This window comes from Equus przewalskii, chromosome 16 (assembly GCF_037783145.1).
Source record: "Equus przewalskii isolate Varuska chromosome 16, EquPr2, whole genome shotgun sequence".
Lineage (NCBI taxonomy): Eukaryota > Metazoa > Chordata > Mammalia > Perissodactyla > Equidae > Equus > Equus przewalskii.
This window is the reverse complement of record NC_091846.1, coordinates 51,789,882-51,934,060: the sequence shown is the minus strand read 5'-3', so window position 1 is coordinate 51,934,060 and position 144,179 is coordinate 51,789,882. Positions and strand designations below refer to the sequence as shown.

The window sequence follows — 144,179 nt, the reverse complement described above, 5'->3', positions numbered from 1 at the left end:
CACAATTGCTTTTTCCACTTAACAAAAACCTTTATTATTAGTTAAAAGAAGATATGTTGACAAATGAGAATTTTGTCTGTTCCCTATCGTTTGGTACAAGCTGTATAATACATTCCAACCCAACGTCTACATTACTCATCTCTATCACTGAATAATTGAAAGTTAGCCTCACTTTTGGGCACTTACTGCATTATCTTCTCATACATTCTTAATATTGTATTTCTAATAAGTTGATAATGTACCACCTTATATTAGAAATAAATAATTAATCAAAGGTGCTGAACTCTGGAAATATGAGCTGTCAGCTTTCCTTTCCTCCCTAAATATTGAGTTCATTACTTTGATCACTTGGGCCAGTGGTTGGGGTTAGCCCATCCTCTGCTGAACATTGAATAAGCCTTTGAGGGAAGCTCCTTCTGCACATAAATTAATTAATTTTATCAGAAAGGTACAGAAGCAAGTTTACAGACATGTTTATAGTACTTGCTAAGAAATACTCCCAACACATAGTTATTGCTGAAAACTATGTGAAGTCCTCTTAGGCTTTGTTTATAACTTTTATAATTAATATTAAACAGATTAATTCCATTCTTTCATTCAGTCAGTCTACCAAGATTTGCTGAATGTCTCCTGTAAGATGCTATCTTATGTCAAGCTCCCTAGAAGCAGAGCCTGACACAGGGATTCTTGTTGAAATGATAATGTAGTTGAGGGAATGATCTCAGGAGAAGGTGTGTGAGGAAAGCAGGACAGTACAAGAGAAAAAGGCTTCACAAGGATGTGGTCTCAGCAGGACACTAGCTTCAGTCTAGTCCAACGGGAAATTCTGGTCCCATTTTGAGGGAAGGGGGCCAACTTGCGTGCCCCATGTCAGTCAATTATTGGATGGGGGCTGTAATCCTCAGGGTATGGCTGCACCAGTCTCCTGTTCTGCTAAAGGAAAGAGCGATTCTGAGGCGGGGACAGCTGTGAATTGCTAACAACAGATACTCATAACAGCTAGGGGATGGACAAACCAGCCAGATGAAAGAGCTGGGAGTGACGGGGCATCAACACAGTCCAGTAGATGACTGTGTTAGATAGGTCATGACTTGTTAAACTTTTAGAGGTAGAAAATACCTTAGAGATTAGACAGCAAATTGCCAGTCATTTTCCACATAAGAAGAGTGTCGGAAGTGCCTATTTAGGCATAATATGGAGTAAAGAACAAATCTGACTTCTAGTGGTGTAACTTTTATTATATCCTAATTCCTAACTCCAGAAATATTTCTTTTGATTAGTGTACAGAAACCTTATCTCTAATAAGGTTTTTCTTTCAGAGAACTAAATGACCTGATAACACATTTTGGGACTAAATAAGTTTGTAATAGGAAGGAATTAACTGCTCAGAAACATGTAACTGGACTTCTCCTGCTTGCAATGAGTTGAGGAAGAAGAATTCAACATCTAAATTTATATGAGAATGAAAAAAATTAAGAGGCAGCCCCAAACTGGAGATAAGAATAAGAAGCAAGAGGTCAACCTCTTCCTATCACAAGTGAAGAGGCAGAAAAACCCTGGGCTGGAATAATGCCTAAAAATGAAAGAGCAGAAAGAGATGTCTCATCATTGGATTTTTTTTTTAACAGTACTAATCATTTTGACCACATTTTATGAAAAAGAATCTTGAAAGAAACTGAGAGGATTCTATTTTTGAGTCTTTAGACTTGACATAGACAAAACCAGAAATTTTCTTTTTCTCTTAAATCATCATGGCTTTACAGATGTATTTATGCTGTCTTTAGGCATTATGTAACTATACCAAATAGCTGAAATGTGAGGGTTATAAATTCTGTTTAATTTATCTATTTGTTTATATGAGGAGTTCTTAAATTGAAGTCCTTGGATGCCCAATGTGTCCACAGATATAAGTCAGAGGGTGCTTGAATTTGATGGATAAAAAATATACATCTTTATTTTTCAGTAACATTTAAGCGAAATTTAGAAAATTCTTCAAGTGTGAATGGTGGCAAAAATCTTAGTCCCTGTGACCTTGTCACTACTAGAAATCATAGACACTTTCAAATCACAGTGAAGTTGCAGATATCTCAAAACATCATTTATGCTCCTCACTCCTTCACAAATATTGCAGTATTAGGTCTCAGCCTCCCTGCCCACAGACACTCTTGCACTGGAGCTGGCCAACTTCAGTGCAATTCTGCGCCTCCAAATGGTAAATCCATATAACCTCAGAACAGAAATTTAACTCAAACAGCTTTAGAGAATTTTGATATTCCTCGAGAGAACTTATCTGTTTCTTGTTAAGCAAGCTATGGAATCTTTAATTATATTGATGATAATATATTTTAGAGAATTTGGACTGTCAGCACTTGTAACCAAAAAAACAAATACTGGATGTCTTACCTGACGTGCACATTGCCCTGTCAAAGAAAGTTTATCATTCTTGTTCATGCTAAACAACAACAGCCTTCACACTGAGAAGGGTTGTAAGAATAAAATTTAACTTTCACTTACCTACATTTTAAATCTATTGTTATTTAGCATATTTTTGAAAACTCATATATTGTTATATTACAAAAATATTTTTATAATTTTTTCAATAAACTGATATTTTTTGTAATCCTATATATTCTATGTATTCAAAACCTTATTCTTAATAGGAGACTGCCATGATATAAAAGGTTAGGAACACTTGATTTAGATGTAAGTTGCTATTTACATAAATTATGACACTGAATAGTTGCTTCTACTAGCCTTTGCTTCTGTGTTCTGACTCAAATCATTTTATTATTTCCTTAACTTTAATTTTTCCTTTTTTACACTTTTAATGAGATGTATTTACATATCATAAAAGTCTCCCATTTCAGATGTACATACAACTCAGTGATTCAATTAGTAACTTTACTGAGTGGTATAACCATCACCATAAGTCAGTTTTAGAGCATTTTCATTCCCTACTCAGATCACTCATCCTACTGACGATCCTGAGCTCATTATTAGGCATATTAAAATTGTATCCCACCTCCCTATCATTGATTATAGTGTTTTTTAGGTTATAAGAATTCATCTATAATTAAAGTTCTAGGATTATGCTAACATTTAGCATGGCATGAGTGGTATACATTTTAGAAACAAGTTTAATTAAAAGATATTAATTTTAATTGATTCAGGTAGTAGTCATCAATGGATGCTAAAACTAGTGTGTAAATGTTTGAGGAGTAACAGGATAGTTACATAATTTTAAAGTATCTTTCCAAAAGGCATTTATTGTTATAAGAGGTAACACAGTAATGCTACAGTGGAGAAACATGACAGACATCCCCTTAGCCAAATGATCAAGGTTAGCTTCATCAATAGTGAGACAAATCAACAGCAAATGCCTCCTACTGTGGCGCACCGAGAAGAACACAGCACCATTTCCAGGATATTCCTGCCAAAAGTGCATAATCTGAATGTAAACATGGGAAAACATCAGACAAACCCTAATTCGAGGGACAGTCTACAAAGCAATTGTCCTGTACTCTTCAAAGATGTCAGCACCATGAAATACAAACAAAGTCTCAGGACTACCATACTGAAGGAAAGTAAAGAGATATGACAACTGAATATAATGCATGATCCTACATTTCTTTTGCTGTAATTGCCATGACTAGAACAATCAGTGAAGTTTGAGTAAAAACTGTATAGTAAACAATAGTGTTGTATCAATATTAATTTCCTAATTTTGAAAATTGTGCTGTGGTTATATAAGAAAACATCCTTTGTTTTAGGAAATATACACTGAAGTGTACAGCAAGAAAGACGTATTGTGTCTACAACTTACTATTAAATGATTCAGAAATGTGTGTGTGTGTGCATGCACGCACATGTGTAGAGGGAGAAAGAACGAAGATTGTGAGTACAATGAAAGTCAACATTTGGGGAATCTGAGTGGAGGTTATTCTCCAATTCTTTGTATTATTTTTGAAACTTTTCTATGACATTATGTCAAAAGAAAATAAAATAAAAGACAGTCCTAAGTGTACTCACTGTCATACCAAATATCCAAAGTTCTGATACCTCAATTTATACTTCACTCTCAGTTATTTTTAGCCACTGGTAAATTCTCTCCATAGATTTTTTTTGCTGTGCCCCATTTGCTTCTTTCATTTGAGTATTTGTGCTCACCTCTTTTGTTTATTTTTTCCCTAGAGCAGATGATGTGAGTTTCAAACATATGGCCATTTTCATTTTCTGCCAATCATCTACGGAAAAAAAAAAAAAGGCCAAAAAAGACCAATTGCTGTGATACACTAAAATAAGGTATGGAGATGTGGAGAAGAATGAGTCATATATTTTGAGAGTCAGCAGCTTTGGTTGGCCACTGATTCAATTCGTGACCTTGGGAAAAAACATTTCAGTGCTTTGTTCTCTGTTCTCTTCATAATCTTTTTCGTTAGAGTGTTGAAAGGATTAACTTATGATTGTGCATCACTTTGAAACTCCATGATTTAGGTATTAAAGGAGTTACCACAAATAAATATCCCTATAAATAGCATACTTATGAAAATCCTCTTCTTGGTATTTTGGTAGTTGTTTTAGAACTGGAGAAGCTTTTCATAATGCTCAAAGTATTACCAGCATTGGCTTGTAGTATACTTTCTCTCTGTAGACATTATATAACTGAATATTATTGAAGACAATAGGAATCATGCAAGAGATTTATAGAGCACCAGTATTTTGCCTATTTTGTCTTTTCATTTCTAGACTAAGTGCCTAAGTTAATTTTTTTCTTCAAAAATTTTTACCCACTGCACCATGCCTGCTGTTTTTGCCTGCCTGGCATCCAGCAACGCTTTTTCTGGCATAGAGTTTAATCTAGGAAAACATGCCTCCCCCAATTCAGTTCATAGGGTTTAGTTGGGACTGATCCAGGAGGATGGGGTCCACGATGCAGATCTGACCAATCAGAGCAGCCCATACCCTGTCTATAGTGATTGAAGAAATAGGCACATGATACCAAGGACCATGAGTCTCTCTTATGATTCACTTAAAAACTATTAAGAAACAGGTGATCTCTTTCCACTAGGATTGCTAAACCAGGAGAATGTAAACCCATTTTTTTCTAGTAGCTCTCTTGCCACCATGAGGGGACAGTATGTCTATGCCTGTTTCCAATCCAGATAAAAGCAGGGGTGAGAAATAAAAGTAAGGAATTTCCTAATGAGCATTTGAGCACCTAGAAAGGATATGCCCAAATAGAGACACCTGAAGTTTGCTAATGTGGGTCAATATACTTCCTTTTTTTTGACTTTGGCTGAGGGAATTCCAACAAAATCATTTGGTACATGTGGTAGAGACAGCTAGTTGATTATTCAATATCCATTTTCCTTTTTATCCTTAGTAATATAATCTCAATTTTATTCAAGGTGCCAATTGTCCTAGCTTTGAAAAAAAGTACTTTCCATCCTCCTTTGTAGGTAGGTATGACCGTGTAACTAAGTGTTCATCCAAGAGATATGGGCAGAAGTTATAGGTTGGGATTTATTAGAAGGTTCTTATTAACAGAAAGCTTGGATGAGTCCTTTTGCTCCTTGCCCTTCTACTTATTCCTGCCTGAAATGGACATCTCCTGGTTGCAATTCCAGTGGCTGCGTTGTGACCTTGAGGATGGAAGCCATGTATTAAGAAAAGCACTGCAGGAATATAGACAGGCCTGGATTCCTGTTGAACTCCATATCAGTGTGGATAGCCCACTTTTGAACTTTTTTTTTTTTTTTTTTGCTGAGGAAAATTCTCCCTGAGCTAACATCTGTTGCTAATCTTCCTCTACTTTGTATGTGGGTCGCTGCCACAACATGCCTGCTGACGAGTGATATAGGTCCATGCCCGGGAACTGAACGTGGGCTGCAGAAGCAGAGCATGCAGAACTTAACCACTAGGCCACAGGACTGGCCCCTTGAACTTCTTTTATGAAAAAGAATAAACTCTTAGGCATTTAAGCCATTGTAGGGTAGTCAGGTTCTATTGCTAGTAGGCAACAAAATTCCCACTTGATATAATTCATCTCTGCAATTGAACATCAATGGTACTTCATGAAATGCTTGATTTCCTGTGAACGTAAAATGAGGAGAAATGGGATGAGAATACTTTTTCTTAAATCTATAGACAATTCTCTTCATTTTTGCCACATTTATGAATTTTAGGTAACAAGAAATTAGTATTCTGGCTGCTACTACCTCAACTTCTTTTCTGACCCTCTCTGCACAATGAAGAAAATTTTAGATAGGTCAAATCTGGCAGCTCAGAGTTACAAAGTTGCCAATATGAGCTTGTAGATGTTCTCAACTTTTTCTTCTTTGTTCTTATTATCATTGTCCCATTTCAGGTCATCATCAGTCTATTACTTGGGACTTCCTGCATCCAGTCTTTGTTCACTAAACCCAATTCTCTGCACTAGCATCAGAGTAGTCACTCAAATATCCATGATGATTTTAAAAAGTTACTTAGAAAACAGCTACCTAGATGAACTGGAGATTGACCAAAATGAGGCAGAAGCTGAAGGGAAGTTAACATTTGAAGGAAGTAGCAACTGATGAGAAAAAAAAAAAAAGTATATATATAGTCTTTATTCTGAGGGCAGGCCCCAGTGACCGAGTTAAACTTGGACAGAAACCCATAGTCACACTAGCTTAAGGAAACAAGAAACAAAGCACAGAGCTTGAGGTAACCACTGTAGCTGGAAAGAAAAGAGAAAAACCTCACAAAGGAGAGGTCCAGAGAGGGAGAGTTCCAAATTCTCTGCTCAAATCTTTAGTTGAATCCTGAACTCTACCTGCGCAGGACAGATTTAAAGTAGGCCAGACAAGGCCAAAATATTTGGACAGATTTAAGCTGCTGCTCTGCATAGGGAAGACAGATTTTGGAATGTGAGTCCAGCTATGTTAACTACCTATTAAAAAAAAATGAACACCACTCTTAGCAAAGTAGGAATATAGGGGAACTTCTTCAACTTTATAAAGAACATCTATGAAAAACTTACAGCTAACATCATACTTAAAGGTGAGAAACTTGAGGCCTTCCTGCTAAGATCAGACACAATGTAAGCATATGTGCTTACCACTGCTTTCAAACATCATGCTGGAAGTCTTAGCTAATGCAGTAAGACAAGAAAAGGAAATAAAAGTTATATAGATTAGAAAGGAAGAAACAAAACTGACTTTGTTTGCAGATGACATGATAGTCTACGTAGAAAACTCAAAAGAATTGACAAAAAAACTCCTAGAACTAAGTGATTATAGCAAGGTTGCAGGATACAAGGTTAATATACAAAAGTCAATTGCTTTCCTATATATCAGCAATGAACAAGTGGAATTTGAAATTTAAAATACATTACCATTTATATTTATATGAGATATATATTTCATATATATATTTATATATATTTCATATATATTTGTATGAAATACTTATGTATAAATCTAACGAAATATTAAAAAAAGCTGTATGAAGAAAATTCCAAACTGAAGAAAGATGTAAAGAAGAACTAAATAAATGGAGAGATATTCTTTGTTCATGGATAGGAAGACTCAATATCATCAAGATGTCATTTCTTCTCAACTTGATCTACAGATTCAATGTAATCCCAATCAAAATCCCAGTGAGTTAGCTTGTGGATTCTAAAGTTTACATGGGAAAAAGCCCCAGAATAACGAACTCAACATTGAAGAAAAAGATCTAAGTTGAAGAACTGATATTATCTGACTTCAAGACTTCCTATTAAGCTATAGTAATCAAGACAGTATAGTGTTCATGAAAGAATAGATAAATAGATCAATGGAACAGAACAGAAAGCTCAGAAATAAACTCAAAAATATAGTCAAGTGATCTTTTTTAAAAAAATTTTTCACTGCGGTATAATTGACATATAACATTGTATTAGTTTCAGGTATACAACACAATGACTTGATATTTGTATATATTGTGAAATGATCACCACAATAAGTCTAGCCAACATCAATCACCATATATAATTACAAAATTTTTTTTCTTGTGATAAGAACTTTTAAGATCCACTCTCTCAGCAACTCTCAAATATGCAATACAGTATTCTTAACTTCATTTTCCATGCTGTACATTACATCCTTATGACTTTTTTACTTTATAACCATTAGTTTCTACCTATTGACTCCCTTCATCCATTTCATCCCCCACCCCCTGCCTCTAGCAACCACCAATCCCTTCTCTCTGAGCTTGGTTGTGTGATTTTTTTTTTTTAGATTCCTCATATAAGTGAGATCATTTGGTATTTGTCTTTCTCTCTCTTATTTCACTTAGTATAATGCCCTTAAGGTCCATCCACGTTGTCACAAATGGCAAGATTTTCTTCTTTTTTATGGCTGAATAATATATCTCACATTTTTTTGGTATCCAATCATCTGTCACTGGACACTTAGGTTGTTTCCACATGTTGGCTATTGTAAATAATGCTGCCATGAACATGAGAGTGCATATATCTCTTCAAATTAGTGTTTTCATTTTCTTCAGATAAATATCCAGAAGTGGAATTACTGGATCATATGGTAGCTCCATTTTTAGTTTTTTGAGGAAACTCTATACTGTTTTCCATAGTGGTTTTACCAATTTACATTCCCACCAACTGTGCACAAGAGTTCCCTCTTCTCCCTATCCTCATGAATACTTGTTATTGCTCATCTTTTTGTTAATAGCCATTCTAAAAGGTATGAGGTGATAGCTCATTGTGGTCTTGATTTGCATGCCCCTGATGATTAGTGATATTATGCATCTTTTCATGTACCTGTTGGCCATCTGTATGTCTTCTTTGAAAAATGTCTATTCAGATCCTCTGCCCATTTTTTAATGGGATTATTTGGCATTTTTTGCTATTGAGCTGTAAGAGTTTCTTATATATTTTGGATATTAACTCCTTATCAGATATGTGGTTTGCAAATATATTCTTTCATTGCATAGGTTGCCTTTTCATTTTGTTGATTTTTTCTTTTGCTACGTGGAAGCTCTGTAGTTTGATGTAGTCTTACTTACTGATTTTTGCTTTTGTTACTTATGATTTTGGTGCCATATTCATAAAATTATTCCCAAGACCAATGCCAAGGAGCTTTTTCCCTGTGTTCTCTTTGAGGAATTTTACAATTTCAGGTCTTACATTTAAGTTCTTAATCCATTTTGAGTTAATTTTTCTGAGTGATGTAAGATAGGAGTCCAATTTTATTCATTCTTTTGCATGTGAAAATCCAGTTTTCCCAACACTATTGAAAAGACTGTCCTTTCCCCATGAAATATTCTTGGCTTCCTTGTCAAATTATTAGTTGATTATATGTGTGCGGGTTTATTTCGGGGCTCTCAATTCTGATCCATTAGTCTATGTGTTGGATTTTATGTCAGTACCATACTGTTTTAATTATTACAGCTTTGTAAAATAGTTTGAACTCAAGAGTGTGATGCCTCCAGCTTTGTTCTTTCTCAAAATTGCTTGGCTATTTGGAGTCTTTTGTGATTGCATATGAATTTTAGGCTTGTTTTTTTCCATTGCTGTGAAAAATGCCATTGGAATTTTGATAGAGATTACATTGAGTCTATAGATGGCTTAGGGTAGTATGAACTTTTAAATTATATTAACTCTTCTGATACATGAACACAGGATATCATTCCATTTATTTGTGTCTTCTTCAATTTCTTTCATCAATGCCTTATGGTTTTTGGTGTATAAATCTTGCACTTCCTTGGTGAAATTTATTCCTAACTGTTTTATTGGTTTTGACGCTCTGGTCATGGTATTGTTTTATTTCTTTTTCAGATAGCTTGTTGTTGGTATACAGAAATGCAACTGATTTTTGTATGTTGATTTTTTTATCCTGCAACTTTACTGAATGCATTTAACAGTTCTAACAGTTTTTTGCTGGAGTCTAAGATGTTATACTATATTGGAGGCATTGGGATATTTTGGTACCCATTTAGAAAAAGAAAGTTGAATCTGTAATTCACACTGTACTTCAGAATAAAGTTCAAACCCAAACATCAATTTAAAAAACCCACCAAATCATAAAAGTACTAGAAGAAAACATGGAAGAATTCTTTATAACCTGGGAATGGGGATGTGTTTTCTATGACTGAAAATCTAAAAGGCATTAAACAAAATTGACGAATTCGACTATGTAAATATGAAAATTTCTGCATGCCAAATGCCATAAATCAAAAGACAACAAAGTGATGACACATAACACAAAGGGTTAATCTCTCTAATACAGAGAGACTGCCTACAAATTAATAAGAAAAGCACGAAAAACCCAATAGAAAAATGAATAAAGGAGTATGCACAGTAAGATCATGGAAAGGAAATACAAATGGCTCTGACATTGATGTTCGACTCACTCATAATAAGGGAAATGTACATTATACCTACAACTAGATACATTTTTCATCTATCAGATTGGCAAATTTGAAAGTTTGATAATACTCAGTTAGCAATATTGTGACAAAACAGGTACATCGCTCCTGAGGGAATATAAGTAACTTTCATAGATGGTAATTTGGCAATATCTATCAATATTACAAACTCATATTTCCTTTTACCTAGCAACCACACTTTTGGGACTTTATCCTTCAGACATAGTCTTCACTTGTACAACGTTGCATATGTAGACAAGGTTATTATTGAAGTTGTTTGCAATAGAAAAATATTGGAAACAAGCCAAAAGTTCAACTAGGGACGAGTAACTAAATTATGGTGTATTCTTAAAATGCACTTGCTATCCACCTATACAAATGTTTAAAAAAAAAAAAGAACAAGGTCTCTACCAGAGAATTACAGAAAGATTTCCAAGATATATTAGTGATAAAAGCAAGATACAGAATAGAGTGTATGATATACTACTTTTTGCATAAGAAAAAAATGGATTAGAATGAGACTTTTTATTCATATATACCTGTATATTCATAAAGATTTCTGGAAGGATGCATAAGAAACTAATAATACATGGTGTTTATCTATGCATGTGGATGGGCTGAGAATTGAGTAGATGAGAATATTTTATACGGTAGTCCCTCTTAATCTATGTTTTGCTTTCCACAATTTCAGTTACTCATGGTCAATTGCGATCTGAAAATATTAAATGGAAAACTCCAGAAACAAACAATTCATAAGTTTTATACTGTAAGCCATTCTGAGTAGCGTGGTGAAATCTCACACCATCCTATTCTGTCCCACTCAGGACATGAATCATCCCTTTGTCCAGCATATCCAAACTGTATACCCTCCCATGAGTCACTTAGTACCCGTCTTGGTTATCAGATCAACTGTTGCGTTATCACTGTTGCAGTGCTTGTGTTCAAGTAACCCTTGTTTTACTTAATAACAGCTCCAAAGTGCAAGGGTAGAGATGATAGCAATTTGGAAATGCCAAAGAGAAGCCATAAAGTTCTTCCTTTAAGTGAAAAGGTGACTTAATAAGGAAAGAAAAAAATTGTACGCTGAGATTGCTAAGATCTATGGTAACTTTTATTACCCTATATTGCTATAATTGTTCTATTTTATTATTAGTTATTGTTGTTAATCTCTTCCTGTGCCTAATTTATAAATTTAACTTTATCATAGGCATGTACATATAGGAAAAAACATAGTATATAGAGGGGTCGGTGATATCGGTGGTTTCAAGCATCTACTGAGGGTCTTAGAACATATCCCCAAGGATAAGGGGGGACTATTGTATTATGTTTTCTTATATATGCAAGAATTAAATTTAAAATGTGTCATATTTTACCTATCACTTTATATGTTTGTAGCCAGAAGTTTTCCATTTTAGTTTAGTCCATCTTAGCAGAATGAGAAATCTTTGCTGAAAAAATTTACTTGAAGTAAAACCTATTGAAATTAATAGATTTGATTCATGAGTAGAGTAAATGAAAAGAATATAATTTTAATTGCCTGCCATTTCTAAATAAGTGATATTGATATCTTTTTTGTTTGGGACTATATTCATTATTTAGCCAAAAGCATGATATTCTTTTTTACTAATACATTTTTATTATTTAAATAATAACTACATTATTTTTCAGAATCTGGTAGCTTTTAAAAGTGAAAATAATTTTCTTTAGTTAGTTAAAAAACGAAACAAAAAAGTTTGAGCTCCCTCTGCTGGCTCTGCAGTAGCATATGAGAGCGTATTTTGGTTTGTTTAGAAACAAACTGGCACATGGTTAATGACATTAATTCATTTGCCAATGTTAAAGAGAGTAGTTTTAACCTGTGTTTTCCGTAATCTTATAAATGTTCAGTTCTGCTAGTATACCACTAACATTGGGAAGTAAGATGAGCATTTCAATACAAATGCTAAACTCTTATTCAGTATGTGCTGTTCCCTTTAATACATCCCTAAATATGATACCAAATAAGTGAGTTGTACAGGAAAAATTTCAACATGCATCACAATATGTACAGAAGGATTTTAGGTTTTTAATTTATTATGGCTTTCAAATTGCTGTAACTATAATTATAACCCACATGTAACCATAAAACCTACATGTGGTTCTGGTATATTCATATTTAATTGATTAAAAATACCATATGCATATTTTGAAGCTAGGAGGCATATAAAATATTTGCATAGTTAAGCAACGATTTACATGACAATTCTGAGTATCTATAAATATTGTTTTGTTCTTTGTCCTGACAACATAATCTATTATGTACTAATTTATGATACATTAGTACATTATGAAAACTAGTACATAATTTTATTATGCACCAATTTTGCAAAACACAATTACAAGCTACCTCTCTTCTCTTTTTATGATTTCTATTTTTATCTTCTAGATCATTGATTAGTGTCTCTGGTGACCATCGTATACTTCTATTTATCTACTAAATTCTTTAATTCTTTTGCATTGTACTTAAATCTCTTTAATGACGTCTTTTAAAAAACGACTCAGGTTTTCATCTCTCTTTTATCAGTTCTATTTTCCCCTTGTTTGCCCCAGTGGTTATAACTGATATTTCTCTCTCAAACTACTCATGCTTCTTACATAAGTTGTTGTTTTTCTTGGTTGGTTTATGTGTTCAATTCTGATTGTTGAAATATTAGGAATTCTCCATGTGGTAGAAGATGAAAGTGTTTCCAGTCAATGGTGTGCTGGAGCCAGCTGTTAGCAAAAGCTGATTGTTAATTTTTCAAGAATTTTGCAAGCTAGTCATTAAACATGTTTTATTAAAAACTAATTTATCTAAAGTTAAAATTACATTAATTATATCTAAAAAGGCAATAAATACTCAAAACTCATCATTTCCTAATTATTCTACTTTATTTTTTTATTATTTATGCTCCTCAGGTTATTTACATCTATTTTATCTTTATGGTAGGTATATAGTATAATGTTATGTTACTGGAAAGCTCTTTTCAACTCTGCCTTCAGTGATATCATTTTGGTAACTTGAAATTGGCTATGGTAGAAACATTTACACCATGGAAACTGGCAAGTGCTACAGAGTCAGGCTTGATTTATTGTTTTGCTCATTGTCTAGATATAAGAAAGTGATGCAGAAAATGTTACACAAGCATTTGGCAAAAATCAACTGAAATATTTTGTGAGAACCAATTCATTGTATGGAATTTATAATAAAGAGTATTTTAGGATGTCAGCATCATGGCAGAGTGAGCTGTTCCCTTGGTCTCTTCACCCTAAGCTACAACCAAATGGACATTCATTAACCAACAGAAGATTCCTTACAAACCACAGTAGGATGTCAGACAGATCCATGCAACCAGACATCTGAAGGTGGGAGTACTGGATCCCTAGGAAACAGTGGAAAGAGGTGAGCAGATCCCCTCTTCCTCCCCAGCAGCAGTGATGTAGGTCACGGGTCTTCACACAGCAGCCAGTGTGCAATTATAAGAGGAGATGGGGGAGCAGGCAGGTCTGCACACAAATGCTTTCACTTTCAGAGTTGCGGCATGCCCTGCAAGAATGCTCCACACTGAGTGGCATGGCTCAGCCAACATGTGGGTGCCCCGACCAAGCACAGCAGCCCCAGTGAACCACCCAGAGCAGGCCCACACACATGAAAGAAAGCGCCCCCACCTCCGGCCTGCCTAGTGCACCAGCTCTTCCAGTCCCCGGCCAAGGCAGCAGATCCACACCAGAGCACCCATGTGTGCATGTGTGACCCACCAAGTGGCTGCAGCCAGTGGGCAAATACAGACAAGCCCTATCAGCACAACTTCCAGTAGATGTGGCGGGTTCAGAAAACACAGCTCCTGCCCCTCAGAAGTGGCAAGTGGACTCTACCACTATGTGCTGGCAAAGGACCACTTCATCAAACAATATGAAGAACTATATTAACATTCCAGAGCAAAAGGAAAATGACAAGTCTCCAAAAACGAAACCTCAACTCACAGATATTTAGAATCTAAGTGACAGAGAATTCAAAACAGTTGCCATAAAGAAACTCAATGAGTTACAAGAAAACTCAGAAAGACAGTTTAGTGAACTCAGGAATAAAATTAACTAGCAGGAGGAATTCTTCAACAAAGAGATTGAAACTCTAAAAAAAAAAAAAGAAACCAAACAGAAATTTTGGAGATGAAGAACACAATGAATGAGATTAAAAGAACAATCTAGAAACCTTAAAAAGCAAAGCTGATGTTATGGAGGACAGAATTAGTAATTTAGAGGACAGAAACATAGAAATGCTTCAGGTGGAGGAGGAGAGAGAACTAAGACAAAAAAAATGAAGAAACTCTTCAAGAAATATCCAACTCAATTAGGAAATGCAACATAAGGATTATAGGTGTTCAAGAAGGAGAAGAGAGGGAGAAAGGAGCAGAGAGCTTGTTCAAAGAAATAATAGCTGAGAACATCTCAAACCTGGGGAAAGAACTGGACTTACAAATATATGAAGCCAATAGAACCCCTAATTACATCAATACAAAAAGACCTTCTCTGAGGCATATCATAGTAAAATGGGCAAAAGTCAGTGATAAAGAAAAAATAAGTGCAGCAAGGCAGGAGAGAATAATCTAGAAAGTAACCCTTATCAGGCTTTCAACAGAAACCTTACAGGCTAGGAGAGAGTGGAATGACATATTCAAAATATTGAAAGACAAAAACTCTCAGCCAAGGACACCCTATCCAGTGAAACTATCTTTTAGATATGATGGAGAAATAAAAGCTTTCACAGATAAGCAAAAGCTGAGGGAGTTTGTCACCACTAGACCTCCCTTACAAGAAATGATCAAGGATGCCCTCATACCCGAAACAAAAAGGCAAAGGTTTGCAAAGCTTTGAGCAAGGAGATAAACAGATGGACAAATCAGAAAATTGCAGCTCTCTATCAGAACAGGTTGGTAAACACTTAAGTATAACACAAAAGATAAAGGGAAGGAAAGCATAAAAATAATGATAAATGCTTCATTTTAATCACAAACTCACAACACAAAATAGAATAATTTGTGACAACAATAACTTAGATGGAGAAGACAAAAGGGTTGGAACCTACTTAGGCTCATGGAGATAAGAGGCTATCAGAAAGTGGACTATCTCATTTATGAGATCTTTTATAAACACCTCATAGTAACCATGAAACAAAAAATCAGACCAGAGACACAAATCATAAAGAAACAGAAAACCTTCACAGAAAACCACCATATTGAAATGGCAGTCAGAAATACCAGGGGCAAGAAACAAGGGAAATATAGAACAACCAGAAAACAAGAGATAAAATGGTAATATTAAGCCCTCATATATCAATAATCACTCTAAATGTAAATGGAGTGAATTCTCCAATCAAAAGATATAGAGTGGTGGGATGGATTAAAAAGCAAGAGCCAACAATATGCTGCCTTCAGGAAACACATATCAGCTTTAAAGACAAACACAGGCTCAGAGTGAAGGGATGGAAGATGATACTCCAAGCTAATGGCAAGCAAAAGAAAGCAGGTGTTGCCATACTTATGTCAGACAAAGCAGACTTTAAGATAAAAAAGGCAGTGAGAGACAATGAAAGGCAGTATACAATGATAAAAAGGATTTTCCACCAAAAGACATAACACTTATGATATATATGTACTTAACACAGGAGCACAAAAATACATAAAGCAGCTATTAACAGACCTAAAGGGAGACATTAACATCAACACAATAATAGTAGGGGACCTCAACATCCCACTTTCATCAATGGATAGATCATCCGGACAGAAAGTCAATAAGGAAATAGTGGATTTAAATGAAATGCTTGAGCAGATGGACTTACTAGATATACATAGAACATTCCATCCAAAAACAGCAGAATACGCATTCTTCTTAAGTGCACATGGAACATTCTCAAAGATAGACCATATGTTGGGAAACAAGGCAAGACTCAATAAATTTAAGAAGATTGAAATCATATCAAGCATCTTCTCTGACCACAACGCTATGAAAGTAGAAATCAACTTTAAGAAAAAAATCTGGGAAAGTCACAATTATGTGGAGACTAAACAACATGCTACTGAACAACCATTGGATCAATGAAGAAATCAAAGGAGAAATAAAAAAAATACCTGGAGACAAATGAAAATGAAAATACACCATACCAACTCATATGGGATGCAGCAAAAGTGGTTCTAAGAAGGACGTTCATAGCAATACAGGCCTACCTCAATAAACAAGAAAAATTTCAAATAAGCAATCTTAAACTACACTGAAGAGAACTAGAAAAAGAAAAACAAAGTCCAAAGTCAGCAGAAGGAGGGAAAAATAAAAGTTAGAGCGGAAATTAATGAAATAGAGACCAAAAGAACAGTAGAAAGGATCAATGAAACTAAGAGCTGGTTCTTTGAGAAGATAAACAAAACTGACAAACTCTCCTTCAGACTCACTAAGAAAAAAAGAAGGCTCAAATAAATAAAATTAGAAGTGAAAGAGGATAAATTACAATGGATACCACAGAAATACAAAGGATTATAAGAATATTCTATGAAAAGTGATATGCCAACAAATTGGACAACCTAAAAGAAATGGATACATTCTTAGACTCATACAACCTCCTGAAACTGATTCAAGAGGAAACAGAGAATCTGAATAGACCAATCACAAGTAAAGAGATTGAAACAGAAATCAAAAATCTCCCAAAAACCAAAAATCCAGGACCACATGGCTTCTCTGGAGAATTCTACCAAACATTCAAAGATTTAATACCTATCCTTCTCAAACTATTCCAAAAAATTGAAGAAGATGGAATGCATCCTAATTCATTCTAAGAGGCCAACATCACCCTGATACCAAAACCAGACAAAGACAGCACAAAGAAGGAAAATTACATGCCAATATTGCTAATGAATATAGATGCAAAAATCTTCAGCAAAATATTGGCAAACCAAATACAGCAATACATTAAAAGGATCATATACCATGACCAAATGGGATTTATACCAGAGATGCAAGGATGGTTCAACAGCCACAAATCAATTAATGTAATACATCACATTAACAAAATGAGGAATAAAAAAATCACACAAGTATCTCAATAGATGCAGAGAAAGCATTTGACAAGATCCAACATCCATCTACGGTAAAAACTCTCAATAAAATGGGTATAGAAGGAAAGTACCTCAACATAATAAAGGCCATATATGACAAACACACAGCCAACCTCACACTCAATAGTGAAAAACTGAAAGCCACCCCTCCAAGAACAGGAACAAGACAAGGGTGCCCACTCTTGCCACTCTTATTCAACATAGTACTGGAGTTTTTGTCCAGAGAAATTAGGCAAGAAAAAGAAACAAACAGACACCAAATTGGAAAGGAAGAAGTGAAACTCACATTATTGTGGACAACATGATCCTATATATAGATAACCCTAAGGAATCCACCAGAAAACTATTTGAAATAATTAACAACTACAGCAAAGTTGCAGGGTACAAAATCAACTTGCAAAAATCAGTGGCATTTCTATTATTACTATATAATAATAATCAGTTGCATTTCTATTATTAGTGTATCTACGAATAAATTTAACCAAGGAGGTGAAAGACCTATACAGTGAAAACTATAAGACATTATTGAAGGAAATTGAAGATGACATAAAGAAATGGAAAGATATTCCAGGCTCACGGATTGGAAGAATAAACATAGTTAAAATGTCCACATTATGTAAAGTAATCTACAGATTCAATGCAATCCCAATCAGAATTCCAAAGACATTCTTCACAGAAGTAAAACAAAGAATCCTAAAATTCACATGGAACAACAAAAGACCCCAAATAGCTAAAGCAATCCTGAGAAAAAAGAACAAAGCTGGAAGCATCACAATCCCTGACTTCAAAATATACTACAAAGCTATAGTAATCAAAACATCATGGCCCTGGCACAAAAAGACATACAGATCAATGGAACAGACTTGAAAGCCCAGAAATAAAACCACACATCTATGGACAGTTAATCTTTGACAAAGGAGCCAAGAATATACAAAAGAGAAAGGAACATCTCTTCAATAAACGGTATTGGGAAAACTGGACAGCCACATGCAACAGAATGAAAGCAGACCATTACCTTACACCATACACAAAAATGAACTCAAAATTGATTAAAGACTTGAGTGTAAAACCTGAAACTATAAAACTCCTAGAAGAAAATATAGGCAGTACACTCTTTGACATCTGTCCTAGCAGTATCTTTTCAAAAACCATGTCTATTCAGGCATGGGAAACAAAAGAAAAAATAAACAAATGAGACTACCCCAGATTAAAGGTCTTCTGCAAGGCAAAGGAAAACATGAACAAAATGAAAAGACAACCCTCCAACTGGGAGAAAATATTTGCAAATCATATATCTGACAAGGGGTTGATTTCCAAAATATATAAAGAACTCACACAACTCGACAACAAAAACACAAACAACCCAATCAAAAAATGGGCAGAGGATCTGAACATTTTTCCAAAGAAACTATACAGATGGCCAACAGGCAGACAAACAGATGTTCAACATCACTAATTATTATGGAAATTCAAATCAAAATTACAATGAGCTATCATATTACACCTGCCAGAATGGCAGTAATCACCAAGATGAAAAATAACAAATGCTGGAGAGGATGTGGAGAAAAGGGAAGCCTTATACACTGCTGGTGGGAATGCAAACTGGTGCAGCCACTATGGAAAACAGTACAGAGATTTCTCAAAAAATTAAAAATAGAAATACCGTACAATCCACCTATCCCAGTACTGGGTATTTATCCAAAGAACTTGAAATCAACAATTCACAGACACTTATGCACCCCTTTGTTCACTGCAGCATTATTCACAATAGCCAAGATATGGAAGCAACTCAAGTGCCCATCAATTGATGAATGGGTAAAGAAGATGTGGTATATATGTACAAGGGAAACTACTCAGCCAGAAAAAGAAACAAAATTGTCCCATTTGCAACAATCTGGATGGACCTTGAGGGTATTATGTTAAGCAAAATAAGGCAGATAAAGAAAGTCAAACATCACATGATTTCACTCATATGTGGAAGATAAACAAACACATGGATAAAAAGAATAGATTAGTGGTTACCAGAGGGGAAAGGGCTTGGGGTGTGGGCGAAAGGGGTAAAGGGGCACATATAGATATATGGTGACAGATAAAAATTAGACATTGGTGGTGAGAACAATGCAGTCTATACAGAAACTGATAAATAATACAATGAGATTACACAATGTTATAGACCATTATGACCTCAATAAAATAAAATTTAAAAACCTAATAAACTCAGAAAAAGAATATATGTTATTATTATTTGTATATTGTGTGATACACATCCTTTATATCAGTAAAACTAATATACATACATATGTACCCACACATTTTGTTTTCTGGAAAGTCAATTGCTAAACATTAACCAGCACACCACCAAAGTCTCTATCTCCAAAGGTAGTATAGGCATGCAAGCAGTCAATTCTCTGCTGCAGCCCCTGGAGGAATCATTGATGTAGCAGTCATCCAGGCTCAAGGGTAGTGCTGTGGTTTTTAAAATATGTCCACAAATTCTTTGATATATCTCCTTTGTAATGGTGAGGCCTAAATCTCCTCCCTCTGAATATTGGCTGTACTTGACTCTAATGAATAGAATGTGGTGGAATGATGGTATTTACTTCCAAGTCTAAATCATAAAAGAATTTTTGGCTTCCAACTTGCTCTCTCTTGGACTGCTTGCTTTGGGACAAGCCAGCTGCCATGTCATGAGGACATTTAAACATGCAATTGAAGAGACCCAGGTGATGTGGAACTGAAGACTCCTGCCAACAGCCACTTTGGAAGAAGATTCTCCAGTCCCAGGCAAGGTCTCCAAGACTGTGGCTCCAGCAGTCATCTTGACTGCAACATCATGATGCACTCTGAGCCAGAACCTCTCAGCTAAGCAGCTCTCATAGAACATTATTGCTTCTTGAGCTCCCAGTAAGGCTTGTACAATGATAATTTTCACTGGTTTTGTTTGAGATTTGATTTTAATTTGTCTTTAGGACATACAGCTCCCAAATTAAATTAATATCCATTCTCTGGAAAATTACATGCAAACTAGGTAATCTATTGAAGAAAAAGGATTAGAATTGACTCTTGTTAAAGTGTTATCTATTTTAAAGTCACAACTTTCAGCATGCCAACTGTGATAACATGCCCTGTCCTCCAACTTATGTTGGTAATAAATCCCTCTTCCTCAGTCAAAGAGATAGGCAAAGACTCAAGCTAAGTCACTTAGCTTCTCTATCCTGATCATTTGTATCTTGAACAGAGATGCCCAGGGTGGGTGGTTGTTATTGTGTCATTGGAATGCAGCAGTGTTGTATAGAAGAGATCCATGAAGAAACAAATATTGGCTGCTATGATTTCAAGTGTGCTGGTTTCTGTTGTCTGGGAGGCTTGTTGTTCAGCATTCTTTGATGCCATGCATTACCTTAATTTCATTCAAAAAGAATATCCTTTTATATAAGCAAATCAACTATGAATATTGGTTGGATGAATGATGGAATGAAAGCTAAGGCTGTGCCATAAGAAAAGTATATGTTGATAGAGACCATAAGCCTTGGTGTGTTTGTTGGGCTTTATATCAATTAGTGTTTACTACATAACGAAGCACCTCAGACTTCATGGCTTAAAAACATTTATTATTTTTCGTCATTCTATAAGTTGCTGGGCCATTCTGGTTTGGGATGGCTGGCCAGAAGTTGTGTGCTTTAGGATTGTCTCACTCATGTGTCTGGTGGTTGGCAGGCTGAATCTAGCTGAAACTTCTTCACATGGTAGTCTCAGGGTTCCAAAGAACACCAGAGAGGGCAAGCCCTGATGTGCAAGCACTTTTCAAGTTGTTGCTTACATCACATTTATCTCACCATATTTACTTTAATTTCATTAATCAAAGCAAATTACATGGCCAAATCCAGAATCATCATGGGAGGAAACTACTCAAGGATATGGATAGGGAAAGTGTGAACAAATTGGAGAGCCATTACTGTAGAAATTTAGCATGGGCTTGGAAATATGAGTAGAGATAGCCTTCCAGCTCCTCTAATTTTCTAGCATCTTAAAATACAAAATAAACCAAAAAATCCCTGTTAATTCCTTTTTAAACCACTTCATTTTATTTTTCCCTCTTTCCTTTTTCCCTGATGCTATGAAGAACTGGAGTGCCTTACCCAATATTAAGAAAGATCATCACTTGTCCAGAGTCAACAAAGATCTTTCTGCGCCCACAGCTTCTAATGAGGAACCTGTCCTTAGTCAAATAAGCAAATCACTAGGTTGGTAATAGAAAGGTCAATACAAATATATCTGCTAATTGGCTGATGAATCCATGTCTCAGCAAACCTGAGAGGAGCTCCATTGCCCAAGGGGGATCAGAATTTCAATCTTTAGCTTTTTGGACTGTCTCTTATTGTCCAAGGAGTAACACTGGATGAGGATAGTATTTTAAATCAGTAAATCCTAATGATGCACGCAAACAGGGGCAGGTCTGATACAGAATTGGGGAGGGGTGGATGAAGCTTCCAAGTCCCCTCCTCTTGCTCCTACCACTATCCTTCCCTCTCCCAACTACTAGCTTTCGTGGCATTTGACTGCCTGCTGTGTTTGGAACATTCTGCACTTTCACAAGCTAAAAGGGCACAGACTTCTTGAGGCCATATGGCAGAAAAGGCTCTGGAATCAGACAAACCAGGTTGAAATCTTGGTTCTATCATCTCCCACTGTGACTTGCCCAAATCCCTTGAGTTGTCTGAGCCTCAGTTTCCTCATCTATACAGTTGGGACATGAATCTACCTTATGGGACTGATGTGAAGAGTAAATGTACGTCAGCTCCCAGAACTCCATAAATAAGAGTTGCTATTTGGGACTCTGGATTCATTGAATGTGCTGGCATATTTTTTCTTTAACTTACAAGGACACAGATATTGAAGTGAGCATTATGCTCCTCAAAGCAATTGCCTTAAGAATAGCTCTAAGCAGAGAGATACCTCTAAGCAGAGAATATCTCTAAGCAGAGACCTTTTTCCTCAAGATCTCTTTGCTTAACACATTCCTGCAACTTCTCTTTTAGAATTGCCTCCAGCATAAGTATCTTTGGTGATACTTCTGGTATCTTGGTGATGACAAATCTCTTTCCTTTGGGGATACATTATGACCAGAAAGGTCATTCAGAACCAAGTGCGGTATTGAGAAGAGGAGCATCCTTTCGGTCAAACGTGAGGGGCGACTGTGAAGTTCCAATCCAGTCTCAATACACGTGTCCAGCTCTATCAGCTGCCACCACTTCCACCCTACTCACTCAGAGTTCCTACTTCATCATTTCCTGAACGAGCAGAGCCTTTCCTGCTCTCAGGGCTCTGCATGGGCTACTCCTCCTGAATAGAATGGCACAGCCTTCTCTCCCTGATCCATCTGGAAATATCCTACTTATCTACCACATTGAGGCCACATTCAATCCTCTGTAAAGCTTCTCCTCTGCCACTGAGGCACAATAGGATGTCAATGGTTAAAAACAAAGACATGATAGTGCAACGTCAGGGCTCACAAGAAGCAGCAAAGTGGTGATTTGTGTGCCATGGAGCCAGGCTGACTGGCTCTGAATCCTGCCTCTAGATGTGGTCACGAGCTCTGCGATCTTAGATGAGTTACCTTACTTCCCCAGGTCTCAGTTTCCTCAAAAGGGAAATAGGATAAAGAGTGACAGCTACTGCAAAGGTTTATTTTGGAGATTAGATAAAGCACCTAGAACAGTACTCAGCTGACGTTTGTCTAATAAAGTCCTAGATCTATCATTTCTTACCTGGGTGAACTTGAGTGGGTTATTTAACCTTTTTGCATCTCAATTTCTTGACTTTAAAATGAGGATAAGAAAAATAGCACCAACTTCATAGGACTGTTGAGAATTAAGTAAAATAATGTATGTAGCTTGCCTAGTACATAATTGTATGTAGAGCCTTGCATATGGCAGGATTTCAATAAAATGGTAGTTAAAAAATAAAGTTAGGGGGCCTGCCCCAGGGGCTAGTAGTTAAGTTCAGTGTGCTCTGCTTCAGCACCCTGGATTTGGTTCCTGGGCACACACATACATCACTCATTGGTGGCCATGCTGTGGCAGCGTCCCGCATACAAAATAGAGGAAGATTGGCTCAGACGTTAGCTCAGGGTGACTCTTCCTCAAGTAAAAAGAGGAAAATCAGCAACAGATGTTAGCTCAGGGTGAATCTTCCTCAGTAAAAAAGGTTAGTTGTTTCTTATGAACTCAGTAATACCATACTTATATCTCTATTATGGTACATAGCAAATTATAATAGACTATACTGGGAACTCCTTGAGGACAGCAACTTTGTCATTATTCTTCTGACAAAAGGAAAACTAGTTCAACTGGCAACTAGGTTGAGAGGGAGGAAGTGAAAATTGAAACAGAAACCACGACTTGTAAAACTGTATTATGACTCGCAAAATGGAAAAATTGTGCAAAACCATGACATGCAAGACAAATTGAGCTCAGACTCTTAACATCAGCTCATTCAGACCCAGAGTGTTCTAAACAAGACCACAGACAAACTAACCTAACAATAACTCCACAGAAAGTCACACGTCCCAAAGATAAGACCACTGATTGTCCCAGAAACTTCCTAGTTTCAAACTCTGACTAATCTCTGCCAAGGCCATCCCATGACAACTCCAGTCCTGCAAACTCTATAGAAACTCTTCCCTAACTTCCACCTGTTGAAATATTGAACTCTCCATGGTATGTGCTCTCTCTTGCTGCAGGAAGCTAATAAACCTAAGCTTGTTTGGAAAAAAAAATGTACTACCTAATATTTTAGATAGTGGGAATAAAGCAGTGAACGGAAAAAAGGCTTTTGCCTTGAAGGAAGCAAATCTTTTAATGTGGTAGATAGATGCAGTGGATATAATTATAATACAGATAAATACTGTGAATACTCAGCCCAGTCAGGGAAATCTTTCTGGAAGAAGTAATTTTTAAGATAAATCCTGAAGAGTGATTAGGAGTTAGGTAAAGAATAGGGTTCAGCATGGTAAATGTTATAAATAGGAGGGGCTCCTTGTGCAAAGAACAGAATAAAGGATAGCATGGCTTGGAAAAGAATAAAGGACAGCTAGGAATAGATTAAGGATTTCATAGGCCCAATGCATCAAAAACATTATAATGCTCCTCCATTTGAATTCAAAATAAAAATAATGCTAACTATAAAATACATGTAGGAAAATCCTGCTGTCTGGTTTTTCTCATCATGTTTGGCTTAATACTTTAAAAGAAATCCCAAATTCTCTAAAAAATATATTCATGTTTCTGCTTTGATGGTTTCTTCAGGATACACTAGTTTGTTGCATAACGCAGCACTGTTTGTTTGGGGAACTACAAATACATTGGTATGGCGTATTTGTGGAATGTGAAAAGTGAAGAAGTGACAGATGAAGCTAGAGAGCTAGGCAGGTACCACTCAATGAAATATCTAGTAAAAGATGTGGTTAAAGATGTGGTCTTTGTTGTTAACTGACCTGAGTTCAATCTCTGCCACGCTTGGGCATTCACTGTATATGCCTGGGCAACTCAAGCCTTAATTTCCTCAGCTGTAAAATGGGAATACTAAATTGTGAGGATTAACATAAAAAAACTAAAGTACTTAGCACACATAGCATAAAACACACTTAATTTCAATTAAGTATTATTATTAATAAATTTGTACTTCAGCCTAGGAAATGAGGAGTTAATAAAGGGTTTTAAACAGTGACATGATTAGGATGGGCTTTTATGGCTTTCTTTGGCTGCAGGGTATTGTCTGGGTTGAACGACAACAGGTAGATTCTAGGTGCACTTAGGAGGAAGACACCTCCTTAATGATTGATTGGATGAAGGTTGATGATATATATGCATATATACATATGTTGTGTTTTTATACATAGATTACATATTCATACATGCACACATTTACAAAGTCTCCTGTACAAATCGCTACAGATGACGACAGATGGAAACCTCAGTATCCAGAGGAAAAAAATATGTAATATTATTAAGACCATCTGTCAGTGAAATGATGTGATGTCTACACTGTCAAAATAATTTGCAAAGAAGCAAGGGGAGAAGACGGAGTATCGACGAAATACGATGACCATGAGTCGATTTTTGTTGAAGCTCAATGATAGGGAAGATTACACTTCTTTCTGCTTTCATGTATGTTTAAAATTTTCTATAATAAAAAACATTTTTAAAAAACCTATTATGGCAGGAGACCCAGAAAACAAAAAGATCCCTGGGAAGGCCTAACACACTGGCAGGAATACACGTTCCATGAGGGCCGAGACATTGCGTATCTTGTTTACATCTGTATCGCCAGGACCTAGAGAAGTTGATAGCTCACAGTAGATTTTCAAAATACATCTGTTGAATGAATGAACACTGGAGAACAAAACGATAACCTGCAGTAGAGTCTGACAGCTTAGATTGAGAGCTACAACTCCTGGGGTTCCCTTCGACTTTCATGCTACATATGACATTCCATTAACTTTATTGTAAGGATAAATACCTCAAGAAAACCACCCCAAGAGAAAGCAAGGAGATTCACAAACTTCACTTTGGAATTTCATGGGAGGTAGGTGTTTGCATGCTTATATGCATATGGTCCCTAGAGAGCTTCTGGGGGGACTCTGCCATATGATTTCATTGCTTTTTTCCAACAAATATTTACTGTGGAGATGTCTCTGGTCCTTCAAGACAAGAATCAGATCAAAACTGTTTACCCTATCCTCCCCTTCCTTCTCTTATTTTCTGCTTAACAGAAGTGAGGGGAGGAATAAACAGTCTTTTGAAGAAGGTTCACCTGTACATTTTGTTCTTGTTTCCTTAGAGCCTTAGGACAAAACTGTCTATTACCAAAGTAATGCTGTAAAACTTTAATTAGGGCTTTTGAAATTCAGGTCCAATCTTATTGGAGGCCAAAACCTGAGCAGAGCAAAATGACCAATAACACTGAAACAACAGACATCAGGCACAATTAAATGGCTACAGGAGTTACTCTCTAAAGTTTTAAAGCTGCACTGTCCAACACCATAGCCTCTAGCAACGTGTGGCTATTGAACACTTGTGGTGTGGCTTGTTTGAATTGAGAGGTACTGTAAGTGTAAAATACACACTGGATTTCAAAGACTTAGTAACAAAAAAAAGTAAAGTATCTCAATTTTTATATCACTTGCACATTGAAATGATATTTTGGATAAATTAGGCAAAATAAAATATATTATTAAAATTAATTTCACTTTTTTCTTTTAAAAAAGTGGTCACTAGAAAATTTAAATAGGTGACTCACATTATATTTTTATTGCACAGGGCTTTTCTAAAATGTAAGGACTTTTTCTCTCCTTATGTGGAATAAAATAAAGAGTTCAGGTATTAATAGCATAATGCCTAGTCCTCTTACTCTGTACTGTTTTGGTATGTTTTGGATCCCTTCTATAAAAGTATTGCTATATGGAGTCATTATAACCAATTATGGGTATAAATGGAGTACCCACTGAAGAATTAGTGATTGTCACTCAAACTCTTTACCAGAAGTGCTCTGATCTTATTAAAGGGGAAATGATAGCATGTCCTCTGATCCCAATTTGCACTATTAGAAATTGCTGAAGTGTTTCCTCTTGAATTACCTAAGGACATATCTCACCACAGCAAGCATTATTTTTCTTTCCAAGTTATCAGCATCTAGTCTCAGATGAGAAAACTATACTCCCTTTATTAACATGCTCTTGATTCTACTTCTAGGCAAATAAAAATCCTGGCATCATTATGTTAAAGGCAATTTGCCTCCCTTCTGTTTTTACTTAAAAGTTCCCAAATTTCATTAAGCTTTCTCTCAAAAGAATTATGTGTGTGTGTTTTTTCATGTTTTCAGTTCATCCTGCCACACTGAAAACCTTTCAGTGGCTGTGCATTATATTTTAAATAAATCTGGTTAAAAAATCTTAGCATGGCCCTTGCTTCCCTAATTTGACCTCCAGCCATGTTTCTATCTAACTTGATGTCCTCCCACCTCTCTGGCCTTCTTTAAGATCCTGGCTCTTGCTTACCTCAGGGACATCCCTCAAGCTATTATGTCTCCCTGTACTGTTCTTGTCCCTATTTTGTTTCACATAGCTAACTTCTACTCATCATTCACTTTTCTTACCCATTTAAATATAATATTCTTAGAGAAGCCATGCTTGAGCCTTTCCAGTCTAAATTGTTACAATGGTTCATATTTCCCTCTATTTTCTTTCACAGTACCTAATATAATTTGTAATTATAAATTTTGTCCTACATGATTATTTGTTAGATGTCTCCCTTCTATATGAGGCTATAAGCTCCATATGGCAGATACCATGTCTTTTTTGTCCACTGTGTTCTCAGCAAGTAGTATTATGTCTGAAACAGAGCAGACCTTCAGTTAACATTGCTGAATAATAAATTGGAAAGGCCCAGTAGAGAACAAGAATTGAAAATAGGAGATAAGGAAGTAACTTATAAAACAGGATACCCAAGGAAGTCACAACGGATTACATTCAGAGCTCTAGATGGAACATAGAGTATAAGCACATTAAAAAATAAAATGATAGGTGCTAAATCAATCATGGCCATAGAAAGTCAAAGCTTGTTAGAATGTATGTCTTGGGAGAGATCATATTAAACTGAGGTGGCCAGGGATGGCTTCCAAGAAGTAATTGGATCAGAAGGGATAGTTAGATTTTATTGTTAACTATGATTTTTTTTTGAAATTCATAAAAATAGAATGAATCAGATGATGTAACTTGTGTCATAGGTTGGATTTCTGGGAAGCAGATGTTGAGATGGAGTTAGAAGAGCAAAAGGTTTACTGGAAAGAAGTACTTGTGAAAAGGAAAGGAAGCAAGATGCCACTTGGGGGAGAGGGTGGCAATCAGATTGCCATGTAGGTCTGACATCATCAACCTGCTTCTGTCATCCCAACTTTGAGTAGGTCCTTACACTAAGCCTTATTCAGTCTTTGGCTGAGGATGGCATGGGGGAGAGGGGTTGCTCTGAGAATAGTACATCTTCAGCTTGAAAGCTGAGATGAACCCAGAAGGAGCTAATAGCTGGAGGCTGTCAGTTAACTACATGCCTCACACTTGGGCATTGAATCCTCTCTGAATGTAGGTCTGAGCAGCCCAACTCTGTGACTGCCACACATTATAGGATGCCAATACAACCCAAATTAATCTATGGACTCAATGAAGAATTTTTTTTGACAAGCTCAACAATCTTGTTCTAAGAAGTAGTTAGAAGATCAAAGGTTCACATTTAGTTAAGTCAAATTTGAAAAAGAAGAGCAAAGAGGAGGGATTTGCCTTATTATGTATTAAGATAGTCTATAAGATGATAGTGAAAAAAACTCCCATGGTACTGGTATAGTCATTGACAAAGAGACCAACTGAAGAAGACGTCAGAACTACAGCGATATATAAATGGAAATATGAATATATGATAAAGGTGGCATCAAAAAGCAGTGGGGATGGGATAGAACGTTGTGTAGAATTACAGAGAAAAATTGGCTTGCCATTTAGAGAAAAAATAGGCTGGATCACCACCTTACACCAAATAAAGGAACGTATTCCAGAGAGAATAAAGATCTAAATGTGATTCTCTGGAGAGAGTAATGAACTGTAAAAGAAAGAGAAGAAAATACAGAATATGTTTGTGTTGTTGAAATGCAGGCTGAGTTTTTAAACAAGAACCCAAAAGCACCATTGAGAGTAATAACATGATACCCATCAGCTAGGAGAGAGAACTGAAAGACTCTAAGGAGGAATTAAGTACACTATAGAGAATATTCCTAGAAACAGGGCTGCTAAGTAAACTATAAGGAGATACAGATCTGTTAGGAGATATATCGTTATGACTTGCCTATCCAAAATATTTCCCCTTGTCTCTACTTCCTTCCTATTTAAAATGAAGCATATACCTTTCAATAAAATTTTTTGAATTCCAGATACTGTGCTAATTGCAGGAAGTAAAAAGAGAAACAAGCTTGAGTCCTAGTCCTTACTGAGCTCATAATCTAGTAGGGAGAGAGGTGAGAAAACTAAATAAGATGTTTTAACTCCTATTCTACAGGTAGGAACCAACAGGCAACTCTCTCTGCCTAGAGCATCGGTGAGAAGCTGATATTTGAGCAATGAGGAAAGTCATTCCAGGCAAAAGGAACAACACTAACAAAGTCACAGGGCTTTGAAAGAGCACGGTGTCCTGGAAAATGTTGAGTAGATTAACTAATACTGAACATTCTGAAATGTTTGTTGCTGAATAGAGAAAACAGTCTATCGGGTTGTTTTACTCGTTTCTTAGTAGCATTGATTACCACATTAGCTAATTATCTCCTTTGAAAGCAAAGCCAAAAAAGGTGAAGCACTAAAGTGATGAGGGATAAATGTTAATGGGTAAAAAGAGAAGCATGCTGGGAAGCACTGATGACTGACCGTGGAGTGATAACCAGCACCACATCATGGATTCAGAGGAGGTTGTCACTATCAGCGACATTGGTCAGGGAAGATTTCATGGAAGTGGTAGGGCTTCATTTGATCATTCAAAAAATTGAAAATCGAGAATTGACTGTATTTATTAGGGGATGTGCTTGGAGAAAGAGATTCAAAACTATAATCTACTATGGAACAAATAACAAATAATTGCAAAAATAAAGCAATGAGTGCTACAAAACAGGCAAGCGCAGGCTGATGTGAGAAAATCGCAGTGACTCTTGCTTTACATCAGAAATGTCAAGGATGGATTTCCAAAGGTGATACTGTATGCACTAAATTTTAACGGAGAAGTAGGATTCCATCAAGTGAAAAGGAGGGAAACACATTTTGCAATGGCTCAGTTTAGTGAGAAAACACACATCTTTCAAGGAAAATGAAATAGTTCAGGATGGCCAGAGCAAAGGCTGAAGGCACTGAAAGAAGTTTCTCAGGTAAATAGGAAAGAGTTTGATTACAAAAGCCGTTTTATAGGATGTTAAAGAATTTGGATCTTTTTGGGGCTGGCCCTGTGGCCGAGTGGTTAAGTTCGGTGCTCCGCTGCAGGTGGCCCAGTGTTTCATCAGTTCGAATCCTGGGTGCAGACATGGCACTGCTCATCAAACCACACTGAGGCGGCGTCCCACATGCCACAACTAGAAAGACCCACAACTAAGAATATACAACTATGTACCAGGGGACTTTGGGGAGAGAAAGGAAAACAAATAAAATCTCTAAAAAAAAAAAAAGAATTTGGATTTTTATCCTAAAGACAATGTGGGAGTTGATAAGCCTTTAAGCAGGGAAGTGACATGATTAGGTACAAGTTTTACAATTGCTTTTTTTTTTTGAGGGAGATTAACCCTGAGCTAACATCTGCTGCCAGTCCTCCTCCTTTTACTGAGGAAGACTAGCCCTGAGCTAACATCCATGCCCATCTTCCTCTACTTTATATGTGGGACGCCTGCCACAGCATGGCTTGACAAGCTGTGTGTAGGTCTGCACCTGGGATCCGAACTGGCAAACCCCAGGCTGCTGAAGTGGAATGTGGGAACTTAACTGCTGAGCCACTGGGCTGGCCCCTGATAGCTTTTTAAAAAAGTTTTTGTGGGGCTGGCCCCGTGGCCGAGTGGTTAAGTTCGCGTGCTCCGCTGCAGGTGGCCCAGTGTTTCGTTAGTTCGAATCCTGGGCGCGGACATGGCACTGCTCATCAAACCACGCTGAGGCAGCGTCCCACATGCCACAACTAGAAGGACCCACAACAAAGAATACACAACTATGTACCGGAGGGCTTTGGGGAGAAAAAGGCAAAAAAAAAAAAAAAAAAAAAAGTTTTTGTGAGGAATACTGGCCCTGAGCTAACATCTGCTGCCAATCTTCCTCTTTTCACTTGAGGAAGATTGTCCCTGAGCTAACAGCTGTGCCAATGTTCCTCCACTTTGTATATGAGATGCCACCACAGCATGGCTTGATGAATGGTGTGTAGGTCCAACCAGGATCTGAACACGTGAACCCTGTGCCGTCAAAGCTGAGCACGTGAACTTAACCACTATGCCACCAGGCTGGCCCCCCGATTGCTATTAAAGGCAATGATAATGAAGGCATTTGAAGATGAACCGCCTAAGAGGCAGAGAGATTAAAAGGCTGCTGCTACTGTTTAGGAAAAATAAGAGAAGACTTCAACATACAGCAGCAGTGGTATTTAAAGAGAAGGGTGGGCAGTTTGAGGAGCCAGAGAAAGAAGGCATTCCCTGTGGAAACGATGTGAATAAATGTTTTGAGAAGGGAAGGGTGAACAAATGAATTTACCTGGAGTATATAGTATTTGATGGCAGAGTGATGATTAGCTTTGGATGGCTGGAGTGGAGGGCCAGAATTATGGAACAGTTGGTGATGAGGTTGAAAACACTGGTGAAGTCAGCCTGTGGACAGGCTATTAAAAAGGCTAAATGATTAGGATTTTACTTTTTCCCTAGCAATACTAAATTTATAAAGTATGTTTTAACATGGTAAAATATACACAACATAAAATTTACCACTTTAACTATTTTTTAAGTGTACGGTCCAATGCCATTAAGTACATTCACATTGCTGTACAACTTTGAACACCGCCCATCTCTAGAACTTTTTCATCATTCTAAATTGAAACTCTTTACCCCTTAACAAATAACTCCCCATTCTCCCCTACCCCTCCTGCCCCTGGCAACTACTATTCTACTTCCTCTCTCTAGGACTTCCATTACTCTAGGTACCTCAAATAAGTGGAATCATACAATATTTGTCCTTCTGTGTCTGGCCTATTTCACTTAGCTAAATCAATTTAATCAATATTCTGGTTATACAGCAGCTGAATTCTAATTCACATCCTACTTTGTATGCCATATTCTAAAACAAATGTCTAACTTTTCTTACTTGATAATCTTTTCCACTTATTGCTTAACGACACTTTAGCAAATTATAAACTCAGAGTTCTTAACCACAATTTAGTTTGCCACTTTAGCCATAAAGAGCTTTTTATTGGTCTACTTACTCTGTGTCTTTACATTATCTCTTATTTTCATTGCATTATGGTCTATAGGCTCTTGCAAAATTCCACCTAGTATCTTAATATTAGTAAGTAACAGAACTCAGGCAGGAATCAAACTTATTTGACCACCCAGGAGTAGGCAAGTTAATTTAACTTTCTGATATGAAGGTCCTCTCTTTTGATACTACGTAATTTCCCTACCTGGCGCTGTATTGGCTCTAAATAAAGAGAATTAAAAACACAAACACCTTTCTTGTTTTTAGTTGGGGAAAAGTCCAAAAGTTTCAGACGGTTGGAAACCATTTGAGAATTGCCAAGGTGATCTCACCTTTCATTTGGGGCATCCCTAGTTCATTAGTGCTTTGCCAACAAGTCTAGTAATTTTGGACAAGACACTAATCCTCTGGAGGTCTCTAGGTTAGACAGACCAGCCTGTGCTTCCCAATCTTGTCTCATCACAGCACACACAGAATGTGGTATTGCAGGACACTGAGTAAACGGAGGAGGCAGCACAGCGCAGCACACCTGGAGCCCACACCGGAATGGACGCTCTCGGGGAGCGCTCCAGACCGCAGGCTCGTTCCAGCTGACGCGCCACGGCTGTCTGTAACAGAGGACGAGCTGGGCTCCCGCTGTTTCTGAAGTCAGCGGCCCTTCTCTCCTTGTAGAAAAGAAAGTCTTTATTCCTTACGAGGGCCAAAGCATAAAAGTACACAAAGGCCCACAAGCCATGGAAATCCGCAAAAATCGAGCTACCGCACTTGCTCAGCGCGCCCTCCGCTGATCTTACGTCTCTTCCCAGAAGGCTCCGGGAGGCACCGCGAGACTTCATGAATTCTCGCGAGATTTATCGGCAGCCATCTTCTTGGGGGTGCTGGGAGCCGGGAAGACCCCCCGAATCGTTCCCATTCAGCTGCCCTTCGTCTTCGCTTTCTTCACTTTTGCCTTTTCTGCGCTGCCACCAAGCACCTGGTTCCGAGGCTGAGAGAAAGCCTGGGTCTAGACGCGTGTCGCGCTCCCGGTCCAGGAAGATTCGCTGGGGTAGAGGGAAGGGGGAGGGCCCGGGCAAACCGTTGCTGCCTCAGTCCGGGCCGGGGTCCGAGGAGGGGGAAGCTCCTGGCACCCCGTGGACTCGCGGCCTGCGGCGGTCCCCGCGGAGCTGTTCGCGGATCGGGGCTCGCGGGAACCCGCCACCGGCGCCTCCCACCGCGGCCCACGCGGGCGGCGCGCGGAGGAGGGGGCGGGGGCAGCGGCGGCTGTAGCGGCCGCAACCTGGGCGGGCGGAGGAGTGTGACGGGCCTTGGGGCCGCTGTGGATGGTTTCTAAAATGATCATTGAAAACTTCGAGGCGCTCAAGTCCTGGCTCAGCAAGACTCTCGAGCCCATGTGAGTATCCGGGGGCTCCCTGAAGGGATGGGAGTGGGCGGTAGGTGGACGCACGGATCTGTGCAGTTTCCCCGAGTGCCTGCGGTGAAGGCCGAAGCGGCGAGCGGAGGTTCCAGGGCTCTGTGTTTTCTCATGCTCTTCCATCCTCGCTCCCGGTTCAGGATACCCCTGAGAGCCTGAGCCGACCTTTATTTTCTCTTAGTTGGTCCTTGTACCGACGTCTGCTGCTGCTGTTATCCCGTTATAGGTAGACCGACTCCAACCTACACACACTCTCTCTCTCTCTTTTCTCTGTTACATTGTATTTGCTGAGCGCCCCCAAGTCGATTTCTTTTCTTTCAGTGAATTCAAGCATAACCTCTTGCCCGCAGACTATTTTCCCTTGTTTCTTTAAATAAAGTGAATGGCTCTTATTCTAGAGATTAAGACAGTTCTGGTCTAAGCCACTCACGTTTTATCTAAACACAATCCCTGAAAGCAAGGCCACGTCTCCCATGTGCTATCTGGCTCATCGGCACCTTTCTTAACTGATTTGAAGATGTAACAGGTGCCAAGGTACCCAGTAAAATTCCTTTTTCCTACCTGCACGTTCGTTGGCTTGGAGAGGAGAAAGAAAATGCAGTCTATCCATATGGAATATTTAGCAGTTTTAAGTGGGATGGTATAGATGGACTGTGTGTGGGGGGAGGGGGGCGAGGGGGGCCGGGGGAGGTGTCGGAGTGCTGGAATGTTTTTGATTCGAAAAATTAAGGAGTGTTTTAAGGATTTTTCTTTTAATACATACGAAATATATCTTAAGCCAAGCGCTTTATCAGAATTGGTTGATTTACAATAAACAACTTAAAATGCAATGGAGAAAATCCCCTCGTTTAATGAATTTATGAAGTGGCCCCTATATACTGTGGGAGACTTGGGGGATAGAGCTTTTAAATTCCAGAGTTGGCAAGACAATAGTAAACAAATAAGATAACTTCAGATTATAATAAGAGCAATGACAGTTGTAATAACAGAGGATCATGTAAAAAGGTGATTTTCAGAAGACCTCTCAGAGGAGGTGACCTTTGAGCAACACCTGTGGAGAAGGACTTATCTGTATGGAAGTCTGGAAAAACAATGTTCCTTGCAGAAGGAACAGCAAGTGCAAAGGCCCTGTAGCAGAAATGATCATGGTTATGTTTCAGGAAGAAAAAGAAGGCAGTTGTGGCTGTACATTGTGTTGGGGGAGAGAATGGAAGGACATGAAGTTGGAGAAGTAGGCAGGGGCCAAGTCATGTAGGGTCTTCTAGGCCGTGGTCAAGAGCTAGGATTTTATTTAAAATATAATGGGAAGATGTTAGATGATTTAAAGCAGCCAAGGACTGATTTGATTTTGTTTTAACTCTGCCTGCTTTGTGGAGATTAAGGGGACAAGAATGGAAGCAAGGAGACCATTTTGGAGAGCATGTAGGCAGAGATGTAGATAATTTGCATTGGAGTGATAGTGAAGACAGAATTAAGTAGGTTTTTTAAGTAGATCTGATAGAACTTGCTGATGGATTGGATGTGGGAGATGAAGGAAAGGAATGTCAAGGATGATGACTAAGAAGTTAGCCAAAGCAACTAGATAGGTCATGGTAGTGAAGGCTGGGAGAGAACAGACTGGGGGGAGGAGAGAAGAGTATGTGGTTTTGATCATTAAGTATAAGATGTTTCTTACACATCTAAGTGAGGTGTCAAATAGATAGTTGGGTATATGAGTCTAGAACTTAGGCCAGGGCTAGAGAAATTTGGAGTCATGCAGATTGTATTTAAAGCCATGGAATTGTGGGGCATTTTCTAGGAAGAATGTGTAGATAGGGAAGAGAAGAGGGCCCAGGCCGGATGTAGGAAGAAAATTGGGATTTACGTCACTAAAGAAAGAAATGTTATGACAAAAGAGATGAGCTATCAGCTTGATGGGATGCTGCAGATTGGATGGAAAAGATGGAGGCAGATAAACGGCGCTTAGGTTTGGTAAGGTAGAAGTCATTGACAACCTTAGCAAAATAGTTTCACTGGAGTGGGACGGTGCAGATAGTAGCTGTATTTCAGTGGTTTGGAGAGAGAGTGTGCTGCAGTTTAGTGTAGTGGTTGAGAGGGAGAACTCTGGAGCCAGAATGACTGGCTTTGAATTCTGCCTCTGCTCCTGACCAGCTGTAAAATGTTGGGTAAGTTATTTAACTCAGTCCCTTCATTTCCTCATCTCTAAAGTGGAGAAAATAACGAATATGTATTAAGAAAATCTTTGAACACTGCCTAGTTTGTACTGAGCACTCAATAAGTATTAGGTGAACAGAAAACTTTAAAAAATGCTTTCAGTTGAAATAGCATTCCTTTTTTTAAGCCTTCAGTTTTCAAATTACGTATCAGCTTTGCTACCATTTCCTTTTTTTCACTAACCTAGAAGAAGATTATTTATAGCTACTTAGTGTGTTTTTTCTTTAGTTTTAATAAAGCGTATTCCAGGTATCAGATAGATAGCTGTAGCATTGCAGTTGTTCCTGTTGGAATAAATAAGGCACAACTAGTAGAGTCTAGACCGCAGTAGGAATTGGGATTGGTCCTTTTATAATGTACGTTAGTTACTGTGGTAAAAATTGAGCCCTTACCCAAGTCTCTGTCCCTTTAATTGCAGTTCAGGTGAATTCTTGATGGCTTTTGAAAAGCTAATACCAGTTATTTAAGATCTATGGCTTCTAACGTTGGTTTTATGAAACTTTAAGATGTGTTTGTTATCTAAAGGGGTTTTTTGCTTTACTTAAAAACTATAATTGCCAAATAGCAGCTATTGGAGAGAGGAACATTGGAAAGACCAAGGGTAAGATGTTACTCAAAACTTGTATAAAACTTTTTAGCTACTTGTACTAGTAAAGCATCTCATGGTTTTGAACTTGGCCCACATTTTGAATGTGTTAATGTAGCAAACGTGTATTAAACACTAGTCTACTCGGTGCTAACCAGTGTGATAGATATTAGGGATGGTAGGAAACGACATGAAATGACTATCTTGTGATGGATATTGGGGATGGTAGGAAATGACATAAAATGGCTAGCATTGTTTACCATTTAGCAGGGAAGACAGATGTTGAACAAGTAGTTACAGGACTAATGAGTGTTATGAAGTCCAGAATGCTGTCAAACGATATGTCTAGGAGGTCAGGAAAGGCTTTCCTGGCAGGGTAACGTTTATTCTCAACCTGGACGGATGAAGATCAGTTTGCTGGGGCAAAAGGATGGGAATGGAGAGCTGTGAGAGCATTCTAGGTTTTGGAGAACAGATTGTATGAAGGCCCTGAAATGAAAAAGAAAGGTGTCTTGGAGGAATTGAAAGAAATTGAAAAATGAGCTAGGGGAAGAATAGCGGTGGATAGCTCCAGAGAAAAGAGCCAGGTCTCACAAGACTTTGTTGAGTCATGTTAAGGTTTTTGGATGTTATTGAAGGATAGAGGGAAGCCAGTAAAGGGTTTAAGGGCAGGGGAGTTTTCAGATTGACATTAAAAAAAAAAATCAGTTTGGTTGCAGTTTCAGCGTGAGATAAAAGTTGGTATATCTATATATTTGATTATAAGGTCTGTAGGTATTTCAGGGTTCTGAGTTTTTCATAAATTACTCAAAATGTAGGTGTTAAAATTGTCATCTTGAAATTCTTAAGACTGATGTTTTGTTCTCTCCAACCTTTGCTTAGTCATAGTTGCTAATATAATAAAATTAGATGTTGGTCTTTTCTCTAACATTCATTTCTCTTTCATAATGTGAAGTCCTGGAAAAAATTTAAGTGCTTTTTTTTTGATGTTTAATTTTTGTCTATTTGTTTTTTAAGCAGAAAAGATTTTCTCCTGTGTTTTAAAACTTTTTCTGAGTTTACACATCAGTAAATGTTGTAATTTAATAAAATCACGGGCTTCATCTGAAGGGAAACTTCAGGATCTACTCATACCTCTTCGTTTTTCAGAAAATCAGATTGAGAGGCAGGTAGACTTAATGATGTGCCCAGATTTTGTGAGTTTAGTAGTAAAAAACAGAATGTCTGGTTTTGTGCTCCTGCTACTATGCAGTGCTTTTCCATGTGTAGTGTAAATGAAACAAGTTTTGTGTTCACGTAAACCAGTGTTCAAATCTCAGTTCTGCCACTTATTAACTGAGTAATCTAGGCAAATAAACCTCCCCTTTCCTTATTGGTATAATAGGGAGGATTATACTTGTTTCCTTCCATAGTTGAAAGGATTGAATGAGACACATTTTTAAGACCCTAGCTCTTCCCTCCTTTAAATACTGGTTGATTGAACACAAAGAGGTTACACTGCTACTATTGCTCCTGTTACTATTATCACTAACACTGATGCTGCCACTACCACCTAACATTTGTATGCATTGCTAAAAGTTTTGTATTACTTCTGAGTTCTATGAGGGAAGCGTTGTTACCTCCATTTTGCAAATGATGACACTGAGGCACTGAAGCATGAAGTTACGGTGCTTGCCCAGAGTCACAGCCAGCTATATAGCATGTGACTAAACAGTGATTTAAACTCAAGCTTTTTGGCTTTGGAACCATGTTCCTAATTTACTACTGTACCGTACAGTGTATTCTTTCGTATTACTGTATGTACTTTTTTACTATTACATTTTCTTAGTAGTGGCTGCTATTGTAAAGGAGCAAAGTTCTAAAGCATCATGGTTATCAGTGCTTTAGAGTTTAAGAAACCTCTTTGGCGTCTTTATAGTCTTTTCACCTTCAACCACGCTTGTTACTATCCCTTTCTAACCACATTAAAATTTATTTTTGTTCCTGTTTTGCAGGAAGAACTGAAAGGTGATCTTTTTACTCCTGAACTTTACTCCTGTTTTATTCCTTTGATCTTTCTCTTTCTACAGGCTCCTTTGAGCATAGAGAGTCAGTCTCCCATTCCTGAAGGAAGAAAAATGCAGTAACAATAGAATCAAAAAACAAAAAATAAAATCACGCTTTTCTTCTAGTTATTCTCACGCTAGCTTTCTTTTCCTTTCAGTGGTAAATCTTGAAATTCTCAGCATTGTTTTCACTCATTTGCCTCCAACAGTTTACTACGTTTTTTTTTTTTAAGGAAGATTAGCCCTGAGCTAACATCTGCTGCCAATCCTCCTCTTTTTGCTGAGGAAGACTGGCCCTGAGCTAACATCCGTGCCCATCTTCCTCTACTTTATATGTGGGATGCCTGCCACAGCATGGCTTGCTAAGTAGTGCGTATCCGCACCCAGGATCTGAACTGGTGAACCCCGGGCTGCCAAAGCAGAACCTGCGCACTTAACTGCTGTGCCACCTGGCTGGCCCAACAGTTTACTTCTTAATGCCTTACAATATAGTTTCTTACTACTTAAAATCAACCAGAATTTCTTACCTTAATGTTACCAATGAATTTGTTGATTAAATGTAAAAACTTTACATAAATGTTATATTCTGTGACCTACATGTGTAACATTGGACATTGTTGATGCCTTTTTTTTGTTTTAAACTTCTCATGTCTCAAATCCCTAGTACTTTGGTTCTCTTTCTTCTTAAGTCAGTCCTATCTCCTTTAGTTCTTTTTCTTGCCTTTTAATTGTGTTTTCTAAGTTCTGTTACCATGACTTCTTTTTTTCTCAGCCGTTTCTACTCCTGACAGTCTGTCTCATTCACATTCATTTCCATGGATAGTTTCTCTTATAATTCGTGCTAGTGGTTCTTAAAAAACTTTTTTTATGTGTGTTGTAGATTCTTTGAAAGTGTGGTTAAAGACTTCCTTTACTAGGATGTTGCATATACTACATACACATTTGCATTGAATTGTGGAGCTTTTCCAAGAGTGCCTCTACTCTGCATTTATTTTTCACATAAGTATGTTCAGACTTAACCACTCTTCAAAGCCTCAGGTTCTTATCTCCAATTGCTAGCTGTATATCCACCTTGTTATCTCATCTGAACTTCAGACTATGTTTCTGAAAACAAAGTGTTCTCCAAATTCACTTATTTCCATTTCATTTCTCCAAATTATCCAGGCTTGACGTTTTATTTTTTGACTTCTCACTTCATACCTTCCCCCCATTCAGTTATTGTTAGGTTCTGTCTCTTTATTTTAATAATTCTTACTAATGACGTTGCTCAGTAGGGGACCACACACTCCTTACCTAAACCATTGCAGTTTGTTTCCTAACCAACTTCCCTATCTTGTCAAATTTCCCTTCCAGTTCTTCAACAACCTGTTTATATCCTATTGTTAGATCAAAATCTTCAGCACTCCTTTTGTGTGTGTGTGTGTTTTTTTTTTTTTTTTTTGGTGAGTAAGATTCACCCTGAGCTAACATCTGTGCCAATCTTCCTCTATTTTATGTGGGAGGCCACCACAACGTGGCCCGACGAGCAGTGCTAGGTCTGCACATGGGATCTGAACTTGCAAACCCGGGCCTCCAAAGTAGAGTGCACAAACTTAACCACTACACCACCAGGTCAGCCTTCAGCACTCCTAAATAAATAATTGCATACTTTTTTAACTTGACTTTCAGAACTCTAATGATCTATTTCAAATTATCTTTCCAGTTTATATCTTCCTACTTTTTACGTGAGTCTTAATTTCAGCAAAGCTGAACTTTTCATTCTGATTCTCTGACACATTGTTTATACTGTCCCTTTTTCTTCAACTTTAAGTAGTAGGTAATACTCATTGACTGCTTGCTGTGTGCCACCTGTGCATTCATTCTGTGTGAGCTAGGTTCTGCTATCCCAGTTTTAAAGATGAGGAAACTGGGTCTTAGGAAGATTAAGTAATACATTTATTCATAGCTAATAAATGATGGAGGCAGGATTTGAAACAAGACATTTCACTTCCAGAGCCCTGTTCTGTGTTATGATCTACCGTCTTTCTCCATTTCATTTATATATGTTGAAATCAAAGGTCAAGTGTGATTCAGATTCTTCCAGAAAGCTATTTATGATCTATCCAGTTAGAAGCAGTGATCCCTCCCTCCATGACTTTCCTTTCCTAGCGCTAGTTTGCATTATTTATGATATTCATCACTTGCACACTTCTTTAGTAGTTACTTCTTACTTATTTTAGCTTCATTATTAGAGTCTAAGGTCCTTGAAAGTAAGCTCCAACTCTTAAGATTTAACTGTCTTCCTGTTCTGTACAGCACCCAATACATGCCTTGTGTGTGGTACATCCCTGAGTTTTAAATGCATTATTTGAAGTTTCTCCTTTGTGTACACATGAGCTAAGCAGAAGGAAGAGACATTTGTGTAAAACTATAAAACCTACCATACTTTACCTGGAATTTTGTTTACTTACTTATTTGTTTACATTCAACTTGAAAGAAGTAGATATGTAAGCAGTTTGAAGATTTACTGATCTCTGGGTCTATTTCTCTTTATGTTTTCCTTATAGCACCTTCAGATTAGGTAAAGCTTAAATTATTTTTTTAGGGGGAAGGACACTAAAGAGTATTACCATTTGCTCATTAAAGTATTGTTGAATGCTGCTATGTGGAAGATTGCTGGCATCCATGGAGCTGCATAAAAAAAGAATTATATAGGTAGAAGAGTTTTTCTCTAGTTAATTAATGACTAAAATATGTTTTGTTACCTTCTTCACCCCCTTAACTTTTGTGGAGTTGACTTTCATTACTGCATTCCACTGCTGCAACCTTACTTGACTTTTCCATCTGAGTGCTAAGTAGTTAAAATGCATTTAGCATTTTCTATGTTTTATTACTTCCTTAATCTTTGGCTTACAGTACTTCTCAAGTAAAATTATGATCGTTTTTTTTATGAGGAAGATTTGCCCTGAGCTGACATCCATTGCCAGTCTTTCTCTTTTTCTTTCTCTTTTTTTGCTTGAAGGAAGATTAGCTCTGAGCTAACATTTGTGCCAGTCTTCCTCTATTTTTTATATGGGTCACTGCCATAGCATGGCTGACATGTGGCATAGGTCCACGCCCAGGATCTGAACCCGGGCTGCCAAAGTGGAGCACACTGAACTTAACTACTACAGCATGGGGCCGGCCCCCCCGCCCCCAAATAAAATTATTTTATGTGCATAAACCAAAAGACAAGGGTAGTATTATGAGCAAAATGGAAAATAAGATATTCCAGTGATTGGTGTGTACATATTGAGAATGACTAACTTAAGCTTGAGCTTCTAGGCTTCTAGGAATTTCTTTTTCCTCCTGCTTCCCTTCGTCTGAGAGAATAGTGAGTGAGTGAGAGAAATGAGTGGATGGTAAACCCTTCCTACCAAACTTACTACCCTCCCACTACTTTATTTCTGTGGAAGAATCCTTTCCAGTTTACAAATAGTAGCTTCCGAAATAGGTAAAAGTTTATTTTTAATTTGGGATTATCTTATGTATTTTGTGTGTGTATGAAATAATGAAGTATATTTGAGATCCGTTACTCAGTGATTCTTCCTGAGATATTTTACCATCATACAGGCAAATATGTTTATGTATTCTTTCTCCTTTTTTATATAAGTGGTATCATAATTAGAGGTCATTCCACTTGCTGTCCTTTTTTTTTTAAGGCTGCATAGTATTTTAATGTAATGGATATACCATAATTTATTTAATCATCCTGTATTGAACTGAACAAATAGTACTATGGTATATATACTTAGTACATGTCAGTTTATAATTAACATAAAATAAATCAGTTGGATAAGTTTTGACAGTTATATACACCTTTGTAATCACATAAGACAAGATCTAGAGCATTCTCTGGAAAGTTTTCTTGTGCCCCTTTCTAGAAGGTTTTCCTTTTCCACCCCAATGAAGGCAGCCACTTTCTAACTTTGGCATTTATGAATATGGCTGCTGTGAATTCACTTACTCAAGTCTTTGTGGAAATATTTTCTTTTTTTGGGGTAAATACCTAGGAGGGTATTTGCTACCTCATAGGGTAGATGTATGTTAAACATTATACGAAACTGCCAAAAGGTTTCTAAAGTGGTCAAACCATTTCACATTGCTAACTGTAATGTGATGTATGAGTTCTAGTTGTTCCACATCATCAGCAATATTTAGCATTGTTGGGTTTTGTTTTTTTTAATCTTTAAAGTGAGTGTGAAATGTCACCTTATGTTTTTTTGGACTGACAGTTTAATTCTCTTTATGGTTTTAGTTTGCATTTTCCTGATGGCTGATGCTATTGAGGACATTTTCATGTGCTTATTGACTATCATATCTTTTGTAGAGTGTCTAAGTCATGCTATTTTTAAAGTTGGGCTTTTATTGTTGATTTGTAGGAGTTTTTTCTGCATATACAATCTGTATGTGCTGCAGATATTTTTTTCCCCTGCCCTGTGGCTTATATATAATGATGGCTTTTTGCGAGCAGAAATTTTTAATTTTTAGTAAGTCCACTTTATTTTTCTCTTGTGGTTAATGCTCTCTGTGTCCAAGAAACCTTTGTGTCTCCCAAGATCATGAAGATGTTCTGTGTTCTAGAAATTTTCTACTTCTGGGTTTTATGTTTAGGTCTATTATTCATCTCAAATGAATGTTTTTTTAAGTATGTATGGAGTGAGATAGGGCTAATGGCTTCTTTTTTTTCCTTTAATAAGGATATGAATTTTTTCAGAAATATTTGTTAGAAAGATTTTTTTCCCTTAGATGATTTGGCATCTTGGTTGAAAATCAATTGACAGTATGTGTGTGAGTCTATTTTTGGACTCTGTCTTGGTCCAATGATACTTGTTTATTCTGATTCTTATACCACACTGTCTAAAAGCTAACCAACTTTATAGTAAGTCTTGAAATCAGGTTATTTAAGTCCTCCAAGTTTGTCCTTTTTAAAGATTGTCTTGGTTATGCTGGGTTCTTTGTGTTTGTCTATAAAAGTGAGGATCAGTCTGTCACTTTCTACAAGAAAGCCTGTGTGATTGTTGATAGGGGTTGTACTGAAATAGAGATCAATTTTAGAAGAAAGAACATCTTCATAATATTTAGTCTTCCAGGCCACGAATGTGTAATACCATTCCATTTATTTAAGTCTTCTTTAATTTCTTGTGGCAGTGCTTTGTGATTTTCTGTGTGGAGGTCTTGTAAATCTTTTGTTAGATTTTTTTTCCCTTGGATATATGATATTTTGTAATAGCTTTGTAAAATTTGTTTTCCCAATTTTTATTGTTAGTTTACAGAAATATAATTGATGTTTGTGTATTGAACTTGTATTTTGCAACTTTACTAATAAGTACACTTATTCTAGTAGTTATTTTGTAGAGTCTTTGGAATTTCTTCTACCAATCATGTCATTGGTGAATAATGGCAGTTGTACTTTTCAGATATTTTATGCCTTCATTTTTTTTCTTATTACACTGGCTAAGGAACTGTAGTACAGGTTATACTGAAGTGGTAAGAGTAGACATCTTGTCCCATTCCCAGTCTTAGGGGAAAGGCATTTAATGTTTCAGTATTAACTGATGTTAGCTCTAGGTTTTTATAATGGCTTTTTACCAGATTGAGGAAATTCTTTTGCGTTTTTAATTTGCTGAGTGTTTTTGTCATGCAAAGGTGTTGAATTTATCAAATTCTTTTTCTGCATTTATCAAGATGATCATATGGGTTTTCTCTCTTTTTTTGTTAATATTGTGTATTACATGGATTGGTTTTTGAATGTTAAGCCAGCCGTGCATTCCTGAGAAAAACTCTGCTTTGTCATGATGTATTTTCCTTTTAATATGTATTTCTGTATTTGATTTGCTAATAGTTTCTTAGGAATTTCTGCTTCTGCTTATGAGAGCTATCTGTATTTTTCTTTTCTAGTATTTGTTTAGTTTTGGAATTGATGTTATGCTGGTCTTATTAAAACTTAGTGGGAAAGTATTCTGTCTTTTTTCTGAAAAAATTTATTTAGGATTAGTATTTTTTTCCTTAAAATGTTTTGGTAGACTTCGTTAATGAAGCCATCTGGGACTGAAGTTTTCATTGTGAGATGGATTTTTTATTAGAAAATCAGCTTTTTAATAGTTATAAGACTATTTAGGTATTCTACTACTTCTTGTGTCACTTTTGGCAGTTTGTTTTTCAAGGATTTTTCTCTTGAAATTCTGCCAAATTTATTGACAAAAAGTTGTTTGCATTGTTGCACTACTATTCATAAATCACTGGGATCTGATCCCCCTCCCCTTTTAAAAACTAGACCTGATGTTGGTAATTTTATTGTTTTCTTTCTTTCCTTCTTTCTTTCTTTTTTTTTGAAGAAGATTAGCCCTGAGCTAACATCTGTGCCCATCTTCCTCTACTTTACATGTGGGGCGCCTGCCACAGCAGGGCCTGATAAGCCATGCATGGGTCTGCGCCCAGGATCCCAACCAGCAAACCCCAGGCAGCTGAAGCAGAGTGCACGAACTTAACTGCTACACCACTGACTGGGCTGGCCCTTTCTTTTATTTTCTTGACCAATTTTGCTGATTGTGTCTTGATTTTATTCATCTTTTCCAAGAGAATTATTAACTTTGTTAATTTTTTCCTGTTTTCTATTTCAATGTTTTTTAATATTTCCTTTTTTTCTACTTTGAGTTTAATTTGCTGTCCTCTTTTTTAAGGTGGAATCTAAGTTATTGGTTTTACACCTTCCTTTCAGTTCCAAAAGCTGGGAGCCTGGAAGTGAAGCACAGGCAGATATCCAGAATCTTGTTACTGCTCAGATTCTAGGCCCTATGATCCTGATACTGCCCTCAAAACATTTGAAGCCAGTGGTGAACTGAATCAAACTAAAGTTGTTACAAAGCCCAGAACCAGATCAGTTACAGAGTAATTGACCCAGCCTCCACTCTAGTGGCCTAACAAAAGAAATGGCATGCCCTTTACTGAAGCTAAGTCTTATTTACTTCAGTCTCCACCTCAGTGTTCTTTTACACAAAATTTTCAGCATAAGATCAAATAACGAGGAACACAAAATAGTAAGAAAATGTGATCTACATGAGAAGAAATAGTCAATGAAAGCATACCCAGCGATGGCCTAGATAATAGAACTATTGGACAGCAACTTTAAAGTAACTATGATAAAAATATTAATTATTCAATTTATTGAAACCTGGGGACAACATGCACAAAGAAACGAGGAACTTCAGCTAATTCACAAAAACTGTTAAAAAAAAAGCCAAAGGGAAAACTATAATATCAGAAATAAAGAATTCTGCAGCAGACTAGATAGTATAGAGAAAGACAACAGTGAACTTGAAAATAGAAAATATCCAAACTAAAAGCAGAGGAGCAAAGGTAATTTTTAGAGAAATATCCGAGATCTGTAGGACAATATCAAACAATTTAGCATACAAGTAACTGAAGTTTCAGAAAAAGAGGAAAGAAAATGAGGCAAGAAAAATGTTTGAAGACGTATGACCAAGGACTTTTCCAAAACTGATGGGAGACATCAAAATACAGATCCAAACTGGCCAAACCAAGCAGGATAAAATACACAGCCCTAAGCATATCATACTCTGCTAACCAAATGAATCTTAAAAGTAGTCACTGGGAAGGGCTAGTACGGTGGCATAGTGGTTAAGTTTGTGCGCTCTGCTTAGGCGGCCTGGAGTTCACAGGTTTGGATCCCAGGCATGGACCTAGCACCGCTTGTCAAGCCATGCTGTGGTGGCAGCCCACATAAAGTAGAGGAAGACTGGCACAGATGTTAGCTCAGCAACAAGCTTTCTCAAGCAAAAAGAGGAAGATTGGCCAGTCTTCCTCACACATATGCACACAAAAGTAGTCAAAGGGAGAAAAAAGATACACACAGGAGAACAAAGACTGAAGTGGCTGATCTTTCACCACGAGCAGTGGAGGACAGTGACAACAGAACAATATCATAAAACAGCTGGGTCTACAACCACTCAGCATTTACCAACTGAAAATCAGGAGTGGTTCTGGGAGCAGGGAAGGAGAACTAGGAGGGATATGCCAAAGCACCCCCAGCTTTCAACTAACAAAGTCTAGGAATGGAACAGGAGGGCGGAGCAAAACTTCTCTGAAGCGTTCCGAGCCTTCACAGAGAATTGAGTGGTTACCCTACAAAAGACAACGGAAGGAGCAACAGAGCAACAGTGCTGAAAGATAGCTCCCAAAGTAATGAAAGCAGGAGGTGGGACTTAAGAACAAAGAGATCTCCTCAGCAACTCAAAAACTTGGCAGCAGTGCTGTGAAGCAAGAGATCATTCACAGTTCACCTTGCCATGCTCCCACCTACCCCTAGAAGCAAGCACTTTTCTGATTTTTTCCACTTTAATTTTGCCTCATGTAGAACTTTATATAAATGGAATCATAGAATATGTACTATTTTGAGTGAGACCTTTTTACTCCTGATATTATTCATCTATATTGTTGTGTGTTTCTGTAGTTTGTTCCTTTTTATTGCTGAGTAGTAGTCCATTGCCATTTGCACGCTATGTAGTTATAATAATAATGCCTGTACTATTTTTTAGTACTGATTAGTTAATTTAACAAAATTTTTCTTATCTTTTTAATTGAAAATAGTACATGCTTGTTTTAATAAAAATTCAAGCAGTATAGAAATATAAACCCAGAGTGAATCTTCTAACCTCCTCCCAAGTCCCATGTATAAACATATATCTATAAAAATAAACATTCATGTATTATGTGTTTAGGTATGTAATTTTTTTAATATAGATGGGATCATATTATTTATATGATACTGTAACTGATGTTTCAGGTAACAGATACTCTCCATATCCTCCCATATGAGTATATTCTTAAGTAGATTCCTATTCTTGCCAGTGGCTCCATAGTATTACATTATGTGAATATACTACAATTTGTTTTAATAGTGCTTTAAGGTGTAACCATTACTTTCTAGGAAAAAAATTAGCTTACTGTCTTAAAATAGTCCCTACACATAGTTACAAGAAAGAAAACTTAACAGTAGGCTTTGAAATGAAAAGTAAAAATCCTCTTTACAGTTCCCACCGTAGCACTTTTAATATTAGTATATAGTCTTTATACTTTTAAAATGACTGAAATCCAGTTTTATTGACTGTACCATAGTTTTACCTAACTGTGTTCTTGTCATTTAGTTTGTTTTCTCTTTGTTTTTTACTTTATAAATAACTGCAGTGTACTTCTTCCCCTAGGTATCAGGTATCTCCCCCCGCCCCCAATGTCATTAGTAGGAATTATTTTCCAGATGTCATGTAATACTGCTTTTGGAGGCCTTTTTAATATTAAGACGTCGTGTTTGAAAGCTGGGCCAGGCATTCTTTTGGTGGTGGTTGTTTAAATCCAGTAGTTCAGATAAACTTGTTTTATGATGTCATGTGCTGCGTTGTGGCAAGTAGTTCCTCGTTTTCTTGTTTCAAATAGCCATTTAAAAAAAAGAGACAGGAGCTAGTATGTCAGTATAAGTCTGGTCTGTTTTTGACTTCTTTGTGTTATAACTTTCTGCATCTTGCTATTCCTGCTGCTATGCCTACATTCTCTAATTATTAATTTTCCATTATTTACTGGCAATTTAAAAGTTCATCTAAAAATTTATAAAAATTTTAAATGAAGTCAGTTATTATAAATGAAAAATATTTGAATGATTACAAATCCTACATATAGGCATTAATATGCAGTTTAGCAGATCATTTATTGTTCTTTGTAATACAATTTTAAATGCAAAAACAGGTGCTTTGAAACCTATAATTTAGGATCTTTTTGAGACATGCTTTTAAGAAATTGTTATTGTGACCCTTGTTATATGTTTATTTTCTTTAATGATAGCTTAAGTACTTATTTTACCTTTTCAAAAAGTTTAATTCGTTATAATACAGGCAGACTGTGAAAGAGAGAGATCCCATTTTGAAAACTGTTTTTATAAACTTGGAATTACCAGTCTTTGAAGTTTTTCACACACTTTGTCAAATTGGATTGTGTTAAAGTTTTGGAGCCTCTGATGACATTAAATAACCCAAATTGGAAGAACAGTTATATTCTTTGAGGAATTATGACTATTCATTATGGGCAAGAGGTTTTTTAATCTAGCTAGCCTTTGTTGGTTTCAGAGTAAGGAGAGTTTTTATTGCAGTGCTGGAGTGTTAGGCCAGTTTTGGGGACTAGAGTATAGTATAGGGGGGAAGATTAAGGTAGGGGAGTAATGTGATCAGATCTTTTTTTAAGGAGGATACTATGGCATGTAAAGATTTGATTAGATTGTAGTATTTTGGAGACACGGAAGACTAGTTAGCAGTTTTGCAGTTTTTTATTCTAGTTTTAAGAGTGAATTGTAAAATGCCTGAATTTGGACTTTAGCAGGAGGTGGAAAGAGAGAGGTAATAGTCTTGGAACATATGTACTTAATATATATGAGGGTCATCTCAGCAGCATCTCCTCAGGATATGGGAGGAAAAGACAACTAGCAACGACTTGTCAAAGTGCTGGAGACGTTTTTATTGATCTTTTTTTGTGTCTGTGACAGGTGTTTGTACTTGTTAGTACACCTTTTATATTTGTCATAATTGGGTTTGACCTTAACAGAGTTGTTTTTTGTCAGTTTTGGTTGGTGTGTCCCTGATTTAGGACACCCTCACATAAAATGCTAATTAGTAGATACTACTTAATACTTTGTGATTGATTCTGGGGGGAAAGTAGACACAGTTACCTAGAATCCCTATGGGGAAAGACTGCGCACCAATAGTAACATTTTAACAGTCATAGAAATATGTACAGATCTTAATGCCTGGCAATTTAGGAGAAATATATAAAATGTTTCTACTTAGTAACATTTAGTTATTCTTTTTCCTTTCTAAAAGTTCAAAATTTGCTCCAGTGTTCAGAAAAGGGGATTCCATGGCTCTTGAAAAAGACCTAGAGGAAAAGATTTTAATTTTTTTTCAGGTTACATACTGAATTTTAAAGCTCAGTTAACTGAAAGTTTCTGGAAATGGGAAGAGGGGAGGGAGTGTAATGATGGTGAAAGCATGGCATTTTATTCCTAAAAATGACCCACTTTTTCAGATTGTATGGTTCAGTGCCTTTGTTTTAAAAATGAGAAAGCTGAAAAGCCTGCAACAGTAAAATGCTAACCTAGGATTACATAACTAATGAATAAAGTAAGCTAACACTGGTCTAGAAATCTGAAAACCCTTGGGTTTTTCAAGTTCAGTCCAGTGCTTCTTAGCTGTACCAGACTGCTTCAACGAAAGGCTGACAGTTTGGCTTAAAGGACAACCATAGGTTTGAAAGAGAATAGTACTTAAAGTATAGTAACTAGATTTTAACGCCTATTCTAAGGGGAGTGAGTATAGGCGTCTTATAACTTTAAACTTTTATTTCTTTGTTTAGTAATCCATTTGTTACAGTGTTTAGCAGGCTAATAAAATGCTGTCATATTTGATATTATTTCTAATTTGGCAGAGCAGCTGTTCTCTCAGATAAAGAAACTGCAACTTAGTTTCCTTAGTCCTGAGATTTGTGAGCTGAGAAGTATCCATAACATTTTCCTCTTTTTAATGAAAAATTTTCAGCATGATTTGGTAGCAGTCTTAGGAAATTTGGGGGCAATTGGAAAGAGATGTAGAAGCAAATATATACCATATACAGCCACAAAGCGTTAGCCAGAGTCTTTCTCTCTTTTTTTTAATATGTTAGAAAACAGGTTGTAAGAGTTTAATTGACTCAGTCAAGTTTATGCAGTAGACTGACAGAATTAGGTTTTTCAGATATCTAGTCTTAGTGCTATTCCTTTTGGATAATTCTACCTCTTCTTGGTTATGAGAGAAAGATGTTCCCTGGTAGCCTCTCCTCTCTCTTAGTAACTGAAGGGAGGAAGTGCCTTAGATCTGTTTTGTAACTTGGTAGACTATGTATCCACTTTTGGTAACTGAAGGGGTGGCCTTTGGAAGCCAGAACCCTTTCCCAGAGAACTCAGCTCTTCCTCAACTATGAATTGGAATGTAAAACATAGACTAAATACGGAGTTTTGTTGTAGGCTGCCATATCAGCATTTCACCTACAGTCCTGCTTTTCTTTTAAGGGAGAGTTCTGTGGCATGATGCTATAACCACACCCAGCTGTGCTCACTTGCCATTTAGGCTACTGCTTTTTGCAGTGAACAGTATAGTGTTTTACAATCTATTAGGTCTTACCTTTGAGAGTATGAAAATTGACTTTGCCTTTGAATTAAACACTTAATAGATAACTGTCTAAATAACTTGTAAAGCAGTGGTTCTCAAGTGTGATGTGAGGACTTCTGGGGTTTCCTGAGACCCTTTCATGGGGTCTGTGAGGTCTCCACTTTTCCAACTGTATGTATGTGTAAAGCCAGATTTTCTTCATCTATATCAACCAAAACGTATCACAACAGATTGAATGTAAAAGTAGATACAGAAATTGGTCTGTCTCCTTTTAAGCCAGACTTTGATGGTATTTGCAAAAAATGTGAATGATTGTCAGTCTTCTCTCTAAATTTTAATTTTGTTGTGGAAATATAATTCTTTTTTCATAAAACATTAGCGTGTTTAGTTTCAAGTGAAGCTATTAGTCAGGGATCTCTGCCTGTCTCCGCCCTGCAGTGGAGATATGGCCTAAGCTGGGGAGGATGAGTTGTTTTCAAGGATGAATGTATTGCTGGGGGAGAGAAGGGCAGGCAGGCTCTTTTCTCTGGTTTCCCTAGCTGGAAGAATGAAGTAAGCCTAACTGCTCAAGGGGCCATCTTTGTTGCCATATTGAGAGGACCTGCCTGAAAATGAACCAAATTCAAGGGAAAGCAGAATGGAAAGAGAAGGTGCTGGTGACATTATTTGAGTTCCTACATCCATCTATGCCTGAAGTTAGCCCCACCATTGGACTTCTCATTTATTTGTACCAATAAATGCCTCCTTTTGATTACTCCCTACCCCAAAAAAGGGTCTTTATGTTAAAGTGTAGTGGATTTATTGTTAAACTAAATTAATAATTTAAAATTGTCTCAGCTTTAATTCTCAATATGGTAAGTATTGGTAGATATAACCCTTTTAAATAAAAGCTCTTTGGAGTTTTCTATGATTTTTAAAGCATAAAGGGATCCTGAGGCCAAAAAGTTGAAGAACCTTGTTCTCAAGGTAAGAAGGAATTGCTGCTATTCCTTAGGGTAATACAGGGGAATGAAGAAACTGACTGAATAGATTTTAGTGTTATAATTACATGTATTGTGATAAGTTTTTACAGTGTTAAGAAGTGGTTTGTGTGATCTTTATGGATGGGTCGTGTTTACATATGCTTATTTTGTGGTAGTGATTTTATTTTGTAGAATGAAGTGGGTATATAATAATTCTTAAAGAGTAACCTTTGCTATAACTGTACTATGTACAAATAATATATTTTTGCCTCCTTATTTGAATTCAGTGAAGCTGTATAATAAATTACAGCAATTGAATTTTTCAATGTATATATTATATTTGTTGCAATGGAACTTGGATTTTTAAAAGAGTAATCCTAAATACAGAATAATGGAACCATGACTTTGATGCAAATTAGATATTTCTCTTGAATATAAAGTGGAAGTTTGGTAGGAACAGACGTGGGTGTATATCCGTGTTCTAGAGTTACTGAGTTAACATATTTAAATTTAATTTTTAATTCCCACTGCCACCTCCAGCTCCTCCTTCTCAAGATCACTGAAAATGGAAGCTTGAATTTCATCACTTATCTTCCACTGAATATCTAAAGCCTCCAAGAAACCTGAGCAAAACAAACTTCTCTTTGAAATATTGTACTGGAGTATTAGCTTTTTACTTTACTATCTCATTACTATTTTGAAAGTCCTGAATTAAAAAGTAAAAACTAGTATGTTAGGAGGATTAGCTACAGCCTTTATTTCTAGGGATGATTTGATTCATGTTATTTAAAGTATTATGTGAGAAAATCCAGTTCTTTTAGTAGATTTTATTATAGCACTTGATTTCCTGCATTGTTTTGGCTTCTCTAAGTGTTTAGTGTGTGTGTTGTCATGTGCTGCAGAATGACGTTTCATTCAGTGATGGATCGCGTATATGACAGTGGTCCCCATAACATTAGTGCCATAGAGCCTAGATACGCAGTAGGTTATACCATCTAGGTTTGCGTAAGTACACTCTGATGTTCACACGATGACAAAATTGCCCAATGATGCATTTCTGAGAACGTCTCCCCAAACATGACTGTACTTCCCTCCCCAGCTGCAGTTAGAAGAGAATGACCCTCTGAGATGGTCACCGCTATGCTTTTCAAGAGCATTATTAGTTGTATCCTTAACACAATATATTCCGAGATTGATAAAATTTTATTTTTATGCCTTTAAAATTATTGGTTTGAATGACTTCATAGACATTCAATGACTATGAATGATCGAGATATTTATTTTGTCACAGTTCTTTGAAGCGGTTAATTTTAAATCCTTATATAGGTGAGAGATTAGACATCCAAGTATTCATGAACACTCACGTGTTCCATTCCCCTGGACTCTTACTCCTCATGTGTCAAGTAGGGGCCGACCTCAGACCTTTTCTGTTGGGTTCCCTTGGCCTGGGCTCTTCTTTCTCCAGATAGCCAAAAAACTTGCTTGTACTTCATTCTGATCCCTGTTTAAATTCTGATCCATGTTTAAATATCACTTCATCAGAGTCCTTCCCTAATGATCCTATTCATTCATTCCTTCTCCTCCCTGCCTTATCTCCCTCCTTCCTTCCCTTCATTCCTCCTCCTCTATATTTTACCGCCTTACCTTGCGTTATTTCTCTTCAGAGCGTTTGTCTCCACGACAGTACATTGTATGTATGTATGTATTTATTGCCTGTCTCCTCCCTGCATCTCCAGTGTAAATTCTGTGAGGATAGGGACTTTATTTCTTCCAAAGTTGTATCCTCAGGATCTAGAACAGTACCTGACATAGGAGGTGCTTACTAAATATTTTTGAAAGATGAATGTAAATTTGGAAGATAATATAAACTTTTATTTTCAGAACTTTATAAAGATGAAAAAGAGTGAGTCTCTGACAAAAATGAGGTACTGATCTAGTGAGCTAGATTTGTACATATGTTCTCTCTCTCTCTCTCTCTCTCTCATTATTCTGTCTCTGATACTGTGTTAGGTGCAGAGGCTATGAGGAAAAAGTTCTATTTTGGGATTTTGATATATTTTTGCTAAGACTATCTTCTATAGTGTATTTTTTTATCTAAAGTGTAATGTAATTAAAAAATATTACTGATATTTATAGATCAGTAATTGAAAAGGATACTGTATTATCCTATATTTCATGTATCTGTACAATATCCCATGAATAAAGTTAAACCTAAAGGTTATACTCTTTCAGGTTTGTGAGGGATTTACTATTCAATCCAGTGCTTATCTGCCAGGGGCTGTTCAGCTTATACTAGAAACTGTGCTAATGATGGAGAACTCACTTTCTTTCAGACAGTTTATTCAGCCTTTGGGAGCCTCTGATTATTAAGAAAGTTCATCTCTATTTTAAACCAAAATCCATTGCTTCCACTTACTGGCTCTAATTATATCCCGTGGAGGACATATGGCACAAATGTAATCTTCCTTGTGATAGCCCTTCACTTTTTGAAAACCTACCAAGTTCTCTCTGCTATTTCAATTTTCCAGGCTGAAAATCCCTAGTAAGCTATCTGATAATAACATCCATTTACCATTCTGGTCATTTTGTAAGAATCTGTTTGAGTTTGTTTATGTATTTATAAAAGGTGGTACCTTAGAAGTGAAAGCAGTGGCACTATCTGCTGCATAGGAGAGCTGCCCTGTTTCCTTTCTGGTTCTCAATTTTCTATTTTATTGCATCTTTATGATTTGTTTTCCCCCAACCATATCACACTATATCTTGTTTGACTTTTGTTAATTAAAATACTTAGTTGCTTGCCCTCGACCCCACCTTCCACTAGTGCTGTTGGTAAGTCATGTCTCATACCTTCCTTGTTTTGTAGTTTCTGGTTTTCTTTCTTTGTGCCCCCAACCCCACACACATAGAAGGGTAGTAGGAGTTGGGGAGCATTCTGTGGTCAGAATCATGCTTTATTGGCAGATTATGTTTTCGGTGGGCTAAGAAATATTTATGGAACATAGAATCAGTGGGAATTCAGCCTGTTTTCTAAGGTAAGAATGAAATCTCTCACTCTATCAGTATTATTTTTTTGTCCTTAAACATTTTCAAAATCTGGTTCTTTTTTTCTCTCTCCCTGATCTGCGAGATTTCGGCCCTACATTTCCAGAATGCTAGTAGTATATTAGAGAGTAAAGTCTAGCTCTGACAAGATATGTATCATTCAAGTCACAAACCTATCATCAGCAGTGAACTGGTGTGGTAAAGTACCTCATGAACAATCTTGCTTTCCATGGAGACAGTTTTTTAAAATAACTAACCCCTTACTGTCTGAATATACTTTTCTTTTGATTAGGTAATTGAAATATTTTGAGTTCATTTCTTTTGCATAGCAGGTTTTCATTGCTAGATGTTCAGATGAAGTAGCATTTCCACTTTTAATTAAGACAAATAGAGAAGAGGACATATTTTTACCTTCTCTTCCTGGTCCATAACATTTTGGTATATTATTAAAGTTCAGTGGCTCAAATTATATTTTATACTTGCAGCTGTAATTTGCAAGTACATACCTCTTTTTTGTTTTCAAAAACATTGAAATAAAAATGAAATGACTTCTTATAGGACTTAAGAAAAATTACCTCGAAATGCACTTTGCTGTTTTGCTATTAAATGTCAATGTATAAAACCTTGCTTCTACTATATAATTTGCAATCTAACAAATTTTAAAAAGTAACCTGCCTTTCAGACTATTTCAGGCACTTAGAATTTTTGTGTATGGTAGTTGATTTTTTATAGCCTTTATTGGTTCTTGATCAAATTCAAACTGCTTCCTGTAGAAGATGTTGAGCAGAGATTGTTGAAGAATTCTGTCTTTCCATTTTATAAAACTGTAGTCTAGGGGCAGCCCCATGGCCTAGTGGTTAAATTCAGTGTGCTCTGCTTTGGTGGCCTGGGTTTGGTTTCCAGGTGTGGGAACCACTTGTCGGCAGCCATGCTGAGGCTGTGACCCACATGCAAAATAGAGGAAGATTGGCACAATTGTTGGCTCCGGGTCAGTCTTCCTCAAGCAAAAAGAGGAAGATCTGCAACAGATGTTAGCCCAGGGAGAATTTTCCTCAGCAAAAAAAACCCCAAAAAACTGTACTCTGTAGACCATAATAATTACAAAAATCACAAAGATCTTTCTCCACATTTTTAGCTGCTAACATTTTAATTCACTTTTAAATTGTCCTATTTAAAAGATAATCGGGAGGGAATGGAGTAGATTTGGTACTTAGTTAAGAGAAATGTAAAGTAACAGTTAAGTCATTAGAAAGACCATTATTATTAAACCAATTTTCAATCAAATTGTAGCATTTGGACTCAATGTAAAGACTCTGAATTTATTTATTAACAACAATTGCAATGAAACAGTATAACACAGTGATAGTGTTATGTATCCCAGTGATTTCCAGTAAGCTGAAGTATGTTTAGCTTGATGTCTAGTTAGGTTAATGTTGAGTTGATTGTGCTTGTTCAGTTTACCTAACATGAATATTGTTTCATGGTCTCTCAGTATTACCAGATTACCAGATACAGGTATATCTATAGAAACATCATAAGGTTATTATCCCATTTCTTCATACTTATTTCATTACAGATCTAATTTTTCCATGTTCGTTATAGTAAAACATGAAAAAATTAATTTACCATAAATTGTTTTGTCTGTATTTAAAATAAAATTTGTTGGTGTAAGTATATTGAAATAAGTATCAAGGAAAAAGTTTTTTAAAATCTCCCATGTACCATTGAAATGAAATTTTTTTCTTTCTTCTTGTTTAGGTTATAATCTGCTTCACGTCTTTGTAAATAAATGAAAATAGATTTATGGGAAAAATTGATTTATGATTACTAACAAATTACACTGAAACTTAGCACAGGAGACATTTATCATCTCATGACATTTATTATTCCTGTGGGTCAGGAATTTAAGAGCAGGTTAGCTGGGTATTTGTAGCTCACAGTCTCTCATGAGATGGTGGTCAAGCTGTTAGTCAGTGCTGCAGTCTTCTCAAGGTTCCACTGGAGCTGTAGAATCGATTTTCAAGCTCACTAATATGTGACTACTGGCAAGAGACCTCAGTCCTCCCTGGCTGTTGACTGGAGCCCTTGTTTCATTGCCACATGGTGCTCTCCATAATGCTGCTTGAGTGTCCATGGAACCTAGCAGCTGAGTTTTCTAGAATAAGTGATTACAGAGAGAGAGCAAAGCAAGGAGGATGCCACAATGCCTTTTATGTCCTAGTCTCAGAAGTCAGACACTTTTGCCATATTCTATTTGTTTAGAAGCTAGTCACTAAATTGCGCCCATTCTTAAGGGGTGGGGAATTGGGCTCTCCCTTTTGAAAGGAGGAGTGAAGAATTTGAACATGTTCTTACCACAATGATGGATACTAGGGAGTTTTAACAGCATATGATAAATGGTATAATGGCTCCTTAATAGAGTAGTTCTCAACTATGACACTATCAGGTTTATCTGATAGTATAGCCTTTATAAAACAAAGCCAACCACCGATGGTTGAATTAGTCCTGTTGATTCATTTGCAGTCAAGTTTTCCATAGGTGTTTCTACTCTGCAAGCAAAGCTGTCCACTGTCTTTAAGATGTACTTTTTTTATGTGAGGAAGATTCACCCTGAGCCAACATCCATTCCCAAACCTCTTTTGTTTTTGCTTCAGGATGATTAACCCTGATCTAACATCTGTGCCAGTCTTCCTGCACTATGTATGTGGGATGCCTCCACAGCATGGCTGATGAGTGGAGTAGATCCACACCTGGGATCCAAACTCATGACCCTTGCTACCAAAGCAAAGTGCACAGAACTATAACCGCTCTGTCCCGGGGCTGGCCCCCAAGATGTACATTTTGATTCAGTGACATATGTTACTGCTATACTCTTGTAGAACTGTTACATTCCAGATATGTGTAGAAATTAAGACTTTTTAGTGAATATATGGCAGTATTTTCTAGCTTTAATGTTTATAGGTTCTTTATTAATGTTCTAGCATTTGAACTTTTGGTAGAACATGTGGAATCTCTATTTGTATTTATTATTGTTAGAGTTAAAATTGTTTAAAATCTTTAAAAAAAAAAAAGAAGGGGGGCTGTCCCCGTGGCCTAGTGGTTAAGTTCACATGTTCCGCTTCAGTGCCCCAGGGTTTTGCCAGTTCGGATCCTGGGCATGGGCATGGCACTGCTCATCAGGTCATGCTGAGGCGGCATTCTACATAGCACGACCAGAAAGACCCACGACTAAAAATGTACAGCTGAGTACCGGGGGGCTTTGGGGAGAAAAAGGAAAAATAAAATCTTTAAAAGAGGGGCCGGCCTGGTGGCACAGCACTTAAGTTCACACGCTCCGCTTCTCAGCGGCCCGGGGTTCGCTGGTTCGGATCCTGGGTGTGGACATGGCACTGCTTGGCACGCCATGCTTTGGTAGGCGTCCCACATATAAAGTAGAGGAAGATGGGCACGGGTGTTAGCTCAGGGCCAGGCTTCCTCAGCAAAAAGAGGAGGACTGGCAGTAGTTAGCTCAGGGCTAATCTTCCTCAAAAAAAAAAAAAAAAAAATCTTGAAAAAAAATTGCTAACAGTTGTCACAATAAAGAGCAATAAAAATTAATTAAAGGATGCTATGTCAAATATATCTTGTATGTATCTGTTTTTCCTCAGATGAACTATTATTAAGTTATCCTCTCCTGCCCCACCCTCACCCTGCTCTTTCGTAGTAATCTCCCTATTATGACTCCCTAATATTTTCCTTCGTCCTTTTTTAAAGTTGTGATTGTTAAGCCTTTTTTGTGTCCTCAGTATCCTTAGAAACCTAACTGAGCATCATTTATATTATTGGCACGAAACTAAGCTATTGTTTTATGCCAGCAAGCTAGAAAATTAAATGTAAGCTGGGAGGTTGATTCTAGGTTGGGATTTTGCCAAGCTCGTGATATAGAATAGTGGAAGGAAAGTGAGGCAGATATGGTTGAGGAGGAGTTTAGAGGTCCCTTGAAATAATAGACTTTGAAAATTAGTACAGGAGGAGGTAAGTTAGAGGAACTGTGCCTTGGACAGCAACTAAGGATATAGGGAGGTGGAGGCATTGTGGGGGGTTTTTACTAGGAGTCATTGGATGGATAGGGAGTTGGTGGTTGTGACAAAGTATAGCAATAAGTAAATTGGAGGTTTGGGTTTTTGGGCAGCTCATTGTAAGAGGGAATCTACTGTAGTGGTTAAGAGTGTGAACTTTGGAGTAAGACATTTAAATTTAACCTTGTTTCTTTTGCTAACTTCCGCATAGACTTGGGCAGTTACCTTAGCTTTTTTTCTGAGCCTCAATTTCTTCCTCAGTATATGAGAGCTAAATATAGTATGTAAAGTATGGAGTGCAGTTTGGCTCAAACTAGGTGTTCAGTAAATGTTAGTGATTAGCTTTTGCTATCATTTTATTGTTACTTACCCTAACTTGTAAAATGATCTTTAAATAGATAACAATTTTAGTTTAGATGAACAACAATTAGCTGGTTTTTTGAATTGGGTGGACATAGTTCAGGCACTGGAAACTTTTTCTCTGACCCTGTTCCTCCTTCACTTAGTTCCCACTCCCCCCAACAAGAAACCATAGTTATTTGTTTATACTTCCACATATTTATTATTCAAATGTAAGCAAATCCAAATATATAATTTCTCCTTTTTCCCCACAGAAATGGTAACCTGCTATACTATTTTTTCTCTACATTTTTAAACTTAATATGAACATTTCTCCATGATATGAAAACTTCCTTACTTTTTCTCTGTCTTTTTGCTGTATAGATTTAGTATAATTTCTTTTTCCAGTCCTCTGTAAATGGATGTTTGCACATTTTTGATTTTAAATCAGTTGTGACAATGAATAACTTGTATACATGTCATTTAGGACATGTAAGTATATCTGTAAAGTAAATTCATAGAAAGTAGAATTGCTGGGTGGGTTGCACTTGTGACCTTGATACTGCCATACCCTAGGGGCTGCCAGTTTACTTGCAGCAGCCACAATATATGAAAACTGCTTATCTCCCCGTAGTCTTATCTCCAGGATTTATTTTCATATTCTTAGATTTTTCCAACTTTATAACCTAAAAATTATATTTCAATATAGCTGAAGTTTGAATTTCTCTTATGGGTGAGATTGTCATTTTTCTCATCTCTGAGTCATTTTTCTTTCTTTTTTTGATTAGTATCTTTTCATACCCTTTGTCTTTTTTCCTCTTATGCTGTTGGTCTTATTGATGGGTAGAAAATCTGTGTATTAGGAAATTCTCCTTTTGTGATGGGTTAAACTGCTTGAGCTTTTTTCTCATTTGTCTTTGGACTTTTTCATTCTAAAATTTTTGCTTTTTTTGTGTTGTCAGATTACCCTTGCTGTATATGGATTTTCTGTCATAATTCAAAAAGTCTTCGTTACTCTAGAGATATAAAATAACTCTTTCTTGTTTTGCCTCTAATGCTTTAATGGCTTCATGTTTTTACAATTTTATATTTATTGTGATATACAGAATAAGTTGCAGATGCAATTTAGTTTTTTAAAAGATAACTACCAATATCTCAATATCAGTATCATTTATTACCCAGTTTATGTCTTCCTCAATGATTTGGATTCCACTTTTATAAATTCTAAATTTCTATGTATATTTAGGTCTATTTCTTGACTTTCTTTTCTGTTGTTAATATACTGTGTGGTATGTTTTCAAATTTTCCTTTATTGCCCTTTCTCTCAGGGTTTTACTGGCTATGATTTGTCTAGTTCTGGAGGGAAAAAAGCCTTTTGGTATTTTATTGGTATTTGGTATTTATTAGTATTACTACACTAATTATATAAGTTTTTTGATGTGTTGATATTATTTATAATTTGTTATGACTTCCATTTTTAATAAAAAAGCCTACTGAGCTTTTAATACATATTAGTATATATTTGGGAAGATACTGAATGATGATTACATATACTGTGTAAAGTATATTAATGTAAGAGAGAAGAACTTATATTTCTTCATTGCCTTCAATGAGCCAGGTGCTTTTTACATATATTAACTCGCTTAACTATTTATCATACCAACTAAATCAATTTGTAGCTGGAATTTGCAGAATGTGCAATTGTTTATGGCTAAATTTCCTTCAACGTTGTTTTTTTTTCAGCTGTGATGCAGATCCATCAGCCCTAGCAAAATATGTTCTCGCTTTGGTAAAGAAAGACAAAAGTGAAAAAGAGTTAAAGGCATTATGTATTGATCAACTGGATGTATTTCTTCAAAAAGGTAAGATCTTTGGTTTAAAAATACTACTTTATTTTAATTAGTTATTTAAAATAAGATTGTCTACAGCATATTAAAGGAACTCAGTAAGAGACAGGCTCTAATAGTAACAAAGTTGAACAAACAGTATTATCACTGGGTATATCCATAGCTTATTTATAATGGAAACTTTTTCTATCATTAATGTCCTTACACTCTTTCTTAAACCATGCTGATGTTTTTTCTTAAGAGATTAAGAAAATGACTGAATGCATGTTTATTTAAAGCTAGTACTGTTTGGGAAACTACTTTGAATGTTGTCTGACACAGTGCTTCTCAACTTTTTTTACTTTGCCAACATGTGGATAATGATAGTATTTGTAATTGGCACACTGAGGGAGTACATGGAGACTAGTTATGGCTAGAAGTAACTAGACTAGAGGCTCTGGCTGTTCTGTTCCCTAACACCCTAAAATTGAGTGGATCAGTATTACCATAAGACTTGTGCCATGGCATACTGGTTAGGAATCGATTGGTAATATAACTTCCAGATTTGTAAAAGTAAAGGTATATTTCATCATATAGAAGTCTGATGTGTAGAAGTGGAGAATTAGTATCTTAGCAAAAGTCTTTTGATCTATGGTTTTTGGTTTTATTTTTAGAGACACAGATATTCGTGGAAAAACTTTTCGATGCTGTGAATACAAAGAGTTATCTACCTCCCCCAGAGCAGCCATCATCAGGAAGCTTAAAGGTAGAGTTTTTTCAGCACCAAGAAAAAGATATAAAAAAAGAAGAGGTAAGGATTTGTGATAAACCTTACATGTTCTTTAAAAACATATAAGGAATAATTAAACTGATTTTATTTTCTGTAACTGTTTGGAGTCCTCAAGTCCATGCCCAGGTTTGATGATTTCGCCAGGAGCACTCACAGGACTCGGCATATAGTTGTACTCATGGCTGTGATTTCTTACAGCAGAAGGATACAAAGCAAAATCAGCAAAAGGAAAAAAGCATGTGGTGTGAAGTCTAGGAGAAAACAGGCATAAGCTTCCAGAGACCCCTCCCAATAGAATCACACAGGAGGCTCTTAACAAGTAGTGACAACATGTGTGAACCAGGGAAGCTGGTTAGAGACTCAGTGCCCAGGGTTTTTATTTAAGGCTGGTCACATAGATACCTTCTACATAGTATGTACCAAATTTCCAGATTCCCAGGAGGAAAGCAGATGTTTAGCCTAAACCATATTGTTTACTTAAACAGTTCAGGCATAGCAAGCTATTATCAGGGAATGAGGGGAACCCTCCAGAAATCAAAATTTGCAGACACCAGCAAACAGCCTACCTTGCAAGCAGGACTTTCTAAGGATAACAGTCTCAGGCTTGCTTTTAACTCTTTTCTGCACAGTATCTTATAGCTATAGACTCTGATTATCTCTGTTCTATGAAAATAATTAGATTGACAGTAGATCTGTTTGCTTTTGTCCTATATGCATTTTGTGAGAAACTATTTTTAAGGTAGTCAAATAAAAGGACCTTCACAGGGCAATGGGAATGACTTCATACTTTTAAGAGGCTTTGAAGTTTTTGCCTTTTATACAAAATTACCATTCTTGTTTCATAATCATATGATAATTCAGATCTCCTCAATTTGATGTTTAAAGATTGTAATTCCAGCAAAAATGTTGACAATATAGCTATTATATTTCTGTGGTTAGCCTAGCTTTAAGTCAGATAAATCTTGGTTAAAATTTTGGCCTTACCAGACCCTGTTTTGTGACCTTGAAAACATTAGTTTTCTGAGCCTTAGTTTACTCAGCTGTGAAATGGAAATATTATAGAGTTGTTGTGAGGAATAGTCAAATAATGTCTGTAAAGCACTTGGCAGAGTGTGTGGCACATAGTAGGTTCTCAAAAATTGGTAGTAGTTGTTACTGTTGAGAGATTGTTATGTGGTGGGAGATGTGGTTGTGGTTGTGACCTTTTTTTTTTTCCCTCATACTATTTTTTTTCCTGATTATATAAGTGATACATATGTATTATGTAACTATGTATACATATATAGTATTATATAATAATTCCCAAATGCATTTTTTAAAATGTATTTTTCTCTCTGTATATCTGAACACATGCACATGAATATGTGTATAGTTACACATACACGTAAAACACTCCCATCCTGTCTATCTGTAGGGAAAGACCAGAAATAAGTTTATAACAGTGCATATTTCATACCTAACAGTATAGAGATTCTGTTAGTAAAGCAGAAAGGGGTGACGGTTATTGTTTTGGTAACTGCTTATGCTCCATAGAGACATACAAAGTTTTAAGTTATGCCCACTGATGGAAGTTTGGGTTGGTTCCAGATTTTTGCTATTACAAATTATATTTTAATTCTAAAAAATCTTTAGTAAATCATGAGCTCTTGGTTTGAGAAGCAGTAAGAAGTCTTACCCCCAAATGAGTTAGTGGTGAAGGCTTAGTCTTAGATCTGTTAATATAATATTTCACCAGTTTTCTTGACCAATTGTGAAGGATATTTAGCCCTGATCTTTCGGAAGTGTCGAAGTGTCAGATGACAGTTGGGATTTAAAATGCTGTGGGTGTGTAAAAGTTCCCAGTTGGGTATATGCTATGGAATATGTTGATCTGTTAACAGAAATTACTTGCAAGAGTGCATTGAGGCGGATAGGAGAGAAAAAGTCCATCAGAAAGGTCTTATTTGTACCCAGATTTTTTTGGCAGGGGGGATGAAGTGGGTGAGAAGAGGAGAAGAAAAGTATTTACAAGAAGAAAAAAGCAAACAGTTAAAAGAAGGCTTTTAAGCTCGGTTCCTCAGAGTTTGGTCTCTTGATAGGATTTCCATTTACTTTATAATCCAACGTGGTTCACTTGACACTGAGAGGCTCTTACCCAAAGGGATGCTGGAACAACTGGTATAAACTGGGATGTATTTATACTGTACTTGGACTACTTGCGTCAGGATATCTTAGAGTTCTTACTAAAACTGCAAAATCTTGAGCCCTATCTTATTTACAGAGACCACATGTTCATTATTTCCTGAATTTGTTTGTCTTCTAAATCCTTTTTTTCTAGTAACACCTATTAATGTCCTATGAAACCAGTGTTTCATAGCGTGGAAGAGTCTGGCTAAGAAATTGGTCAAGGGAATCAAAGGAATATTTTCCAGGGCTGCTTTCTATTAATTATGTAGTATGAATGGAGGCCCCTCCTAGGAAAGAGGAATATATGGCTGCCATAGTACTATGAGAAACTGGAGAACTATTTGACCTTGTATGTTGTTTTCTCAGATGTTCTCTTTTTCTATGACTTGGTTGGTTTTAATGCGTTCTTCTATATTCGCTAATATGATTGGTGCCAGACCAAATCCGTGAAACCAAAACTTGAATGTATGTTGGACTTTTGAAGGAAGAAATTAAAATTGGCTTTCCACTAATTATGTTAAAATGAGGACACTTGCTGAAAATGTTTTCTCACCACTGTTATCTTAAGATAAGCATTTATGAGTTTTTTTACCGTTTAACTTTGAGCAAGCCTGTTTTTTATGGTTAAATTAAAAGATTATACTTGGAAGAGAAATTTATTTTGTTTGAATGCTTTTAGAAGAAAACCGTTTTACTTCTATGTTTTAATATCAATAAAGTCACTGAAATACTAGTAACATGGCGAGGAATAACTGTTGCTAAACGTATACACTCTTTTCTTTGTATATCAGATCACGAAGGAGGAAGAGCGAGAGAAGAAGTTTTCTAGAAGGCTAAATCACAGTCCTCCCCAGTCAAGCTCTCGATACAGAGAAAATAGGTGATTGATTCATTGATCCACGTTCAGTGTTTAGACATTGGCTATCTTTTATTAGGAGTGTTTAGACTTGATTATCCTTGTATAGGAGCAAGTAATATCTACACTTTTATTGGTCTAGGAAAGTGTAACTCAGTCCTTTTCTACCAAGAGTATGTAGGTTAGATTTGTAGGTCCTGGAAGTGAGATTTAGAACAGTGCTTGGCATATATTAGTTATTGTTATTACTTGTATTCCTAACTTCAAATCCAGTGAAATCGTACTGTGAGACCTTTTTTGCCCAGTTTCCCATTAATAATAAATTATTTTTCCCACTAAGGCTTCAAAAGCATTTACGTGCAATGCATGTGATACCTGTCTATAAGTATGAAACTGTATGTACAAGACAATATATGTTGTAAGACATATGTACAGATGCTTAAATGTATAGGTGCCTTTGTGTATAAGACTGAGGATTAAGACTTTAAGAGTTTTTTTCTTTAAAGGGATTTTAGAGTACTTAAACAGAGCGTTCCATTTTTCAGTTGAGTTTCCTATATTTGTAATCTGATGGTGGCATAAAGAATCATGATGTTACAAGAATTAAATATGACTTTTGCATTTAATTAGGGTTTTTCCTGTATCCTCTTAATTATTTATATATAAGTGATCATATATTTCTTTAGAAGTCGTGATGAGAGGAAAAAAGATGATCGTTCTCGCAAAAGAGATTATGATCGAAACCCTCCTCGAAGAGATTCATACAGAGACCGGTACAATAGAAGACGAGGGCGAAGTCGCAGTTACAGCAGGAGTCGGAGTCGAAGTTGGAGTAAAGAGAGGCTTCGTGACAGGGATAGGGATAGAAGCAGGACTAGAAGCAGAAGCAGAACACGAAGCAGGGGTAAATAATCCATATATATGTATATTTTGGTTGGCATTCTTTTATTATGAAAAAACTCATTTGTGAGTTTAAAAAATTATTTTAATTTTATCAATGTTGTCTTCATTTTTTCTATTTTCATGTACTTTGTGGTCCAAGAAAATGCTTTTTAAAAATTTCTTTAAAAAATTTTATTTCATGCAAATTAAAACACAATGAATTACCACTGTACACCCATCAAAATGGCTAAAATTTAAAAGACTGACTTTATCCAGTGTTGGTGAGGATGAAGCTAAACTGGAACTCTTTGGAAAACACTTTGACAGTATCTTGAAAATGTCAAACCAAGTGACTCAGCCATTCCACTCCTAGGTATTTACCTAAGAGAAGTGGAAGTGTATTTCCACACAAACAAAGACTTGTACGCAAATGATCATGGCAGCTTCGTTTGTACTAGCCAAAAACTAGAAACAACCCAAATGTCTATCAGTAGGTGAATGGATAAACAAATTGTGGTGTACCCATACAATGGATAAAAAGGGAAGAACTTTAATCCATGCAACAGAATAATTGAATCTCAGAATAATTATGCTGAGAGAAAGAAGCCAGACAAAAAAAGAGTATATATGTATATAAAATTTTAGAAAATGCGAACTAATCTATGATGACAGAAAACAAATCAGTGGTTGCCTGGGATGGATTATAAAGGGGAACAAAGATACTTTTGGGGGTAATGAGTATGTACAGTATGTACATTATTTTGATTGTGATGTTTGGTTTCACAGTTGTATATGTAGATCAAAATTCATTAAATTGTATACTTTAAATATGATCAGTATATTATATATCAGTTATACCTCAGAACTGTGAAAAGTTAAAAATTTTCATTTCAGACGTGTATATTTGTAAGAGCATATCATTTCCATCATGTATAATTTTTCTTCCACTATGTGTTATTGAAAGGAAGATATTGCAGCCAGTAAAGCAGCTAAAACAGCTTTGAGTAAAACACCTTTACTAAAGCTTAGATTTTTACTACCCTTACAGCCTTTGTTGTACAGTCACATTTAGCCTTTAGGAAATAATATTTATGGCCTTTGTGTAAGCCCTGTACTTCTATTACTCTTAGAGATTTTCCCCCTGTGATCTAAGTGTACTAGGCCTCTCTGCCCATTGCTTCACTTAACTAATCTCCTTAATACCTTTTCTCTTCCCTTGGGACTGTATACAGCCCATTTAATTTTATTGTTCGTGTTTAATATGAACTCCTTTTTCTTCCTCTTTGCTCATCCATTCTCATCTTTAACAAATAGTGTTCGCTATAAAAAGCCATGCTGGGATTTTTAGATGGATAACAACTAAAAATATTTATCACAGAAAAAATAACCGTACTTTTATTAAATATTTTGTTTTGTGGGCTGAAGTTATGTATACTAACATTGTAATGAAGAAAATAAAAAATCTCTTCCATAAACAGAACTTCAAGAAAAAACTCATTACAGCAACTTTATGTGTGATTTTATAGTTTGGGTCACATTGAAAAGAAATAGTTTATCTTGAAATATTGTGTATTCATTGATTAGCTTTTAGAAGCAAAGGTAGATTGTGTAAAATTTGAACATTTTCTCTGTTTAGTAAAAATATCACTATTTCTTAGATCTGGGACATGGTTGTTTTTAATAGAGTGTAGTTTTATAAGTCATTTATATTTTGTTGCAGAAAGGGATCTGGTAAAACCTAAATACGACCTGGATCGAACAGATCCATTAGAAAACAATTATACTCCAGTCTCTTCGGTACCTAATATTTCATCTGGCCACTACCCTGTACCTACTTTGAGCAGCACTATTACAGTAATTGCTCCTACTCATCATGGTAATAACACTACCGAAAGTTGGTCTGAATTTCATGAAGACCAAGTGGACCATAATTCATATGTAAGACCACCGATGCCAAAGAAACGCTGTAGAGACTATGATGGTAAGTCTTTCAACTCTTTCATGAAGTATCGAATTAATATTTCCAGCTGACTAAATTCTGTAAATTTAGGTTGCACACAGTTATTCAAAGACTTAACCTATTGGAAATAGTGGGAAATTAGTCTTAAGCACTTCATGAATTCCTCAATATTATTGAAACCTTTGTTAGTCACCACTGACTATGGAATAGCAATTTAAAGATAGTGTTTATTTTCATTTGAGTCTTAATATATACTGAACAAGAGTAATATCTACTGAGTTATTTATCAGGGAATCTTCTATTGAAACATTATTGACAAAACTCAATTCTTTAGAAACAAATGGTTTATTGGCATGGAAGTAGAACCTAGAAATGTGAATATCACCTATGTAAAAATTTTATAAATGAATTGAAGACTCTTAGGGTTTACTGTAAAAAATTTGGAGATTGTATTAAAGCTGTAGTTGTAATATACTTAGAGTTTTAAGTGAGAGATTTAAATGAAAGAAATTTCTAATGACAAAAATACATATAAGTTTTATATCATGTTGCTAGCTAGATGTACTCATTTTAATTTGGTGGTTCTTTTTAGTGTGTAAATTAGATACATTGTCACTTGATAAATATTTTATATTACTGGAAATTAGATAGCTCTTGTCATATAGTTAATTATACTTGCCCAATATTTAAAATATTCCTGTTTTTAAATATCTTTCTTTGACATCGAAAATTAATATGTATAGCACTTTTCATATTTGTTTCTAACTATTCTTCCTCACAGAAAAGGGTTTCTGTATGAGAGGAGACATGTGCCCCTTTGATCATGGAAGTGACCCAGTAGTTGTAGAAGATGTGAATCTTCCTGGTATGCTGCCTTTCCCAGCACAGCCTCCTGTTGTTGAAGGACCACCTCCTCCTGGGCTTCCCCCACCTCCACCAATTCTTACACCTCCACCTGTGAATCTGAGACCCCCAGTGCCTCCGCCAGGCCCGTTACCACCCAGTCTGCCACCTGTCACAGGTAAGTAAATATTTTTGTTTGCTTGTACGTAGTATCTACCTATTCATAGTCTTTTTAAAAAATTAATACATTGATGCTTGCTTTTGTTAAAAGTATCTAAAGTAATCCTATAAATGCCTGCTAGAAACTAAGAGCAAGATACTTGCATTTGGAATTTGCCCCCACTTTGCAGGCTATGTCAAATCTATGGTTTACTATGGTTTGGAGTGGCCCTGAATTATGCACGTCTTTGATGAATCCCAGCTGCCTGTAGTTCTTTATAGCTTAAGTAAGACAAACCTGTTTTGGAATACATTAAAAAGATATTTTTCCCTAGGAAACTAATATAGTTATAAGAGCTTGGTGTTTGTAGATATTGTAGTTTGATAAATGAGAACATCATGCTTGAATGTACAATAACTTATTTTATTTGTTTGCTTTCAGATGATATTTCTTATTCTTTGGTTTTGACAGGACCACCACCTCCTCTTCCTCCTTTGCAGCCATCTGGCATGGATGCTCCCCCAAACTCTGCAACCAGTTCTGTTCCCACTGTAGTAACAACTGGCATTCATCACCAGCCTCCTCCTGCTCCACCCTCTCTTTTTACTGCAGGTGCAGTTTTGGCCCTCTCTGTATTCATAATATAATGTAGTTTTAGAGAAGAGTTTTAGATGAGGAATTTAAAAATGTCTACAGAATGAATTGCTCTATCAGGTCTTTTTTTTCTCACTAAAATTATATAGAATAAAATGTAGACATGATGAATGTACATTAAGTAGAAGTCCTAGTTACAATTTTTTAAAAAGTAAGTTATATTTTCTTTTTATTGACATTTTTATTGTAAAACTAAATTTTTAATACATATAAAACATTATTTAATAATATATTAGTTTACTTTTTCTGTTATCAATATAAAAAATTACCAAATGGAGTTTTATAATTGTTTTTTAATTACAGTTTTTGTATTACCAGATACTTATGACACAGATGGCTACAATCCTGAAGCCCCAAGCATAACAAACACTTCAAGACCTATGTATAGACACAGAGTGCATGCACAAAGGCCTAACTTGATAGGACTAACATCAGGGGATATGGATTTGCCACCCAGAGGTACTATGATTAATCTTCTCTTATCATTTTCATAACATCAACAGTGGCAAAACATCTGTAAAGAACAATTGGTTCTGTGTTTATTGGGGTTGTGTAAGGGATGATGATTATGTTTATTCCTTGGATCCTTTGTCTCCTATGAGAGAAAAGGTAGTGTGTGGTTCCCTGTTTGTGGTATTGGTGACACTTTATTCTACCATCCAAGGGAAGGAAATTTCCCAGAAGTACTTATTTTTTTAAGGTAGCTTTTTGGGGGTATTTTCTATCATTGCAGTCTTAATTGGTTCATTTAAACTCTTGAGAGGAATACTTTAATTCCTAAAGGTAGATTCTTTTGTAGTTTGGATAATAAAATTAGCTGTACAAACTGGTGCTTAAGATGTATTTTACCCTTATTTACTTTTGACATGTTAGAATTTGATATTGGTTTGCTTATAATAAAAGAATTATATTGTAGGAAGTGACTCATTAGCTTATAAAATTTTCTTAAGGAGACAGACTTGATAAAATTTCTAAACGGAAGAAGATAGAGTTTAGACTGATACAGTTACAAGCCAGGGCAGTAAAAGTGCTATACTAGAGGTGCAAACTGATATGAAGGTTCAGAGGAGGGAGAGAGTTCACATTAATTTGAAGGATGGAGCATTTGATACAGGGAAGTGAAGGATTGTCAGACACAACAGAAAATATTATGTAGGCCAACCAATAAAAATATATCTTTTTCCCTAACTACTTCAACTTAGAAATCTCATTTCTTTTCAATCTTTCCTTGCTGTCTTTTTTCCCTAGTAAAAAAACAAAATGCCTCATCAGTCGTGAATAAAAACCCAACTTATTTAAGTAAGTAACAGTCAATACCTAATGTGGTTTAGTAACCTGTGATTACTTACACTTTGCATTTTTTAATTTGTTCATTGGAAACTCAGATTCTGAGCGTCTACCTTGAGTGTTCCAAAAACTTTTTTGTGATGGAGGTATAAGGGATATTTTAATTTATGTTCAGTTTAATTTATATTCTCTTTGAGATCACAGAATAGCATTTCATGTGGATGCCCTCTCTTCCCCATGTCTTTTAAATTCTTCTTGAGGCATTCTAATAACTATCATTAATAGCAACAACAGGAAAAAGACTTTTTGACAGTTTCTATGTAAGGGATATAAGAGTGCTTGTAATTGAAAAGTAGCCATTTCACATTGTGGCTCTTCATGGTGTTTACTTATCCTCCAAGTCTCCTGCCTGGCTAGTTCAGAGAATGATACCTCGGCCTTCTTTGAGTCACTATTGAACAATTTTTTTCATCTTGCCAATGCTCCTTGCTTTTACTGGAACCTCCCACATCGTCATCTCTTTCTTACCTTGCTGCTTTGGAGTGGCATAAATATATAAATATATGCCACTAGAGATCAGTATTTATTAGACCCATTCCAATGTCAGAGCAATTTTTTGTTGGTGATCAAGAGAAGGAATAAGAATCAAACCCCTTGCATATAAATCTTACCATGTAGAACTTGGGGTTATAGTAATTTCAGCTCCACAGGGATGTAGTTACAAGTTACCAGAAGTGGCTCTATTGAGAGAGAAATGTTTTGTATGCCTGCTTAGGGATTTGAGTGCTTTTTCACATAGAATCATTGTGCATAGTGATTATTTTAGTATTGTTCTTTAGCTACATCATTTACTATTTTTGTGAACTGGTTTAGGAATATATTCTCCATTAATAACATTGTTTTCATGTAGCAGACAACAGATTTGGCAACCCATTTAAATTGAGGATTACGTATACTTGTATTACCTTATCTTTTGTCAGTCCTCCTCCCCACAAAATATTCTCATCTATTGCTCATTTGGTTTGAAATCTACTGTCCTCTATTGTGACAGAAACATAATTAAAAAGTTATAATATTGTTCATTATATAATTATTATACATTTCTAATAGCCTATGGATAGCCTTAATTTAAATTTGCCAGAGACTATCATGTGATAATTGTAATTTTATGTTTCATACTTTAAACTTGACGGAGAATTATCATTTCATATTAAACATATGAACAAAATTTAGGTACTTTGGTGCCTTGGAATTACTAATATAAAAGTGACCTAGAGGCCCTGATAATTGTTCTTTCCATATTTCTAAGGAGGTGGGAAACTTGATAGATACTCCCTTGATTGGCTATAGGTAGGAAGTAGTTTTCCATTTGCTGTCAGCAAAACCAGTGGTGAAAATTTTAAGCAGAAAAATAATTTACTAAAAGGATATTCAGAGAAAAACGTAGTACATATAACTAATAGACACATTTGCTAATTGTATACCAAGAGGAACTTGCTTTTGTGTATTTAACACTTCGTTTTGGAAAAAATAACAATGAAAGAGAATCTGAGAGAATACAGATGAGTTGGAGCAAACACATCACAACTCCCGGGGGGGAAACATACCACTGCCTCTTCTGGTGCACCTTCAGTTAAAGGACCTTCAGTTAAAGTAAAAAAGAATGTCGGATAACTCAAAGACTCTCCAAAGGGGCCACTGAACCAGGCTTGGGAGGCAGGAATAAGACCACAAATTCTCTTGCAGAACTGGACAAAGAGACCTCAGTTCACACTGTGAACGTCACCAATACTAGATGCTGGGTGTTTCCACCTGATCTGCTGTGGACATGTAGGATAAGTCAGCCAGAGCACATAGACCCAATAATAACTTTTGAGAAACAGAAAGAACTTTGTGACTGGAACAGAGGGAATAAGGGATGTGGAAGGAGGTGAGAATCCAATTAAAGGCAATTTAAAGAGTTTTAGAAAAGAGATGATAGCTTGGATTAGGGTAGTAACAATGGCAAGTGGAAGTTTTAAATTCAGTGGAAAGAACTGACAACACTTGTAACTTATTGGATTGTGGGACTTAGAATGGTGGTAATAGGGTGAAATCAAAGACAACCACGTTTCTGCTGTGGATAATTGGGCAGATGATGATGATGATTGAGAGAAAGAACAGATTTGGTAGAAAGGTAAATTTAGTTTTGGAAGTGTTTAATTTGTTGTGTTCCTGGGGCATTTGAGTAGAAATGTCCAGTGGGAGATAGGATCTTGAAATCTGAGGTCTATGAGAGACAGCTGGCTAGAAAATACAGCTTTTGGAATCATTAGCCTGTACAACAGTGGTCTTAATCTTTTCTTCTGTGCCATTAGTAATAGTAGGAGATAAAGGGAGATGGAATTGAGGCATACCCAAAGCTGCAAGCCTGACTGGCATAGATTCCAAAAGCCTTCCTTGTGTGTTTCTGATACTCCCCTCTTCCCTTTGAGAATCACTGCAAATGATGAATGAAGCCATGTCAATGGATGTCTTAGGGAGATTGTGTAGAGTGAGGTTAGAAAGTGCAAGTAAATAACCTAGAGAATGCCAACATTAAAGCAGTGGGCAGAGAAAGGAGACCTTACATAGGGCACTGAGAAAATGAAGCCAAAAAGGCAAAGACAAAAGCAGGTGGTGGGGTGTCCTGAAAATAGAAGATGACAGTGTTAAATACTTTTGAGAGATCCACTAAGAGAAGGGCTGAGATATATTCCTAAGCTTCAGCAGCAAGTTAGGGCATCAGTGATTTTAGCATGACCAAGATAAATGCAGTAATGGGAGCAGCTGCCAGTTTTTGGAGGTTTAGTGAATGGGTGGGTGTTAAGGAAGCAAAGTTAGCAAGTGTGGACATCTCTGAGGAAGTAGCTGTGAGGTTAGGGAGAGAAGGCTGTAGCTGGAGTGGAAAGTGGTTTTATGAGGTTTCTTTTAAAAATGGAGTAATTTGAGCTTGTTTAAATGTTGAAAGGAAGTGCTGGTTTAGATGAAGAGGTTGAAGATGGAGGAAAGCAGCAGGGCTCTGGGATGTTGATTTTGGTAGCTGTCTATATAGGAAAAATTTATGGCAGGAGCATCTGGAAGCAGCAGCCCAGTTAGGACAGTAGACTAGGCCAAAAGTAGTGCAAGTTTGTACCAAACTTGTCTTAGGGGGAAATGAGAGGAAATACATGCAAGATGAATTGAAGGGATGTGGGCAGAGTCAGAAATTAAATATGATTGGGAAAGGTGTAGTTTCATGAATAGAAATGTTTAAGAAAGATTTAAAAAGTACATTTAATATGAAGATAGTTTGTCCTTTGTACATAGTGAGTTTTGAGATATCCCTAGGATTTCCAAAAGATGGCCGGAGAAGACCAAGAAGTTAGAAATTGAAGACTGGTCCTTAGAGCAGAGTTCACGTGGGATAGAGAGACAGGTAGGATCTCCTGCATGGAGATCATAGTTGTAGCCATGAGAGAGATTGTGCTGGAACAGATCCTAAGTTCTTTTGTTAGTTAATTGTATTTAGAAATTCTAAGAATAGGATTTGTACAACCAATTTATCCATCTTTAAAAAACAAATTTTAAAATTATATTTTTCTATGTGGACTAAGTTTTGCATGTTTTAAATTTTGGTGTCATTTAGGAATAACAGGTTAAATGAATTAGGTTTGTCATACTCCATCTAAATGTAAAATGCTGATAGTAGCAGATATTTGCAGCTTTTTTGTGCTGTATTTCAATCTTGAATATTTACATTTTTAAATCAAGTATACTTTTATAATGTTAATATGTTGGGGGTTTTTTTTTTCTTTTTTTGGTGAGGAAGATTGGCTCCGAGCTAATATCCATCACCAGTTTTCCTCTTTTTGCCTGAGGAAGATTGTCCCTGAGCTAACATCTGTGCCAGTCTTCCCCTATCTTGCATGTGGGAATGCCGCCACGGCGTGGCTTGATGAGCAGTATGTAGGTCTGCGCCTGGGATCCCAAACCCGCAAATCCCGGGCCACCGAAGCTGAATGCACACACTTAACCACTATGCCACTGGGCGAGCCCCAGTTAATATACTGTTTAAATAAGCAATTCGCTTCAATCACAACTCCAATTCTTAAAGAAAGGGCTTTGGATTAGTGTTAAATTTTGAATCTCTTAGATTGTGCATATGATTTCAAAACTATGAACTCAAAGCTTCAAGATGATTTATTTGTACTTTTGTTTATTTGTGATGAGGGCGATGGCAAATGGGAACAGTGACATGGATTTTACCCCCCAAAGAAGTGGCCTACAGAGTCATATTTTAATTTGACATGTGAGAATTACTGATTCTTCTTCAGTTAGCTATGAAATGAACTTGAAATAAGTTACAATCCCTTAGATTACTATATTTGAATGTACAGTTATTTCTCTGTCTTCTAAAATAGGTATTTGGACAAAAAGCCAGAACTTTGTTTTTTTAAATAGGAATTTACGGAAGTAGCTATGATAAACAGAAAATATTAATCCATGCTTTCTTTTCTTTTCTTTTCAAACAGAAAAGCCTCCTAATAAAAGCAGTATGAGGATAGTAGTGGATTCAGAGTCAAGGAAAAGAACTATTGGTTCTGGGGACCCTGGAGTTCCTACAAAGAAGACTTGGTTTGATAAGTAAGCTGGCAGGGAAAATTGAGGAATTTTATTGTGCGATGATTTTTTACGGTAGTTACAGTATTGTTATGATATTATAGTATCTTCTTTCAAAATAAAATTTATATTATTCTGTTCTGTAGGCAATACCCAACTAAAGTGTAAGTTATTTTCTAAAAATTTGTAAGTTAGTTGTTTGATACTTGGAAGGCATTTTCATATAGAAATGGTGTGGTGGTGAAAACTATTGTTTTTCCTCCTTCCACCTCCCCCACCTCCAAAAAAACACCGCTTAACTTAGAGATGTTGTTGAATACCACCTATATAGTCATGAGCCCATTATTAGGGAAGAAAGTGTGGGTCAGGTCTGGGAGGAGGCTTTAGCACGTGGCAGTTCCCGGAAGAGCTCGAAGACAGTCTTTTGGGAGGACTAGGGGAGGGTGAACAGGCACTGAAGTCAAGGGAGGGCTTCAGACAAAGGGGTGAGTGATTGGAACGTTAGTGTGTCTGATGATTTATTTATCAATTTGCATGTTTGAGGAGAGACCAGGATCGCACTGTTAGAGCTTTAACATCTATTTAATAATGCATAATTTCTAATTCTGTATCTGCCTTTAAATCTGTGATTTAAGGCAAGCAGTATAACCTCTCTGGGCCACAGTTCTGTCCTTTTTTCAAGTGTCAAATGTATGGTCTGTAGTTCTGACATTTTTTTTTTTTTTTAAGTTGGAAAGAGGTTGAGACAGTCATTCTTTGCTTTTAATCAACATTTTAAACTAGGATACATTCAGTAAGCTAGCTTTTGCAGAAATGAAACAAAGGTTAAATGCAAATTGACTGGAAGAGGGTACTACGACCTTTCCTGCTAAGAATTTTAAGTAGGAGTGGATTGGAAGTAGAAATTACAAATGATATAGAGGAACCCTTAGTTGGCTTCCATGGAAAATGTGAAGACTGCTAATTTGGAAGCTTCATTTTTTGGAAGCAAATTTAAATTTTCTTTATCAACCAGTGATTTCAGTTTAAAAAACATTGAACTTAAATTGTAAAACTTAATTCTTTTGTACTTGATTGAGGTCAGGATTTATAAATGAATGTATTAATTAACTTGGTTTTTATTACAGACCAAATTTTAATAGAACAAACAGCCCAGGCTTCCAGAAAAAGGTTCAGTTTGGAAATGAAAATACTAAACTTGAACTTAGAAAAGTTCCTCCAGAATTAAATAATATCAGCAAACTTAATGAGCATTTTAGTCGATTTGGAACCTTGGTTAACTTACAGGTAAGAGCTATGAAATGATTTTGTTGTCTTCTCTTAATTATTTAGGGACAGATCTTAATGTAGTAAAAAAAATACTTTTATAAAGAAATATGGAAAATTTGGAAAATTGGATATGAAATGAAACTATATTTTAGAAAAATGTGATTTCAAATAAGTTTTTTACTTTGACAAGGCAGGAATTTTGATTGATCGTGTTATATATACTTTTTACTTAATAAAGGTTATCATAAAATTACAGCAAAATTATATAATCACACTGCTAAAATCTAATCTGGTAGTAGTTTTCATTTCCTCACTTTCTCAAAATCATTTCAGCAGAATGCTTCAGTCAGATTTATTTTTGCCACGTCTGTGGTGCCATGCATTTAACAGATACCTTTTGGGCCTAAATACTGTGTAATCCATAATTAGTTTAAACGTTTACTTTTTCCTCTGCCACTTTTGAACATCCTTACAGATAAATATTTGTGTAATTTGTATTTAATTTCACCTAAAATTAGGTCTTGGCTTGGGTATATGTAATTTGTAAGATTATTTAGTATTGAGCTAACATTATATGACGTTAAAAGTGTTGAAATAATGTTGGGCTATATTTCTAGTTTGTATGGCATTCTTTTCAACTGAAATAATTATTTCCCTTAATCTGATAAAAATAATAAATTTTAGAGAGTACAGCTTAGGTTTTGGAAACCTAAATATTTTGGAAAATTTTGTTTTCTTGCCATTTAAAAAATATTATTACAAAAGTAGTGGAAGAAAAAAATGCATGCTCACTCTGGGTGGGGTAATGGAGATTTACATAGAATTTAAAGAAAACTTGTCCTTTTAGCTGTTTTTCTTCTTCGCATTCCTTTGCACATATATCCCCGTAATATAATTACATTATTGTTAACAATTTACCATATGTTCTAGATTTTTTGTTTTGTATTTCTGTATCTATCTACTTACCAATCAATCAGTACACAAACTTAAGAATATATGTAGTAAAAAATATGTGGGCCCATAATATATATATGTTACCTAGGTGTTATTTACTTAATCTTGAATATCTCTCTTTTTTTATGGTAATTCAATTTGATCTACCATGTTTAGATCTAGACATAAAGAAGTTCTTAGAATATTCTTTTCCTCACAATTAACTACGCTGGTAATGTTAAATTAAAAAATTTTTCAAAGCTAAGGGGCAAAACATGGTAACTTACTGTTATTTCAATTTACGTTTCCTCAGTTACTAGTGAGGTTGATATCTTTTCATCTCTACTGATCTTTTGCTATATCTGTGTACTACCTGCATTGTTAATTGTAAAATACATGTTTTTAAAAGTCAGTTAAAAACAAACCCTTTAGCTTTATCTAATTAAACATATTGGTGAAATTGATGTTTTAAATTCCAGTGAATAATTATTAAAATGCTACCTAAAATCATCCTTACAGCTAATATTTATTGAATATTTATTATATACTTTCTCTTCATGAATTATATGTAATTCTTCACACGACAGAGTGGATATTGTTATCTTATTTATGGAAGAGGAAACAGAGGCCCAAGGTTTAATAACTTGCTCATGCTCCAGTGAGAATAGCAGTCAAGCTTTGAGGCAGGCAATTTAATTCAGAGTCTGTGCTGTGAATTCCTATTTTGTATTACTTCACATGACCAGTGGTTTATATGCCACACTTTGGAAAACACTGCTATTATTGAAAGAACAGGAAATTTGAAATAAAAACCTTAGGTATTAAATACTTATTAGTTGTATGGTTCTACAGAATCACATACTTTTTGAATATCAGTTTCCTTGTTTTTAAAATGTGATTGTTGCTTTTATGTAGTCTTTTTTTTTTTCCAGTTTTATCGCCCTCTTGAACATATTTTTGTGAGAATTACAAATTTGGAAAATTTTACAGATGGATTTTTCTGTAATTTTTAGTTAGAGATCACATCTTTCAGAGAAGTTTACTGCCTTCTTCTGACTGTGGATCTTGGCTGTGTCTCTCGTTGACACAAGGATTATTTCTCTTAGTATTAATATTGGGGGTAAAAAGTGAGCTATTTTGATTGCTTGTATATGACATTTGTGCAGTGAGCCTTCTCTACTAAGTGTCATGTATAAGAGGCTCCTGTTCCACTCTGAACAGTCCTCAGTTACCATTTTTTCTGGAGTGAAAGCAGGTTATGGTAATAATCTAGATATAAGAAGTGGAAAGATGGACTCTTTCTTGGAAGGACCAATATGTTATTTCTTGAAGAATTTTACTGTATGAAGCAACAGACTTATTTGGAAATTCACTGTTCTTAATATTTTAAATCTTAGGTTGCCTATAATGGTGATCCTGAAGGTGCCCTTATCCAATTTGCAACATATGAAGAAGCAAAGAAAGCAATATCAAGTACAGAAGCAGTGCTGAACAATCGCTTTATTAAGGTTTATTGGCACAGAGAAGGAAGCACCCAGCAGTTGCAAACGACTTCTCCAAAGGTAAGAGAGAATTTTATGTGAAATTAAATGCTGTTCTTAGAAAGCTCTTAGCATAGTGTTTAAGAACAGAGCCCTTGCAGTCAGGTAGACTTGTTCACATCCTGGCTCTACCATTAGACTTGAGGAAGTTGCTTAACCTCTCTAACTTGTTCTTTCATTTTTTTGTGAGGTTAATCCTTAGTTTAGACACTTATAAGATGATATGTGTAAAGTATGTAAAACAGTCCCTGGTAGATAAGAGACACTCAGTACATGGTAGCTATACATATTCCAGAAACTCAGGCTCTGGATTCATCTTGGAAATTCTTCCCTCCATTCTTCTCTCTCTCTTTTTCTTTTTCTTTTTTTAAATTTTTTTAAATTTTTATTTTTTGCTGGGAAAGATTCACTCTGAGCTAACATCTGTTGCCAGTCTTCCTCTCTCTTTTTTTTCTTCTCCCCAAAGTCCCATACATAGTTGTGTATTTTAGTTGTAAGTCCTTCTAGTTCTATGTGAGTCACCACCACAGCATGGCTACTGACAGATGAGTGGTGTGGTTCCACACCAGGAAGCAAACCCAGGCTGCTGAAGTGGAGCACGCTGAACTTTGACCACTAGGCCATTAGGACTGGCTCTCTTTTTCTCTCTTTGAATCAGTGAAGAATCAATCATGTCATGTTAGATTAGTTACTTATAGAGGTGTATTACAGCCGTTTGTTTCTCGATTTAACTTTCTCCTTTACAATAGGAAAAAAAAAGACGAGATAATGAAAGTAGACTTTAATTTTGTCCTTTATAACTAAGCTCTTTTATCCAAAGAAAACATCTGTATACATGTGTGAAGAATTTTGGAAGGTGCTTAGTTTGGATTATAAGCTGCACTTTAAAAACTTTGTCTGGACAATTTATTAACAAAATAACAAAGGTTACTTTCCATGCTCATGAACTAATCAGCTTGTTAACGTTTTTTTCATGTTCTGAGGTAATACAGCCTATAGTTCAGCAGCCCATTTTGCCTGTTGTGAAGCAGTCAGTCAAAGAGAGATTGGGTCCAGTACCTTCAAGTACTGTTGAACCAGCAGAAGCCCAGAGTGCCAGTTCAGACCTTCCTCAGGTAAATGCAAAGTCTTATCATTGCGCCTGTCGCATAATAGGTTCTCAGTAAATTAATTTCCCTTGGCAATTTGAATTATAGTTAATTGTATATTTTTTATACAGAAAAATGATAGTCTATACATATTTGAACCCCACCTGTAAACTTTTTTTTACCATTACCGTAACATTTTCACAGTCTACTTTTCCTATACTATTTGAATCTTAAATTCTTCTCTCTAGTTAATACTTGTTTATGAGAAAGAGTTATCATTCACTTTGTCAAGGGGATATTTTCCAGCAAAACTGCCTGAAAAGTGAGGTTCAGTACCCTAATCTTGTTTTTCTCACCACCTTTCCTTAACTAGGATTCTGTTCCAGAGATAATTATGCAGTAGACTGAACTGAAAATTTTGGGGAGGGGAAGGCTTAAATCATCAGGTTTTAGCATACTTGATATTATAATATTTCAGGTTACTTGTGCAGCTCTCGCAGAACTTTGCCTCACTTATTCCTAACTCTCAGATTCTCCATATGTCGTCCCCCTCCCGCCCTCTTCCACACTTGTGTGGCAATTTCTTGTTTCTACAGTCTCTGAAACTCAGCTTTCCTTTGTCTCCAGATGTTTTAGCATTTGCTGTGTAAAATAAAGTTAGGATATAGTATCCTACTTAGCTAAGGGATGCCACCTTATTAAGATAGTCTTCTTAGATAATTCGTGAAGAGTAAGATACTGAGATTCTATAAAAACATGCAGAATGTAAAGTGGTTAATTACTAGTTACCAAAAAAAAAGTTCCCAATCCTGTTATCCCAAATCACACCAAGTACAATATATTTGACTATAAAACTAACATACTTTAGGACAGAATGGCTTTTATTTTTAAACTCGAGAAGTAGGCACATATTTTAATTACTCAAATCTAATATTTAAAATGTTCAAACTTTCCACTTGTCAACATAGGATTCTTAAGAATTTAGGCTTCTGTTTCAGTGGAGGGGACTTTAGTAACCACCTGTTTCAAACCTCATATTTTACATCATAGTTTTTCGTGATTGAGTAATATTGCACACTGTTTGTTTTTCCTTACACATTTTCTTTCTCTCTCTCTCTTTGAAAAAGACCCAAGTTTTTGTGATTAACATCAGTACACTTAGAGTCAGTATATGTTAGTAGATTCAGAATGTTCAGAATCCCAACAGTCTTATATATGTTTGGGGAAACACTGAATATGTCCGTTTTAATTTTTTTAGAATGTAACTAAGTTATCTGTGAAGGACAGGTTGGGTTTTGTATCAAAGCCATCTGTTTCAGCAACTGAAAAGGTAAGAAGAATAGCATGATGTGTTTGTCTTGGCTTCATAAATGTTCTCAGGTGGCATCTTAATTTTTTAATTTTTTCATAATTCCAAGCTCTTGCTTCTTAATAGTTTCTGTATCTCTTATTCCTACCTTTTTGCTTTCCATTTGCTGAAAAAGAAAAATATTCGCCTACCTTTTTTTACTTTTTGCATCAGCATTTTTAATACTTGCCTCTCACTGTATTTTTCCATGTGCTCCATTCTTGTTTTTTCTTTTTATTTACTATATTTTCTTTAGAGATATTGTTCTTTTTAATTTGAAAGCCCTGGTAGCCTAATACAAAAGGCCATGAATTAGGAGTTTTACCTCAGTTCAAGCTCTGGCTCTTCACTTACTAACTGCATGACATTGGGCAGTATTCTTAACCTTTCTGAACCTTTTCTTCATCAGTAAAATGGTGATGGTAATATTTGTCTTGCTTGTGGGGTTTTGTGAGGATTAAATAAAATCATTTCTTTGAAAGTGTATTGTAACCTGGAAAGGATGATGTAAATGTAAGTTTTTTATTTACTAATAACAGCTATTGTTTATAGCCTGACAATATATTTACTCATTTCATTTTTAAATGACGGGGTAAATGCTGATTAAATTAAGATCATTTATGGACCTGTCTTATAGTTCTGTAGATGTGTTATTTTTTGTCTGTTTAGGTATGAGTGATTGCCCTGATCTTTAGTCTTATTTGAGGTATGTGGAATCACAGAAATCAAAAGTAGATAATCTTTCTCATTTCTATGTCCTCACCTTAAAGAAAGGTAAGGCCCAAATAGTTTTATAATTGATCTGTACACTGTGAGTTACTGAGCTAGGACTGGAATCTGGGTCTCCTATTTCTAGCCCATGGGTCTTTCTGTTATGAAGATTACATAGGAAATTGACATCGTAGGTAAATAGATGATAAATGATATAGCTGAACTGCTCTTTTCACTGGTTCTTCAGTGTATTGTTTTCCTTATTTACTGGGTTAAACTTTGGCAGTTCTAGAAATTTGAATCTGAATCTCATTCTCGATATGAGATATTTCTTTTGGGCACTTCAGCATTACTTCAGGTGTAACATGCCTAAAATGATTCATTATTTCCCACATAAATTAGTTTCTTCTTCTAACCACCTCTGGATGTGATAACCAATATTTTTCAAGTTGTGCAATCTAAAAGCCTTAGAGTCACTTACTTGTGTTTGTAGTTCACTTCTCTTTCTGTACCACCTTCAGTTGCCTAGCCTCGGGATGCAGTGTCATAGCTGGCATCCTCCTCCTCTAGTTTATACTGCCACCATCCTACTCTCAGACTTATTTTAATATTAATTCCTTGCAAAAACTGTTATTTCCTCAGCAAAATAACTTTGCTTGATCTTATAGCTCATCATACTTCAGTTTTTCTGGATCTTTTACCTCTGCTTTAGTCCTTCCTTTCTGCTCATTGTCCCTTGCTCTTCTGCATCTCTTTTTTTTTTTGGTGGTGATTTTTCTGGAATGCCTCTCCCTCTGCCTAATTGAATTCTAGTCATTCTTTTAAAGATTGAAAATCACTCTGTCTCTATGAAGCCTTCAAATTTTTCCATATGATGCCCCCCTGCCTTTTCTCTGAATTTGTGTTGCGTGGTCTATGCTGCTAGTTTTAGCAGTATCTAAATATTTACTTTGATTAGGTTTATTTTCCTTGATAATAAGTAACTAAGGAATAAAAATGCAATATAAGATCTGATATACTTAACTATAGTCCTGAGCAGTTCTGGAGAGGTCTTTTAAAAACCTGATGATGTTTAGGATCTTTTTATGTCAGGATTTGAACTCTGAAATTGAAATGTACTAATTATAGTGTTTACAAGATTTTAGTATGTTTTGCTACTTTTTTCATTTTTTTTAGCATGTTTTGCGTAGCTTTAGAGATACAAATTTGGAATTGATAGTATAAATTTACTACTACAGTTACCACTAAGTGAATTTGTGAAAAATCACTAATGGTAGTGGGCTATTTATGAAAAAAAACTACTCACTAAGTACTGTAAAGAATCTTTTAAGGAAAGAAATTATTTACAAGTATGTAACTTTAAGTCATCTTCAGTGACTTGTTTACAGAATATCATTTTATTTTTGCTTATTCTTTGTTGTTTCTGTTCTCCTACTCCATAGGGATTTTTGCTGCAGAATCCTTAGTGGTCAATGATTCAAAGAAGTCTTAGGGAGAATTAAAGAATGCTCCCCATGATTGAATATTATTTAAAAAATGTTTTTCTAATTGAAGGCAGAGGAAAACTCAAAACTAGTATCCGCACAGTATCTTCTATCATTATTAAAGCAAATAAGTACACAAATGTAAAATTTTATCCCCTTCCTGTAAACAACACCCAGTAAATCCTTTAGTGATTCTTCTTTGTTCTAAGATTCTATTTTCATGAGAGGGCTGAGAGAGAGGAAACTTAAAACCTGATTGATACTGCTAAATATTAAGACATTGCAATAGCTATCGAATAGATATTGTTTGAGTAATCAGTGAAATGATGTTTGAGTGCCTCTCAAGAGATAGAATTATGAATAAAGGTGGCATTTGTATATACCACCCTGGTTAGTTTTTTAAAAAAGACTGTCCAAAGTATCTTTCTAAAACCGTTGTAAATTCTAAGAAAGCAAGCTGATTAATTGGTTGAATATTTGGTGTTTGTATGTCATATTAGTTTTAGGTAGAGTCATGCTTTGCACAACGATGTTTCAGTTAGCTAAGGACCGCATATATGACAATGGTCCTGTAGGTTAGTACTGCATAGCCTAGGTATGTAGTAGGCTATACCATCTAGGTTTGTGTAAGTACACTCTACGATGTTTGCACAATGATGAAATCACCTAATGACAACGTTTTTCAGAACATATCCCCATTGTTAAGCAACACATGACTGTATATCAAACTTATGATAAGGGGCTGGCTTGGTAGCATCCTGGTTAAGTTCAGTGCACTCTGCTTCAGCCACTCAGGTTCACAGTTTTGGATCCTGGACACGGATCTACACCACTCATCAAGCCATGCCTTGGTGGTGACCCACATACAAAATAGAGGAAAGATTGGCACAGGTGTGTTAGCTCAGGGCCAATCTTTCTCACCAGAAGAAAACAAAACACAACTTAGATATGGAATGCTACTCTTCCTTAGCAGTGTTTCTTTTTGCAATCTAAAAATGTATCTTGGTCCCTTTGCGTGGTGATTAGTTAACATTGGTGCCGTGGAACTTTTAAAAGGGAAATTGTACGGTATAATTGAAGGAACATTGCATGTCATATAGAGATTTCAGCTGTTGATTTGGAAGCTGACGTTCTGTAAGATCCTGAGGAATTCTTATTTTCTCAGTTTCCTTAACGGTAAAATGCAGTCACTTAAGTAACACTTTGATTTTTAAATTTGTATTTTTTTTGCGTAATTTTGCTACTTTAAATATAAAGATTAAGGAAATTTATGATAATTTCCTTTCATAGTTATTATTGACTACTTTGGATTTTTTAATGTATTGGTCTCTGTCAGGATTATTACCTGGATTACTCAATCAGAATTATTACCAGGATTATTTTGCTTATAGAGGAGTATGATTTATATAAAATTATTTGCTATGCTGAAACAATCTTACTATGGGAACCAAGCTGTTGTAACAAAAATTGATTACAGACTGTACACATTTTTCTTTGCTGTGAAAATATTTCTCTGCAAGATCTTTAATCTTTCTCTTTTAAACTATTTAGTATTCTTGAAAGAAATGAAACTATTAATCCCTGAAGATATTTTATAAATTTAACTTTAAAGTAAAATCTGGTTCTTGCTGGAATTCCCATTTTGTTAGGTTTTGCTATAGAAAACACATCTGTGTGCTGCTTTAAGAGAATATCATAAATGATATTTTTTAAAAAGATTATCTTTTTATTAGATAAATGTATAGATACCAGATTTATTAAAAAGATAATTATTTATTTAATATAAAAATTGACCATAGAGTGAGTATATTAATAAGCTTCTTACACATAACTCCTCAGATACTGTCTTTTTATTGCATCTAGGCAGGGCACTTCTGTTTTAGAAACCTGTGAGAGCTAGCTTATTTTGAGTGTGGCTATGAAGCATCATAACTCTGTTTATTTTGTATTTGATTCCTACTTGGGCATTGGTTATTAAAAAATGATACTTGGATAACTTAATTTGTAACAATCTTCTTTTGTAGTAAGTAGTTTTTGCAAAATACTTTTTCCTTCCATTCTTTTTCCATGAGAAAAATCTTTTTCTTTACAAGTACTAATAGTAGTTATAGCTGGTAATATTTTACATAGGAAATAAGATAAAGAGGTGTTAATGGATTGTAGCCTCTATCTTGTTAGGGAATTGGCTTTTGTCTTGGAAAGTTAGAAGTATTAGTGATGTACATTTTAGCAGCAAAGCATGTGATACTTTTCAACTCCTCTTATGAATTCATCATACCTTTGATAGCAAAACTCACAGGAATATTACAAGAAAGGAAAGTTACAAGCCAATGTCTCATGAATGTAGACACAAAAATTCTAAACAAAATATTAGCAAATGTCCAGTGACAAGAAAAAGCTAATTCATCCTGGCCAGGTAGCATTTATTCCAAAAATGCAAAGTTGAGTTAACATTTGAAAATCAGTTTAATTCATACAATAACAGAATAAAAGGGGAGGAGGGCTGGGAAAAACAGAAAATGCATATGATAAAATTCCTTAATTAGTCATATTAAATACTCTGCAAACTAGAAATAGAAAGAAACTTCCTTAATCTGACAAAGTATATCTGCAAAAAAAATCTTGAAGCTGACACACTCATTATTGAAATATTGAATGCTTTTCCTGAGATCAGGAATAACAAAGGATGTCTCCTCTCATCACTTCTTGTCAGAAGTGTAGGGCCTAACCAGTACAATAAGGCAAGAAAATGAAACAAATGTTATAAAGATTGGAAAGGAAGAAACAAAACTATATTTACTCACATATGGCATGATTACGTATGTAGAAAATCCAAAAGAATTCAAAAACAACTGCAATTAATAAGTGAATTCAGTAAAGTTGCTGGAAATAAGTGCCATATGTGAAAAAACAGCAACTGCAGAAACTTGTTGAAAAATAAAGAAGGTGTGGTTTGAAAGGCTACTGCCTATACTTTGATGGTGTTCTTGGAATTGTAGCATCTTTTCTGTTGGGTCTGCCACTTCCTTCTGTTGGTTTCATTTTTGACAGATTTTCTTCTCCTTTATCACAACTCTGTTCTCATCTTTTGAAAATACAGATGTCCCTTGCTATCCAGGCTCTTAACTGTGTAAGCTCTGGAACCAGGTAAATTCAAATAGGGAGCAATATTTATAATCATACAGTTTATTGTTTCTAAGACATTTTATTTTCACATCTTAACGCCTCTGAAGTCATGGGCTACATCTTATAGTTGCTGGTGTTTATGGTTATAATTGGCAGCCTTTTTTTCTTTAGTTAGGGGTGTATGCTAGTGTGTCTTGTGGTCACTGATGTCTTAAGCTCAATGAAATATGTTAGCTGATGTTCTTTTTATACAGAAGGAAGTTCCTGGATAAAACAAGGAAGTGAGATGCTTCTAGGAATAAGGAAGTCTTCTGATTCTTGTCGGATACTGTCATTCACTTTGAACCCAACACTCCTTGGTCTATTATCAAATGTTAATAATACTTTGAAAAGGAATGTTCCTTACTGACTGAAATTGGAGAGATGCTGAATTAAACAATTACTGTCAATGGATTTCTTTACTTTGGGCCTTCTTAGAACTTTTATGATACTATACATTTTGAAACTAGAAAGATAGGATTATGATATTCATTGTTTCCAACTTAGTTGAGTGTAGATATCTTTTTTGGGCACAACTTTTCAACTTGTTATGGAATCCTCATGGAAAATACAGTTTATGAAACACTCAAACTCTGTCTTTAGCAGATTATCTTGTGTTTTTCCCTTTATAAAGTTACAGTCTCATCTTTGTATAATCGTACAGTTTGGTATTGTTTGGTATAGTAAGGTAGCATGGAAAAAAATTTTCTCCAGAATTACAGAGAATTGTGACTGATAGACTAAAAACTGTCTATGCCCTGTTTTACTAAATGCATTTCATTATTTCCATTTCATTATTTGTTATTGATATCTGAGTATTAGTTTTCGTTATTGAAGAAAATTATCAAAGTTTGATGCACATCAAATATTGTAAAGAACCTTTATTTTCAAACATCAGTAGCACTCTGTGGAACCCGTATAAAGTATTCTAGGTTTTTATTTCATTTAGAAGCTAAAATATTCTTGAATAGTTTAGAATAGTGATGAATTGCCTAAACTTTGTGATGCTTCCTAATCTGATTTCATGATAGAAGATTAGAAAATAGTGTCCAAATTGCTACTTCTCTGATATACCTAGATATTTACATTTTAGGAGCTGAAAATAGGGCTCTTTTTCTCATTGATACTCTTCTGTTTGTGGAGTTCTTTTTAGTCTGTTAGGTCATGAACTCCTTTGAGAATTTGGAAACTATGTTTTTTCCTCTGGAAAGTTATGGTGTTCACACATGGTTTCCTATTTAGTTTTTGTAGCATTCATTGATCTCCCTGAAGGAATCCCTAGCCTCCTTTCTAAGAACCAGTAACCAACTACTCCATGGAACCTACAGCTTTGTGCTTTTGAAGGGTAAAAAGGCAGCCTGTATACTTTTATTTTCTTGAATTGACCCTTGTGTAGAAAAGGTGGTCCACTCTTGATCTATCATCATTTTATTTCAATTTAGTGCAAAAATGTTTATTGAGTATTTACTGTGTGTCCTAGCACTGTTCTACGTATTGAAGATACAACAATGAGCCAAGCAGAAAATCCCTACCCTCATGGAATGAATTTTTGGTTTTGTGAGGACATTAGACACTATCAAGTTGAACTTTCCAATTTTCTAGAGAAGCAAACTGTGAGGCCAAGAAAGGTGTCTGAACTTACCCGGAGTCTCATAATTAGTTGGTAGCAATGTTTAGGTACTGGAAGAGGCATAAAGTGGAGAAAAACAGTTTTTGTTTCCAGGCCCTAACAGTGTAGACAGAGAGAGAAACATAAATTAATATATCATCAGGTCATTTTTATTACATCTTTTAATAGCTGTAGGAATAAAATTTCATGGAAGGACCTGGGCAGAAGAAATAAATGATTAAGGCTTTATGGAGGTCTTGACTAGTTGTGCTGAACCTGAGCTGGGTTTAAGAGTATAAGGTCACTTAAAGTAGAAGGAGCAATGATAGAAAAGGAATGGAGAAAGAGAGCAATAAGGTTAATTTCAGAACTTTAAATTGCAGATGACCATGTTAAATTGCTTGAGGGACAGCATCAGGTTTTCTCCTGTGCCATGCTCTTGTGTACAGTTTTTGCTTTAGTCACTAGGAATGCTAGTAAATGTATTCAGCAACTAATATTTTCTCAGTGATAGAGTAATAGCAATGTTTTTTCTTGAAGTATTTATATGCTTTTTTGCTTTTTTTATTCCTATATGTATGTGATGTTAATTTAAAATTTTTTATTTATAGCTTATCCTTCATTCATACCCTTTCAAATCACTAAATGTGATTTAGTTACTATATATATACACACACACACACACAAAAATACATTTAGTTCAATATATTGAATTTTGACACAAGTGCTTTAAAGTCGAGTTTTATAGAAAATAGGACTTAGAAAATGATGAATACTTGCTACATTGTTTAAGAAATTGATTTTATATTGGTAGGTGTTGTCTACATCTACTGGCCTAACAAAAACGGTGTATAATCCAGCTGCTTTGAAGGCTGCACAAAAAACTTTACTTGTTTCCACCTCTGCAGTTGATAATAATGAAGCACAGAAAAAAAAACAGGTAAGTACACCTAGTAGTGTACAAATTTTGCATGTCAGAAAGCTTTTCTGCGTGTATATGTCTTTTCAGTGCTTATCACAAAATAGAAAAGAAAAGTGTATGTTGGCAGCCACTAAACTTTCACTTTCCTTAGTGTAGCAATAAATATTAATTTTTTCTTGAAATGAAAGGTTCTCTTCATTGATATTTGAAACTTGCGTACATATTTAAGTTTTACATAGCAAAACTTTGCATTTAGTTTTTTGTTGCCGAGCTTCTGCAGTTACCACTGTTTCTCTTATCTTAAATAATTTTGTTTATCAGAAAAATAAACAGTAAAAATATTCTAATGATATTTTTGATTCCTTTCTCTAGGAGGCATTGAAACTTCAGCAGGATGTAAGGAAAAGGAAACAAGAAATTTTAGAGAAGCACATTGAAACACAGAAGGTAAAATATTAAAGTTAGATTTGGCAAAATACATTTTTAACTGTTATAGTTTTGAGTGAATTTAATCTTACACTATATAGATAGTCCTGAGAAACATTTATTCTAATTGATAATGATAAAACTGAAGTGTTTATCAATGATAATGTGTGTATCAGTCGATAATGTATTGGGGATGAAGAGCATACATTAAATGGTGGACTAGGAATAAGAGTAGTTTAAATGGAACTGTGGTTTTAGTTTAAATGGAACTGTGATTATCAACTTGAAATGAAAATAAGGCGTATTTATCTAGGTATGTTGCTGCACGGTATTTTGTTCAAAAGATAGTAAAATAGAACCATATTCTCAATGTTGAGATACATACCTATTTTAAGTTGGCTTGGGATCCTCTAGTGCTCTGTTCTCCACTACAGTAGCTAAAAGCCACATCTGACAGTTGACTACTTGAAACGTGTCTAGTCCAAATTGAGATGTGCTGTAAGTGTAAAATATATACAAGATTTCGAAGACATAGTATGAAGAAAAAAAGTGAAATATCTCAATAGTTTTTGTTGAAATGTACCATTTTGGATATATTGGGTTAAATAGGATATATTATTAAATTAGTTTTACTGTTTCCTTTTTTATCTTTTTAATGTGGCTGCTAGAAAATTAAAAATTACTTGTGTGGCTTGCAATATTTCTTTTGTATGGTGTTGCTCTAGTTTATCACATTCAATCGGTGTCACTAATTGATTATGTCTGGTAATAAAGCTTATAACATCTTAAAATATTGAAAATACAGACACTTTTTACATTTTGGTTTAAAATGTAATGTCTTTTCTAATTTAAAGATACAGACAAATCACAATGCTTTACACCAAAAACTGAAACCGTCTTCACTCAGAGAAGCTATAATACTGTGTGGTGTCTTCCACTCCACATTACCTTGTTTATCTCCTTGTTTCCTCTCCATCTTGAGGATATCATTCCTAGGCTAGTCAATTAGCATTCCTTGTGACAAAGAAAGTAATTAAACATTCCGTTTTTCTAGTATCTCATTATATGAAGGGAACCATAACACTTTTCCTCTTTTTCTTTCTGAGATACACTACCTTTGAAATGGGCATACTAAGAGGCAGTAATATCAACAAATGAATTAGAAAGTAATAAAATTGTTGATAATATTTTAAATTGGTAACTTTTCAGAGATTGAATTGAATTTCTTATGGTTGTGTGCTCTGAACTTATGTTCTGAGACCTACGTAGTAATACAGTTCTTCACAAAGTAAACCAAAATTAAGACTTGGATTGAGATAGCATCACCAAATCTGTTATTCTGCTATGTTAGTGGTTGTAAGCCTTGTCGTGAATACATAAACTAAAGATAGCATTTATTTTTATATTTACTTTGCTGTGTTTGCTTTGTTAATAATAGTAAGAATAAATATATTTTTCTCTTTTTAAAAATTTGGCAGATGTTAATTTCAAAACTGGAGAAAAACAAAGCAATGAAGTCTGAAGATAAAGCAGAAATAATGAAAACTTTAGAGGTTTTGACAAAAAATATTACTAAGTTGAAAGATGAGGTCAAAGCTGTCTCTCCTGGACGCTGTCTTCCAAAAAGTATAAAAACCAAAACTCAGGTATTTTGATTTGTGTTATTATTCATGTTATTGCTTATTAAAAAAAAATTTAAAAACTACGTCTTTAAGATTCAGTTTTCTTTTTAGGTAATATCCTTTGCTCAGAATCCAACCGTTGTGTGCTGTCATTCTCTCCCTCCTTCATTAATTAATAAGTAAATAAACACAAACAAGCAGACTCTGCTAATCTTTTGAATCCTGTGTAATACAGTTGGAAAGTCAGTAATTAGAGTAGTTGTAGATAATCTTGAAAAGGTAGGATGAGGACAAAATGATATAGGTGCTTGAATGCTTGACTGAGGAGTTTGAGCTTTATTTTTTAAGAAGTTGTTGGTATAAAAGGTTAACGAACAGAGAGGTAACATTATGACAGCACTGTACAGAATGAATTGATTGATGGGGGAAAATTCAGGTAGATTAACCTGTTAGCTACAAATAAGTGAGCAAGATAATTTCAGGTGGTAAAAAGTAATTTAAAAAAACAGAGTTATACAATGTTTATACTTTGTGTATATATATGTAAAATCATGAGTTCATATTGATATTTGTGATTCTAATCCAACACCACAGAATTCTTCCTTTCCTTCTCTTATTCCATGTTTTATCTCCCTGTTCCCGTAATGACAACTTGGTTCTCACTAGCATCAGTACACTACTCATTTGCATAGTCCTGTAATACATTCCAGATAGTTCCAGAATTGCTACAATACCACTTCCAACAACTAACTAAATATAAAATTCAGAATTTTTTTCCATTTTTTACAACCTCACAATATATTCCACCAAGGGAATAGAGTCAGAACTGAGGTCTAGGGTTACGTTTTTTCTTTTGTCAAGTTAGGTTATCAATTTGATAAAGTTAGGTGTATTTCTATTTGTATTCACTTTTAGATCCTGCTCCCCCTCGTTGCTCATTTAATTTTATTTTTTGAATAAGTAAAACATTAACATGATTCAAAAGTTAAACTATAGGGGCTGGCCCGGTGGTGCAGTGGTTAAATTCGCGTGTTCCGCTTCGGCAGCCTGGGGTTCACCAGTTCGGATCCATCCTGTGGTAGGCGTCCCACATATAACGTCGAGGAAGCTGGGCACAGATGTTGGTTCAGGGCCAGTCTTCCTCAGCAAAAAGGGGAGGTTTGGCAGCAGATGTTAGCTCAGGGCTAATCTTAAAAAAAAAAAGTTAAACTATATAAAAGGACATACATAGAACACCTTTCTCCTTTGATCCCTGACAATCTTTCTCCACTCTTTTCTCCTTCTTGGTGTGTGTGTGTGTATTCTTCCTTACATAAAAGCATACTATATATTGCTTATTAACACCTTGGTTTTTTGTTTTTCTTTCCACAGTTATTTCCTGAAAATTACTCCCTATCGGTCCATAAAAATCTCACTCTGGCTTCTGTAAGGAAAATGAGTTATAGGGAAATCCGTGGAAATAGGAACAAGTTAGGAAGCTGTTGTTAGTAGTGTAGATGAGAGGTGATTGATGGCTTGTACTAGGCTGCTAGGCCTGGAGATAGAGAAGAAATATATGGATTAAATGGGAATGTGTCAAAATCCTTTGTGAAAAAGTTTTGTATAGATGCAGGACATTAATTATTGTCACTTAAAATATTAATTACTATTTTCTAGATGCAGAAAGAATTGCTTGACACAGAACTGGATTTATATAAGAAGATGCAAGCTGGAGAAGAAGTCACTGAGCTTAGGAGAAAGTATACAGAATTACAGCTGGAAGTATGTTTCATCCCAACTACACAGTATGCTAAAGAGGAGCAGATATAGTTGTGGTGGTTAATTTGAAAATCTCTTCTCATTCTAGTCATCAGTTAGTCTCTGGCATACGTATTGGGAGTTGATATAGGAAGGAGGAAAGACGCTAACAAATTTTTCAGAGCTCATAGAGAAAATCTGGTGTTTAATGAGGGGTGGCAGCCGTTTTACCTATACACCTAAGTCCCTCTGCTTCTAGTGAATTTTGTTCCTTTTCTGTTTTTGATCTGTCCTTCTCCCTGGGACCAAAATCATTAAAAGCTTTTCAGGTATTTTTATGGTGATATTCTGCACAAATATAGGCATATTATATTGTCTATAAGGATCAGATTTTTCAGTAGTAGAACTATGTTGAAGAACATGCTTACTTCAGTTTTGCCTATAGATGGTGCTGTGGATGTTTATAAAAGAGAAAATAAACTTTCTTATAATTTAGAAATTCTTATAAGAATCTCCTAGTGAAGTTGATCCCTGTACATGAGAATTTTTAACGTTTAGCAAAAAAGATGTGTGAAAATCAGGATTACATTTTGAAGTACAAAGACTTTAATGTCATTAATGTAGTTGGTACTTGTTTATATTTATCATTGTTTGATGCCACAACTTAAGTTTTTTTATTTTAGATTATTGCTTTTCCTTAATCTGAGAATAATGTTTTTTTCTAAATTTTTTAGCACCTTGATCATTTTTTTCTGACTTGGTACAAATCTATATTGAGTACTGGCATCCAGGTATTAAAATCTTGACATTTAGCAGTCACTGTGCTTGTCTTAAGGCTCTATCTTGTAAGAGTCATAGGAAACTATAGGATGGTGTCCTAAACCTGGATGTATTTTGCCTTCTCTGGAAACTTGATATGGTTGCCAGTGTCTCTTGCTCAAGATAACAGGTTTTGAAAAAAGATAGATTTCTTTTATGTTAATATAGAAATTGTGTTTTCCCCATTCTGGAGATTCATGCCTGTTTTGGTGGGACTTAAGAAAAACCAAATTGTCATCTTAAAAATTTTGACCCATAGTTTTAGCAGATAAATAATATAATATTAATATTCTTTATTAGTCTATGTTTTGATTCTTTATCACTGAATGGCGTTTTCTGTTTTTCTTTTGTGATGGCTAAACTTTCATTTGTAGTTATTGTTAGTATATTTTACAGTACAATAAGTATTCCCCAGAGTGTGTTTATTCACCACACCAATTCCATTTTTTCTTAATAGGTATTAGTGAAAAAATCTTCTGAGGCCAAATTTGGAAAAGGTTATATTAAACATGTTTTTTGACTATAGGATTTCTTAGAGACTTTTAATTTGTAAATATCCAAAAATACATATTAAATATTCAGTATTGCTCAGACTTGGTCCATGGACTCCCTTTTTCAAGGAGCATTTTGAGACATTAATGTTCCTCAGAGCCTGCTTTTGTGTATGCTACTCTATTATTAACATTAATCCTTGACCTCTGAAGTTTATTATTTGGATTTTAGATGATTATTTTAGCTAAGGTTAAGATTGTCTTAAGAAAAACTGAAGTATTATACTTGTAGAGATTTGACAGTGGCGCCTACTTGACATTTTCGCTTGGATGTCTTGTATCCTCAGACTCAGCATGTGCAAAATTGTGGTTATTTTACCCAGAAATTCCGTCTCCACAATTACACAAAGCAGAAATCCAGTAGTCTTCATTGATGCTTCTTTCTTCAGTATCCATATCCAATTAATTTTGAAGTTTTAGATGTGTTACTCCCAAATATATCTTAAATGTGTTTACTTCTTTCTGTCTCCATTGCTACCACTATAGACTAAGCTTTCATCTTCAGTTGCTGGTACTACTGTAATATCCTACTGACTAGTTTCCCAGCTTGTTCTCATCTTCTTTCTACTCTGTTCTTAAAACTCTAGCCAGAATAACATTTTAAACACTGATCTGATTACATTACTCTACTTCTCTGCTTAAAATTTTTAATTGATTTTCATGGCTCTTGGGATCAAAATCAAAATCTATAATGTGGTCCTTAAAGTTGTTCATGATCTGGCTCTGCCTATCTCTCCAGCCTCATCTCTCTGTTTCATGTAGTCCAACTGCACTGGATATTGTTCATTCTTTGATGTAGTACCATGTTCCTTTCAACCTTGTTTCCTTTGTTCATGCTGTACCCCCCACCCCTCACCCTTTTCTTTGTTCTTTCTTTGATTCATTGAACAAATAGTAAGTATCTACAATCTGCCAGTTACTATTATAGGTACTGGGGATAAAGAACAGAGTACAACAGGGAAAAAAATCCTCATGGGACTTTCATTCTAGTAGTTTATTCATTGCAGATCCTTAATGTTCTGTTCAAATTCTTTAAGTAAAGCATTTCGTCACTTTTTGAGTCACTTTTTAATATAATTAAATAACTTGGTTGCTTAATGTCTCTTTATTCCTCTAGGATTTGAGTTTCATGAGGATAAGACTTGCACACAGGAAGTGCTCGTTAAATATTTGTGGAATGAAGGAATAGTATGCTATTCATATAGAGTGATATGGGGGAGTATAAGTGACTATGCTACATTGGTTGTATAATGATAATGATGTTAGTGTAAGTGATCAAAATGCTGAGTTTGAGATGTGTATCTACACAAGTCAACAAACAATTAGAAACAATGTATTTGAAAGTCATAACTGGGGCCAGCCCTGTGGCCTGATGGTTAAGTTTGGCATGCTCTGCTTTGGTGGCCTGGGTTCAGTTCCCGACGTGGACCTACACTACTCCTGTGTGGCCATGCTGTCATGGAGACCCACATACAAACTAGAGGAAGACTGGTGCAGGTGTTAGCTCAGGGTGAATCTTCCTCAAACACAAGGAGGAAGATTGGCAGCAGATGTTAGCTCAGGGCCAATCTTCCTCAGAAAAACAAAAAAAAAGAAAGTCATAACTGGAAAAATACATTTACTGTGTTTGTAGGTATTATGTATCTGTATTAAACTGACATCTGACGTAGCACCTAACATTGTGTATTATTGGAAATCAGGAATTGCTTGTCCTTTTGTGATATAGTCTCATGTCTTAGGGAATGAGAACTTAGAAAAAGGCACATTTAGTAATTTCAAAACATTGCTTAAACTGTTATTTTCTTTTCTAATTTCATTAGCTACTTAAATTTGCTTTCACTTAAAAACTAAAACTCCAACTTAAATTATGAGAATGTTTTATAGGGCATTATTTGAATATGATGTCCAACTGTATAAAAGTTTGACTCATCTGACAGAGTATAACACTTGGCTTGTGTTAGTAATGGAGATGTTTACCCTGTTGTCTCGTGTCTTCTAGGCTGCAAAACGAGGGATTCTTTCATCTGGTCGTGGTAGAGGAATTCATTCAAGAGGTCGAGGTGCAGTTCATGGCCGAGGCAGGGGTCGAGGTCGAGGTCGAGGTGTGCCTGGTCACGCTGTGGTGGATCACCGTCCCAGGGCATTGGAGATTTCTGCATTTACAGAGAGTGATAGAGAAGATCTTCTTCCTCATTTTGCGGTACTTTCTTACTGCTCAACCAAACAAATATTGATAACCATTGTTGAGGATAATGGATAAGGGGAAATTGTGAAAATGATAGGAGTAATTTAAACCCATTAATCTGACCAAGGGGTTTGATTAATATATAATAATCTTTTGTTAATTATTTTAAATAGAGCTGTAGGGGTTTTTTGTTATTTTATTATCTCAAAGAAAGGATACTATTCTTACACTTAGTAGGCCTTCAGATATTGTGAAATGAATGATTTAAACTTTACTGTTTCAGAGAGGGAAGTCTTATAGTTTCATCTGACATTAACTTTTAAGGAAAAATTTAACACTTTGCACCATCCAGGTTTTATTTTTCTCTTAAGGTGGAATTGTATTTAAGACTGTATTCTTGATCTAGCTGACCTAGCAGTGAAACATGACAAAATTTTGGTATATAATCTTGAAATTGCTTTAGTCAGTGCCAGGCTATAGTTAAAGGGAGTCAGTCTAAAGGTAATAGACCAACCTATGAGAAAACAGAATGGGATTCTAGTCTCTGCTAGTCCATTATCGACTTGGACTTCTGGTATCTGTTGGGCTCATGTGCAGAGAGGAGATTATATCTGCCTACAGGCCTTTTCAACTTAAATCTTATGATTCTTAGTGGTATCTCAAAGGTTGGTTACTAAGCATCAGTCTTGCCCTCAGCATTATAGTAATTGCTCTGGAGATAGGAAGGAAATAACCAGTTCTTTGCCTTTAAGAATTTTGCATATATGGGTTTAACACAAGCCAGTTAAAGTAAACTACAAACATAATTTTTAATCAAGTTAAATTTATTAAAAACTGTAAGTACTTCAGTAACTTGGAGAAGTAAAGCTTGTGATGGAAAAAGAACTATAGAGGCAAGTTTCACGAGGTAATAAAACTGGAGCTTAGATGTTGGAGTATAGTTAAGTTTATAGATAGGTTCACAAATCACTTAACCTTTTGAAAATTCAGATTTAAATGTTTAACAATCATTTTCCAGGCTGTTAATAGCAGGACATAGGGCGGTATTGACAGAAATGGTATATGTTTAAGAAATAACTGAAATGATTAATATTTAAGGATGAGGAGTCTGGAAAGTCCTATGCTTGATGACTTCAAAGGGAGAAAGAAAGGAATCAGAACTAGAGAGGAGCTTGGAGATAATCTAGCCCAATTCTTCCCTGCTATGCACCCCACTTCCACACCCTTTACAAGTGGAAGGAGATCCAGATAACTTACATGTGTTGCATATAGTTATACAGCTAATCAGGAAACTAGCAAAGAATATGCCAAAATAATCCAAACTAACAAGGTGAGTTTGTTATGAATGTGTTTCGGTGAGACTAAGATGATTTTGGTTTTATAAACATTCAGAGGCTCTAAATGGAGATTCTTGCATGCATTTGAAGACTCAAACTCCTCTCAAACTTAGTTGTGGTAATACACATTTAAAAATTGTCGGTCTTTAAGAGTGTGGCTTTAAAGTTCAGCATCTCTGTCTCAACGTGTGATTTGAACATATGACAGGTATCAGAGAAAAAAACCCAGGTTATTAAGGGACTATTGACTATTATAAATTGTGATTAACAAAATGCTTTCTTTCATTTATCCACTGGGACCAGTATTGGTAGTAATAAAAACTACAGCTAAAACTTAATAGAGCACTTATTTTGGGTCAGATGTTATTCTGAGTGTCTTGCATAACTCATTATATTATGAGTTATTCTGACAACTCTATGAGGTGGGTATCTCTATTAGGCCTATTGTAGAGATGAGGAAAATGAAGGGTGAAGAGATTAAGTAACTTGTTCAAATTTACACTCCTAGTAACTGACAGAGTTGGGATCCGATTGATTCTAGAGTCCATTCTTTTTACTATACTCTACAGAATTTCTGTATGGAGTCTGTGTGTGTGTGTGTGTTTAATGAGATTGTCTTATAATTTTATTTTTGGGTGGGAAAGAAGGAATGTGGTAGTCATGATTTATAAAGGACTAGAATTTTATATGATAAATGTTGCTATTTGTAGACAAATCCTTCTACACATGGAAAAAATAAAATCTGACAAGCCAGAAACAAGCATAATTTAGTGTGTTTAGCTTTTAAATGTCCTAAAAGAGTGTGTGATCTAGTGGAGTGTACAGTAAGAGTGAAAGCAGGGTCAGTTAGAGTGTTAGACTTTTGGATTAAAAGACCTGGACTCTCATCCTAGTGATTAACTTAATTACTTTGGGACAATTACTAAACTTCTCTGACTCCATCCCCCCACACCCCCATCTTTAAATTGATAATGATACAAAAATTCATCAGATGTTCTGAGGATTAAATATTCTGCTTTAGAAAGTATTTATTGGCATATTCTGGGGTCGGAATAGTGAGTATAAAAGGAAGGGCAATAAGGAAACTCAGTCTTTGACCATTGTTTCCTTTATTTAAAGAATAGTTCAATCAAATAGAAGTTTTTCTAATTCAAAAAGTGTAGCATTATAAGTAATATTGGAAGATAGGACCTTCCTTTATCTTATAATATCAAGTACTAAGGTGAATTAGGCACCATTGTTTTCTGTTAATCATCATGAATTGTTATGTATTCTGGGTTATATTTATTGGTATTTTAATATTTTAAAAACCGTTAGGATTTTGGATTTTCAAAATATTTATTTGGAGGAAATACTTTTTTTAATTTAAAGCAATATGGTGAAATTGAAGATTGTCAGATTGATGACTCTTCGCTTCATGCAGTAATTACATTCAAGACAAGAGCAGAAGCTGAAGCAGTAAGTATTACAAGTAATTTATTGAAAATTCAGATTTAAATGTTTTATAAATATTGCTTTTAAGTTTTTAGTGTAATTGATTATTTTTAACTTACTAAATAACTACACTTTGACAGTAAATAGACCATATGAAGTGCAATTCATGGCCACAAAGAATTTCCTAAAACGGGCAATTCTGTATATAACATGATATAATTAGAATATATGGTTAGTCACCAAGTTAAATGTCAAGTTGTATTGTCTTGAGACAACAGGAATTTTCCTTTCTTTCTCCTTCACAGGAGGTAGGGTCACCTTTCTTTTCATCATCCTTTTCTCAGCTGGCCTAGAATAAGGTCTGCTTTGGCAGAATGAGTGGTGAGGGATGAGGTAGAAGCTGAGATGTAATTCTGCTGCTTGCCCTTCTTAACCATCCCTCATCTGCTGCTTCCTAGTACGAGGGGGCTGAACTCTAAGGAAGTGACCCTGGCTCAGCATTCTCCCACCCATGCTTCTACAACTTTTTGCCCAAGACATGATATATAGCTCTAGCTTTTAAGGTCCTTATAGTTGTCTTAACTATGTATCTCGAGTTGTCTTTCCAAAGGATGACCAGAAGTATATGCAACCTTGTTTTCATCTGAGTTTAAAAGATTAAAAAAGGGAAAATGAGTGTGAGGTGGGGGGATTCATAGGAACCTTTTTAGCCCTGTGTGTTCTTTCTTTAGGATTGTAGAGAAATAGACATACCATTTTATCCTTGGAAAAATGCATTAAGAATTCCAAACAGTTAACCTAATGTGCGTGGGTGAGTGGGATGCTTTTCAGAAGTTTTAAGTTGATTGTGGTCTAAATAAGTTTTGAAAAAAACCTCCTAAATTGATTTATCCCCTTTGTAGTGAATACTCCCTGCCAGCACAATGGTCCATTGCTGGGGGTTTCCCTGGTACGACTTGCTCTTGGAGCATTGTAACCAGTAGAAGACTGTGGGTCTGCTAAGTCTTAGAACAGTGTTCAGCTGGGACCCTGGAATAACCTAATTTTGAGGTTAGCAAAGGTGGGTGGTGGATAGTTTTATAGACTAGTGATTCCTGATCCTAGAGTTCTATTTATTTAAAATCTAATTTTGAATAATCTTTCATTTAAAGATCTTTGTGAAAGTAAAAAGTAATTTATAATTGATGTGAGTTTAAAGTGTTCTTATAAACGTGTGTGTGTATGTTATAGTGAAAAAAATAGATCTCTGATCAAGTTTTTCTCTCAAGGGTATCTTTGAGTACAAGTTTAAGAATGATGGTTTCAGTGACAGTTTTTTTGTTTTGTTTTTTTGGGGAAGATTAGCCCTGAGCTAACTGCTGCCAATCCTCCTCTTTTTGCTGAGGAAGATTGGCCCTGAGCTAACATCCATGCCCATCTTTCTCTACTTTATATGTGGGACGCCTACCACAGCATGGCGTGCCAGGTGGTGCCATGTCCGCACCCGGGATCCAAACCGGCGAACCCCAGGCCGCCGAAGTGGAATGTGCACACTTAACCGCTGCACCACCGGACCAGTCCCTCAGTGACAGTTTTCAATGCAATATTAGATAGGTAGCTTGAGTACCATCTCTTTATGTTGTCTTTATTTTCTAGGAAGTAGTCCTTATAAAACATTGATAGTTGTTATTGTATAAATGGTTAAAATATTACCAAGTTTGTGGATTTAGTGAGAACTTTAAAATATATATAAAAAATATATATACTGCTTCTCCCTGCCTCTTAAGTAATTTTTGGAAGTTTTGTTCATGGTAAACCCTACTGACATAACCTTTCTTGGATGTTTTTCTACCTGAGATATGTATTTTTTAATATATTTTTATACAATGTATATATTTTGCAAAGTGCAGTGCAAACAATTCAAAAGACCAGAGATTCATGTGTAAAAAAACTTTAACACTGAATTATATGAAGGTTGAATAAGTGACAAAATAACTTAGGTCAAGTTAGATTTGATGAGAGTTACCTTTTCAGGGTAAATATCATTTTAGTTGGATTTACTTAGTAGGCTAAAGGAACAACTACCATTGTTATGAAAAACATTTGTTAAGCCATAAATATTTCCTTAAGCCAAGAAATTTCTTAAAAGTTTTGTAACGTTCTATTTTAGAAAAGAATAGAAAATTAAATTGAAGCTTGTCTTATAAACATAGGGTATAGGCTAAAGCAGTGGTTTTCAAACTTCTGGATTTCAGGGAACATTAGCTTTAGGAATTTAAAAATTAATATGTTTGACATAGGAGTGCTAATTTTTAATTTTGTCAAGAAAGAATGCTTAAAAAGTACAAAAAAGATTGCTGTAAACCCTCACCATCGTTGTAAAATAAAGGAAATATTAACACCAAAAATGTAGAGGGATGTAAACTCAAGATAAACCATATGTCTTACCAAGAAAAGAAAATTGTCAACCTTTGCTAATGTTGATTTCCAAATATTTCGTTGTTATCTTCTGATCCATTGTCCTGGATGACTGAATGACTTTGCCTTTACTTTCTATAATCAATGGATGCATAGTATTTCAAAATGAAAGTACGGGAATAAGGTAATTGAGGCATTCAAATGTGTCTGGAATGAGAGAAATTTTCCCAGGAAAGAGATTGAAGTATTTTAAGGAATAAATAATATAAACAGAACACTTTTAAATTAGGTTAAGATGGTATGGTTTGACTCTGGTTAGTTAGAAGATGCTTCTTACTGCTTTATTTTCTGTTTGTCTGTCACCCCACTGTACTAAAGTTGGATAAGTACCCAAAAAGGACAGAAAAAGTAACCTCTTCCCATGGCTGGTTATTAATGTTATTTTTCCTACTCTGAATTGTTCCTATACCTTTGTAAGAAACCAGGATCTACTTTCAGAATAGAGACAGTTAAGTTCCTATTTTATAAGAATCAGTCCCAAAGATTAAATTCTACAGTCCCAAACTCAAAGCTATATAGCTATTTATATCGAAAGGAAAGAGAATCTTGTTCTACTGGTGCATTTTTGACCCCATGCCTCAACTCCCAGTAGTTGTTAGGATTCACTGTTTGAAAACTTGTAAGGTACTTAGAACAGTGCCTTGGATATAGTACGCATTCTTAATATTCTTAATATTATTGTTGTGGGTTTTTTGTCCAGAGTGAGGAATGATTAGTAAATCAATGAAACTGAATAGATCAAGATGGAGTAAATGATTTCAAAACTCTCCTTCTTTTGACCTGAAGTTTGAAGCACAAAATTGGGTTCATAGAGGATAGTGCAGCATCAACAGTCAGAAGTTGATGGGGCTGACTGAGTAAATGGTAAATTTATAGCAAGAGCAATATGTATAAGTGGATTCAATTAAGAGAAATCAAATCATGTACATAGTAGAGGCTTTGCGTACGTTTTTAGTGATTTACTTAATTGTTACTAAGTGCTGTTATGTGATATGGGCACTGTACTACCAGAATTAGTAAATCTGTTCCTGAAGCTTGTGAGAAAGTGGCTGTGAGGCTTGAACTCAGGAGTTAAAGAAATCAAAGTGTTTCCCTATAAGGTCTAAAAATTAGATTTTAATTGTTGTTTTTGGGGTCCTTTAATCTAACTCCTACCTAAACATTGTATACTGTGGTTATTACAAACATTAGTAAACTTGCTTCTAGCATTCTTTTATAAATTAGTTTTATCATTGTGGTTACTAAAACTGTAAGATACACTAGGATTGCAGCTTTAACTCTTCTGACCTTAGGTCAGTTTTTCTCACACTGTTTTTACAGAACATTTTTTCTACATGAGCTCCCTTAACAAAAGATTCTCTTGTCAGATTTGTGAAAAGCTGCGTTTTGTATATTCCATTCAGAATCACAATCTAAATGACTTGAAAAGTCGGAAGGTAGACACTCCTGCTTAATTTTGCTTAACTCGGCTTTTTCTGAGTGTTAGTTGTTTCCAGAACCATTTTCCATGTAAGACATGGAACCCACCTCATAATGACTTTTCATACTTTTTTCTTCCTCCTTATTTGTCAGATCTTCAGCCTTTTTTTCCTTCTGGGGTGTGTGTGTGTGTGTGTGTTGTGTGCCTGCTTTCCTTAGTTCCTAATTTGCTGCCAACTTTGAGTGACTGTGTACGAGAATAAGTAGGCAAAGGGCTAGGGCAAGTCTATGAATAAAATGCTTCAGCTTTTAAGCAGACTTTTTGTTTCACCTCATAGCATAGAAATTAGAATTGTAAAATGAACCTCCGTATGCTTATCGTTGAGCTTTAGCAATTATCCACCTATGGCCAGTCTTACTTTTTATATCCCACCCACTACAACGTTCCACTCCCTATTTTAAAGCCATTCCCAGTCATCGTATCATTTCGTCTGTAGACATTTCAGTGTGTGTTTCTCACTCAGTGTTAGAACCTTAAAAAAGTAAAATGTAATACTGTATCACACCTAAAGATGATTGATATTTCCTAAATATTATCAAATAGCTAGTCCGAGTTTACATTTCCCTGACTTTCTTATAAATTTTTTACTCACTTTAAAGATCTAGATAAGGTTCGTACTTTGAGATAGCTTGACTGGTATCACAAATTCATAGATTGAAACATTTCGTGGGTAGTACTCCGTTATTCTCCGTTATTGATGTATTGTCCCAACTTTGGCTAGTGGCTAGTATACAGGTTTGTTCTTCAGTCCTTTTAACAGGACTCTAGTGGGCTATGAAAGTTTCTTTGCTTTCTCATAGGAAAAGGTATTCTGGATTCATCTTATACATTTTATCTTCCAGACCTGGCATTTGCTATTTCTCTAGGGAGCTCTGATTCTTCTTACTGGGCAAAGATATTTAGACACCACAATCTGAGTACTAGAAGTGCTCGGTGCTACTGAATGTTACTGTCACTAAAACTTTTCAGTGGTCAGAACTGGGAGTGAATAAAATAGGCATATATTTGCACACGTACGTATATACACACGTGTATTCATATATATACACATATATAAGGAAAATAAGTTCAAAGGTTATACTGATATTTTCCATTTGATTCTGGTCTATAGGGTTTTTATACATACACACATAAAGAGAGAAAGAGGTAGGTAGGTATGTAGAAAGAAAAAGATAAATTCAGAACTCATACTGATACTTGCAAGTTAATTCTGGATTATATGATTTCTGCATAACCTCATGAGTCTTAATATCTCTATTTCCTTTTTTTCATGTTTAAAGCTCACCTTTTTCACTGGCACCAACATAATTATGTGTGTTCTCTATATAAGTCTGAGAATAATAAAATCACCTTTGCTACAAATAATATAATTGCTGGGAAAAAAAGTTTAATATTTTATAAGTTATCTTATCCTTATGGTATATTACATCAGGTATGTATAGCATATACTTAGCACAAAATCAATATTTGTGGCTATTGAGACAGTTTTAATGAATATAAACATTTTTATTTGGGAAGGAATTTTTAGATGACAATTCATCGTCTAGTTTGTCTGATTTATTGTTGCAGTTGTAGTTGTCTTTATATGGTAATAAGAAAATCTCCATTTACCTAGATAAGGAATTGTAAAGTATAACTTTTTTTTAACCGTCTCTTTGTAATTTCAAAATAGGCTTCAGTAAATTAAGGATGGTGCAGGTATACAAAAATTATTGAACTGGCAACACACATTAATTTATTGTTAATGTCCATTGTGTTAAAAGTTGCTGGTTTACACATTTGAGTGTTTTTTAACTGCTTTAAAAAATAGCCATAAATTTTATTTTTTAAATTAATTTATTTTTTGAATAGACAATACATATTCATGATATAAGAACTCCAAAGACTGTGAAGTAAGAACTAAATCTTCTTCTCATCCTCATTCTTGGTTTTCAAGTTCCCTGCCCAGAAATTTTTAGGTGGGTGTTTTGGTTTGTTTATATTTTCAGACTCACACTATGAATCTGCAAGAATACATCAGTAACTTTTTTCCTCACACAAATGGTGGCATATGTGCAATATTCTTCTCCTTGTCTTTTCCCCATTAACAGTCTATCCTGCAGATCATTTCATATCACGAGTTGCCTTATTCTGTCATTATCGCATAAGGTATTCCATTATATGGATGTGCCAAATGTAATCAACCGTACTGAACTTTAAATTCTTTTTATTTTTTACTGTGTGGCAGTGAATATTTTTGGTGCATATTTCTCCATGTATGTATATTAATATGTCTATAGGATATATTCTTTATATCTTATTGCTGGGTGAAAGGATATGTGCATTTAAATTTTTGATGAATAGTTCTAAAATTGCTCTCCATACAGGTTCTACTGCATTTGCTTGCTCATCAAAGATGTATTGAGAGTGCCTTTTCCCCACACTCCTGCCATAATGTGTACTGTCTACATAGTGGTTTTACCAGTTTTCTTATTAAAAAAATCCATGGATATGTAAGCCGCAGTGAGATAACAGTTTTATCTTTGTAAAATAACTCATTTCAGTTTTATTCCCTTTTTTCTCATGACTGAAGTTGAGTGATTTTCACGTGTTTAAATGTTGTTTATTTCTATTTCTGTCGGCTGGTAATGTCATTTGCCTATTATTTTGCTGAGTTGTCTATTCTCCTGATTCTTTTTGAACAAATTATAGGTGCTCTATCTATATTAGAAAATCAGCTTGTAAGTTATAAACATTTTTATGGATTTTCATTTGTGCTATATTTTGCTGTGCAGTAATACTGTATTTTCCAGTTAATTTTTTTCTGTAGTTCAAAAGGCTTTCACCAAAGATGATAAACATTTTCCCTAGTGCTTTAATAGTTTTATTTTTCCCTTTTTTATTTTTTAGATTTTACATTTACTTTTTTTTTAATTCATATAAAATTTATTTGGGGTAAGGAGTGGAATAGGGAGCCTGCTTGGTTTTATTGAGTAAAGCTAATTTTCCAAACTTATGTGACATATCCTTAGTATATAAAAATTTTTCATATGTTCATTTGGGTGTGTTCTGGACTCTGTTGTCTTACATTGATCAGTTTTCTTTTCGTGTGCCTCTTCTTCACTGTTTTAATTAAACTAACTTATAATATATTTTAATGGTTTGTCAGGGCTGTTGTTTGGATTCCCCTTCATGCCAGATTATTCATTTATAGAATCATTCTGGTAGGTTTTATATGTTCATTTTTTACGTAAACTTTAGAATAAGTGTGTCTGGTTCTAAAAAGATAGAATAGTTTATGGAAGAATTAACATCTTAATAATACTAAATCTTCCTTTAGAACATTGTATTTCAAGTTCTTCAGTCTTTTTTTATTCTCAAAGAACATTTTAAGGTTTTCTTTATATAGATAATATATATTGCTTATTAATTTTCCCCTGATAATTTATCTTTCTCAGCTATTTTAAATGATGTCTTTTCTTCTGTTATGTTTTCTAGTGATTGTATGTAGAGAAACTATTCATCTGTTTTTATTAAATATGTAACTCCCATCTTACCAAGTTATCTCTTGATAATTTTAAATTTTGTTCTTGTGGGTTTTCTGGGTATTCATTCATTCAATCATATCACTGAGTAGTAGTAGTTTTACCTTCATCTTTCACATTTATACACTTATTACTTTCTGTTGTTTAATTCCAGTACCTTTGGAAAATGTTAAATAACATTACTAGCAATAGTCTCTTACTCATGAAATGTCATTGTCTTGCTCATGAAATGAGTGAAAATGATAAATCAGTGAAAACACTTCTAGTATTTTTAGTATTATGTATGATACTGGCTTTTTAGGTTAAGGTAGAATACAAACAATTCTTGTTCTATTAAAGGCTGTAGAGATTTTTGATCATAAATGGATTTTGTCATGTCTTTTATATATTTATAGAAAGAAGAGGGGTGATGTTTTTTCCCCTTTCATCTATTTATATGGTTTACCAATATTGAACTAATCGTTCACTTCAGGTGTAAATCTCATTTGCTTGTACTTTTCTTTGATAAATCACTGAAGTCTTTTTAAAAATTTTTTATTTTTGTTTGTTTTGACTTTTAATTCAATTTTCAAAAGTAAGATTGGTTTGTAGGTTTGGAGGGAATATTATTTTCATCACGTATCAATATTACCTAGCTTTATAAGAAGTAATTGAAAAGTTTCCACCTTTCTTTGTACTCTGAGTTATTTTAACTCATTGGAGATTTGAAGATACATGTTTCTTAAAAGTTCTGTGAAGCTTGTAGGTTCAACAGATTTTTAGATCATGTATCTTTTAAAAACCTTTTTCTTTTCTGTAGAAATGATTTGTTTAGTTTTTTTTTCTCTTCTGGCTTTAGTTTGGTACTTTGGTAGTTTCTCATCTAGATTATCAACTCTATTTGCATTGAGATGAGCAAATTTAATCTCCATCTGAGCTTATTTCCCTCACTTTACTTTCTTATTTTGTCTATTTTTACATTTAGCCCCATTTCCTCCTTCATGACCACTACCAGTTTGCTCAAATAGGCATCCTGTAGAATACATTTAAACATGATATTTTTTATTAAAGTTTTATAATTAGTTATGAAATTCATTTGCCATAGTACACTGTTACAAAAAGCACTGGTCTGATTCATATTATTGAACAACAGTAATTAAGACAGTATGATACTGGACTTGGCCAAAAGATCCCAAAGGTTGCAAGGAGAAAATAACATTAGAATAACCAAGAATATTCTGAAAAGGATGAGGAATCATATTGAACTCATTATGAAATAAAGAATTAATATAGTAATGGTAGGGAGTAGACAGATAATAGAACAAACTAGAGTACAGAAGTAGACTTAAGTATATATAAGGATTTTAGTGGATTACAAAGGAGATGTTTTATTTAAATCAGGGAATAAAACAGATTATTTAGTAAATGATGTTAGGACAACCAACTAGCTATTTGGGAAAAATAAGGCATTATGTGTTTATTTTTTATATCAAAATAAATTCAACTTGGATAAAAGTTTTTTCTTTTTTTAATATATGAGACCAGTAAAAAGCTAGAGGATTTCTGAAAAGAGTCTTAGTGCAGAGAGGGCTTTTTCAGGCCTAGCACAGTATCTAGAAGTCATAAAGATAAACATTGATAAATTCCAGCACATGAAAATTTACAACTTCTTTCTGGGAAAAACAGAAGAACAGCAGTGACTCCTTCCCCTCCAATAAAAACATGCATCATAAAATCAAAATCCAGTTGAGAAAATATTTTGCCAAATAAATATGACAAAACACCATTCAAGAAATTGGTTTAAATATGCTAAATATATAATATATGTAGCCGTTCAAGGAAAGTGACAAATCTCTTGGAATGGATATGGGAGGAATCTATGAAAAAATTAGGTTATTTATATAAGAAGGAAGTTGTAAAATCAGTAAAGTATGTTCCCATATATGTGTCATATATATGTGTATACTCAAACCTTTTAGATATGTGCATAGGAAAATATTTGTAGGACTTTTTCCCTAACTCTTCATAGATTAGTGGTTATCACTAAGGGATGGGATAATCATGGATTATGATTTTTTACATTATGTGACCTGAAATTTTTGAATTCTTAAATGACTAGGTTGCAGAAGAATTTTTTTAGCATTTAAAGATTTTATGTTGCAAATTACCTGAAATAAATTTGCATCTTCAAAAAGCAAGAACACAGTTATTTCAAAAATTTACACAGCCAGGGGCCAACCCGGTTGCGTGGTGGTTAAGTTTGTGTGCTCTGCTTCGGTGGGTTCACCTGGGGTTCACAGGTTCGAATCCCAGGCGCAGACCTAGCATCTCTCATCAAGCCATACTGTGGCAGCATCCTGCAAAATAGGGGAAGATTGGCACAGATGTTAGTTCAGCGCCAATCTTCCTCACCAAAAAAAAAAAAAAAAAGAAAGTGAAAAGTTTCTGATGGAGCAAGGTTAATAAAAAGTTAAATATACTTGGCTTTGAAAATCATCCTGTAAAAAATTTTAAAATGGAAACTTTAGAGAGTTTTGGACTCACCTTATAAATTTGAGTAAGTGTGTGTTGAATGTAGAGATTTACAAAATTAAGTCATCAGAAATTTTGTCATGAACTTACAGAAAATGTCAGTAACATTTTTTGCCTTTTGTAGCTGAATGAAAAGATGGGTTTTATGAGTAGACATCTTGTATGAGAATTGAAATTCCTTCCAGTAATATATTTTTATGTAACAGTTATAGCTTAAAAAAATTACAAGTTGTTTCTGAACTTAAATATCATCTATAAGTACTTAAAAAATTTAGTTATGTGACATTGTGATGAGGCCATTTACTAAAAACTCCTGAGCTGCATTTTAATAGGCATAATAAATTTATCAAAAGTTTTTATGTACAGATTTAAAATTTATACCTGGCGACTTTAATATCTCACAACTCATGGTCAGATGTCATTGAACATGTAATTGTTTCTACATTTCACATTATGCTGCACTTTGAGATTGTGCTGTAAGTCTTTTGTGACTATGAGTTATTTTGGTATATTTGCTAACACTGATTTACATCAGTTCATGTTACTTTAATTTGAATGCACTATTTCCAAACCAGCCACTTAATGTAGCAAGTACTTAGATTTGACTATTTACTAAGTTTATTTTATCATACGCCATTCTGAAAGATTTGTAGGGAGTACTTTAGTTTTCATAGAAGAGTTTGGGGTTTATTTCCTTCATTGTCATATTTATATTTTGTAATAGTGATAGATCAGTCAAACATTTTATGGTTATTTGTTATTTGATGTAATTTGCGTGTATACTTTGCACATGCAAAATTATTCTTATGTTTTTCAAAGGTTTCTAGTCCATAGTTACTATATATGCCAATTGTAAATTAACAGGAATTAAAATGGATAAAATGCATTTAGCCTATTGATCCTAATTTACTAATTTAGAGTTTGATTCAGAATCTCCAGCCAGGATCTTGAAGTGCTTTGGGATTGTTGCCTTGAATAGCAATTATCATTGTTTTGTAAATGTATAGACACAATTCTTCTTCAGTAGTAAATTCTTCAGTAGTGAAATAGCTTTATTTAATTATGACAAATTGTTCTTGTTTTCTTTTTAAAGGATTTTCCAATCACTAGGCTGATTTTAAAAGTAAATAACCATGAAAAGTAAATTATAAATCATAGCAATAATAATAAGTAGAGAAGTAAATATCCACAAAGCAAATGAATAAACTGTCTTCACTTGTGTTTATAGTTTAATTTAAATATTAGGTACAATAGCATTTCATTTTTTTCTTCAGAAATTATTAATGTTCTGTATTTTAATGTTCTTAATTGTTTTAGGCTGCAGTTCATGGAGCTCGTTTCAAAGGGCAGGATCTAAAACTGGCATGGAATAAACCAATAACTAATATTTCAGCTGTTGAAACAGAAGAAGTTGAACCTGATGAAGAGGAAGTATGTTTGTTTTTTTTTTATTTGTTTTTGTTCACTTTTTTATATAAAATGTGATTTTATGGCTGTGATTTTAATGTAAAACTTTTATTCCTGAGCCATATTCCAGGCATGGGATATCAGATAAATGCAAACAACTTTAAATTTTCTGGGTTAATGAGAACTGTGGATTGCTAATCCAAAAAGAATACATGAAAATCATATATATACTCAGTTTTCATTTACTCTTGGAAGACAATAATTATTCATTAGATTTTTATCCACAGGAAATCTTTGTAATATTTTAAGTTTCAGAGTATATATTCTACTCAATTGCTTTATTAACATTTCAGGTTTCCTTTATTTTAATTCATACTGTTTTAGTCTATTAGAGTGAATGCCTGCTACATGATAGATACTGTGATAGGCATAAAAATGAATAAGACACGGTCCCTATTATCAAGGAGCTTATAATCTGGAAAGGGGGGTAGTGACAGACACTTAAGAAACTAAAATAAAAGGCAGACTGATATGCTGAATAAAGATTTGAACAATATGTTGTGGGAACCCAGAGGAAGAAGTGATTGTTTCTGTCCAGAAGAATCTTGAAGGAGATGGTAACGGTGGAGCTGAAGCCTAAGTGATAAAAAAGCTTTCCATAACCAAGAGCTGGGATAGGAATAGAGTTGAGAGAGGCATTTTAGGCAGAGGGACAAGTGTGGAAGAATATGTTTTTCTTGGGTAACAGCAGTTAGTCTGATGGCTGAGAGGGGTGAGCCTGAGGAACAGGGAAGTGGAAGAGCCCTTTGAAACTAAAAACTTAAAGATAAGCAATTCTATTTTGTTTAATCATGAAATAAGGCTGTAGGAAAAAGTTTGAGCAAGCTAAGTAGTAAAGGTAAGGTGACAAAACTAAATGGTTCAGTGTTTTACCTTTGTTAGATTTTCATAATGGCGCTTCATTTTGTTTGAAGAGCGTTCAAGGGTGTTATACATTTCCATAGTCAAATGCAAGAATAAAATGTGAATTTTGAAACTCATGTACATGATTTGTCATTTTATATTTTAGATTATACCTTTGTCCTTCCATGAGTTTGAATTGAATGGGGAGAAAAGCAGGAGAGCTCCTGGTATTAGGTATTTTGAAAAGTTTGAAAAGCAGTCTGAGAAGTTTTTATGAAGAAAATGGGGAAAAGAAAGGAATGCTATAAAAGAAAATGTTTGTTACATGCAGCAGAAAGGAGATATAAATCTTGATAGACTTTTATACAAGTTATTGGTGATTTAGTGTTCAGAGTTAGGATAAGTCAAAGAAGACTTATTTATTTAATTTGTTTTAGAAAGTATTGGGCAGTGTTTGTAGGGATAGAAGACGGCATAATTTGATAAAGAGAGGCAGGAGAAATGGCATGTACAAAGACTTTGATATTTCTTCAGTGCCTGTTTGATGCAAGCAACAGGATAGATACCATAGAGAAACGATTGAGTGACTAAAGGTGTGCTTTTCTTTGTTTCTTGAATATTCTAGCTGTAGAAGTACCTTTTGTATTCGACTCTATTGAGAGAAATCAGTATTTAAAAGTGTCACCTTTTTTCTTTTCTTTTTTTTTGGGTAAATTCCTAAATGCATTTTAACCTAAAGTTTCAGGAAGAGTCTTTGGTGGATGACTCATTACTTCAAGATGATGATGAAGAAGAAGAGGACAATGAATCTCGTTCTTGGAGAAGATGATTTGACTGATCATTGATCTGCATATGCTAGAACTCTACCTGTGTTTCATTAGTATTATCTAATGTACTTTTACATATTTGTAAAAACAATTTTTGGTAAAATGTGATGAAGATGGATTTCACAAATAGACAAAAGAGAAGAAAACTACCTTCTGATCCTGTATTTTGAAAGATTGATGTTTGCGTTTTATTTCAGTAAACGATTGCTAAAGACATCACACTAGAAACATATGCAATGTTTTTATTACATACTTCTACTGAACATTACGGAATTCTTTGGGTTCTTTGTAATTTAATGAATAGGTCTGAAAACTTATGACCAATACTTGTTATAACTTAGAGGATTTTGTTTTACTCCAAATAAGGAATGAATTTGCATTTAAAATCTTAATGAATGTTTTCAAAAATGAATAGATAACATAGTACTCTAACTAAAGTCTCCAAGTTATGTATTCATATTACATAGTAGTATGCTTAGGCTTTACTATGTATTAGCCTTTTGTTGGACTTGTGTATGTATTTTACCACATGGGTTTTAATGATAATGGTGTATGACTGCTTTGCATATGAGTCCTTATGCATTCAGATGTTAAAAATAAAGTGGAATGGTCTCTTAAAAAGAAAAGAAAAGAAAAAAAAGCAATGACAAAAAAAACAAAAAACAAGACAATGTTCCTTGATTTAAAAAAAGAAAAAAGAAAAAAAAAAAAGAAAAGAAAAAACTTTAAAATAAATAGACCATTCCAGATGGTGATCTACCCTTCTTCCCCCCAATTATCACAAAAGGAGCTATAATCACTAACTTATTCTTAATAATAATGGTTACTAGTACCTTTACAATAATGTACAATCCAATGTTTAAAATTTATACCACTTCAGTTTGGTTTGATCCTATAAATTTTCAACAGATGTCTTAAAATTTAAAAGCAGGCTGATTAGTTTGGAACCAGACTTCAAGTAGAGCTAACATTTGGTGAATAAGAAAACATCACATTACATTTTGGATGTATGAAAGAAAACTTGACCATTTGAAGATTTATGAATAAAGAAATGTACTATAGATACTACTTTAGGAAAACACTGTTTGGTAAGTGTTCCAGTCTGATATTTTAAGTGTGCATTTCCTATACTTGTATAAAAATCTTTGACATTTGCAGCAATATTGTGATTTTTAAGTGGACTTCTCTCACAAGTGAACGTGATCATTGAAAGTTGATACAGCAGTTTCCAGGAAATAAATGCATTCCTTGTAGAATGAGAGGGTGGGAGATTACATATTTATCTTTTAAAATTCATCGTTTTGGTTGCAAGTGTCCTGAGATCATAGTGATTATATTAAAAGCCACATTAAAAAAAATCACTTTGTTCCCATACTGGGGTCCTCACAATCACAAACTGTAATTCCACTACCGTAGTCTTTTGCCAATGGAGTAACTAGTGGGTGCTGTTCCTCTTTCTTTTTTTCCCCCCACACTTAGGGTTAAAGTTGTATACATGTTCTTGATGGTATACTGTTTCATAGGAATGTTTTGTCTTGCAGTTGGTGCACATGTTTATATTTAAAATTTCCAGATCAGATTTCTTTCGTCAAAATAGTGACTTTACTCAAAAACTTCTTTACTATACTTAGATCTGTGATATCTTTTTATGTAGTCTCTTGTATGTTAACTATGTGCTATTCTGATTCATTAGGTAAGTTTGTTTTCTTTTCTTTTTAGTAGTCGTGAAAGGTGCCAAATTGGCAGAGGCTCACGTTTCTTCTCTTTACACCAAACAGGTATTATAAAGAAAGAAAATCTTTCAGAGGCCAGTTAAATCTCCTTGCTGATTTTTGGCTTTATAATTTGATTAGTAAATGTTAGCCTGATGTTTTAAAAATTACTGTAAACTTCCCCTTGTAATGTAACTGAAATTACCTAATATTTATTTAAATCCATAAATAGCTCATCACTTTCCCAAGTTTTAAATTCTCTAATAACCTAAAATTAAAGTGTTTTAAGCCGTGTTGCTTTTAAGTGAATCAGAAGACAAGTATGTTTTGATTGATTTGATCCCGAAGTAAGGGATTAAATATTAGCAATATTCATTAGGTTTATAATTATATTTTTATCATTAATATGATCTTAATATTACTTAGTGTTTAATTGCTATTGAATTTTTAAAATCAATGAGTATGTTTAGAAATACTAATGCTCTATATATACTTTAATGTGTTCTCATTTAAAACTTAAGATATCCCTTCAAAGTAGTTGTTAATTCCCATTTTACAGATAAGGAAACTGAGGCTAATAGAGATGGAGTGACTTGCCCAAAGTCACAGCTACTGAGTGGAAGGACTAGATTTGAATGCAAGCATTCTGATTTCAGTGCCAAGTTCTTTTTAAAAACTCTGTATTGCTACCTCCTTCCTAGTTATTGATTGAGCATGAGATTGTGTTTGCAGTAAATGTGGTAGTTCTCGCACAAAATTAGTAGGTTTCTTGGTCATTAGCCAGTTCATACCTTTACCCTTTCCTTTAATACAGCACTTTGTTCATATCTCTGTTACAGTACTTATGTTGTAATATAATTTACCTGGTTTATGTCTGTCTTCCCCACTAGATTACAAGCTCCTCTAGGAAGGGGACCATGTCTTATTCATCTTTTTATCTCTAGTGATTATCACAAAGCCTGGCTCATAGTGGGCACTCAGATGTTTGTTGGATGAATTAATGAATGAATGCGTATTTAAATCTCCAAAAATGGAGTGACAATTACCTCCCTTGTTAATTCTTATCAATTTTTCGAAATTCTTTCTTGAAGGTCTTCTCAGTCATTGGGACCATTTTTCTAAACAATTGGTACAGTTAACTTATTTGCACCAGTGGGGTTACAAATACTGACGGAGGAATACACACGTAGTCTTAGTGGGATTTCCGTAGCAATTAGTAAGCCATTAATGTTTTGGAGTCTTAAATGTTGTAGTCAGTTTCAGGAGTAAAATAGCTTTTTGGACAGTGTGTAAGGATAGAAATGCCAAGAGCCACCAATCTAGCCCATCCCACTAATTTTTTTATATCTAAAGATGACCTCGTGTAGAGGGCCAGACAAGGGTTAAGAGATTTAGCTTTTGGTTTCAGCTCTGTAACTGATTCTCTGGCCTTAGACAAGTCTCTTAACTTATACAGGGCTGTTTCCTTGTCTGTAAAATGAAAGGGACTGGACTAGATGATCTTTAAGGTCCCTTTCACATTTATAGTTTCCCTGGTGTTATATTAGTGTTTGATCTAAAACAGTTTAATATATCTATACCAATTCTCCCAACCTGTTGCTGCTATTGTTGTTTCTGTCATCTTATCAATGGAAACAACTTAGATTTGGTTATGATAATTTATATAATATGTCTTGGTACAATTTGTATATAGTGTTCCCGAATGCTTGCCTGTGCTGGCAGAAATTCCATTCAACCTATAAAGTATGGATTAACTTCTGCATTCTCTAGCACTTTCCCTTCCTGTTTGTAACTTTTCCTTTCACTTCTAAACTCAAAGTTTAAAATTCTTTCCTATTAGCATATGCTACCTAAAACTTGAAACAGTTTTAATTCTCCAGTTCTCCTAACAAGTTCTTAGTACAGATCTGGGCTGAGTTGGAAGTGAAAAAAGGATTGAGAACCATGTAGGTAGCTACTTCTTACAGAAAAAAATTGAGGGAAATTATATATTATTGGTTAAAAGATTGATTAGGATTACCTCAAGGGATGGTTGAGTTGTCATTTGACATACTTCACTCAGTATTTTGTGTCTCTACTTAAGCAGTGTTGTTTTAAATGTTATTGGATAATTGTAACATTTTAAAAATTAATTTTAGTATTTAACCAATGCCCAAGCATTTAATGAAATCATGTTGCAGGAATGGGAGAGTATTCCATAGCTCTTGTTTTATTATAATATGATCAAATGCATCAATCAGTAGTTTACTGTAAAGATAAGACTTCACTGTTTTAGCTGATTACCTGTAGAATAAGTATGGCTGAGCTTAATTGAAGGAAATTTTTGTTACTAGAACTGTTTTATGGGAATTGTATTTCCAATCTTACTTGGAGCACTAATTATTGACTCTAAGGGTTACAAAAAGAAAGCAAACAGTTCCTTGTTTGGTATGTTGAAATATCAATGGCTATTTTAGCATATTATACAAACTTTATCAATCTATATTTTCTTTCTTTTGTCCCCTTACCCATAATGTGAACTAATTATAGAAGATAAGTTTTAGTCCTTCTAGAATTTATATAAATATTTGTAAGCTGTTTTTCTTCCCGTTCAAAAGTCTTTTAGCCTTTTAAAGCAAAAATATCCTGCTTGAAATTCTGCCTAATTAAGTTAGTTCGCTTTTTGGTCTTTTTCTCAGAGCTTTTCTTAATCTTCTAAAACCCTGTAAATTAAAAGTGGAAATTAAATCATCATTGTACAATATTTGTAAGGCAGAAAGAAAATTTCCTTTTCCCAGATCTCAGGAACTACCTTGTTCTTGTTAACTTCTTGAACTGGCTAGTTGCTCTAAGGTATGTATACAGGCTTTTAGAGAAGAGTAGTTTTTTTTCTCTCTAATCATTATTTACCTATCATATGACAGCAGATAATCTTCTAAAGTAGCTACCTAAAAATCCTAAGAAAGAAATCTTGGTGAACATGACTGCCATGCTCAGTAATTTCTAATGAAAACATCATACTTGTTTAGTAGGAAAATTCCTAATTTGGTAGATAACTTTCTTGCAGTTTATCAGTATTATGTACTCATTACTTAGTGTAAATGGAAGAATTTTTATTTTACTTTTTTATATCAATTTATTATACTTGCTCCTTCCTAATCCCTACTTCCCTGTTACTTTATTTCATCCATCCACTCATCTTCCCATCATCCAAAGTCAGTCTTCCTTTGTATACTAAGCACTGTCTCATTTTGATGTGTTCTTTTTATTTCTGTTGTTAATCATTGTGCTTAGTATAGAATTTTCCGTCATATAGTGTGATTAAAGAGTGAAATGATTATCGTATGGAGTTTAAGGAAATTAGATGTATCTCACAATTACTTTGAAATCTTTGGGAAACTTAAGAAAATTCTTTTTTTATTTTTGTATACAATATCTTGGAATTTGTTCATGATTTCTTAAAATTACTCTTCCTACTCACACCTCTATAAAAATTTACTATCTGGTTTCCTAACAAAAAATTTTAGATCACAGCCAAGTTGTAGAGTTCTGATCTTTGCCACTTAATGTTTTAAGGTAGCGTAACGCAGAGAGGTTCTGTTAAAATCACTTTAACTCGAAGCCGATATTTTGTGAAATTTGCAACTTTGTGATTCCTTTTTTAAATAGATTTTAATGTTTAGAAAAGTTGGAGATGAATTTATGATGTGATTCAATTTTTAGATTTATTTACTATTTTCAAAGTGTTTTTTAATAGTCTTCTCTTTTTCCAGCAGAGAGAGATCATCATTGCCTGAATTTAGCTTTGTGACTACAACAGCAAGACCTGTTCCTGTCCAGAGACGACTGTTATAATAATATCATCCTATCATTTTATGTTTGCCCTTTATCAATTTGAATAGATGTTTACATGTACTATAATTAGCATTTTATCTTTACAGTTCTCTAAGGGTACATCTGAGTCCTGAAGTATATCTGAGTGTGTGCTTTGTCTGGTCTTATTCTTAAGTGTTTTTCTCTCCTTACTTTATAGGGGTTATTTTTTAAATACCATAAGCAGGAAAAGGACCTCTTGGTTTCTTAAAATGAGATAAGTTCAGTCTCAGCCAAGTTGAGAATTGTGTCTAGGAAATCTATAAAGCCATGATACTATGTTCGTTAGAATAAACAATTTAGAGTGAAAAAATGATTAAAAATTAAGCATGGGTTTGGTTATAATTTTTCTGGGTTTTAGGATACATTTCTTGGGTTAGAATAGTCACTTAAAATAATTTTGAACAGATGGTAAAATACTTTTTACACACTGTATAACTTGCCTATTTCTTCTAAATATAGTTATTTAGAAATCGTTGCCAAGGCCACTTACCCGAAAGAATTTTTTTTTAATTCTTAGCTCTTCAAAGCCCACAAGGAGAATAATTTTCTTTCTTTTCAAGTAGTACAGGATGATCTGTGGATTATAAATATTGAGAAATATTTATTAAATATCTGATTTACAGTTTTTCATATTTTCCTAACTTGCAATCAAGACATCAAAGACAATCTTAAAAGCAAGGGAAAATAGTGTTGTGTGTCTAACATTGTTAAAGACTAGTTTTCCTGTCATAGGTTGGTGTATGTCCATATTATTTATTTAAAAGCAATATGGCTTAGAATTACTTATAAAGAGTGATTAAATCTTATCCTAAATATTCACCCAAAATACCCTTTTTATAATGGGCACTATAAAAAAATTTTTCAGAAAATTAATTTCTGAGTATTCCTTCTTAGATTCTCATGAGGCATTTGAGAAGTTGGAAGTTATACTTCGTGGCAACTTTATTAGGAAAGTCCAAATTATATGTGATTCTATTCACCTTTGTTTTTTCTTTTTAGTTTCATTCAGCCATGCTATTTTCACTTTTTTGTGCAAAGTTGAATATTCTGCAAACACTTTTCTTTCTGAGTACACATTGCATTTGTCTTCATGAAAAATAAAAAGAATGAACACATCATTCATAATGTAAGTTATCTGTTTTGATCCACATTAGTTGGAGACAGCATGGTTAAAGTTAGGCTTGGTTTAAAGGAAAAGCACATATTTTGGAAGATCTTGTAACATAATTATGACCTAGTAGCCTACAAGGCATTTTTAAAATTAAACTTGTTTTAGGTCACATTTGCAAACCTAGCATATAGCCGCAGGGAGTTCGTAAATATTTTCCAGATTAGTTAGTATTTTTTTCCTTTTCAAGGAAAGATTCTCTGCCCATCTAATAGTGGTTTACCTGCTAGGTTAGAAACCTAAAGAACATTGTCTAAGAGACCGTACTTGCTGTTCATAGTTTTGGTTGGTTAGTGGATGTGGACCACATACCGCCATATTCTATTTTATTTTGTCATCTTCCTTTTTTCCCCCCTTGCTTCTAAATTAAAAACAAAATAAAGCAAAACCAAATTGAACGTGCCATTGGGAATCAGAAGTTGAGATGATTTCGTTCTCATTAAGATCATTGCAGCTTTTGGAAATTCCAGTGAGATCCGGCAGGTCAGTTACATGTCTGAATTCCGACATGTTGATTAATTAAAGATAAGGATTTTCATTATTTCATTTTCCTGAATAGGATTCTCATGGAGCTATGTATAGATAACTGTACAGAATCACTTTTGTGTAATTGAATGAAGCAGTTTACCTCTGCATGATTGCATTATGGAAGCCTTTTATATATCTTTATATTTTTCAATATACTTAGATTTTACACTATTAGCTGCTCTAGTCATGCTATATTTGTTTTTTTTTAAATAGAGTTTATAAATATTTATGCTCAAAATACAGATCAACTGAATATTTTTGGTCTTGTTTACAAGATGAAAAATACTTTAAAGTGATGCAGCCCCTCAAGTGTCTTAGGAAAAAAGTCATTGGTGCTACAAAACCTTTCAATATCATTTTTGAACCTGTTATCTAGACTTTGCTAGGCTTCAATCTGTGATTGCTTGTGACTTATTCTAATCTAGCAGCATAATTGTAAAAGTGGTCTGTGGTAAGTCAGGTAAAGATCCCAGCCCAATAGAAACACCCCATAATTCAAAGATATGAAGCAGAATGACAGTATACTCATTTATGCCCAGCTTCCTAAAAAGAAAATAGTTTCTTCATTTTGTCGTTGGCTCTTTTGATAAGAGGAACGGTGTTTAATCTGGCTAGAGTGAAAAAATGATGCATTCAGCATGGCTCAGTTTTCCAATATTTCAAATGGAAAACTTTTCTAGTCCTAAAATATGGTGTTGTCCTGCTCTGCTTTAAATTCCCATCTGTCTTTTACTCAACAAGAGGCAGCGTAATTCTTAAATATTTATAGAACATTTGATGAGTTGTAAAGAGACGTATGATTTACAAGTTTTGCGTTGATGTGTAGATTGTTTTCCACATCTACAAGTCTTCATTCCAGCACCTTAGTGAATGTTCTTAAGATACAATTTTTAAGTATCAGCAAAGCATTCATAGATGTTTACTTTTGATTCTTGGAGTCCTGAACCTGCTTTGGGTGTGATGTTACTTCAGAACATGTTGTCTGGCACAAGATTTCCTTTAAGAAGTGGTTTAGTTTAACTCAGTTTCTGTGGATTGTTGAACCTAAAAGCACCAAAGGAGTCTTTTCTTGTCTGGAGACTGGATTGTTCCAGTTTTTAATACCTGTGCCCATAAGTATCCCATTTCACGAATGTGTGTTGGCATGGGGAAAAAAAATTCCCTGCTCTTTGAGTGGAGCGAAAGTAATTGGTTAAGCTGTAGCAGCTTTTTTGTTTATTTTTAAAAGTGATAATAAAACTTGAACTGAAAAAGGTAAAACTTGAACTAGAAAACTACTCTTGTATGCTTAGAATGTTTATAGTATTACATGTTTATGTGGAGTTGTCAACATTTTTATTATTTATAGTTGAATTATGTTGTTTTGTTTGTTAAATATCCATAATGTTTATTATTTTTATATTTTGGAAAAATTTTTTAAATAAAGTAGTCTTACTAAAAGCAGTTGTTAACTTTTTAAAATTGTCTTGCATTTTGTCAATTATATTAATATAGAATAGAAAGAAAAATTTGCAGCCCTCAGGCATTGCACAATTGAGAATTCTGAAAATGTTTGTACAAAGAAATGGCTCCGTGTTGCCTCTTCCCCTCTTTACCCTCCATTCTCACTTTAAATTGTTCTAAGTTACCTTTGGTACCAATGTGTTATTGGCCTAATGACTCCTTTTCTCCTATATATACAAATCTGCCATACCCTCCTTCTTCCTAATTCCTGGCTCTTTACTGCTGGAAATTTTCTCATTATTCCATTTTGGGAATAAAAAGTTTCTCCTTATCATGAGTGATGAGTATAGAAATACTATTGTGATATCAGACAAAGACGGCTGTAGATTCCGAAGTGAAATTAGATGTAAAGTGCTTATACTGTTAACCTCCAGAGCCATTGAAAATTTTCAGAACTGCCCTCCCTGATTTTCAGTTTTCGTCTGAACATTTCTTCTCCTGATCTAATTTGACTTGCTTTTCCAGCATTCAGCATGTTCATTTCATATTTAATTTTATTGAATGATAATATTGCAGTATTTCTTCTTTTGTTTTTCATCACAAATTTACCTTCTATCATCTATAATGTGGGTTAAATAAGTTTGGTATTAACTTGTCTTCCACTTGTGACACTTCTTCTACGAGAAAATACATTATCACCTCAAAGTTCCTGAGTCTTAATAAAGAGCTAGTTAAAGAGATCCAGTTGTGAAATATTAGAGGACTCTTGCTTGAAATAGTAGAGGACTTTGGTTAATAAATGATGACACACTTGGTAAAATTATTAAAAGGAATTATATATTTTATGTATATATTGCCAGCCCCTGTGGAATATTTGCAGATTGAGAATGTCAGCCTTCACTTAACCTGAAAAGAATTTCTCTATAAAGTATGAATGAATTTGGTCTTTTTTAATCCTTTAAAAAAATCACATGTAATATGTTACTGTAGAAAGGCTAGAAATCGGAAATAATAAAGAGGTAGGATGATAGCCCATCTTCTGTAAATGATCACAAGACATTTTTAAATGGAGTTATATAATGTATACTGTTTTGTAGTCTTTTTTCATTTATGGTTGCCAGATTTATACCATTTTTAAAGCCCCACTGTTTGTAGATGAATGATAATGTATTGAACCAATCCTCATTTTGGGAACTCACAGCCTTTCCATTTTTTTATTTTAATATAAATGATGCTGTATCCTTGAACATCTCTGATTATTTCTTCAAAATATATTCTCAGAACTAGTGGATCAAAGTACAGTTGTTTTATTTTTTTGCCAAGGAAGATTACCCTGAGCTAACACCTGTGCCAGTCTTCCTCTGTTTTGTATGTGGGTCACCACCACAGCATGGCCACTGACAAGTGGTGTAGGGCCGTGCCCAGGAACCGAACCTAGGCTGCTGAAGTGAGCATGCCAAACTTAATCACTAGGCCATGGGTTGGCCCTCAAGTACACTTGTTTTTAAAACTTGTGCTACATTTTGAATTTGATCTTTTAACAGGTATGTATAAACACCTCGGTGCTTTCCATAATTTAGCTTTGGAGAGCAGCATAAATTTGGTTTTCTTTGCACATGTGTTAGAATTAACTGAATTTATTCTACATTCATATTATAACAGGAACCAGATTATGCCTGATATAGTAGTTAAGCTCTGATGCAATAGTGAAACTATTATTGATATTTTCCACAATGTATAGTTGCCAGGATTTTGTATACCATAGCATATTTTTTCCTTGAAACTATAGATTTTGTTATGGCATTTTATAAATTTTCAAGAACTTTTCTACTCATAACTAGTCTGTATTCTTTACCTTTGTTAAATAAGATAAATGGCAGAATCAGGACTAGAATTTCCGTCCCTTAATACCATATACACTGTAACAATATACAAAGAGGTACCTAGTAATTTTTGGCAACAGCAACAAACTCCTCGTATTTTTATCTCAACTTTCCAAACTGCTTTTCTTTAGAAAAATATTGTTTGTTTTTCCCATGAAGTTCATGAACATTTGTTACTGAAACTCATAAAGGAGACTATACACGTAAATAGACTATGAAAGAAGAAAGTTATATAGAAAAGGGAAGATAGTGGTTTACATATATTTTCCTCTTATGAACAGAAAAGGCCGTCTTTAAAAAGACAACTTGGGCCGGCCCCGTGGCTGAGTGGTTCAGTTTGCGCACTCTGCTGCGGCAGCCTGGGTTTCACCCGTTCGGGTCCGGAGCACAGACACAGCTCCACTCGTCAGGCCATGCTGAGGCGTCGTCACATATAGCGCAACCAGAATGACCTGCAACTAGAATATACAACTATGTACGGGGGTGCTTTGGGGGAAAAAAAAAATATTGGCAACAGGTGTTAGCCTAGGTGCCAATCTTTAAATAAATAAATGAATAAAAAGGTAATTTTTTGGAAAGAATAAAATTCCATGCAAACCGTGAACATTTTCCTAAACTATCCACGTAATGGTCATGTTTTATCTAATACTCAATGTTGTATGCCATTAGTTCCAGTATTTGAGGGTTTGCAATGTTATGGCAGAGTTTTCTTAAGTTGTCAGTCTTTAATTCACTTTTTATAAATCTAAAATGTGTATTGTTGAAGTATCATGGAAGAATATTTTGTATTCAGTGCTATGAGAATCAGTTCTGATGATCTAAAATACAATATACAGTGTATTTGTTATGAGGATTTTGAATTTAGGACATGGAGTTAATGAAAAGACCAGTTCATACTTTTGATTTCAAGGAGGATAGAGTACAAGTTACACGCACAAAAAGTAAGCCTTTAAGAAGTCTTTTACATACTTGAAACATTTTTAGTGTTAAAATGTTAGTATCCCAAAGATCTCATCTAAATCAAATTTTTGAACGACATTACCAATGTATTTTTTAAAAGAAATCTGACTTAAGACTTCATGGATATCCTGTATTTTTTATTAGAAGTCAGTGTTAGAAAGAAATACTTAGAAATTATCGGTGTCTGCAATTTTGGAGTTAGAAATGGTTAGCTGTCAAATTTGTACTGTTTAATGCAGTATTTAGTTTTTTTGTGATAAGTAGTCTATTAGATAATATGCCAATTTTATGTTTTATTTTCTTACCAAGTTAACATTCAGAGTTGAGAGAAATTGAGTGATAAAAAACGTATCCGGCACTTAGCAGTTGTCATGTCTGAATAAGGTAAGAATTTAAATAAAAACCAGACACGTAACCCTTAACAAAAATATTCTTTGAGTACTGATCTGATTATTAGTCGTAACAGCCCTCACGCATGTCGTTTATAATACTAAATGGATGAAAACTACATGTATTAAAAAATGTAATAATCCCAACCAACCATTCTTTGGTTAACCTAAAGGAGTGGGTTTTTAAATTTTATTTTGTCAAGCTCTCCGGTGAAAAAGAGGAGAGATTCCCTAAATTGGGAGTTCTCACAAAAGAATAGAGCTGCCTAAGGATGAGAAAAGAAGGATGGATTCCAGATTTAGTCCTGCATTTGTGAAAGTTCTGATTGAAAGCAACCTGGAAACAAGTAGTTCATCTTTGTTTTTTTCCCCCAACTGATAAGATTTATTGAGCATTAAAAGACATGAAAATGTCATAGAAAAGCATGCATACAAGAGGATATCTCTTCAGGGTCCCTGTTGTGTTCCTCATGGGGAAGCACTCAAAGTAGGGGTGATGATAGCAACCTGAGTGAGTTCCAAGGTACCCCCACAGAAAGAGCCCCCTTTTATCTGTCACAAGAGCACCTCCACAATTTATATTACCGCATAGAGCAATAAGCCACACCATTCAGACCTAATGTCCAGGTTCAATGTCCCAAGATTTTTGTTGTGCTTTGCTTACATAAACCACCTGGGACTGCTCTTGCCCAGTTGGATGTGGGGATTTTCCACATGTGAGCACAGAGAGCCTTCCTGTGTGCAGTTCTAACAATGACTTACCACAAACTATAAACCTGCAAAAATCAGTTGTACTTCTGTATACAAGCATTGAACACTTGGAGACTGATGTTAAAAATACAGTGCCAATTATAATCACACATGGAAAAAATGACATACTTAGGTGTAGATCTCACAAACCACAAATGGGACTTGTATGCTGAAAACTACAAAATGCTGATAAAAGAAATCAAAGAAGACCTAAATAAATGGAGAGACAGAAGTTTATGGGTTGGAAAACCCAACCATAGTAAATGTGTCATTCTCCCAAAATTATTGCACAGGTTTAACGTTATCAAAAGCCCAGTAATATTTTTGTTATAGATAGACAAGATTATCCTAAAATTTATATGGAAAGGCAAAGAACTAGAATAACAGGTTTTTTCCCCCCAAGATTAGCCCTGAGCTAATAACTGTTGCCAATCCTTTTTGTTTTCGTTTTCTGCTTTATCTCCCCAAATCCCCCCGGGTACATAGTTGTATATCTTAGTTGCAAGTCCTTCTAGTTGTGGCATGTGGGACGCCGCCTCAACGTGGCGTGATGAGCGGTGCCCTGTCCACCCCCAGGCTCCCAACTGACGAAACCCTTGGCTGCCTCGGTGAAGCGCGCGAACTTAACCACTCGGCCACGGGGCCCGCCCCCAGAATAACAATTCTGAAAGAGGAATAAAGTGCCTTTCACAATGAGATAGCACTACATACTTATCAGAATGGCCAAAGAAAAAATAGTGACACCACCAAATGCTGACAAGGATGCAGAAAAATGATCACTCATATATTGCTGATGGGAATGTTACATTGCACAGTCACTCTGGAAAACAGTGTGACGGTTTCTTAAATAGGTAAACATGCAATTACCATATGTTCCAGCAATTATACTCCTGTGCATTTAACTTATTTTCATACAAATACCTGTACACAAATGTTCATAGAAGCTTTATTCATAATAGTAAGCTGGAAATAACCCATATATCTTTCAGTGGGTAAATGGCTTTAAACTGATACATCCATTCTGTGAAATACTCCTCAGCAGTAAAAAAAGAAACTTGATACATGCCACCTGGATGAATCTCAAAAGATTATGCTGAGTGAAAAGAGCCAATCCCCAAAGGCTACTGTGTGATTCCATTTATGTGACATTTTTGAAATGACAAAATTATAGAAATGGGGAGCAGATTAGTCGCTAGAGGTTATGGAGGTGGTGGGAGTGGGAGGGAAGTGGGTGTGACTGGAAAAGGGCAACATGAGAGATCCTTAGGTGATAGAAATGTTCTGTATCTTGACAAAATCAATATCAGTATGCTAGTTGTGATATTGTGTTACAGTTTTACAAACTATTACCATTGGGGGAAATTTGGTTAAGGGTACATGGGATGTTTCTTATTTCTTGCAACTGCATGTGAGTTTAAATTATCTCAAAAAGTTTAATTTGAACAACAAAAAAAGGTGAAGGCAGAGTAACATCTACCTAGTTCCATCCTAGGGCACAATCTGAGGAAATGTCTTGGAAGGATGTGTGCTCCATATAATGAGGTTGTGAGAGCAAGTGTTTGAGGTGTATAAAAGGAATAAGTTGAGTTTGCACACTTAAGAATTTCTGGAAATACAGTAGTCCCCTGTTAGCTGCAGGGTATGTGCTCCAAGACCCCAGGTGAATGTCCGAAACCAAACTTTATATATCCTATGTTTTTTCCTATACATCTATACCTATAATAAAGTTTAATAGGTAAATTAGGCACAGTAATAGAGTGACAACAATAATTAATAATAAAATAGAACAATTCAACAATAAACTGTAATAAAAGTTACCTTAGAGTTTAGCAATCTCAGCATCGAATTTTTTTTCTTTATTAAGTAGAGAGCTTCAACTTTCTCACTTAAAGGAAGCATTTTACAACTTCTCTAGGGCATATCCGAATTGCCAGCATCACTACTCTTGTGCTTTAAGACCATTATTAAGTAATATGAGAGTTACTTGAACACAAGCACTGCAATACCCAGTCCATCTGACAACCAAGATGGCTACTAAGTGACTAATGGGAGAGTAGCAGATACAGGGAGGGTAGATGGATAAAGGGATGATTCACATCCTGGGCCCGTGGAGCAGGACAGCCCAAGATTTCATCAAGCAACTCAGAATAGCATGCAATCTGAAACTTACGAATTGTTTATTTCTGGAATTTTCCATTTAATATTTTTAGACCGCGGGCTGACTGTGGGTAATTGAAACTGTGGAAAGTGAAACCTCGGATGAGGAGACACTACTGTACTGCAGACTTATTTCTCCCACTGGTTACGATACAACCAGTGCCAGTAAATGAAGTAGTCCTACATACGTGTTGACTCTTATTCTTCCCATCAGCATTGCTGCCTGAAAGGGACTTCAGACAGGGAAATACCAGAGATCATCTCAATATGAAAAGGTGGGTGGGGATTAAAAAAAACATGCTTACCTTGCTGTCCCTGCCCTTTACCATAGTTCAGGAGGGTTAAAATCAAAAGGAGAAGAAAACAGAACAAAAGCAAAATTATGAATTAAATGCTCTGAAGGAGAAAGACTAAGTTTTATGGAAGTATAAGCAAATGGACCTGGCCTATGATGTCAGGAAAGGCTTCCCATAGAAAATGGTCTTTCAGCTGAGATCTGAAAGCTGAGCAGGGGTTTACTAGAGGGGAGTGTATTCTTGAGGGAGTGGACAGTTTTGTGCAAAAGTACTATAGAGGGACCAAATATGGTATGTTTGAAAAATGAAAAGAAGACCAATGTGGCTGCAATGCAGAGATTTACAATTTGAGAATTATTTAGTACAGAAATCTTAATTTAATCTATGGGTGCAGAAGAGATTTCTAGAGAGCACGTATAGAGTGAAGAATTCTACATTTGATGCAGGTAATGTGGGCAGATTCTGCAAAGGAGAATTAGAAAGGGGCAGCCAAAGAGGTAGGAAGAAATCAGGAATGGATGTTATAAATAGAGGCCAAAGTAAAAAAAATCGTCTTAAGAAGAAGGAAGTATTAAACAGTATCAAATGTTGCAAAATAAAGTAAAATGAAATGTGAAAAATGTCCACTGCATTTTAGGATGAGGAAGTCATTGATGACCCTGGAATGTGTTTTGTTTTGTTTTGCTTGTTTGTTTTTTAATGATGGACAAGGGAGCCGAAATGGCTAGGCTAAGGAGTAAAAGGATAGTAGTGATATGGAGACGGAGTATAGCAGGTTTTTGAAGAAGATTTTTAAGGGTAGAAGGGAGATTAGTAGTTTGCAGGGCAGGTGGGATAAAGGGAGGCCAGAGATGAAATCATGTTTAAAGCTCTACAGAAAGAAGTCCTAATAAAAAGATAGAGTGGACAATAATGATAGTTTAAGGTCTCCAAAAAGATGGGATGAGAAAAGATCCAAAGCACAATTAGAAGGATTGCCCTCACATGGTAAGAGAGACAAGTCCTCCATTGTAACTGGAGGGTAGGAGAGGAAGAAAATTTCATTATGTTTTTGGGTTTGGTAGTGGAATTAAAAGAGTTTTCATCAGATGGCTTCCATTTTCAAGTGCAATTAGTAGGACTGTTATTTGCTGCATAACCCCCACCTGTATAACTGCTGAATAGCACATCTTCTTTTACTGTCTTTCCCAGCTATACCCAAGAATCTCCTAAATATCTAGTCTTAACTAGTCCCCTCATATTCTTCAATGCCAAATTCATCTGGCCCCTTTGCCATGGTCTGTACTGCCAATCATAGTGGCCTCTGTTAACACACTGGATTTACTGGGTACACCCAGCCCTCAGGATGCCCCTCACCCCTATTCACACCACACGTTCGGGCACCAAAGCTGCACTGCTGTGGTCTTAGGAAGTCAATAACCTTTCTCCAATTCTGTCAATCTTTGTTCCCAGGACACAATGCATAGCATCTGCTCAGAGCCCCTCATTTTTGAACACAGCTCCTTGTATTTACTACCCTACCCTAAACTTCTCAGCCAGTGGGTAAACAAACATCTTCCCATCCCTTCCATAATCCATTTCTGTTCTGTGTATTCTCCTGATATCTTATTTAGGAAAAAAAGTTCCCATAAATATCAATTGATGAAAGTAAGTACTTGGAGGAGTGGCAAGGTACATGAAGTGATTAGAGTGTAAAGAGTTTTAAGGAAAATAGAAGGAGTCTGGAAAGAAACAAGCTTCAGAGCATGGTAAAAACTTTAAACTTCATCCTGAGGTATTGGGGGGTACACTGAAAGCTTTGAAAGTTTGGAAGAAAGAAGGGAATGGAATGGAAGGAAGACAATGATGAGGGTATGGGAGTGTGTGAAATGATTATATTTGTAGTTTTGAAAGATCATTTTTTTCATTGATGAAGATGAATTGGAGGCAGAGAGGACCTTGGGCATAACAAGGGCAAAGAGACCCCAGGTTTCTAGGCTGAGCAATAAAGTTCATGGTCATGTCATACCCTGAGATGGGACATGTGGGATTGGGAGCAGGTTTGTAGGACAAGAAAAGGAGTTGAGTTTGTTTCTGACAAGTTGAGTTTCAGAGCCTTGCGGCATATCAAAATGGAAATACCCTATAGGCAGATGTCTGCTATCTGAAGTACAGGAGAGGTCTGGGATGCAGATAGAGGTGTGGGAACCATATATATGAATGAGATTCCCTAGTGGGGACATGTAGCATACAAAGAGGAAAGACTAAGGATGATGAACCTCAATATTTGCAAGGGCTAGAGGAGGGCTTGCAAGGGCTACCATAAAGTAGATGAAAAAGAGTTGCTAGAAGAAAAGAAGACCTAACTGAAGCGGTGTCACACAAGCCAGTGAAGAGGAAGACTTCTCAAATGGAGGATTGGTCAAGTAAGATCAAGATAGAAAGGACCTGTGGATTTTCCAATTCCTAAATCCATATGTAGTTTCATGGAAGGAGAAGCCAGACTGATGTGGGATGAAGAGTAGCTGGGCTGTTAGGTGGAAACTGAATGCAGGAAACTCAAAGAGGAAGGCAAAATGTAGTAAGGCAGCCTGAAGTCTTTGGTGGGTAAAGGAAAGCCAGTGGTTGTTTCTTTTTAGAATGGGAGACACATGAGCATATTTGATAGGCTGAGGGAAAAGAGTCAATGGGAAGGAGGAGATGAAGAATGTAAGGGCATTTGTTTATAACTGATAGTCGTTTCAAGGTGCATCATGCAAAATGATGGCAGAGAAGGAGTCGTGAGAATAGTGATGAGACTGAAAATACACCAGAATTTGGTGGTCAAGGCCTCATCATTTGAGGACTACCCAAATGTGATATGGCAGACAGAAATGCATGGAACTAACCAAATTCTGTATTTTAAATCATTTTTGTTAGAAGGTTCTTTTGCTCAGAACTGGGACAATTGTCAAGTGCTGGGGTATACTGATTGCCATTTGCAATCGATCTCCAGAAATCCTAATACAACTGAAATATTGTAATTGTCCATTACAAAATTTAAGTGCTTTGCTGAAAATAAGCACCCAAATATTTGTAAAATAAGTGGATTAGACTGCTTTGAATTTTCCTGGGGAAAGGGAGAAGAGAAATTGTGAATAATGAAAGTGTACGAAGAGGTATTGAGGAGAGGGAGAATCCTAGGGAAGAGAGACGAAATAACAAAGCCTAGCACCAGAATAAAGAGACTCTGGGTAAGGAAAAAGGTGTTTGTCTGTGCTTGCTATGAGTAAAAGACAGAAAAAAGAGGCTTTTTTCCACTCTGAACTATTTGTTTCTTTCAAAGACTGTATCTTGATGTCTGGGGTAATGAAAATTTTCCCAGGGCAAGAGTTGGTACTTTGGGTTCCTGCCACCACTTCCTAAAAGCAAGTAGTGTAAGGTAACTAGAATAGAGAGATGAAGCACCTGGGCTTAGTAATTTTGTGACCTCAAACAAATGACTTAATATAAACCTCAGCCTCCTCATATGTAAAATGGAGCTAAAAATAGCATCTTTCTCACTGAGCCATTGAGAAAATCAGATGAAATTGTGTAGATTAAAGATTTTCTTGGGGTATAGTAATGACTCAGTGGAGTAGTCATTATTTAAAACGTCTCAGGCAATGGAGCTCCTGTGAGCTCCATGTCTTAGGGAAAAGGAAATGCCCAGATGGTTATAATGAAACGGATGCAATATATTTCCACCATCCACTCCCAGTGCCTCCATTTGGAAGGTGAATTGGATTTACCCTCAGACCTGGTCTGGTTTAGATATAGGGAATCCTGTGCAAAGTCTCAGCCTTGCCCCTTCTCCACTCCATCTTCTTCTAATACACTCTGGAGCCCTAACTTAAAGAGGCATGGACTGTGGAATAGTCATAGCTGAGAGCTGTGTTGCAAAGAACTCAGGCTGCTTCAAGCACCTCCTCTGAGCTCAGTGTTGTGGGGAAAAACTGGCCAGAGAGGGTATATATGGCCAGGAACTCCAAAATTATTCAAGGTTGAAAGCAAGCAACCACTTTTTCCATAGTATCTCAGCCTTCTTTGTGTTTCTGCTTCATTCTCCACTCTCTTCTAGCTGGAAAATGGTCTCTGTGTTCTCCAGTATACATTTTTTGAGGGGATTTTCTAATTGGCTAAATGCATACTGTTGTTCTATATTAATCGGCTATTGCTAACAAATAAACAGAAAACAGGAGTGAAAGGAAACATCCAAAAACCAAGTGGCTTACAATATGTGGTGGTTCAGCTGATCTAGAACTGGGGTCAATCGGGAAGCTTTGCTTCAGACTATCGGTTGGCTTCAGCTCTGTTCCATATATGTTCATTCTGGGGCCCAGGCTGAAGGAAGAGTAGCCTCCTGGGCATTTTCTTCTCGCGGCAGATAATCAAACAAGTCATGCTTCTTGAGACCTCAGTCTGGCACATTGTCATGTCTGTGCATATTTCATCAGCTCAAACAAGTCACATAGCCAAGCCACCAATATGGCAGTAAATATACTCTACTACTCTAATAAGCAATGTCACATGGGGAAGGGCATGGATGTGGAAGTTGTGAAGAATTTTCAACAGTCATTCACCCTTTGTGCCAGACAACTATAACCTGTCTGGCATCAGGTGTGTATCAGGTGCCCACTCCTGTCTAATCCTTGGCTGTACTTGCACAAAAGTCTGCTGAGTAGAGCAGCCCACAGTGAAAATGGGCCAATGGGAACGACTCACCATGACTCACGTATCTAGTGTTTGAAAGCCAAGAAAGGTGTAAATGGCATGAGAGAATAGAGGGGAACAGATAGCTCTCATTAGTCATAAAATTTTACCATGAATTTGATTCAAGAAAGAAAAAGATCAAGTGTGTTTGAGGTACATTTCTTGAAACAGAGGAGTTATGATTCAAAAGGAATGAATTTATAGACCCCCAAATAGTTGAGTCTTAGCACAAATAACTGCAGGCAGTCTTTGCTTTAGACCATTCCGATGTGCACAGATTTCAGTTACCACAGTTTACTTAAATAACACCAGTGCCCTAACACCATGATTCAAAATCAGTTACCACAGTATATTAACTGTGGCCAATTGTGTAAAGTACAAACTTCATCACTAGCTCTTCAGTCCACAAATCACTGTGTAAATAAGAGATGTGCATCATGATCAGTGAATAATCACATTGCTTCTTTCAAAGTCTGTTGGTGATTGCTCACCGTGCATCATACATATATCAAAGCATGTAGTTGTGTTGCCTTCCTGTCTCCCAGTGATACTCTCATGTAACACTTTACAAAAATGGAAAATGAAGTGTTAGTTACAACAGCTTAAAAATGATGGAGGTGGTCATTGCTCTCTCAAGAGCGAAAAAGAAGGGCACAGATAGCTGTCATGAAAGAGGGACCAAATCTCAGCTGCTGCTTGGACTTCTGAGGGGATCGCACATAGCCGACTCTGAAAGCGGTGAAAGATACTGGGAGGATGCACACAAGAGCTAGAAGTAAGAGCATCTTTTCTTCCTTTTTCCCTCTTGTAGTCTCCCAACAGTGCCTCCCATTGGCAGTTAGTCTGGGAAATGTAGTCTGCAGACACCTGGTGTTACAAAGCAAAATATCGAAGAGTTGAATTGGTCTGAGAGACAGTAGGTAAGTAACTGCAATAGCTGCTGTCATCATTTCTCCCCGGGGTTATGGGGAAATAGGATTGCCTTGTTTTGATACCCCAGGTCTGTTAAGAGGCAAGTCTACAGGGCCACTGCCATGAGTCTGCTGCACTTGTAAGTCAGTCATGCATTGAAATAAATGGACACGTGTTGCCCAAATATCAACCAGAGGTCGGTTACAAATATTTTTTCTTGGTCTACAAAAATCAAACATTTTTTTCCCACAGGCTATCATTGTTATTTGCTAATAGTTTATTTCATTTCTTATCCTCAAATGGCTAACCTTTGTGTGATTCCATGTCCAAGAACTTTGCTTGACTTCTTTTGTCTATTCTCAGGCTGTGAGTTGCTTTCTTTACTCCTTTCTCATTTGCCTCTCTATTTCTGGTAATGAGGTGTCCTGGGTGTTGATTCTTTGAGAGTATTTTTCAGTTTGCTACTGAAAGACAAAGAGGCTAAGGAATCTGAGATTTTAATTCATTTCAACTTTCTCTGCTTCTTTCTTATACCCCTGATGGCCCACTGAGAAGAAACAAGTCTGCTCCTTTGGAGAATTTTAAGCTTATGCTTTGGAAGAGAAAACAGTGACTTACTTCTTAATATATTCCTTGTTTTCATTTACACACATTCTTTTACACATAAGCATTTGTGTTTGATAAAAATAAGCACCTATAGCATCTTAGCAGTTTAAAAAAAATACTATTAAGACAGTTCTGGGATCCTCCCTGACACCTTCTTGTACTGGTGGCAGTGACACCTGGATGGAAGAGGATAATGTGAATATACAGAGAAAGTTAATAAAAATTACTAACTGAACAACCAAGAGAAAAAGTAATATAGATGATGTCTTGCTTATACTCTAATTTCCATAGCTATTTTTTTCAGATTTGTTTTTGATACACCTAAGAAGCTATAAGAAACATATCAAACAGTTAAACTGATCAGTGCTTGTTTTTCATTTCATTCTTTTGTGTTTTACTACTTTTTGTGGCAAACTTTTAGAGGCACCTCACTTTCGATTTAAAAAAAATTGGTATGTTTGTCCCAGAATTCCAGACGAAGCTGCAGTCAGTTTTTGAAAAATTATGTCTTCATGGCTTTAAGAGAAGACTGGCTTGGCATAACGTACCAATGAGGTCTCTGTGATACATTGGTCTGCTGACACCATTGGTTGATAAATAGTAAGTAAATGTTCTAAACTATTATATATAATATATAACAATACAACACACACACACACACATATATATAATAAAGAAATTAACATTTTCCATGAAGTATTCCTTCCTATTAACCAGCTATAGAAATAAAAAGTGTATTCTAGTGAAAAGAGCCTTAGGTGACAAGCGTTCTAGTTCAGGCTCTACTACTAATTAGCTATGCAACCTAGGCAAAGTCATTTAACCTCTCCGGATCTCACTTTGCTTCTCTGTAATAAGAGCAAATGAACTAGACCAGGAGTGACAAGTAGGATTCATCTTGACCATCAGCTCCAGAAAGCAGCCTGTGAAGTGTTGAGGTGAGAATTCTAAGGCTGAGTCTGGGCTGAATGAGAAGGGGTGCCGTGATCAATTAGTGTCGTCTGCTATGGGTGTAGGAGGTGGAGAGCAGCACCCAGAGTGCCATATATTAGTAGTCTCCCTAGACTAGATTACTTCCAAGGTCACTTGTGCAATATCATATAATCAAGTCATTCATCAGTTAAATTTAAATTTATAAACATAAAGCAAACTGGAAAAACAGACCTGACGTTCCCTGATCTAAGTATGGATTTTGGAAAAACCCTTTTTCTTTTTGGAAGTAGGAACGAAACAAGAAATTTCTGCCAGAACATTTTTGAAAGAGTTTTAAAATGATGTAAATTTACCTATCCTCACTCTTTCATTCTTTCATGAAATATTTATTTAGTACCAACTTTGAAATTGACACAGTGCTGAGTGTTGAATATTTGCTAATTGCATTGAAATGGGGGATAGAAGGATGAAATAGACAAAGTCCTTGCTTTTATGGAGTTCACTGCTCAGTGGGGAAGGCAGACATCCTATAGCATTAATTCCAATACAATATATTAAATGGTATAAAGTTCTTGCGAAGATTAAAAAATGGACCAACTAACTGTCAAGGAGTTGTTGCAGGTTCCACAGAGGAGATGACATCTGAGCTGCGTGTTAAAAGAGAAATAAAAATTCATCTGGTGGAGAAGGATAATTTAGATATTTTGGCACTACTAAAAAGAATTTCTCCCCACAAATCATTTGCATTTTGGGTGTTGTTTTGGTTAAGGTGGAGTCTAGAAAAATGAAGTATAATTGTTAATGATTATCCTGATGTGTGTTTAAGAAAACATGGTCAATTGATGTGGGCCTGGAAATGTAGTTTGAATTGCCTGGGAGAGGAGGGATACGATGTTTCAGATGGAACTTTAAATATCTCTGGATGATAACACCAGGGAACAGCTTGGAAGGAGAGATGACAAAACTTTGCTGATCAAAACTGGAGACTCAGGGGAGCAAGCCCTGTGGTCTAATGGTTAAGTTTTGTGTGCTCTGCTTCAGCCACCTGGGTTCAATTCCTGGGTGTGGACATACACCACTCATCCACAGCCATGCTGTGGCAGTGACCCACATACAAAATAGAGGAAGATTGGCACAGATGTTAGCTCAGGGAGAATCTTCCTCAGCCAAAACAAAATAAAGCAAAATGAAACTGGAGGTTCAGACTGAATGGAACAGGGTGCATTGGCTGAGAAGGAGGTTGGAAGTTGGAGGGATTCATCAGGGAATTTTTGTAAGGATTTGGAAAGGGGTGGCCAGAAACCAAGGGTCTCCCAGGAAAGGGCATAGATCCTCTAGGGATGTAGAGATGGAAACAGCATCTCCTGCTGAAGTCAAGTCAAGTCAAATACTAAGTTATGAGAATGACCATCAAGAGTCAGGTGAACAAGAAGAATCAGTTCCCAGAAAAAAGGTTATGTGGAGTCCAGGGAGGGACGGGGAGGGACTGTGTTTGAGTGGGAGAAGACTTCATTTTTAATAAGGTGTAAAAAACAAATAGAAAAAACTTAGTCTGTACACTGTAATGGTTTCTGGGGAAAAGTGGGGGAAATTCTCAGACCAGGGCCCTTCTTGGAGGGAAGAAATCCAGCTCTCAACTCCTTCTTCCCAGGAGCTATTGAAAACTGTTGGAGAGAAGTGAGGGTGGACCAGACTGTAAATTTCCTTGACGTAGACTTCTGTGTTGTTTGGAGGGTTTGGTTGCTGACGTTTTGAGTTGTGACCATGGATTAGCATGCCTGGTAGATAGAGTTAGCAGTTGAATTTGCTTCTTAACTATGTGTAGCCATTTTGGCAGCAGGTGAACCTTATTACTATGATGATTGGCTAATAGTATTGTCCATGCCCTCTCCTGTGTAAGACTGGCTATGAAGCTGAACAGCAAGGACTCTGTCCATTTACTCATCCAAAAAGCACATTTATAGATTATAAGTTCAATAGGCTTTTTGCTGTTCTAAAAGAATAAAATCAGATGTGTTAGATGAATAAAAATGGGGCTCATGTTCCGAAAGATATAGAGTGGGTCTTGTGTCTGCCACATAGTATTGGGATGTGTTGGCAGAGACATTTACGTTTAGTTGCACAGCACACTTATGCAGAAGCCACTTAATAAACTGATCATTTTCCGGTACATGGAATGATCTCCTTAAACAGACTGCGTCAGAGTGGACAGCCGTGACTACCACTCCTATTTTTTCACGGTGAGTCATGCGTGGACAATATCGGCAGGGCTAGGAAAAATCAACATTCAGGTTTCGATTTAGGCACATTATTTTCTGTCTGAGATAATTGTGTGTGTGGTGTGTGTATTTAATTTTGGTGAATTTCTTTTCCTTGCTGGCTTTTTTTTGTAACCTAAAAGAAAATCTCACAGGGCATAGTGAGATTTCCTTACTATATAAAAAGCACTTCGACCCACTTTAAAAACCTGTTAGGCATGATCTGCTAAAGCTAGATATTCATATTAAAATATATGTGTACATCCAGTGACTCGGCAGTCCCACTCCCAGGTGTATACCCCGTAGACATGAAAATATATGTGCACCAAAGAAAATGTTCACAAATGTCCATAGCAGCAAACCAAATGTTCATCAATGGTAGACTATTCTCTACACACAATGGAATATTATGTAGCGAAAAAGTATAAACTGTTATATAACAACATGGATAAACGTCACAAACATAATATTGAGTAAAGAAGTCAGAAACTCCCACCGCCCTCAAAAGAATTCAGACTACAAAGAATAACTTTGTAAGATTCGATTTGTATGAATTTCAAAAACAGGTAAAATCAAGCTGTGCTGACAGAATTCAGAAGAGTGGTGACATTTGGGCAATCACCAAGAAGACGCGTGTCAGGGGCTTCTGGGAGCTGGTAATGCTGCATTGCTTGATCTGGATGGCGGTTACACAGGTGTTTACTTTGTAAAATGTTATTGCTTTATGCGCTTACGATTGGTGCACCTTGCTGCATATATGTTTTTACTCCCATAAAAATTGTAAAAAGAGGTTTGTTCAGGAACAAACATTTTATTTATAAAATTATTCTAGTCTTACAAAGATAGGTTTAATTATTTCTTACTTAACAGCATCTTAGGGTCAAGTCTTTTGCACAGGAATCAGTATTTATATTTTGATTTTTCATTAAATACATATGTGTAGCAGTGAGTATTTTCTGAATTTTATGACATTCTCCACAGTAGTTACTCCTGTGGTAAACAGTGATGAATTTTAAGAGATGGACTAAGGTAACAAACCATGTCAAAGATTCATATAGAGCAAAAAATTTCTATTAGCTAATAGTATCAATTGATTATGACAAATTATATTTTAACATTTAGGTATTTATTTTCTTGAATATGAGTATTATGTAGCTCACTTGAACATCGTTTGCCTTTGTTAGCATCTTTACTTTCTGCATCTCTTCATATTGTATTATATCATTGGCATCCTCTCTTTTTATAAAATAATTTAAGATTACATTCTCCATTTATATATATGTATTTATTTATATAGTACACATGTGGTTTTTTTCCTGCCTTTTTGTTGAAATTATTGATGTCTTCCCAGAAAGGGGGTGTGTGTGTCTGTGAGTGTGCGTGTGTGTGTGTGTGCGCGCACGCGCTCGCGCGAGCCTAGTGGTATTAGAGAAATTATAAAGTCAGATGTTGAAAGGAACGGAGGACAATAGTTCATATCCCTGTTTCCAGATAGGATACTCGACCCTCTGAGAAATTTAGTGTTGTAAAATATTCCATTAAGAACTTGTAGAGACAATAAAACTATAAGACCTGGGTGAAGCAAACGAGATAACAAGCTTGAGTGTTTTTCAACCCTTTTGGTTTGATAGAATCCCAGTCTGTCAGCGCGGGTTGGGCAGAGTGTAGACACCCTAAAATTCATGGAAATGGTCCTCCACAGTCTCCCAGGTGCTGGTGATTGTGCTCCCAGACCCTAGACACAAAGGAGATGCCACCCTGAACCCGAACCTCTTTGCAGAGATACATTTGAAGAGGAACCGACGTGCCAACTTTGCAGGCGGAAGCCCTTCAAGAAGAAAGCCGCGACGTCTTGAATTTCTTTCCATTGTGCATTGCTTTTAAATTTTTAAACTTTGCTTCAGTCCTAAGGCCTGTGGTATAAGAACACAGCTTTCCAATCTTATCTATTTTCCAACGTAGGATAAACATGTTGGGTTTAGTTAAATTATGAATGCTGATAATATTCATTTGGTACAATTTATATTCTTCTTTTATCTTTTTATTTTTGACAGTGTAGGCTGGGGCATAAAGCATAATTATATTCTTGGCATCCTCCCTTAGAAGTTTTAAATCAGTTCATGAGGCTTTCAGCGCGGCTCCTGTCATTAATCCATCAGCATTCAGTCCATTTAATCCCGGCCTCTCAGCCGAGCAGCCCTAGCCCCTGTTGTGAGTGATTGGCCTGCTCCAGTGCTCCCAGCTTCTCCTGTCACATCGCATTTGCATAAAAGAGGACAGATAACCAAATTTGAGCACACAAATGAAAATGCTAAGCGCTAAACCTGTCACAGTTGTTGTTCAACTAATTGTGAAAAATTTGATTTGCTCGCTTTTCACTGTTTGTCATGTGGACCCCCTTCTCAAATGCGCCTTGGCTTCTGCCTCTGTATATGTAGCTTTTAAACTCTTGAGCACAAGCGGCCCACCCTGGGGATTACTTACCTCTCCTACCAGCTTTTAATGTTGGCTCATCTTCTTGACTAAATTAGGCCACCATGGCAAACAAACACATAATTAAAAACCCAGGAAAGACAACTGCTGTTGCACTTCTTAAATTGATTTTTACAATGCTCATGTATGCCTCTGTGTGCTCTTCCATTTGATAATTTTGTTTCTTTATATAACCTTTGGGTAGGAGAAAATTAAGGATGGGCATTGTAGCGAGCTTTATGTTATTTAAAAACCAATGCGTTACTTTGCTTCTTACTTTCTTTTCCTCAAATAACAAAAATTGTATAATAGGTCTTAAAAAGCACATTTCTATTCCCTAATACTTTACCTGATGTACCAGTATACATTTTTAATCAAGGTTTCAAATGACTCCAGCTGCAATAGTATTAGAAGCAATGGATAAAATTCCTTTGCTTACAACACTCAATCACATGAGCTATTTTTAAATGGTATGCGACATGGGCGTTTTGAAGATTTGTATGTGTACTATGTACAGTCTGGTTCAGTATTTGTTATAAAGAGGGATTAACTATTTTTTTTTACAGGCATTAGGTTGGTAATTTCTTGATACCCATTAAAACAACATGTAATGGTATGTCTATAAAGTTAAAAAACTTATTTTCCAAGAGTCACACACAAAAATGTCTCTTTTGTTTATAACAATACCTCTGATTGCTTTGCTGCATTAATTAGTCGCTAATATTTTAGATATGTAATATTCAAGCAACAATGAAGATGGAATTAACTAAAGCTGAAACCTTTTAAGGTTGAATACAGCTTAAATTACCTTTGAGAATTGGAGGGTTATAGTCTTGCAATTGGGTTGAAATGAAATGTGACATTACAGTGACAGTTTGTGGTTTGCAAAAGTTGGATGTAAAATCATTTATTGCAGTAGCCCTTTGGGATGTATTTTTAGTAGGTCATATGAAATGGATTAATTGAAGAAATATTTGAATATATATGATTTTATACAGTTATATCATAAAGAAAACAATGTCTTTCACTTTGCCACAACCCCCTACAGTGCTGAGGGACTAAACCTAACTTGAAAATTTAAATGTACACTAACCTCTTTACAATGTTTAGTCCCATTTTAGTTCTAAGAAGTTAGTTTATAGTATGAAATGCTCACTACTTTAAAACATACATGATAAATTGAACTTTTTGTTTTTGACAGAGCTAGGGGAATAATTTCATTCCTATTACATTTTGTTTATACTTCACTATTTTTGTCATTATAATTTCTTTTTTGTGCATGAAAGTCTTTATAAGCCTGTATGTCTAAATTTCAACTAGATATGGTTAGTTATATATGAACAATATTAATTATGAGATATTTTAATGTTTCTAAGCCAAAAATTTGGAAAGTTACCACAAAAATTAACATTCTAGGAAGGATTGAATGAAAACGTCAACAGAGAAATCTCAGTACAACACTCAGTACGGGGCCCTCTACAAAGTAGGAACAGAATAAATTAATGTCTACCTCCATTGTCTACTTTCATTCTACTTCCAAGTTGTGCTAATTTCTCTTCAGTAATATTTCTTATTCTTTGTCCACATATATTTCATTTTTGCATTAGTTGAATTTGGATCTTATCATTATGGAGGCAGCATTAACACTGTGGTTAACAGTTTCGGCTTTAGAGCCAGACAACATAGGTTGGAATCTTGTCTCCTGCTCTTTGTAGCTGTGGGACCTTGGGTGTAGCTCAACGTTATTTTCAGATTTCTCTTCTACGTAATAGAGATGATGCTAACACCTTCCTCATAGAGCGGTTGTTAGGTTTAAATGAGTTAATGCATGTGATGCTTTTACATCAGAATTTGGCACATAGTGCTCAAAAATTGTAGCTATTATTATAGCCCATAAGAGATTAATGCTTTACTTTTGCATTTGACCTATTTTAAATACTTTTCTAAGGTTTCTAAGCAATCATACTTAGCATTTTAATGGCTTTATGTAATATTCCATAGTTTACATAATAGTTCCCCAACTATTGGATATTCATATTATTACTAAGTTTTTTTTTCTTTTATAAATAAACACAGCTATTTGTATCTCTGTTCATTTAGGCTCCTCTCCCCACTACCCCCAACCTTTGAATTAATCCTTTAAGTTTCCAGAGGTGAGATTCCTGTTTCATAAGGCATGAATATTCTATGGATGTTGAGCTATATTGCAAAATTGTCATCCAAAAAGTTTGAACCACTTCACAATGTCAACTGTAGTCTCTGCCCTACCAGTGTTGGTCTTGCTAGCATTTCCTGCCTTTGTGTGTTTGTCACCTCAAAGTCACATCCTAGGTTGAGGATGCTCCAAACTACTGCCAAGGTCTTGTCTTGCAGTTCAGTGCCTGACATCCCCTTTTTATTCATTTCACGTTAGAATAATTCTTCTCAACCATTGTTTATCTTGTGGCACTGTTAGAATTATTCTTCTGCAGCTTCTACTTCTTTCTGAATAAAGTTAAAAGCTTTTATTAGTTAAAATAAACTCTTGAACCAATTGTCATCTACTAAGCCTACTACTTATCTTCTATTCTATTGAGAGATGTGTAGCCTAGTTCCAAGAATGCAGGCTTCGAGTCAGACAGACCAGGGTTGAATCCTGATGCTGTTATTTACCAAGTTGTGTAACCTCAGGTAAATAACAGATCCTGTGAACTTCAATTCCTCATTTAGGATAAGAACAACCATACCAACCTTGTATGATTACTGTGACAGAAGGAGTATGAAATCTTGGCTGCCATTAGTCACTCAGTAAACATTAATTAATTTGCTCTTTCAATCACAACCATATTCCTACTCTTGATCTTTTCTCAAAATATTTCCTGCAAATAGGTTTCCTCTCCCATCTCCAAACCATTGTAAACACTGAGATTCTTTTTTTTTCTCTGTTGAATTTTGACATTCTTCTTCTTTGAAATCATCCTTACTCATTTCTCCATTTTGGACCTATCTGCTTCAACCACTGCTTCTCTTATTCGGAATTTGAAGAGCTCCTAACTGGATGCTTTTACATATAGATGTTTTTGCTTGAATATTAAACTTAAATTGGGATAAAATGCTGAAGGAATCCATAAATTAATATGAAAGTAAAAGTTGTCAGTTGGGTAGGGAGAGGGAGAAAGAGGAGAGAAGACATTTGGGGAATCAGTTCTCTTCCCCAGTGAATAAAACCACTGTGGTTCCTGAATGGCTCTAAGATATTCTCCTTGTCTTGGTGCTGGCAGGACTTGGGATAAAAGAGACATAGCACCCAACAACTGTTGCTAATTATGTTTACAAAGTGCTTTCCACTGGTCTTGCCCTATTTAAATTTTTAATTGTATAAAAACATTTCCCTGACCTTAGGAAATGTATAAGTTAGCTGGAAAAATAAACAAAACTTATCTTTAAAAATCACAAAGATTATGAAATAAACAATGTCACCAGCATGAGATGCCACGGACCAGGGTTTTCAAACTCAAGTGGCAAGAGAACGGAAGAGTGTATGTGGTCCCTAAAAGCATTAAAATTTAGTTTAAACAATAGCAATGACAACAACAACACCATGTTGACCAAACAAAATACATCTGAGAGGCATTCTGTGGCATGCTGTTCTGTGGCTACTTGTGTACGCATGTTATATTTACAGAATCAACCATGGTTCATAAAGAATTCCTGGAGGCATTGGTTCTAGGCTTTAAATGACAAGTTGGATTTGAAGATGGGAGGCCATATGGCAGGTAGAGGTAATGGATGGGGAAAGGCAGAGAAAGAGAAAGTAGATGGTTTTCCTAAGATGAGTGAGTGGTTTGATTTTATTTGGTAGGAAATTGATGCAAGACAAAAGCTCCAAGGATGAAAAGGAGTTAGTGTTTATGCTGTATGCAGTGGCAAGTTATAGAGTGCTCTTCCCCTCTTCCTGGAGATCAACCTAATAAAAGTAATGTTTTAGGATGACTGTGCATGTGGCATGCTGACATCAGGAGATAGAAAAACCTGGAGAAAGGGAGACCCATTAGAAGATGACTTCAATGGTCCAGGTGTGAGGTACTAAGTATAGTGGTGGTGAAAAATGGAAAGGGAAGAGCACACAAAGCAAAAATTTCACAAAAAGAATTCACAGACCTTGAGATTAGATAAAATTTGGAGCTAAGAAAGATGAAGAAATCAAAGTTGATGTTTCAAATGTGGGCAAAATATTAAGTAAAATACTGAAACAGAGCTGGCTTTGGGGGGAAATTCTGGGTGTGATTCTAGATTTGTGAAATAAGATATTCCAGTGACATAGTGTGTACATAGCTGGGGTGACTGAGACCAGAAGTGCAGATTCAGAGATCAAATATGAAAGTTACAAGGAAGGAGGAAATGAT

The 144,179-nt window shown here is 35.5% G+C and overlaps 1 protein-coding gene across 45 annotated transcripts; it reads left to right on the top strand.

Annotated features, from left to right (window-relative positions):
* Positions 1-33,373: 33,373 nt before the first annotated feature.
* On the top strand, positions 33,374-122,764 carry RBM26 (RNA binding motif protein 26). 45 transcript variants are annotated; one of them, XR_011528165.1, is made up of 24 exons: positions 33,374-33,937; positions 61,172-61,290; positions 61,929-62,065; positions 65,002-65,090; positions 65,753-65,970; positions 67,669-67,929; positions 68,690-68,929; positions 69,383-69,523; positions 69,869-70,024; positions 75,385-75,496; positions 76,600-76,759; positions 79,072-79,236; positions 80,199-80,330; positions 81,562-81,633; positions 89,435-89,560; positions 89,915-89,989; positions 91,447-91,614; positions 93,247-93,351; positions 96,697-96,897; positions 99,591-99,677; positions 110,943-111,056; positions 112,675-113,850; positions 114,482-114,540; positions 118,227-121,486. XR_011528165.1 is itself a non-coding variant. In XM_070579045.1 (22 exons), exons 1-22 carry the CDS (start codon positions 33,867-33,869, stop codon positions 118,248-118,250), a joined length of 2,952 nt encoding a protein of 983 aa, XP_070435146.1. In that variant the 5' UTR covers positions 33,384-33,866; the 3' UTR covers positions 118,251-122,764. The 45 variants fall into 45 exon arrangements, 19 of the variants coding, with proteins under 19 accessions (XP_070435146.1, XP_070435145.1, XP_070435144.1 ...); XR_011528170.1 differs by having other exon boundaries at positions 33,376-33,937; positions 69,884-70,024; XR_011528169.1 differs by having other exon boundaries at positions 33,384-33,937; positions 69,884-70,024; positions 80,208-80,330.
* The last annotated feature ends 21,415 nt before the right edge of the window (positions 122,765-144,179 follow it).

Bases quoted from the DNA above. Each gene is read 5' to 3' on its own strand.
- RBM26 (XM_070579032.1), top strand. From the start codon at position 33,867: ATGGTTTCTAAAATGATCATTGAAAACTTCGAGGCGCTCAAGTCCTGG. The intron at 62,066-65,001 runs GTAAGGATTTGT...TTTGTATATCAG, and splicing joins AAGATATAAAAAAAGAAGAG to ATCACGAAGGAGGAAGAGCG. The intron at 76,760-79,071 runs GTAAGAGCTATG...TTTAAATCTTAG, and splicing joins GAACCTTGGTTAACTTACAG to GTTGCCTATAATGGTGATCC.